The following is a 144,179-nucleotide window of genomic DNA, read 5'->3' on the forward strand; positions in this document are numbered from 1 at the left end:
CAACACTCTACTCAAGAAATTGGATGCAGTCTATCACAGTGCCACCCGTTTTGTCACCAAAGCCCCATATACTACCCACCACTGAGACCTGTCTGCTTTTGTTGGCTGGCCCTCGCTTCATACTCGTCGCCAAACCCACTGGCTCCAGGTCATCTACAAGGCTCTGCTAGGTAAAGGCCCGCCTTTTCTCAGCTCACTGGTCACCATAGCAGCACCCACCCGTAGCACACGCTCCAGAAGTTATATCTTACTGGTCACCCCCAAAGCCAATTCTTCCTTTGGCCGCCTATCCTTCCAGTTCTCTGCTGCCAATGACTGGAACAAACTGCAAAAATCTCTGAAGCTGGAGACTCTTACCTCCCTCACTAGCTTTAAACACCAGCTCTCAGAGCAGCTCACAGATCACTGCACCTGTACATAGCTCATCTGTAAATAGGCCATCCAATCTACCTCATCCCCCGACTGTATTTATTTATCATGCTCCTTTGCACCCCAGTATCTCAACTTGCACATTCACCTTCTGCACATCCTACCATTCCAGTGTTTAATTGCTATATTGTAATTAATTTGCCACCGTGGTCTATTTATTGCCTTACTTCTCTTATCCTACCTCATTTGCACATGCTGTATATAGATTTTTGTACTGTATTATTGATTGTGTGTTTGTTTATTCCATGTGTAACTCTGTGTTGTTGTTTGTGTCGAACTGCTTTGCTTTATCTTGGCCAGGTCGCAGTTGCAAATGGGGAACTTGTTCTCAACTAGCCTACCTGGTTAAATAAAGGTGAAATATATATATATTTTCTTTTATCAACTAGGTACCTGATTTGTCTTCTTATTGTGTGCTAAATTGCATTTTATTTACCTTGAATCATGATATTTGCATTTTTACATTGTGTCTCAGAAGGCCACTAGGCTATAAATATAAGTGCAATTGTCAGGTTGCCTCGAGGAAGATGTCAGCTTGATGTCAAAATGTCAGTCACCTGTACTCATCCTGAACAATGGACTAAAGAACAAGAAATGAATCTGACTTTTTTGTTGAGATCGGCAATTATTTTCTGCCTCGAATTAGGCTTTTTAAAGTTTTTCTTGGTAAGCCCTTTTGTTGAGTTATACAACGTATTTCATGTTCATAACATGTTCATTACATGTGTTATACATCTAAGTGATTATCATGATTGCTAGCATATAATTTAAAACTTTTTGTCACTACATGTCAAAGTAAAACAGATATTCTAAGCAGAGCTGACAATGAAGTAGGAGCCAGAGTTTATACATGTTCAGATTTCAGCCTTCTTCTAGTGAAGTGGTTACTTGAATCTACTCTCATCGATGGCCTTCATGATCCTGTCAATCAAAGGCTCATCTGGGTTGGCACAAATTGTTTTTGTGTGTGATCAACCTGGAAAAGATACAATATCAAAATAAATATCACTACTGTAGGTGTAGTGTGTGTGTGTGTGTGTAAAATATGTATGACAAGGAAACTTATTTTAGACTACAGACATGACCCCCTTATGACTGCAGTCAGATCTGGTCATTTCATATGCCACAATTCATTGTTTGGGGATTCTTCTTTGGTAATACTGGAAACAGCATTCATCAGGAACATTTCCATCTGTATAAGAAAGACAATCTGTCAGTTTCCTATACTTTTTCTGACATACTATAAGTCAACATGGAATCTTTCACTTCAGCTCATAATGCAACAATTTCCCAAAACTATTTTGGGCTAACCAATGTAGACATGTTCGAATATATGCAACTTAAAAGTTTAATATCACAAAATTTCAGCCTGAAAACTTTTGGACATCAGAGCAATATTGAGGGAATCCTATTTGACTCACATGATAGGTAAGATATACAAAGCCTTGCAGATTGTCAATTAGATAGGCTCTCTCTTAGAAAAAAATTACTGATCTAGGAACAAGATCGAGGGAAATTACTCTTAATCCAGTATAAACTCTTGTATAGAATTTATTATAAGAGACAAAATTCACAAATTCTACAGCACAACAGCAGAGTCAGATCTTAAGTGTAAAACAAATCAATAATTCATGGCTTCTGGGAGCGCTATAAAGTCATAAAAGTAATGGGTGGAGTTAGAAAGTTGGCTGTCAGAAGTTTGATTAAAGGTAAACTTACATTGTCAATCAAATCAAATTGTATTAATCACATGCTGTCACGTCCTGACCTTAGTTTTCTTTATTATTTTGGTTAGGTCAGGGTGTGACGAGGGTGGTATGTGTGTTTTTGTATTGTCTAGGGTTTTTTGTATGTCTAGGGGTTTTTCTAGTCTAGGTGTTTATATGTCTATGGTTGCCTGGATTGGTTCTCAATCAGAGGCAGCTGTTTATTCGTTGTCTCTGATTGGGAACCATATTTAGGCAACCATATTCCTAGGCTTATCTGTGGGTTATTGTCTTTGTATTAGTTAGTTGCCTGTGTCAGCACTAGTGTTTATAGCTTCACGTTCGTTTTATTGTTTTGTTAGTATGTTTAAGTATTCTTCGTTTAATAAAGAGGAATGTATTCTCATCCCGCTGCGCCTTGGTCTCCTCATTATGACGAACATGCGCCAGGTGTAGACCAACAGGTCTTACAGTGAAATGCTTTCTTACGAACCCCTAACCAACAGTGCAGTTTAAAAAAATAAGGATAAGAACAATAGATAAATGTACAGAGTCAATGTGCAGGACCCATGACAAATCTTATCAGTTTCCTGAGGGGGAATAAGTTTTGTTGTGCCCGCTTCACGACTGTCTTGGTGTGCTTGGACTATGTTAGTTTGTTGGTGACACCAAGAAACTTGATGCTGTCAACTTGTTCCACTGCAGCCCCATCGATGAGAATGGGGGCGTGCTCGGTCCTCCTTTTCCTGTAGTCCACAATCATCTCCTTTGTCTTGATCACATTGAGGGAGAGGTTGCTGTCCTGGCAGCACATGGCCAGGTCTCTGACCTCCTCCCTATAGGCTGTCTCGTTGTTGTTGATTAGGCCTACCGCCAGTGTGTCATCAGCAAATTTAATGATGGTGTTGGAGTCGTGCCTGGCCATGCAGTCACGGGATTACAGGAGAGGGCTGAGCACGCACCCCTGAGGGGCCCCTGTGTTGAGGATCAGCTTGGCGGATGTGTTGTTACCTACGCTTACCACCTGGGGGCGGCCCGTCAGGAAGTCCAGGATCCAGTTGCAGAGGGAGGTGTTTAGTCCCAGGGTCCTTAGCTTAGCGATGAGCTTTGAGGGCACTATGGTGTTGAACGCTGAGCTGTAGTCAATGAATAGCATTCTCACATAGGTGTTCCTTTTGTCCAGGTGGGAAAGGGCAGTGTGGAGTGCAATAAAGATTGCATCATCTGTGGATCTGTTGGAGCAGTATGCACATTGGAGTGGGTCTAAGGTTTCTGGGATAATGGTGTTGATGTGAGCCATGACCAGCCTTTCAAAGCACTTCATGGCTACAGACGTGAGTGCTACGGGTCAGCAGTCATTTAGGCAGGTTACCTTAGTGTTCTTGGGCACAGGCACTATGGTGGTCTGCTTAAAACATGTTGGTATTACAGACTTGGACAGGGAGAGGTTAAAAATGTCAGTGAAGACACTTGCTAGTTTGTCAGCGCATGCTCGCAGTAGACTGGTAATCCATCTGGCCCTGCGGCCTTGTGAATGTTGACCTGTCTAAAGGTCTTACTCACATCGGCTGCGGAGAGCGTGATCACACATTCTTCCAGTATAGCTGGTGCTCTCATGCATGTTTCAGTGTTATTTGCCTCAAAGCGAGCCTAAAAGTAGTTTCTCTCATCTGATAGGCTCATGTCACTGGGCAGCTCTAGGCTGTGCTTCCCTTTGTAGTCCGTAATGGTTTTGAAAGCCCTGCCACATCCGACGAGCATCAGAGCCGGTGTAGTACGACTCGATCTTAATCCTGTATTGGCGCTTTGCCTGTTTAATGGTTCGTCGGAGGGCATAGTGGGACTTCTTAGACGCTTCCGGGTTAGAGTCCCGCTCCTTGAAAGCGGCAGCTCTAGCCTTTAACTCAGTGTCGATGCTGCCTGTAATCCATGGCTTCTGGTTGGGGTATGTATGTACGGTCATTGTGGGGACGACGTCATCGATGCACTTATTGATGAAGCCAATGACTGATGTGGTGTACTCCTCAATGCCATCGGAGGAATCCCGGAACATTTTCCAGTCTGTGCTAGCAAAACAGTCCTGTAGCTTAGCATCTGCTTCATCTGACCACTTTTTTATTGATCTAGTCAGTGGTGCTTCCTGCTTACATTTTTTGCTTGTAATATTTGCCAAATGGAAGGCAAGGGAGAGCTTTGTATGTGTCTCTGTGTGTGGAGGATAGGTGGTCCAGAATTATTTTCCCTCTGGTTGCACATTTAACATGCTGATAGAAATTTGGTGAAACTGATTTAAGTTTCCCTGCATAAAAGTCCCCGGCTAATAAGAGTGCCACCTCTGGGTAACGGGTTCTTGTTTGCTTATGGCGGAATACAGCTCATTCAACACATCTTAGTGCCAACTGCTGACTGAGGTGGTATGTAACAGCTACGAAGGATACAGATGAGAACTCTCTCGGTAGGTAGTCTACAGCTTATCATGACATACTCAACCTCAGGCAAGCAATAGCTCGAGACTTCCTTAAATATCGTGCACCAGCTCTTATTTACAAATAGACAGTCCGCCACCCCTTGTCTTACCAGACGCCGCTGTTCTATCTTGCCGGTACATCGTATAACCAGCCAGCTGTATGTTGATATTGTCGTCGTTCAGCCACGACTCCCTGAAGCATAAGATGTTACAGTTTTTAATGTCCTGTTGGTAGTTTAAATCTTCCCCGTAACTCATCGATTTTATTGTCCAAAGATTGCATGTTTGCTAGTAGAATTGAGGGAAGTGGGGGTTTATTCGATAGCCTCCAAATTCTCAGAAGGCAGCCCGCCCTCCGGCCTCTCTTTCTCCACCTCGTCTTTATGCAGATCACGGGGGTTGGGGCCTGTTCCCGAGGGAGCTGTATATCCTCCGCCTTGGGCTCGTCAGTCTTGAAAGAAGAAAAAGGATTCTGCTAGTCTGTGGTGAGTAATCGCAGTCCTGATGTCTAGAAGTTATTTTCGGTCATAAGAGACAGTAGCGGCAACATTATGTACAAAATGAGTAAAAAAATAAGTTAAACAACGCAGATAAATGATAAAAATATATATATATATATCGGTTGGGGGCACGTAAAACGTCTGCCTTCTGCTCCGGCGCCATTAATCCGTCTATGTGCATATTTCAAGACATGGCATATGAGGGTGCTGTGGGATACCCAATGGGGTGGACTAATATTTATTTTTCAAAATCATTGAGGAAGAAAAGTATCTACTTAAAAACTGGAAATCAAATGATTCTCCATCACGACGAGAGAAGATGAATCAAATGTACTATTATTTAAATATTGAAAAGGTGTGTGCTACGGAGAAAAATAGAATTTAGAATAGAATTTAAATTTAATTTAATTTAATTTTAAATTTAATTTAAATTCTATTTAAAATAGAATAGCAATTTGAGGCCATATGGCAGAGCGCTACACGCACTGGAAGGTTCCAAGGGATGCAGGATGATTGTGGTCGAGACATATGTGATATGTAATGGTTGTGGTGGGAACGTGTGTCTGAGCAGGTATGATGTCATTGATGTTTGTTGAAATGTGTGTGTGTCTGTCTTTTGTTCATGTATGGCTGTTTGATAAAAAAATAATAAACCAGTTCCACTGCATTTAAAAAAAAAAATGTTCCCCTCTAATCAGGGGGACCAATTTTAGACCTGGAACACCAGGTGGGTGCAATTAATTATCAGATAAAACAGAAAACCAGCATGCTCCGGATCTTGTTGGGTTAGAGTTGAATACCCCTGCTCTACACCACCTTTGGCTATGAAGCGGTTTCCTGGCGATCACTTGCTCTGCAACTATGGAAAAACAATGACAACACACACACAAGTAGTAGAGATAAAAGTTAACATGGGTCAGTCAAGTTAACCGGTATGAATAGATCATTTATTGAATAAAACAGTAGTTATATACAGCTCCAGTTGACCTTGCTACCCTGCCACCCAAGTCCAACTCGAGTTCAATACAACAGAAAAGGGTCCATTGGAAATGTCACACATTAAAACAAGAGGACAGTGTCAAACTGACAAATCAAAACAAAGCATAAAAAGCAGATTTACTACAAAAAAAAATAAAAATAAAATGTACTCAATCATTTAAAACGGGGGCCATTTATACTTACCAGGTTGCACTTCTGTGATATAAGGCGTGTTCACATGCTATCGGAGTTGCCGGAAGCTCTTCAAAAGCACATACACACAACAAAACACACACACAAGGATCCTCGATGGTCACGCGTGAGGGACACTGATAACAGTAAGTACTCAAGACAAAATACAAATCGTAAAAACAGGGGATAAATTGCCCAAATGACAGTGTGAAACTACAGGGGTGAAAACTGCACGAGGTGACAAGAATGATTGTTATTTTTTATTGCAGTACTGCAGTGTTCACCGCAAAAAGGGAGCAGGGGGAATGGAGTGCATCCGTCCTCGTAACAGTGATCTGAATGTCTACGTGCACAGGGGGGTGAGGAGTGATCCCCAACAGCCAAAGGGGATCACTAAATGCTTGGGGGCTCTAGAGTACAGAGCGTTCTGTACAGTACCTGCATTTGGACCTAGCCTCCAATACATTCAGAATCATCTACAGAGGAGTTATCTTTTTGGCAGGTGGTGGTGGTGGCGGCAGACATGAAAGCAGTAGTAGGATCTGTGAACTGAACACCACACCAAAGCATCTTGTTGAACAACTCTCTCCCATTGAGCTCACACCTTCAAACCAAGGCTGGTGTGTTCCGTTAGTTTGAAACGGGGTAAATCAGAGCTCCTGACATGACTCAGGTCTTTCAGCTACATGACGAAAGGCATTACGGGAACAGGGAACATACAGCGTGCAATAGATCTGAGCCACCAAGGAGTAAGACCTCCAATAGAGGAAGGGCATACTGAGGCCAAATAGGGATACCAGCATTTTCAATAGTAGGGACACAGAAGATCCTCAGCAATCTATTTTCGTTTCCGGAGTCTTCTATTGCACACATTGCAAAACACATTCGGTGAAGCAGCTTCAAAATCAAACCGTTACATATATTAAGATATGACACTTCAAATAGAAACAAAGAAAACAGAATAACTCATTGATGACAAATGAAATGTGCAAAAAGGAAAATAACAGAAAAAAAAAAATGCAACCAATATGGTATGTGTGTCACACACAACGACACAGAAGATTCTCATAATCCACCTTAGCTCTTCCAGTTTAAAACCACTTTAGTGTATGTGTAGGACATCATTAAATATCACTTCATTTATTTTTCCACGTAGCTTATTTCCTCTTTGAAGAGGTTTGGTCAAATGTTTCTTTAAAAAGTGAACCGTAACATTGTGGTGCCTCAAACAATACTACATACAAAAAAAAAGGCTATTTGTTGTATTTCTGATGAATCTTCAGAAGAATAAAAATCAATTCACTACCCCCTCTTTTCAAGCCGATGAACAGTTGTCCCCAAATCAAACACCCACGGCTTCTCCTTGGGAGTCTTTACGTCATAGAATGGTACGGAAACAAATAAAAACAAATTAAAAACAGCAAACAAATTAAAAACACATTGAAACCAAACAAAAAACAAAAAAAACAAAGGCTAACAGTAAAAATCGCAGTTGATTTGTAGGAATGACCAACGGCAACGGAGGCTGGGAGTAGAGGTAGAAAGGGAGGAGAAAGTGAGAAAGAAGAGACACACAGGGAGTTAAAAAGTGAGAGAAAGAGGGATGAGAGATCAAGTGGAAAAAGAGGAACTAGCATCCGTGCTATAGACATTTGGGAGTGTACAGTACAGTCGAGAGCATCCTTCGTCTGCCCGGTTCGATTTGGGGAAGAGGGACACAACATGTGTTGAGGGGGTATCATAATAAATCCTCGTACCCCCTTACCCCAGTCCTTTCCAGACCTCCAGTGTCTCTGCTCCATGACCCAGGTCCAGGGGGAACACAGTGGCTGGTTTTCCCCATCCGTGAGCACGCCGAGCCTGTGTAGGTCCATGCCAGGGAGGGCATGTCTATCTGGGGCCCAGAGGGCAGCTCTCACACACAGCCTGGCCTGGGCTCGTCTAGTGTTTCATACGGTCAGGTGGAGTACTGGATCGGAGAACGAGCTAGTGTCTGTGTCGTTTTGCTCCTGGTTAACTGGACTCAGCGCTTTAGGACTGGACTGTTCCGCTCCTGCAAGGCCTGAAGAACCTGAGGACGCCAAAAGGAGGAAACAAGGAAATATCAGTCATGTTAAGCAAGGGGCATGGAGTTCATACCATACTCAAAAGAAAGAAGCATGGCGTGACCTCATCTATTCAAATCACATAGGAAATGGCTTCCAGGAAATTCCATCAAGCCTCATTCTTTAGAATACTGGACATAGGCAGTGGTGCTAACCAACAAAGCACAAACCTAGAGCTGACATAAGTGTCTCTTCCCCCACCTTCCTAACTCTGTTGCGCCGCACCTGAAAGAATGTCTATTTTCAAGTCAGCTGCCTCAGAAGGCTTCTTAGCACATCCCTCCTAAAATCAAAAAAAAAAAGAGGAAAACCAGAGATGTCCATGTCTATGTGTGTCATCTCACCTGCCCCCATTTCCTGTTCTTGCTTGTCATGTGGACGGCGTGGATGTGTGAGAATAGCTGGTCGGGGGAGATGGGGTCGGGCAGGCGGGTGAGGAACTGGGCGTTGTGGATGAAGTCCATGCGGGTCAACACGTCTTCGTATAGGCGCAGGATGCCCAGGGCCACCCGGAACAGGAACTCGTCACCGTCGCGACAGAACACGTCCCACACCCGACACGCCAGGTCCAACGGCAGCGACTTACTGTACAGGGTGAAGATCCTATAGATGGATAGAGAGATACTTTATTTGGTTACACCTTTCCATATTGAAGCATTGAGGTCCAAAAGGTATCATATAGACAGAGGCCTGACGTTATTTTCACACCCAAACACATTCACGGGCGTGAGTAGTCCATCGAGACATGGACGCAAACACACCAAGCATACGCTGACGAGCACAAAACCACACACAGTCCAATGCACAAAAATATAACAATGAGCAAGAAGAGAGAGTGAGAAAGAGAATGCAGATAAGGACAATGGCATTTGAACAGATAAGGCTCTGTAAATCAGAAAATTCTCAAACTATCTACGGATTAAATGCATTTTCCTGGGGTGCTTTTGGTTTGTATGGGATTTATTGACATGTTCCAATAGCTTATGTGCAGTGCTTCTCTCTTGACTTCCACCTCCCCCTCATCTCTTAATCTGTGTATAAGCAACTGATGTGAAAAGTGGCAGCTGTGTGGCGAGAGCACGGGGTGGGAGAGGACACCCCCGGTAAAGCCACTCACAAGTCCGGTCTCCTCAGTACACAATAACACATTCTAAAGGGCAAATATTACACAGAGAAAAAAAAAAAGTACCTACAAAACGTGCCAATCTTTTAATCAATATTTTTTTTCACATTCGTAAATGGTAGGTGATCTTTCATTTCATTTACGTGGCACAAAAATACAGATTGTACACATATTTTACATGAGCCAAAAGGACTAAGAGAGAAAAAGAGAGGGAGAAAGAGATGGGGGTCTGACTTACCAGTCAATTAAATAAATATCGGGGGTCAAGTTGTTTTCCTTGAAATGTACAAACAGTTTTGGTAGGTTTTCTTCAAAGAACACTTCAAATGCTGCAAAGTACTTCAACATCTGAGGAGGTAGAAGCAAGACGAAACAACCGAGTCAGACCACATAGCCCGGCTCTAGGAGCTATGACTCAGACAAATGTAATAACGTCGCTACCGTTGCCAACAGGGTGCTAAGTGCTATGGTTGCAGTGGTGTATTGTACAAATCAGTGCTAACAGGGTGTGCAGGCTTTTGTTCCAGCACAAACACCAAATTCAACTAACTGCGTGTGTGTGACTGCCTCTCTCTCTCTGTGTGTGTGTGTGTGTGTGTGTGTGTGTGTGTGTGTGTAACTAAACTGTACTCACAAGGCTGTGGTCCACTCTGAAGAAGGCCATCTGACAGGGCTTGTTCAGCAGGTTGGCGAAAGCTATGAAGGCGTCCGGCGTGTCCAGGTTGAGGATCAGCACCGCCGCGATGAACGACATGCCCTGCACCTGGACCCCCAGGGAGGAACAGGTGTTAGTGACTATGTTACGTGTATGTTCGTCGTGCTACATTGCTGTAGCTATGTTGATATACTGTATCTCAGGACTGTGTACTCAAATATGAACACACGAGATAGTGTGTTAGTGATGTTTACGGTTATGGTAGTGGGGTGGTGTTGGTGACATTTTATGTTAAGTGTTAGTGGTGGTGTTCATGACTGGTGTTAGGAGCCTTACTACGAGGACTACCGTAATTTCTGGACTATTAAGCGCACCTGAATATAAACCGCACCCACTGAATTATAAAAAAAGATGTATTTTGTACATAAATAAGCCGCAGGTGCCTACCGGTACATTGAAACAAATTAACTTTACACAGCCTTTAAACGAAACACGGCTTGTAACAAAAATAAATAGGCTTTAACGAAACACGGCTTGTAACAAAAATTAAACAGTAGCCTACCAAGAAAGTCATTGGTCACTATCTTCCTCCTCCTGTGCACTGAAACCACTGAAGTCATCTCCTTCGGTGTCGGAGTTGAATAGCCTCAGAATTGCTTCATCCGATGTTGGATCGTTTTCATTGTCGCTCTCGTCACTTTCATCCGGAGGCAAATTCCCCGCCGAGCTCATGCTGCCCCTTCAACACGCAGCAGTCCAGCCTTTCGAAACCCGTTGATGATAGTGGATTTTTTGACAATGCTCCACGCTGTCAGGACCCACTGGCAGACTTGACCATAAGTTGCTCTTCGCATGCGGCCCGTTTTAGTGAAGGATTTCTCCCCACTTGTCATCCAAGCCTCCCACTGAACACGGAGCGCCACCTTAAATGCACGATTTACACTGATGTCGAGTGGCTGCAAATACTTTGGGCCATCTGCTTTTCTTCCCTCGGAAAGCTTTTGTTGTCTTTTTGCACTGAGTCAGTTCCTCACGCTGCTGTTTCCAACATCTTATCATCGACTCATTAAGGCCAAGCTCCCGTGCAGCAGCTCTATTTCCTTTTCCAACAGCCAAATCGATCGCCTTCAACTCGAAAGCTGCATCATATGCATTTCTCCGTGTCTTTGCCATGATGAGGGTGACAAAATTACTACCGCAATCAGAATGATGGGAAGTTTGAGCGCGCTCGATTTACGTCACATTATGTGACCGTGCTCAGTTTTTTGGCGGCATGAATCTTGTGAAAACGGGAAAAATCCACAAATTAGCCGTGTCATTGTATAAACCGCGAGGTTCAAAGCGTGGGAATAAAGTAGCGGCTTATAGTCCGGAAATTACGGTAGTCATAATGAGAAGGGGAAAAGGAGATTATCTAACACTTAACCCGAACTCTCCATTTATCCAGAGGCCTTCAATCTATCCTAAGGCCTGACATATGGGGTCAGTCCAGGGCTGTATAGTACAAAGCAGGATCAATGAGTTAGCCAGCTAACTTTCAGAAAGAACCAGAAATAACTGTTGATTTGCTGGTTCAATAAGAAAACTAAACATATATACGTTTTTGGTTGTTGAGTCAATTAGACCATCTCCATTTCAAGGTTATTTCAGAATACTTAGGCCAGAGGCTAACTCATTGATCTTGCATTATATAATACTCCTCCAGACGTCAAGATACATTTCTCTGTAAACACACTGTGTGCCGTTTCTCAGCATGGGTGTGGTGCAGCCACAGTAAACATGTCTAGAGTAGGGTATACTGACTTAGAGGCTTTGACCACATACTGTCAACTCGTTTCATTAGACTCAAAAGGCAATAACAACCGAGCTGAAAAGTGGGCTTAGCAATCTGATAGTTCTAATGTGTGGAAGGTTCCCGGGAGCATGATGACGAATTCAACCAAACGAGATCGAAACAGTTAGGTCAGTGTGGCAGTAGAATACACAGATGTAAGCACATGTAACGGATGCGAAACGGCTAGCTTAGTTAGCGTGGGCGCTAAATAGCGTTTCAATCAGTGACGTCACTTGCTCTTAGACCTTGAAGTAGTAGTTCCCCTTGCTCTGCAAGGGCCGCGGCTTTTGTGGAGCGATGGGTAACGACGCTTCGTAGGTGTCAGTTGTTTGATGTGTGCAGAAGGTCCCTGGTTCGCGCCCGGGTATGGGCGAGGGGACGGTTTAAAAAAAATTATACTGTTACATTGATGCTGTTGACCCGGATTACTGGTTGCTGCGGAAAAAGGAGGAAGGTCAAAAGGGGGGTGAGTGTAACGGATGTGAAACGGCTAGCTTAGTTAGCGTGGGCGCTAAATAGCGTTTCAATCAGTGACGTCACTTGCTCTTAGACCTTGAAGTAGTAGTTCCCCTTGCTCTGCAAGGGCCGCGGCTTTTGTGGAGCGATGGGTAACGACGCTTCGTAGGTGTCAGTTGTTTGATGTGTGCAGAAGGTCCCTGGTTCGCGCCCGGGTATGGGCGAGGGGACGGTTTAAAAAAAATTATACTGTTACATTGATGCTGTTGACCCGGATTACTGGTTGCTGCGGAAAAAGGAGGAAGGTCAAAAGGGGGTGTAACGGATGTGAAACGGCTAGCTTAGTTAGCGTGGGCGCTAAATAGCGTTTCAATCAGTGACGTCACTTGCTCTTAGACCTTGAAGTAGTAGTTCCCCTTGCTCTGCAAGGGCCGCGGCTTTTGTGGAGCGATGGGTAACGACGCTTCGTAGGCGTCAGTTGTTGATGTGTGCAGAAGGTCCCTGGTTCGCGCCCGGGTATGGGCGAGGGGACGGTTTAAAATTATACTGTTACACACATAAACATACACACAGAGAGAAAGGGCCAGGTGTGGTGGGCAAATATCTCAGAAAGGTTGGACTAATCTTGTTGGCGCGATGGAGGCCTGCTGCTGGTCTCTCAGACTCTACATATACTGGCTGTTCCGTTGAGCAGAGCGAGGCTGTCCCCCAAATAACAACCCCTTCCCTGTATAGTGCACTACCTTTAACCAGGGCGCATAGGGCTCTAGTTAAAATAATTGCACTATATAGGGAATAAGGTACCATTTGGGACAAACCCCTAGGCTAACGTATGACTCACTGACACTTTGTTCATAGCCTAAGATAGTGATTTTCTATGACCTTACACAATGGGACTGAGATAGAAGGAACGGTTTCTGATTAATCCCTTATCGTGTGGGGGCCCTTGTGCGTCTGACGAAAAGGCATTAAATACTGAGACACTTCGCATACACACAAAGGCACAATCAGGAATTCATAAAGTGCGTGTACTTACATAGCCAACGTCTGGCCTATAGCAGGTGTATGCTCCCAGGATGCTGTGCAGCATGTCGTAGTATGGCCCTCCCTGTCCAAACACAGGAGGAATTTTAACACCTTAAATTCCTTTAGACTATCTGCTAATTACCATTGAAAACAACAGAAGGAATACTAGGGTGTCTTCTCTGACATTTTCAATCTCGCCTTGTCCCCGTTTGTAATCCCAACATGTTTCAAGCGGACCACCATCGTCCCTGTTCCCAAGAGCTCCAAGGTAACCTGTCTAAATGACTATCACCTTGTATCATCCACATCTGTAATTATGAAGTGCTTTGGAAGGCTGGTCATGACACACATCAACACCATCATCCCAGACACCCTCGACTCATCCCAATTCACATAGAGCCCCAACAGATCCACATATGATGCTAGTTCAATTGCACTTCATACTGCGCTCTCCCACCTGGACATGAGGGGAAATAACTGAGAATGCTGTTCATAGACTACAGCTCAGCGTTCAACACCATAGTCCCCTCTAAACTCATCACTAAGCTGGGGACCCTGGGACTGAACACCTCCCTCTCTAACTGGATCATGGACTCGCCTGACTGGACGACCCAAGGTAGTGAGGGTAGGCAACAACACCTCTGCTACGCTGACCATCAACACAGGGGCCCCTCAAGGGTGTGTGCTTAGTCCCCTCCTGTACTCCCTGTTCACCCACGACAGAGTGGCCACGCACGACTCCAACAAGTTCTGACGACAACGGTGGTAGGACTGATCCCAGACTACGATGAGAAAACCTACAGGGAGTTGGTCAGAGATATGGCAGTGTGGTTCCATGACAACAACCTCCCTCTCAACGTCAGTAAGACCCGTAAGACAGGATAAAGAGGGCAGAGCATGCCCCGATCCACATCGACTGGGCTGTAGTGGAGCGGGTCGAAAGCTTGAAGTTCCTCGGCGTCCACATCACTAAGGAATTAACATGGTCCACACACACCCACACAGTCGTAAAGAGGGCACGACAGTGTCTCCTCCCCCTCAGGTGGCTGAAAAGATTTGTCAGCTGCACCATTTGTGAGCAGCTTGACTGGCTGCGTCATCGCTTGGTATGGCAAATGCAGCACCAATGACCGCAAAGCACTACAGAGAGTGATGCGGACGGCCCAGTACATCACTGGAGCCGAGCTCCCCGCCATCTAGGACCTCTATATCAGGTGGTGTCAGAGAAAGGGTCAAAAAATGACCAAAGACTCCAGCCACCCAACCCACACTGTTCAATCTGCTTTCGTCTGGCAAACAGTACAATGAGCATCAGCTCTCTGACCAACAGGCTTAAAGACCGCTTTCTACCCCCGAGCTAAATAGTTAATTAATGGTTACCCAGATTATCTGCACTGACCCCATCTTGCACGGACTCTATGCACACTCACAATACTATATATATATATATATATATATATATATATATATATATATATATATATATATATATATATATATATATATATATATATATATATATATATATATATATATATATATATATATATATACATACATACATACATACATACATACATACATACATATATATATACATATATATATATATATATATACATACATACATATATATATATATATATATATATACACAGACACCCACAAAACCCACACACATTCACTTACACATGCACACACGCATACCGACAACACATGCACACCAATTCATTTAATTTCATCCACTGAATAAAGTGCTCATCTATAGAGTTCATATATTATTATTACATAAACCGTTGTGGTGGTTGTTCTGCCACTGACCTGTTGGAAGATACAGAGGTGTGGGAAGGTTCTGGAGATGTCCAGTTTAATCAGCTCCAGACTGGCCTCTCTGTCCGCCAGGGACAAACTTGCATCTACACATGCGCACAGACAGACAGACACACAGACAGCCAGGAAGGATAGAAGAACGTGTTAGAAACACACTGAATGATTCAACAATCACATGTTTCTTTTAGCCAACTCTCAAGTTCGGTAACCTTCTGTAGGCTATTTTTAGAATCAATGTGAGTCCGATTGAAACCCTCCACCATTTGTAAGACAGGTCAAACTTTTCCAATAGCACTTTAGAAAAAGCGGATAAAGAAATGAAAGTAGTATATTTTTCCTCTCTCTACCTTGTACTCCCAATAAATCAAATCAATCACTACCTTCAGTCTCTGGTTCAGTGGGTGGTGCAGTAGGCATAGATTTCCACTTCTCCCTTGCCCTGGCCAGACAGATGTTAAACAGCTCTGTGGACAAATAGAATACATCACAACTTTACGCCTGTTATTACACATAAAACCTGCCCTTGAGCCAATTACCATTGGAGTAAATCACAGACAGGATTACTGTCATTGGTGTAGTCCCCATCAAAAGCCTTCTGCTGCAGCACATCAAGCCTGAATACATTCTCAAGGTCTTCTCTCCATTATCAAAGACCTGTGCAGTGTCTCAATGGCGCTGTGCTTATCTACTGACCTTCTCCTAGACCTGGCGTTGCCCTCTAGTGAGGAGTAATTGAATCTGTGTAATGAGATATTTCTACATAATAGACCATGGCCATTTTGGACACAGACCAGGCCTCATTGTGATGACGTTAGCAAAGTTGGTATACTGGTATTCGGCTCTTTATGGAAGAACAGGAGACTTCACAGACCGATATCGTCTCTGCATTAGGAACCCTAACTAGCACCAGCCATGCGTCGCCCACACGGCCATGGATAGATCGAGACTGTGGAACAGCAGCGAGAAACTCAGATGGTCAATTCCGATTGAAATCCTCATTATTTTTTTTTCTTTCTGTAGAACTCTGGCGGGAAGGCCAAAGAGTCGGTTTGTATAACAATAAATAAGCGTTCCTATCAACTTCCACTGTCCTCTGAGAGTGTCTGAATCTGTAGTACACCTCTGATTATTTGCCAGAGCAATAGATGAACGCATTCATATTCTGTTGAGGTATACATGTAGATCAATGGCCCTTGGTTTCAGCGCTGGGCTGAATTTGAGAAAACTTTTTAGTGCCCCCCCATCTTGGCGGTTTGCATTTTTAAAGTTAATTTCCTGCAATTCTATGCATTTTGCCATGCATGGCCAATGTGTTTTTTTGCTCAAACATAAACAGCAAAATCAATACGGCTAAATTCCTTTTATTTTGGTTAATTGTTAGTTAATATCTTATGATACAGCCTAGATTCGAACCAGGGTGTCTGTTGTGACGCCTCTAGCACTGAGACCTGCATCTCATCCTTAGATATTTACAGTATTATAAGTCCTCTCTTTACTTCACACCCCCCCCCCCCCGGTGTGTGTTATGTGATGTGAGGTGTATAATTCAACGCAGTCTACAGTGAGAGGTGTGTCTTACCGTGGGTGATGTTGAGCTCGTTGCCCACCGCCAGGCTCCAGACCTTGCCCCTGACACTTGGGGGAACGCCCTGCCACCAGAGCTCCCTGACCCGCCGAGACGTACACATGGCACTCCAGTTGGGCAGAATCTCCTGGTTCCAGGTCTGGGCGGCGTTGCCGATGCTCTCCTCCAGCTTGCACCTGTCCTCCAGTTGCTTCCTCCTCTTCTGGGCCTCCTTGAGCTCTACAGAGGGAGGGAAGAGAGACAGTGTTAGACAACCATATAATAGAAATATGTGGTCCTCTGTAGCTCAATTGGTACAACATGGTGCTTGCAACACCAGGATAATTGGTCTGATTCCCAGGACCATCCATATGTAAAAAATAATAATATATTGCACGCAAGACAGTAAGTCACATTGGATGAGTACATCAGCTTTATACTATACATTCGAATTAAGATATTACCATATACAGTTGAAGTCGGTAGTTTACATACACCATTTTGCCACAACTTTGGAAGTATGCTTGGGGTCATTGTCCATTTGGAAGACCCATTTGCGACCAAGCTTTAACTGACTGATGTCTTGAGATGTTGCTTCAATATATCCACATCATTTTCCTCCCTCATGATGCCATCTATTTTGTGAAGTGCACCAGTCCCTCCTGCAGCAAAGCACCCCCACAACATGATGCTGCCACCCCCGTGCTTCACGGTTGGGATGGTGTTCTTCGGCTTGCAAGCCTCCCCCTTTTTCCTCTAAACATAACGATGGTCATGCCCAAACAGTTCTATTTTTGTTTCATCAGACCAGAGGATATTTCTCCAAAAGTATGATCTTTGTCCCCATGTGCAGTTGCAAACCGTAGTCTGGCATTTTTTACGGCGTTTTTTGAGCAGTGGCTTCTTCCTTGCTGAGAGGCCTTTCAGGTTATGTCGATATAGGACTTGTTTTACTGCCGATATAGATACTTTTGTACCGGTTTCCTCCAGCATCTTCAAAAGGTCCTTTGTTGTTGTTCTGGGATTGATTTGCACTTTTCGCACCAAAGTACGTTCATCTCTAGGAGACAGAACGCGTCTCCTTCCTGAGCGGTATGACGGCTGCGTGTTCCCTTGGTGTTAATACTTGCATACTATTGTTTGTACAGATGAACGTGGTAACTTCAGGTGTTTGGAAATTGCTCCCAAGGATGAACCAGACTTGTGGAGGTCTACAATTTGTTTTCTGAGGTCTTGGCTGCTTTCTTCTGATTTTCCCATGATGTCAAGCAAAGAGGCACTGAGTTTGAAGGTAGGCCTTGAAATACATCCACAGATACACCCCCAATTGACTCAAATTATGTCAATTAGCCTATCAGAAGCTTCTAAAGCCATGACATAATTTTCGGGAATTTTCAAGCTGTTTAAAGGCACAGTGAACTTACTGTGTGTAAACTTCTGACCCACTGGAATTGTGATACAGTGAATAATAAGTTAAATAATCTCTCTATAAACATTTGTGGAGTGGTTGAAAAGCGAGTTTTAATGACCTAAGTGTATGTAAACTTCCGACTTCAACTGTAAGAATTACAGTGCATTCGGAAAGTATTCAGACCCCTTCCTTTTTTCCACATATTCAGACCCCACCCCCCCCCTCATCAATCTACACACAATACCCCTTAATAACAAAGCCAAAAAAGCTTTTTCAAAATTTTCTGGGAAAGGTACCAAAACATTTCTGCAGCATTGAAGGTCCCCAAGAACACAGTGGCCTCCATTTTTAAATGGAAGAAGTTTGGAACCACCAAGACTCTTCCTAGAGCTGGCCGCCTGGCAAAACTGAGCAATCCGATGAAACTGAGAAGCCGATGGTCACTCTGTGGAAATGGGAGAACTTTCCAGAAGGACAACCATCTCTTCAGCACTCCACCAATCAGGCCTTTATGGTAGAGTGGCCAGACGGAAGCCACTCCTCAGTAAAAAGCACATGACAGCCCGCTTGAAGTTTGCAGAAGGAACCTAAAGGACTCTGACAATGAGAAAAAATATTCTCTGGTCTGATGAAACCAAGATTGAACTCTTTGGCCTGAATGCCAAGCGTTATGTCTGGAGGAAATTTGGCACCACCCCTATGGTGAAGCATGGTGGTGGCAACATCATGCTGTGGGGATGTTTTTCAGAGGCAGGGACTGGGAGACTAGTCAGAGAGATCCTTGATGAAAACATGCTCAAGAGCGTTCAGGACCTCAGACTGGGGCGAAGGTATTACCTTCCAACAGGACAACGACCCTAGGCACACAGCTAAGACAATGCAGGAGTGGACAAGTCTCTGAATGTCCTTGAGTGGCCCAGTTTTTGCCTTGTCATTATAGGGTATTGTGTGTAGATTGATGAAGGAAAAAACGTTTTCATCCTTTTTAGATTAAGGCTGTAACGTAACAAAATGTGGAAAAAGTCAAGTGGTCTGAATACGTTATGAATGCACCGTTTGTCACCATTATATACTGTAGTATCCTTCTCAGAATGCTGATCTGTAAAGATGTCATGGTTGAAAAAGTCAGTTTTCACGATGGACAGTAGCTATTATAAAAGTATTTAAGGCTGCGTTTACACAGGCAGCCCAATTCTGATTATTTTCTACAAATCAGCTAATTTTACCAGTAATTGGGCAAAATATCAGAATTGGCTGCCTGTGTAAACTAAAAAGATGGAAAGTTAGAAACGCATTACATTTATTTTGACTATGAGTGGTCAAGACAGAAAGAAGGATTTTTAAGAGCAATGAGGGTGAGGGAATATCATTTTTTTTTTTTAAATGGCCGGATATGATCCAGATGAATACATATAAATACACACCTCTCTTCTTCGCCTGGGCCACCATCTCCTCATACTGTTGTCTGTGTTTCTGTGCCTCCTCTGCAGGCTTGGCTGGCAGGTTACTGCAACACAACACATCCCAGAGAGTGAATGTGGGTGAGTGAGTGTGAGGTTTGAACATGATCCCTCACATTATTAATGGTGGGGTATTTAGAGGAGAAGAAAGGCAATGAAAATGAGTGAGGGGTGTGGAAAGGGAGAGAGAGACCACACACTTCTACCACCATTTTGGCACAGACACCACCTTACACTTGCACCTCTAAATATTCTACAGGATTACAGCCACAAACACAGTCTTCACTGTGGCGTAAAGAAAGAGAGGGGCATTAAACTTTCAGTAGCCTCTCTCTACTATCAACTGTACCTAGACCACCTCTCATATAAGTTAGGAAACCATTTGGGCTAGGCTGGTATATGTGTGAGTGTGAGAGAGAGACAGAGCCAGAGCGCTGCTAATAGGTTCTCTCTACATGGTCCTGCTGCACTGCAGTTTGAGAGACAGAGAGAGAGGGGGGGGGGGGGTATGTAAAGGAATAGTGCTGAGCGACTAGTGCTTCTTGAGGTCGGTTTGGTTTTCGTTTGATTATTACAAAATAATCACGGTTTACAATTTAAGTTCCGATAATTTTTCTTAAAACGGACCCGAAGAGTGAAAATCATGTTTTTCATCAAATTGGATGATATTTAGACTAAACCTATTCACAATAGATTGACCCAAGTATTAGAAATGACTGTTGCTGGTAAATTGACAAAGTTGATCATAAAGTTACTGGTCCCCTCCCCCAATGTCAAACGCTTGGATTCAGGAGACAGGCATTACTTCCATCATTATGTAACGTCATGTAATTTTAACTAATTAAAATATGTAATGCCCAGTGCTTTACTCAGACAGAAATAGGTACCGGTACTCATTTTGGGTGCCGGCACAGTTCATATTTAGGTGCAGGAGCTCCACAATACTGTTGACCTAATACTCTATAAAGAGGAACAGGAGTTCAAGCAGTAGAACATTTTAAGTGCCGGTACTCAAGTCAAGCAGTGGTAACGCCTTAAAACTGTCACCACATGTACGCATCACAGGGCTTTGCTTACAAACAGTAAGATTGCTCGAGTAGAACATGGCTGGTAACTAACCCTTTTTCATTTGTCTTATGACTTAAAGCAAGCAAGCTACTTACCAGCATACCGGAAAAAGCACACTGTGCAGGGTACTGGATGTCATAGTGTTAATTTAACGTTACACTATTTTCAGAAGAATGAAGACATCCGAGAACAGTGGCTGCTTTTTATTCCGGACGGACAGGCGGCACCACATTTTGAGCATAGTTACTTTATCAATTGAGAAGAACATTCCATGGGTCTTGCCAGGAAGCTAATCCTGAAGACGGATGCTGTACTGTCATTAACAGTGGATCAGGGGATCTTGCAAGCACTGACCATAATATAAGTATCAGAGTTTGATGAGTCTGACACGGTGGCTGTAACTGTTTTGAATTGTGAACGGAATATTTTCTGTAAAACATTTGATAGTCACTATATGGTTTTTGTTCTTCCATCCCTAAACCCCCTACAGTGAGGGAAAAACGTATTTGATCTCCTGCTGATTTTATCCATTTGCCCACTGACAAAGAAATGATCAGTCTATAATTTCAATGGTAGGTTTATTTGAACAGTGAGAGACAGAATAACAACAAAAAAATCCAGAAAAACGCATGTCAAAAATGTTATAAATTGATTTGCCAAAAGGCATGTGGGAGACTCCCCAAACATATTGAAGAAGGTACACTGGTCAGATGAGACTAAAATTGAGCTTTTTGGCCATCAAGGAAAATGCTATGTCTGGTGCAAACCCAACACCTCTCATCACCCTGAGAACACCATCCCCACAGTGAAGTATGGTGGTGGCAGCATCATGCTGTGGGGATGTTTTTCCATCGGCAGGGACTTGCAAACTGGTCAGAATTGAAGGAATGATGGATGGTGCTAAATACAGGGAAAACGTGAGGGAAACCTGTTTCAGTCTATCCAGAGACTGAGACAAGGGTTCACCTTCCAGAAGGACAATGACCCTAAGCATACTGCTAAAGCAACACTCGAGTGGTTTAAGGGGAAACATTTAAATGTCTTGGAATGGCCTAGTCAAAGCCCAGACCTCAATCCAATTGATAATCTGTGGTATGACTTAAATATTGCTGTACACCAGCAGAATCCATCACACTTGAAGGAGCTGGAGCAGTTTTGCCTTGAAGAATTGGCAAGGATCCTAGTGGCTAGATTTGCCAAGCTAATAGAGACATACCCCAAGAGACTTGCAGCTGTAACTGCTGCAAAAGGCTCTACAAAGTATTGACTTTGGTGGGGGGGTAATAGTTATGCACACTCAAGTTCTATTTTTTGGTCTCATTTCCTGTTTGTTTCACAATAAAACATGTTTTGCACCTTCAAAATGGTAGGCATGTTGTGTAAATCAAATGATAAACCCCCCCCCTAAAAATCAATTTTAATTCCAGGTTGTTAGGCAACAAAATAGGAAAAATACCAAGGGGGGTGAATACTTTCACAAGCTGCTCTATATCCTCTATATCGTGCATTCTTTTGTCTCTTCTCTCCCTCTACAGACAAGTAGGCGTGCAATAGATTATAGTCGTTGTAGTTATTTACCACATTTTCTGCACTAAACTATGTAGAAAATTGGCCTGTTGGAAACTCCAACTCCCTACTACATTGCACAGTTCGGGCTTGATTTTTCTGATTTTCTCTGATTTCTCTCTAGAGAAAGTACACATTGAGAGCACAGGGAGAAAAAAAACGAAACGAATGGAATTAAAATAATAGAATGAATGTAGGTCAATTAGTTGTTTAAATCACCCCATATAGAACCAAATCAGTCGATATAATCGAGAACACTCACCAGAAATCAAGCGATATGAATCAGACAAGTTGGTCAGGTTCAAATCAACCTATCATATCATAATTTCTGAGTAGGCGGTAATGACATTTTTCATTGTGCTGTAACTGAAACTAGAAGATCTTCTGACATCCTTTCCCTTCGCCAAAGGTACGGAACGGATTTTTAAAAAAAAGTGTTTTTACCCTGGGATAGCTCGCTAATATGACCCATAGTAGGGAAAAACATTTCTTGGTTGCAATTCGATCTACAGTACATCTAACACCACGATATGAAACGTTGATTTGAACCTTCTGACCAACTAGTGGGTCAGGCGGCACCCCACTCTCTGATTCATATCGCTTGCTGTCTGATTATAGTTGTCGATTATATTGACGGATTTAAACCATCGGGTGGTTTAAAAACCTCCGAACACATAGGAAACTGTTGAACGTGAAAAACCCAGCAGCGATGCAGTTCTTGACACAAACCGGTGCACCTTGCACCTACTACCATACCCCGTTCAAAAGGCACTTAAATATTTTGTCTTGCCCTTTCACCCTCTGAATGGCATACATACACAATACATGTCTCAATTGTCTTAATGCTTAAAAATACTACTTTAACCCGTCTCCTCCTCATCTACACTGATAGAAGTGGGCTTAACAAATTACATCAATAGGGTATCATAGCCTCACCTGGTCAGTGTATATCATGGAAAGGGCAATGGTTTTGTATACTGTGTGTATGAGAAAAAGGAAAGAGAGCGACCCATCCAAGACACCCACCCTGAGGGCAGCACGGCAGAGATCAGGGAGAGAGCTGGGCTGGTCTCATATTGATCATGGCTAGACAGTCAATCCCATATGTACTCAGTACAACAAAAGGGAAAAGCCATTCGGATCCATGACTCAGAAGAAACGCCGCTAACTCCTTCCTGCCTCAGTGATAGACTGCTCTGTTCTTGGTGTGTGTGTGTGTGTGTGTTACTTACGCAGCGCAGTCCTCCAGTGTATAAGTGTGTTTCTGTGCATACACGTGGGTGTGTGTGTAGGTGTGAGGTACGGACACAGGGTGGTCCTCCAGTGTGTGTGTGTGTGTGTGTGTGTGGTACATACGCAGGGCGGTCCTCCAGTATAAGTGCTGTGGTGGAGAGGGGTTCAAAGTCCAGATTCTTCCTCACACTCTGTCTGGGAGACGGGGGACTGTGGCCAGGTCCATCTCTGCTACTGTTAGTTTCATATTCCTAGAACAGACAAAACACACACACACACACACACACACACACACACTTAACACACAGTGGAATATCATGTGTCACGAGAGAAACTGGTTTCATTTGCCAAGGTCGTATCTGCCACTTTTAGTTTCATAGTCCTTTAGACAAAAAAAACGCAAATATTCAAAGGTACAATGAAATATCAAATCAGACGCTTGGGTTTATTCACCCGATTGAACAAACAGGAAAGTCTAATTGAAATCTAATGGCTCAGTAGTTGTTCAGTTGTTTCATATTACATGTTATAAGTCATAATCAAGCTCAACCTCAATGGGATTGGTATGCAGAGCCGTGCTCTGGTAAAATGACATGTCTGAGACCTGAGGGCCTCAGAACCAACTCAAAACTAGAAGCATCTTATTAAAACCAATATAGAGGAGAGTAGAGTCTGGTGAAGGAAAAAAGCTAGGTGTCTGACATTCACTTTCCTCTAAAGACCTTTATTTTGTCTCTCGGTCCATTCACACACACACACTTATTTTTCTTCCACACCCCCCTGCTAGAAGCGTGACTACAGCCCTTTGGTCCTTAGCGGCACCTATCTAATGAGTGTGTCCCCGTCACGCCTCCTGCGCAGCTCAGAGTGGGGCGCGAGACATCCTGACCATTAGACCTCCAGCCATGGGAGCATTTAAACACGGACAGGGTTTTCCTTTGGGTAATATTCAAATATGCATTGGTTGTGTAACATGATTAGGGCGTCCACCCACGGTTCACAGAATGACAGAAATCACATTTCGCTTATGGCAACTCATCTTAACAGAAAATGCAACACGGATACATCGGCGTGCTCCATTCTTATTGAATTCCGATGAACAATGAGTTTAGCCTGCTACATTCTCTGGCACCTCCCTCCTGTCAGCATTGGTCTGGACATGACAGACTGTGGCCAATACGCATAGGGTATCACCTACACTTTGACATGTAGGCTAATTAATTATGTATTTACATACACTTATGTTTTTCTTAACACGTTAACACAACAGCTAGCGTTTTTCAGTTTTCAAATCAATTTGACTAGCAGATTGGCAAATTGGGCACCTCTTGAAGGCCAAATGGCCCTGCCCCTAAAATCCCGAAATACCAGGCCTTGTCAGACATCGTTTTTTATTGGTCTGTTTGTCAGTGTCAGCAGAGTAGGCTACCTTGTCATTTTTGTCATATTAAAAAAGATTCTGCTAATGTCTCCAGTCATATAAAGTGTAGTAGAATTGAAGGAAGTGTGTTTAAAATGCCAACATTTTCCTGTGCATAGGAGAAGAAACATAGGCCTATAGCCTACTAAGCCACTACGCGCGGCACTGAACACTTTTTTGCAAACAGTCTTATTTTTTTTGCCTAAATTATGACTTTCCAATCTAATAACCACTTTAGAAATAGAAGGCTATGTTACATAGGTCTGCAAATACAAGGATTTTTATTTTATTTATTTATTTTACCTTTATTTAACCAGGTAGGCAAGTTGAGAACAAGTTCTCATTTACAATTGCGACCTGGCCAAGATAAAGCAAAGCAGTTCGACAGATACAACAACACAGAGTTACACATGGAGTAAAACAAACATACAGTCAATAATAAAGTATAAACAAGTCTATATACAATGTGAGCAAATGAGGTGAGAAGGGAGGTAAAGGCAAAAAAGGCCTTGGTGGCAAGGTAAATACAATATAGCAAGTAAAACACTGGAATGGTAGTTTTGCAATGGAAGAATGTGCAAAGTAGAAATAAAAATAATGGGGTGCAAAGGAGCAAAATAAATAACTTAATTAAATACAGTTGGGAAAGAGGTAGTTGATAGGGCTAAATTATAGGTGGGCTATGTACAGGTGCAGTAATCTGTGAGCTGCTCTGACAGTTGGTGCTTAAAGCTAGTGAGGGAGATAAGTGTTTCCAGTTTCAGAGATTTTTGTAGTTCGTTCCAGTCATTGGCAGCAGAGAACTGGAAAGAGAGGCGGCCAAAGAAAGAATTGGTTTTGGGGGTGACTAGAGAGATATACCTGCTGGAGCGTGTGCTACAGGTGGGAGATGCTATGGTGACCAGCAAGCTGAGATAAGGGGGGACTTTACCTAGCAGGGTCTTGTAGATGACATGGAGCCAGTGGGTTTGGCGACGAGTATGAAGCGAGGGCCAGCCAACGAGAGCGTACAGGTCGCAATGGTGGGTAGTATATGGGGCTTTGGTGACAAAACGGATTGCACTGTGATAGACTGCATCCAATTTGTTGAGTAGGGTATTGGAGGCTATTTTGTAAATTACATCGCCAAAGTCGAGGATTGGTAGGATGGTCAGTTTTACAAGGGTATGTTTGGCAGCATGAGTGAAGGATGCTTTGTTGCGAAATAGGAAGCCAATTCTAGATTTAACTTTGGATTGGAGATGTTTGATATGGGTCTGGAAGGAGAGTTTACAGTCTAACCAGACACCTAAGTATTTGTAGTTGTCCACGTATTCTAAGTCAGAGCCGTCCAGAGTAGTGATGTTGGACAGGCGGGTAGGTGCAGATAGCGATCGGTTGAAGAGCATGCATTTAGTTTTACTTGTATTTAAGAGCAATTGGAGGCCACGGAAGGAGAGTTGTATGGCATTGAAGCTTGCCTGGAGGGTTGTTAACACAGTGTCCAAAGAAGGGCCGGAAGTATACAGAATGGTGTCGTCTGCGTAGAGGTGGATCAGAGACTCACCAGCAGCAAGAGCGACCTCATTGATGTATACAGAGAAGAGAGTCGGTCCAAGAATTGAACCCTGTGGCACCCCCATAGAGACTGCCAGAGGTCCGGACAACAGACCCTCCGATTTGACACACTGAAATCTATCAGAGAAGTAGTTGGTGAACCAGGCGAGGCAATCATTTGAGAAACCAAGGCTGTTGAGTCTGCCGATGAGGATGTGGTGATTGACAGAGTCGAAAGCCTTGGCCAGATCAATGAATACGGCTGCACAGTAATGTTTCTTATCGATGGCGGTTAAGATATCGTTTAGGACCTTGAGCGTGGCTGAGGTGCACCCATGACCAGCTCTGAAACCAGATTGCATAGCAGAGAAGGTATGGTGAGATTCAAAATGGTCGGTAATCTGTTTGTTGACTTGGCTTTCGAAGACCTTAGAAAGGCATGGTAGGATAGATATAGGTCTGTAGCAGTTTGGGTCAAGAGTGTCCCCCCTTTTGAAGAGGGGGATGACCGCAGCTGCTTTCCAATCTTTGGGAATCTCAGACGACACGAAAGAGAGGTTGAACAGGCTAGTAATAGGGGTGGCAACAATTTCGGCAGATAATTTTAGAAAGAAAGGGTCCAGATTGTCTAGCCCGGCTGATTTGTATGGGTCCAGATTTTGCAGCTCTTTCAGAACATCAGCTGAATGGATTTGGGAGAAGGAGAAATGGGGAAGGCTTGGGCGAGTTGCTGTTGGGGGTGCAGTGCTGTTGACAGGGGTAGGAGTAGCCAGGTGGAAAGCATGGCCAGCAGTAGAAAAATGCTTATTGAAATTTTCAATTATGGTGGATTTATCAGTGGTGACAGTGTTTCCTATCTTCAGTGCAGTGAGCAGCTGGGAGGAGGTGTTCTTATTCTCCATGGACTTTACAGTGTCCCAGAACTTTTTTGAGTTAGTGTTGCAAGAAGCAAATTTCTGCTTGAAAAAGCTAGCCTTGGCTTTTCTAACTGCCTGTGTATAATGGTTTCTAGCTTCCCTGAACAGCTGCATATCACGGGGGCTGTTCGATGCTAATGCAGAACGCCATAGGATGTTTTTGTGTTGGTTAAGGGCAGTCAGGTCTGGGGAGAACCAAGGGCTATATCTGTTCCTGGTTCTAAATTTCTTGAATGGGGCATGTTTATTTAAGATGGTTAGGAAGGCATTTTTAAAAAATATCCAGGCATCCTCTACTGACGGGATGAGGTCAATATCCTTCCAGGATACCCCGGCCAGGTCGATTAGAAAGGCCTGCTCGCTGAAGTGTTTCAGGGAGCGTTTTACAGTGATGAGAGGAGGTTGTTTGACCGCTGACTCATTACGGATGCAGGCAATGAGGCAGTGATCGCTGAGATATTGGTTGAAGACAGCAGAGGTGTATTTAGAGGGGAAGTTGGTTAGGATGATATCTATGAGGGTGCCCATGTTTAAGGCTTTGGGGAGGTACCTGGTAGGTTCATTGATAATTTGTGTGAGATTGAGGGCATCAAGTTTAGATTGTAGGATGGCTGGGGTGTTAAGCATGTTCCAGTTTAGGTCGCCTAGCAGCACGAGCTCTGAAGATAGATGGGGGGCAATCAGTTCACATATGGTGTCCAGAGCACAGCTGGGGGCAGAGGGTGGTCTATAGCAGGCGGCAACGGTGAGAGACTTGTTTTTAGAGAGGTGGATTTTTAAAAGTAGAAGTTCAAATTGTTTGGGTACAGACCTGGATAGTAGGACAGAACTCTGCAGGCTATCTTTGCAGTAGATTGCAACACCGCCCCCTTTGGCAGTTCTATCTTGTCTGAAAATGTTGTAGTTTGGAATTAAAATGTCTGAATTTTTGGTGGTCTTCCTAAGCCAGGATTCAGACACAGCTAGAACATCCGGGTTGGCAGAGTGTGCTAAAGCAGTGAATAGAACAAACTTAGGGAGGAGGCTTCTAATGTTAACATGCATGAAACCAAGGCTATTACGGTTACAGAAGTCGTCAAAAGAGAGCGCCTGGGGAATAGGAGTGGAGCTAGGCACTGCAGGGCCTGGATTCACCTCTACATCGCCAGAGGAACATAGGAGGAGTAGAATAAGGGTGCGACTAAAAGCAATAAGAATTGGTTGTCTAGAACGTCTGGAACAGAGAGTAAAAGGAGGTTTCTGGGGGCGATAAAATAGCATCAAGGTATAATGTACAGACAAAGGTAAGGTAGGATGTGAATACAGTGGAGGTAAACCTAGGTATTGAGTGATGAAGAGAGAGATATTGTCTCTAGAAACATCATTGAAACCAGGAGATGTCATTGCATGTGTGGGTGGTGGAACTAATAGGTTGGATAAGGTATAGTGAGCAGGACTAGAGGCTCTACAGTGAAATAAGCCAATAAACACTAACCAGAACAGCAATGGACAAGACATATTGACATTAAGGAGAGGCATGCTTAGTCGAGTGATCAAAAGGGTCCAGTGAGTGGAGAGGTTGGTTGAGGGTCACGGCGATTTAGACAGCTAGCCAAGCCAACCGGTAGCAAGCTAGCATAGGATGGAGTCTGTTGTTAGCCACCTCTTGCGTTCGGTCAGTAGATTAGTGGGGTTCCGTGAGGTAGAGGGGATTAATCCAAATCATACAACAACAACAAAAATAAGAACAATAGATATAGTTATAGAGGCCCGAGAAGAAAACATAATAATAATAAAAATAAATAAATTGTCCGATTGTCTATTCAGATAGCAGCCGGTAAGACAGCTAACGGTTAGCGGGCCGCAGATGGGCGTTCAGGTAACGTCGCGACAGAGGAGCCAGCCGGATCTCCTTCAGGTAGATAACGTCGGCAGTCCAGTTGTGAAGGCCCGGTGGGGCTCCGCGTAGGCAGTGAAACGGGTCCGGATAGGTGACTGCAGCCCAGGAGTGAATGATGGAACTCAGGAGTGATTGACGGAGCTGGCTAGCACCGGAACAATCGATGTTTGCTCCGGAATCGACGAAAGCCGATTGTCACACGGATAGCAGCTAGCTAGCTGTGAGATCCGGGTATGAATGTCCAGAGAGCAGTTGAAATCCAGGGACATGGAGAGAAAAATTGGTCCGGTATGTTCCGTTCCGAGCCGCGCTGCGCTGTACAAAACTGGCGATAGATTTTCGAGCTAAAGGATAGCTGATGACCACAAACCGTGGTTAGCTGAATACTAACGATTTGCCAGTAAAGAAGCTAACTAGCTTCTGATTAGCTTCTGGATTAGCTTCTGGGCTAGCTCCTGGCTAGCTTCTGGCTAGTTTCTGGCTAGCTTCTTGGAGTTTCTGGCTAGCTTCTTGGAGGATTACAGATCTGAGGTAAATAATAATTTTTTATAAATATAAATTGGTGAGGCTGGTTGCAGGAGAGTGTTTAGAAGATGAGTTGATGGAAAATAAAAATAAAATGTATGTGAAAAAAGTTGTAAATATATATATATATATATATATATATATATATATATATATATATATATATATATATATATATATATATATATATATATATATACACAGGACACGACAAGACGAGGACAAAAGACGTCTGAACTGCTATGCGATCTTGGAGAAGAGATGGAATGCTTTATTATAAAAGGTGCATTTCTATGGTGAAAATTGTGAAAATTAGCTTCTTGAAACTTGAAACCCATGTGTTGCCTATGTTAGAGTAACTGCCCACATCGACTTTTCCTCAGAACAGCAAAATGTCAATCTACTATCCCCCATAGGAGAAAAGCTGACCTATTCTATTGGTCAGCATGTCTTTCTGTGCGAGAAAGTAATAGCCTATTCCAAACAGACTCTGGGACAGTTGTGGGTCAATAGATCCCAAATTCATTCAACCAGTAAGCCTAGGCTAAATCCCTTTTTTTTTGGTAAGCAATGAGGCTCATGCAACAGATCAGAACATTTAGCATACAATATTGATACACTATTAAGTCTTCACATTATAAGCGCAGCAATGCGCACGAGGCAGTAGCCTGCGCACAAATGTTTGTTAATAATGCAATTAGCGGCAAAACACAATTTGTGACAGATTCAAATATCTGTTAGAAATTGAGAAAAACGGGAGCTCTAAATATGCAACAACTAGCATGAGTCGCTAATATGAATAGGAGATTGTGCATTTGGCTACTGTACAATGAGAAAGTTGATTTGGAAAAAAAAGGCTACAGGCTTCAATGGCATATGGAAGTCTTGGTAAAAATAATTGCCTGCACGTTTGGTTAGATTTTGGCTGGGCTACTTCGAAGAAAGGTAATAATTGCCTGCACGTTTGGTTAGATTTTGGCTGGGCTACTTCGAAGAAAGGTAAGACATAATATAATGAGGTAAAACCTTCAGGTTTCAAACAATTAAATATATGTTTTCAAAATGCATACTGCCTCCAGCTCATTGCAAAGTGGTGTGTGATGCCCTGAAGCTTGCATAGTTGCCTATGCACTTGAATGACAAGCAGTTGGAGAATTCCAAGCAGTTGGAGTTGTCCGTGGACACTTAAGGAACCGCAATGTTGAGTTTGTTTAATTTGGTGACCTCACGAAGGACAGGAGACACTGTTTCTTTGTTGGTATACACTTCTCAATTATGGGTTTGCATCTGAATGTTGTATAAAATAAATGATTGAGAATAAATTATTTTGGAAAGATAATGGGATCTTAGTCTTCTAAATGAGAATTTTTTTCATAGTAACTTAGGATCAGTCAGTGGCCACGCACCCGTGAGCACAGACATTACACGGCATCCTGGAACGCCCCCTTTTCTACTCCAGTATAAAACCCACTTCTGACAAAATGTACATTAGACCAGAAAACATGGAAGCTGTCGCTACATGTTGAAATGGTTATTAACTCTACCAAAGAACGTGGAGATCATCTCCACGCAGAAATGGTTAAGAAATCTACAAACTAAAAACCAATTATTCAGACTGCAGCTGTTTAAATACTTTAGCCTGGTAAACGCATCCGATCTAAGAACAATGGTACTCAGAAAGATCAATTCTCTCGAATGACTGAATGTTATAATGGATACGTCCAGAGTACCAAACTACAACTACGACAGACTGAGCTCTGGTGGACAAACCAGAGACTTTCTGTTGATTGACTATCCAGCAGATGGACCGTCGATCGTAGAGGGATAACAAAGGCATACACACGTAAATATGTAAATTGCAATTTCTTTTCGAATGAGTGGTTGTTCATGTTCAAAGTATGAGCATTTCCATTAGTGTAGTGTAGTCAACGTGGGTCCACTGAGATTCTCGCTCTTGAGCTGGCCCCACCCCTTTCCTTTGTCTACCAAGCCGTCATATCGGCTTAGCCCACTAGGGACTTTTGAGTGTATCAAGTCAGTGTGTTTATGTAATTCTGGGATTGATTAGTTAGTAAATAAATAATTAAGTCAATTTGTTTAATCGCTGATTCTTGATGCTAGGGTTAGTGCAAATATCCAATGGTTTCCAACATTCAGGAATGACTGAGGAGGCAATAATCCATTAATATTAGACTAATCGATAGGAAAATATCTGAAGAGTTAAATTCGGGAAATTGCAACTATAAACAAAATTTTCCCGTGGTGCCCCGACTTCCTAGTTAATTACACAGAGAATTGATTTGATAATATTACAGTCTTCACATTTAATGATAGCCTGTTGTCGTAGCATGACTAATGGAAACTCTGGTGTGTGTGTGGCCATATAGCACAAAAGACTGCAGCCTGAGTCAACAGGATCCGGTTAGCTCTGTGTTGGTGCTTATAGACATAACATTGATTAGCCCAGTCATCCTGTTTCTGTAGCGTGAGGCAGCTTGATGTACAAGTACACCCCCTGGACGCTAGTCTACCACAGGGCCTTACCCACAACAAACCCGCACGGGGCTTGCTCAGAGCAGGGCACGGGGCTTGCTCAGAGCACAGGGCTGCTCAGAGCACAGGGCTGCTCAGAAGAGGCAGTTGGTACTACACAGTGGTGACTGATTGAAAGGACACAGAAAGGGGGGGGACCACTGAGAAAAAGGGAGTCCCAAATCTCTCCCTGAGTTCTGTCGGCAACTAGGGAGGAAGCCTTACCTGCTAGCCAGGGGATGGGGGAGAAGCCGTGAGCCTGCACTACTGAGAGAATGGGAGGAGGGGAGCGGAAGAAGGGTGGTTGAAATCTGACACCTCTTCAGCGGCATTGCAGGTGCCACTAGCAAGGTGAAATGAAATTCAAGCCGTGTGAGTGAGTGAGTGAGTGAGAGAAAGAGGGGAGATCACATCCTGTTGTGATTGGGAGTCCTGAAGAGTTGCGCACTATTGGCCCAGCGTAGTCTGGGTTTGGCCGGGGTAGGCCATCATTGTAAATAAGAATTTGCTCTTAATAACTGACTTGCCTAGTTAAATAAAGGTTAAATATTTTTTTAAAAAAGCATTTCACCCCTACAGCTAGGACGTCATAACAGTAATCATGAGATCCTATAGGGAGACTGGCTTTAGCACTTTTAGAGGCTCAGGTGGCAACGGTATCCCAGGGATACCGGTCTCCAGGGAACATGCATCATTACGCCAAGGTTTCAGATCTATGGTTTCATTAACTTTTTCTCATTTCCTGATTATGTAAGTGGCTCTCTGTGTCTGTTTGCATGCCTGGCCATTCTGCCTGGTTCCATTTATTTTTTATTTTATTTCATCTTTATTTAACCAGGTAGGCTAGTTGAGAACAAGTTCTCATTTGCAACTGCGACCTGGCCAAGATAAAGCATAGCAGTGTGAACAGACAACACAGAGTTACACATGGAGTAAACAATTAACAAGTCAATAACACAGTAGAAAAAAAAGAGAGTCTATATACATTGTGTGCAAAAGGCATGAGGAGGTAGGCGAATAATACTTTTTTTGCAGATTAACACTGGAGTGATAAATGATCAGATGGTCATGTACAGGTAGAGAGGGGGGGGGGGGGCGGAGCTGTTGGCCGAGGTTGGAGTAGCCAGGAGGAAGGCATGGCCAGCCGTTGAGAAATGCTTGTTGAAGTTTTCGATAATCATGGATTTATCGGTGGTGACCGTGTTACCTAGCCTCAGTGCAGTGGGCAGCTGGGAGGAGGTGCTCTTGTTCTCCATGGACTTCCCAGTGTCCCAGAACTTTTTGGAGTTAGAGCTACAGGATGCAAATTTCTGCCTGAAGAAGCTGGCCTTTGCTTTCCTGACTGACTGCGTGTATTGGTTCCCGACTTCCCTGAACAGTTGCATATCGCGGGGACTATTCGATGCTATTGCAGTCCGCCACAGGATGTTTTTGTGCTGGTCGAGGGCAGTCAGGTCTGGAGTGAACCAAGGGCTATATCTGTTCTTAGTTCTGCATTTTTTGAACGGAGCATGCTTATCTAAAATGGTGAGGAAGTTACTTTTAAAGAATGACCAGGCATCCTCAACTGACGGATGAGGTCAATATCCTTCCAGGATACCCGGGCCAGGTCGATTAGAAAGGCCTGCTCACAGAAGTGTTTTAGGGAGCGTTTGACAGTGATGAGGGGTGGTTGTTTGACTGCGGATCCGTAGCGGATACAGGCAATGAGGCAGTGATCGCTGAGATCCTGGTTGAAGACAGCGGAGGTGTATTTGGAGGGCCAGTTGGTCAGGATGACGTCTATGAGGGTGCCCTTGTTTACAGATTTAGGGTTGTACCTGGTGGGTTCCTTGATGATTTGTGTGAGATTGAGGGCATCTAGCTTAGATTGTAGGACTGCCGGGGTGTTAAGCATATCCCAGTTTAGGTCACCTAACAGAACAAACTCTGAAGCTAGATGGGGGGCGATCAATTCACAAATGGTGTCCAGGGCACAGCTGGGAGCTGGGGGGGGTCGGTAGCAGGCGGCAACAGTGAGAGACTTATTTCTGGAGAGAGTAATTTTTAAAATTAGTAGTTCGAACTGTTTGGGTATGGACCTGGAAAGTATGACATTACTTTGCAGGCTCTCTCTGCAGTAGATTGCAACTCCTCCCCCTTTGGCAGTTCTATCTTGACGGAAAATGTTATAGTTGGGTATGGAAATCTCAGAATTTTTGGTGGCCTTCCTGAGCCAGGATTCCGACACGGCAAGGACTCAGTGTTCTGAGTGATGGCATTTTGAAAAGGAGAAACTAAGCAATAAGTAGGGATGCACGATATACCGGTGAACATATCGGAATCGGACGATATTAGCTAAAAATGCAAACATCGGCATCGATGTCTAGTTTAATGTGCAAAACCGATGTCAAAACTGACGTGCATATCTACATAAACGTAGGTACAGGCCATCATGACACCATGTAAAATGATGCGCTACATGTGAACACAGTATCCCTAACCTATCCCACAATGTCTGCTGTGTGGAGCAAGCAGTCAACAAGTCGAGCAGTCATTTGAAAGGGTAAGAACATTTCAGCGACACAACTCAAAAAGGCCAAATCCATTAAAGCAAAAATAATGGAATTCATTACCCTTGAAAGTCAACTGTTCTATGTCGTGGGTGATGTTGGCTTTCGCCGACTGGTCGAGCACTGGTACACACTACAAAGGGAGCTATTTTTCAGATGTTGCCCTACCGGTGTTACACAGTAATAGCTTCAATGCTATTAGCTTCACGACATAAATACTATGGAATGCCGTTTGGGTCTTTGTGTGTAAAAAAAAGATACAGTAGCACTGTCAAAGCTGTACAAAAAAAAGTCTGCAAACAATCAAACGTCGGCCACGAACGATGTTTACAATACCGCATTGGTAATAAAGCATCATTTGTTCAACCGCAACATCTGGGGTAGCTAGCTCTAGCTTGGTACCTAGCTAGCACCAATACAACCAGCCTGAAAATGATGACCAGTAGAAACTGCAGTCATTTTCATTATTCTTAGCAATGATTTAGGAATCCTTGTGAGTAAGTATTAGCTAGTTTGTCACTTGTTGTTCGCCAATTGAAATTGAACTTCAGTTCATGAAAATAAATAGCTAGCCAGCTACTTAACCCTGTTGCCCAAAGCTAACGTTATAAGCAGCCAGCTAGCTTCGTGTGGCTCAACCGTACATGGTTGTGTTGTGAAGCTAGCCACAAAAGTGGAATTTGCGGTTTGCCTTCAAAATAAAAGTATGCCATTGACAGTGATGAAAATTAATTCAAACAGTAGAATTCTGCCATACTTTTATTTTGAAGACTAACCGCAATTCCACTATTTTGGCTAATCCTTATTGTGGCTAGCTTCACATAGATGGGTCTGACCACCATTAATCAAGTAAAAACGATCTTATAAATGAGGGTTATTTTAGATGACACCTAGCTATATATTAGTTAGCTAGCTAACTATAGCTACTGAAACAGATGTCGTTTTGCTATGTTTTTTGGGAAGAACATTGATTGCATCCATACATCCATGAGCTAGCTAATTTTTTATTTTTATGACCAGCACTGTAGGTGCGCGAAACAACTTTACCAGCATCATAGCATACGTATCGATGAATTGTTGTGACATGAAATACAAGTGATAGTTATTACACATTGATTACACTATGTAAAAAATGTATGAACGTGTTACATGATTATGTGACGTGCAAGTCCTGATTGGTCAACAAGCTTATTTCACACGTCAAATAGTGTTATCCACTGGTCATTGTTTCTTTTATGACACGCAAAGATCCAAACGGCGTTCCATAGCAAAGGCCCAAATGACGTTCCATAGAACTCTTGGTTGAGAATGAAACGACTGAACACCGAAACAGCACAGCAAGTAAGTGAAATAAATATATTTTTATTATGTTTTACTTGTAATGGGGACATAGGTAAATGCTGACAAAATAACGTTTTGGTCAGTGTGGTGTGTGTAACCTTTATTTAACTAGGCAAGTCAGTTAAGAACAAATTCTTATTTACAATAAAGGCCAGGATGACACTGGGCCAATTGTGCGCCACCGTATGGGACTCCCAATCATGGCCGGATGTGATAAAGCCTGGATTCGAACCAGGGACTGTAGTGACGCCTCTTACACTGAGATGCCGTGCCTTAGACCACTGCGTCCATGTGTGTGTGTTAACTATTTAACTGTACTAGAATGCCTAGAATCCCCTAGGTCGAGCGCACGCAGGCCATTTACTGCAATGGGTCAGGATTGAGCACTCTACATTCTCCTTCCTACTCCCGTGAAGAGAGAGGTTAGAGAGACTCAGAGGGTGTGTGTGTGTGTGTGTGTGTCAGAGTGGTCTCTGTCTGTGGGCTGTTTGCCATTTGTGAAAACCGAAAAGAGCACTCAGCCTCTCCCAAAGGAGCAGAACATCGCTCCAGACCGACACCCAGGAGGTAGGCAGGACCAGTCTGAGCCAAGACAGTGACAGTCAACACACTGACAGTAAACAGCCTACCAGCAAGACAATAATAATAATATCAAATCACACCTATCGGTGAGCTACAGCTACCGTATAAAAGAGGAGATTGTCATTTCAGTCTTCCCTCTTTATAAACAGAGTCAAGAGAGAAAAACAACAAAAGACCCTTTGTGTCAATGATGTAATGGACTGACAAAAGGGCGGACAATATTTTGACCAGCAATCACTCTCTACAACCCACAGAGCTGCAATCACTGCCTACAACCCACAGCGCTGCAATCACTGCCTACAACCCACAGAGCTGCAATCACTGCCTACAACCCAGAGCTGCAATCACTGCCTACAACCCACAGAGCTGCAATCACTGCCTACAACCCACAGAGCTGCAATCACTGCCTACAACCTAGAGCTGCAATCACTGCCTACAACCCACAGAGCTGCAATCACTGCCTACAACCCACAGAGCTGCAATCACTGCCTACAACCCACAGAGCTGCAATCACTGTCTACAACCCACAGAGCTGCAATCACTGTCTACAACCCACAGAGCTGCAATCACTGTCTACAACCCACAGAGCTGCAATCACTGTCTACAACCCACAGAGCTGCATGCAGAATTGTGTTAGAGAGCTAAAATTGAGAGCTATAAACATCATAAAGCTACTGCAGAGTCGTCAAACACCGACTAAAAAAAACACGCCCATCCTTCCTCTGAAATGAATCTGCTTTATTTCTCTTCAGTTGGGAGAGACAAATAACAAGGAAACCCCTTGACACACTTCTTAGCAGGGAACGCAGAGACCACACCGTCTCCCAGGCATGGCATCCCTGAGCTGCACTGAGCTGAATATTTCAGCACTTTCCACGTGTCATGCCTTCCCACGGACCACAGAGAGGGCGAATAGACAAAACACCAGACACTTCTACAGGGGAAACATGAGTTTGCAGAAAAAGACAACGTTGTTGCATTTCACAGGAAGATCGGTCAGCAGAAGCTTTAAAAAGAAACGACACACATACTTCTTCACCTAAGAGAGATGAAGTCTCTTGCTCACTCCATCATTCCTCATCTTTCTACTCCATAATTTCTCCTACTGTCAGAAGGGTGAAAGAGACGGTAGACTGCTGCGCTCGCCCCCTCATCCTCGAGCTGACACACACACACACGTCAGCTCACTCACCATGAGCGCTGCAGTTCCGTAAAGACACCCAGACCAACCCGGGGGGGGCTAAACTTCACAAACCGTCATGGCTGCTCCCGTTGGCCCGGCTACAGCCCACACAGAGGACGAGGATGAAGAGGTCAGGGGGACAGCGGGCCCGCCGATGGGACACATCCCGAGCTGGAGCTGATGCATCAGCGGCAGCATGATACCGCTCTTTCTCACTCCCCTCCCTCCTTGCTTCTCTCCTTCCCAGCACGCACAATGACGCTACACTGAGAGGCCACGCGTCAGTGCAGAACACAGAGGAGCCGATCTCTCTTTTCGGTGTGTGCGTGTGTATCGGCAAATCAGCACTGCCGTGCTCTATTGTTCACCGTCGCTGCGCTGAAAAGGAGCACACTAAATCTCCTGTGCCCAGCCAGGCTCTCTAATTAATCCCAGATTAATTGATACAGGATCCATTTCTCATCCAATCCTCCTCTCTGCTATAACAATCCATCTTCTCTGCGCTCTAACAGAGATGCCTTGGGTCATGAGCTGTGTGAAGCTTTTTTTTTTTCTCTCCGCTCTTCTCCCCTCTCTATTTAATTCCTCCTCGCTCTCTCCCTCTCAAATTATAGCCAGTTCTCCTGTGTCCAGCAACTCTGTCTAGCCTCAGAGGAGGGCGGCCCAGGGATAAAGGGGGAACAGGGATTGGCTGACTCCCAGGTGATTGACAGCTAGATACCGGTGGGACAAGGAGGGCTATGAAACATACAGGAAATCCAGGACAATACAGAACACTCCCACTGGGAATATTGTTTACAGTGTGAACTATATTAGTCTGAATTAACCAAGAATGTTCATGCGTGTTTTAATTGAAATCAACCACTCCTGGTTGTGAATAACTAACATTTCCTGTAGGCAACCAGTGACTGTTTCTGGGGGATGAAAATTATCACGTAGGCTTCACCGCCCCTCAGACATATTACCAAGAGAAATATCCTGACTTACAACACCGGAACGCTGAGAATTAGAAAAGTAGAGTTTGACAGTTGAATTACAGCCTATAGCGTGACAGTGCAATAAAGCAGTAGACGAATAAAACAGAAACTCATTAGTCCTCGTCCATGGGACATTCTGCCCACCCCCTGCCACTAGGCAGGGCTTGCCATGGCGAGACAATGCCTTCCAGGCAGGTGCTGAAAATATAGCCATCTGAGTCCAGGCACCAGGGAGGGATAAGGTTACCACCGCAGGAGATTAGAATGCCTAAGGTTAGATTGGGTTAACGGGGGAGAGGCTGTCTGGGGTAGATATACAGAGCTCACCTGGCTAGCAGGAGGACTCCAGTTTCTGTCCACACCCACTGAAAGGATCGAATGGTGGATAGTGGACTATAGTTGTAGTCAAGTGACTCTTTGGCCTCTTTAAATTGGTGGACCCCAGGTAATGATGTCACCTCATAGTTGACACTATCACAGGAGTACAATGATGGCAAATTATGGTAAAACTTAAAGCAGGAAAGTGGTACAATTTCAAACCTGGGTCAACTCAGACCCACCAGCTAATAGTAAAGCTTTGTTCCTGAAGGCAAACAGTCAACCCTAGAAGTTTCTGTTTCTCAAATTAGACACTCATATGTACTTGTCCTTTTGCTCAGTTGTGCACTGGGGCCTCCCACTCCTCTTTCTATTCTGGTTAGAGCCAGTTTGCACTGTTCTGTGAAGGGAGTAGTACACAGCATTGTACGAGATCTCTAGGTGGTGTGGGGGCTGTGTTTTGGCAAAGTGGGTGGGGTTATATCCTGCCTGTTTGGCCCTGTCCGGGGGTATCATCAAATGTGGCCACAATGTCTCCTGACCCCTCCTGTCTCAGCCTCCAGTATTTATGCTGTAGTAGTTTATGTGTCGGGGGGCTAGGGTCAGTCTGTTATATCTTGAGTATGTCTCCTGTCTTATCCGGTGTCCTGTGTGAATTTAAGTATGCTCTCTCTAATTCTCTCTTTCTTTCTCTCTCTCGGAGGACCTGAGCCCTAGGACCATGCCTCAGGACTACCTGGCATGATGATCCTTGCTGTCGCCAGTCCACCTGGCCGTGCTGCTGCTCCAGTTTCAACTGTTCTGCCTGCGGCTATGGAACCCTGACCTGTTCACCGGACGTGCTACCTGTCCCAGACCTGCTGTTTTCAACGCTCTAGAGACAGCAGGAGCGGTAGAGATACTCAATGATCGGCTGTGAAAAGTTAACTAACATTTACTCCTGAGGTGCTGACTTGCTGCACCCTCGACAACTACTGTGATTATTATTATTTGACCCTGCTGGTCATTTATGAACATTTGATCATCTTGGCCATGTTCTGTTATAATCTCCACCCGGCACAGCCAGAAGAGGACTGGCCACCCCTCATAGCCTGGTTCCTCCCTAGGTTTCTTCCTAGGTTTTGGCCTTTCTAGCGAGTTTTTCCTAGCCACCGTGCTTCTACACCTGCATTGCTTGCTTTTTGGGGTTTTAGGCTGGGTTTTTGTACAGAACTTTGAGATATCAGCTGATGTAAAAAGGGTTATATAAATAAATGTGACTTGATTTGATGAGTTTCAGAAGAAAGTGCTTTGTTTCTGGCCATTTTGAGCCTGTAATCGAACCCACAAATGCCGATGCTCCAGATACTCAACAAGTCTAAAGGACAGTTTTATTGCTTCTTTAATGAGCACAACAGTTTTTAGCTGTGCTAACATAATTGCAAAAGGGATTTCTAATGATCAATTAGCCTTTTAAAATTATAAACTTGGATTAGCTAACACAATGTGCCATTGGAACACAGGAGTGATGGTTGCTGATAATGTGCCTCTGTACGCCTATGTAGATATTCCATTGCAAATCAGCCGTTTCAAGCTACAATAGTCATTTACAACATTAACAATATCTACACTGTATTTCTAATCAATTTGATGTTATTTTAAATGGCCAAAATTAGTGCTTTTCTTTAAAAAACAAGGACAATTCTAAGTGACCCAACATTTTTGAACAGTAGTGAATATACAGTACCAGTCTAAAGTTTGGACACACCTACTCACTATTTTCTACATTGTAGAATAACAGTGAAGACATCAAAACTATGGAGTCCTGTAGTAACAAAAAAAGTGTTAAACAATATTTATTCTTCAAAGTAGCCATCCTTGGCTTTGATGACAGCTTTGCACACTCTTGGCATTCTCTCAACCAGCTTCATGAGGAAGTCACCTGGAATGCATTTCAATTAACAGGTGTGCCTTGTTAAAAGTTCATTTGTGGAATTTTCTTTCCTTCTTAATGTGTTTGAGCCAATCAGTTGTGTTGTGAGAAGGTAGGGGTGAAATACAGAAGATGGTCTTTTACAAATAGGGCTAAGTCAATATTATGGAAAGAACAGCTCAAATAAGCAAAGAGAAACAATAGTCCATCATTACTTTAGGACATGGCCAGTCAATCCGGAAAATTTCAAGACGTTTGAAAGTTTCTTCAAGCGCAGTCGCAAAAAGTGCTATGATGAAACTGGCTCTCACGAGGACCAGGTTACCTCTGCTGCAGAGGATAAGCTAATTTGAGTTACCTGCACCTCAGATTGTAGCCCAAATAAATGCGTCAGAGTTCAAGTAACAGACACATCTCAACATCAACTGTTCAGTGGAAACGGCGTGAATCAGGCCTTCATGGTCAAATTGCTGCAAAGAAACCACTACTAAAGGACTCCAATAAGAATTGACTTGCTTGGACCAAAAAACACGAGCAATGGACATTAGACAGGTGGAAATATGTCCTTTGGTCTGGTGAGTCCGGATTTGAGATTTTTGGTTTCAACCACCGGGTCTTTGTGAGACGCAGAGTAGGTGAACGGATAATCTCTGCATGTGTGGTTCCCACTGTGAAGCATGGAGGAGGAGGTGTGATAGTGGGGGGGGGGGGGGGGGGGTGCTATTCTGGTGACACTGTCTGATTTATTTAGAATTTAAGGCACATTTAACCAGCATGGCTACGACAGCATTCTGCAGCGGTACGCCATCCCATCTGGTTTGCGCTTAGAGGGACTATCATTTGTTTTTCAACAGGACAATGACCCAACACACCTCCAGGCTGTGTAAGGGTTATTTGACCAAGGAGAGTGATGAATGCTGCATCAGATGACCTGGCCTCCACAATCACCCAACCTCAACCCAATTGAGATGGTTTGGGATGAGTAGGACCGCAGAGTGAAGGAAAAAGCAGCCAACAAGTGCTCAGCATACGTGGGAACTCCTTCAAGACTGTTGGAATAGCATTCCTCATGAAGCTGGTTGAGAGAAGACCAAGAGTGTGCAAAGCTGCCATCAAGGCAAAGGGTGTCTACTTTGAAGAACCTCAAATATAACATTTTGATTTTGTATTACACTTTTTCTTCCCTATTTGCCATCTATTTTTAACTGACTACTTCATTATTTCATCCTATGGTGTGACAATTGAAATTTGAGAATTACATGTTTTTCACCATGAGAAAACATAAAAATCATAATGGCACATGTGGCAAGTGATCTCCGCATGCCCCACTAGTAGGTTTGCAGATTTAGAAAAGGTTTGTCAAAATTAAACGTAAATATTATTCAAAAATGAGAGATCAGACACTTTGCACCATTATCAAGGAAAATAATGCCGAATTGTACTTCATTTCCACAAGGTAACACATTATTGTGAGACAGGAATGACAAAGAATGATGACACATCATTTTGATGAAAAAATGACGACACATCATTTTGATGAAAAAATGACGTATCTTAAGAATAATAATTGTCATGTCACACTGGAGGACAAATTCAACGCTCAACTGTATGAACGGTTCATAAAATGTGGCTTTTTAAAAAATAAATAGCCGACCACATACATTTCAAATATTCAGACTTAGTATCATAACACAAAAATCTATTTTTAATGCTTAAAACATCAACCACCCCCACACAGACACACGTACAAATACAGTATTCAACCCTAGAATAAGCAAAGGAGAGATTATAGAGAGAGAGAGATATACAACCTTTGACATTAGTTCAAGAGACGGGCTACTACTGTAATATGACAAGTCATATTTCAGAGTCCTCTATCACCCTCGCATGAATAGAACCAAAAAAAGCAGCATGTGGTTAATTTTCACCATTCACCCCACAGTGCTTTGAAGCGTGAAACACACCAACAATCTCACTGCCCATAGACTGCTGAAAAAGGTACCCATCACAGTGGGGGGCCGTTCCTTCTCTTGTAGAATAGCAAAGCTCAACAGTAGCCAACAACTTCACTTTAGGCCAATCAGAATGCACGAACCGCCATGTTGGGGAGACAGCTATTTTTTTTTTTTTTAAAGGAGGGCATTTTCTCAGTAACATCCACAGATGAGCCAGTCACTCTTCATATGCAATGTCGGCTATGGAATGGTACAGATACAATGCACACAACACTAAAATACTTCAAGCTAGCTAAACACTGTTAGCTAGATAAAGAAAAAATGAACTACGCGTTCTGCAGGCCCAGGCATGGATCAAAGCTGGCGAGACATTCAATGATTACATCAATAGATATGCTGGACCCTATGTCAGAGAGGTGTTTTTGGGACCACATCATGTCTATTGTCCTGAGAATAGCCCTTGTGAAAACATGTTTTCAAAAGGCCTCCAGGGACGACAGAAGTTCCTTACTTTTCCCCCCTTCCACTTGTCTCTTCCATTTATTCCCATAGGAATTTGTTATGGTTTGCATTGCAAATGAGGGAATAAACTGGGTTGCAATTAAAATGTAGTTCAAATAAACATCTGCATGTTTGCCTGGCACGGATTGTGACTCCATCTCGTTCCTCGCCCTCTTCAACTCAGCCAATGCCGCCTGAATCTCCCCAATGACGTGACTCTCCGCCAATAATTACATTTAGAGGATTGGAGGACTCTAAATGAATATCTGAGGGGCATTTGTCGTTAGATACTCATACAGATCAGGTTTGCCCTAAGGGGCATTTATATAATTATAACGCAGGGTTAATAATAATAACTTTGTAAATAAGGATGCATTATGAAAGGATAATGACATGTGCAAAAGACAGTGGTATATATTTTTATTTATCACAATTTCCTTTAACTAATTTTGGCCTTTAATGCAGGGCCGACAGACAAGTTGTTTCCTTTTTCTTTACTGAAATTGCAACCAACGTTCTATGTCTTGTTTAAGTTTTTAAAAAAGAACGATATTCTGGAGATTATTTTGTTTCAAATAACCGAAAGTGAGCGATTGTAATCTGAAAGGGGAAAAGGCCATTCTTGAACATGGGTTGAGACATTCTTACTAATTTGTTAAGAAAGTTTGTCATTTAGAATTATTGATTTCTGTTTTTAGCGTGACAGAAATCAAAAGCCCAGAGTGCCTATTTTTCAAAAATCGTCAGTCCACATGTCAAGTGAAATTCCCGGTGACAGTTTGTTGATGCCTGATGCAGGACTATAGTGCCAGAGGAGAGACTCTCAGATTGAAAATGCCTCCATTAATTGCTACAGTTTAGACTACCAACTACCGATAGATCAACTCCCCCTTGTGATTGTGTGGTGCAATGACAGAATGCCACCATCTACCACAAACAGTAGCAGCATAAGCTCGTAACTCGTAAGGATGTACTGATGTTGGCCTCTCTGATCCAATTATGATCAAAGTAATTGTTTGAAATTGTGATGTGATACATATTTTTTTTACTTGTCCATATGGACAACTTAAATCTACAGTGGGGCAAAAAAAGTATTTAGTTAGCCTCCAATTGTGCAAGTTCTCCCACTTAAAAAGATGAGAGGCCTGTAATTTTCATCATAGGTACACTTCAACTATGACAGACAAAATGAGAAGAGAAAAAATCCAGAAAATCACATTGTAGGATTTTTAATGAATTTATTTGCAAATTATGGTGGAAAATAGGTATTTGGTCAACAAAAGTTTCTCAAGACTTTGTTATATACCCTTTGTTGGCAATGACAGAGGTCAAACTTTTTCTGTAGGTCTTCACAAGGTTTCCACACACTGTTGCTGGTATTTTGGCCCATTCCTCCATGCAGATCTCCTCTAGAGCAGTGATGTTTTGGGGCTGTTGCTGAGCAACACGGACTTTCAACTCCCTCCAAAGATTTTCTATGGGGTTGAGATCTGGAGACTGGCTAGGCCACTCCAGGACCTTGAAATGCTTCTTACGAAGTCACTCCTTTGTTGCCCGGGCGGTGTGTTTGGGATCATTGTCATGCTGAAAGACCCAGCCACGTTTCATCTTCAATGCCCTTGCTGATGGAAGGAGGTTTTCACTCAAAATCTCACGATATATGGCCCCATTCATTCTTTCCTTTACACAGATCAGTCGTCCTGGTCCCTTTGCAGAAAAACAGCCCCAAAGCATGATGTGTCCACCCCCATGCTTCACAGTAGGTATGGTGTTCTTTGGATGCAACTCAGCATTCTTTGTCCTCCAAACACGACAAGTCGAGTTTTTACCAAAAAGTTATATTTTGGTTTCATCTGACCATATGACATTCTCCCAATCTTCTTCTGGATCATCCAAATGCTCTCTAGCAAACTTCAGACGGGCCTGGACATGTACTGGCTTAAGCAGGGGGACACGTCTGGCACTGCAGGATTTGAGTCCCTGGCGGCGTAGTGTGTTACTGATGGTAGGCTTTGTTACTTTGGTCCCAGCTCTCTGCAGGTCATTCACTAGGTCCCCCCATGTGGTTCTGGGATTTTTGCTCACCGTTCTTGTGATCATTTTGACCTCACGGGGTGAGATCTTGCGTGGAGCCCCAGATTGAGGGAGATTATCAGTGGTCTTGTATGTCTTCCATTTCCTAATAATTGTTCCCACAGTTGATTTCTTCAAACCAAGCTGCTTGCCTATTGCAGATTCAGTCTTCCCAGCCTGGTGCAGGTCTACAATTTTGTTTCTGGTGTCCTTTGACAGCTCTTTGGTCTTGGCAATAGTGGAGTTTGGAGTGTGACTGTTTGAGGTTGTGGACAGGTGTCTTTTATATTGATAACAAGTTCAAACAGGTGCCATTAATCCAGGTAACAAGTGGAGGACAGAGGAGCCTCTTAAAGAAGTTACAGGTCTGTGAGATCCAGAAATCTTGCTTGTTTGTAGGTGACCAAATACTTATTTTCCACCATAATTTGCAAATAAATTCATTAAAAATCCTACAATGTGATTTTCTGGATTTTTTTCTCTCATTTTGTCTGTCATAGTTGAAGTGTACCTATATCTCTCATCTTTTTAAGTGGGAGAAATTGCACAATTGGTGGCTGACTAAATACTTCTTTGCCCCACTGTGTGTGTTATATATATATATATATATTATTTTTTTCTTGTCCGCCAATTCTTTTTACTTGTCCCGGACTAGAGGACAAGCGTTAATGTCGAGCAGTGTGGTCTGTTTTCTCCATCTGTGTGTGTGTGGGCTCCTGCGTACCTTCTGTATTTTCTGGGGGTGTTTCACTGAGCACTCTCTAGGGAGGACTTTCCCAAACAGCTTCCAGCCCGGGTCTTTCTGCTCCACTGGCCAAGTGTCCTTCACTTTCTTGACAAACAGACTCCTGAGAGAGTGAGGGAGCAAGAGAGGGAAGACGGAGGGGGAGAGAGAGAATAGTGAGGGACAGAGAAATATCGAGAGAGAGAGAGAGTGAGAACATGTAAATTAAGACATTAAAACCCAGAGCCAAAGCTGAACACACACTGGCTCCCTTCACTAAGTCACCCGAGGCGGAGAACGGCGGCAATACAAAGGCTGGCTGGCGTGTGTCCATGAGATAAGCGCACAAGCGGAATTCACAGATTTAAACACAAAGCCACACCACAAGCCAGTTAAAGACCCAACAATGTGAAAAGTGGAGCAGTCCAAGCCAGGGACAGAGCACTGGGCTACACTTCAATTTAAAATACCACCTTGACATAAAGTAGGCTAGAAAGAGCACAGCGAAGAATCTAATAATCAATGGGTTTGGCATTAAAGACAGAATCTGCATTAGGGGAAGCAGCGCCACTGTCCGTTCCAGCACCTTTGTTATTCTTTTTATTTTGTAGACTAAACGGAGGTGAGGTGCGTCAAGCAGCATGGTTACAAAGAATTCAATTATATAAAATTATATCCTCTAGTATATTCTGCTGTTCTATCGTGCGTATCGTGTTTGTTGTTTGCAGTAACTTATTTGTTGTTGTAATATCCCAATGGACGTGGCAGTTTCACCATTGAGTTCAGCTTTAAAGCAAACTGTACCGCCATTGACTCGGTTATTGTTGTCTTTATTGTGTTATTACATTTGTTTTAACTTTAGTGTATTTAGTAAATATTTTCTTAACTCCATTGTTGGTTATTAAGGGCTTGTAAAGTAAGCATTTCACAGTGTTGGACTCCGGGGGTAAACTTTGAACATTGCTATACTCAGAAGTATAGGAACATTAGTTCCGAAAGAGACATGAGGGGTGGAGACATAATGAAGCTTGGGAGGAGCTGAGTGCAGGGAACCCGATCGCATGTGGCGGTACTGATAAGGGGAGGAACCGTTTCAGGCCCATTCAGCTCCCTGCCCAGCAATAATGATGCAATGTTTAGAGATAAGGAGGAGACTCCACCCAAGGCGGGGTATAAATACTACAACGGGGGAAACTGTGTCTGTGTCTGAATTACAGCTGTATCGACCAATTGGGAAGAAGTCAACTTGGTTAATCTTCTCTAGTCTCCGTGGGTTAATTACTCGGCACATGATACAAATAAAATGTGATTTAATCTCTGTACGTGAAACAGGAATCAACATTACTGGTTAACCGTTTACTGAAAACGTGTCTTATTCAATAGAGGAAACGTTTTCACATGTTCCATTGGACAACCGTTTGTAGTACCAACTAGACAATGTAGGCTAACACAGGGACAGTCAGAACAGTATGTTTAGCTAGGGCGGATGATGTTTAGAACTGAATGCAAATGGCCATTATAATGAACATGGCCATCTCTTTCACATGGGCTGCATCCCTTTCAGATTAGGGATACTGCATTCATTTCTCCATCAAGGCAGGCTATGGTGTAGGATTCACAAAGAGACAATGTAAGGCTTCCATTCAAAACTCGAATAGAGAGTGAAAAAGCATGACATCTGATAAACGAGCCAACTTCCTCAACGTTACGAGAGGTGACGTAAACGGGCAGATACATTTAATGACGCTAGCCAGCTCATTTCCTGCTTTCCAGTGGAGTAAGCTTGTCTTTTCTACTACTAGCCTAAGTGCTACGCAATCCATAAGGTTACTATTGGTTACGGAAGCTGAACCTTTCGAATCAATGGATTTACAGAGTGCAAAGCAATTTCAGGATAAGACACCACGGCACAGGATATTGGCTTATCTCATGACTTTTTGTTGTTGACACAATTCCTTTAAAGAAAAAGGGAAAATGTGTGAATATTTGGAAAGTTACTATGAGTATAAATGGCCACCACAAAGGGTAAATGTAACAATCTCACTGGATTACAGAATCCTAAAAATCCACTACCTATACAGTATGAAGCATCTTGACTGTGGAAAAATAACGCTAGGCCATCTTACAGTACATTTTAACAAAGCATATGCCTTTTTGGAACCCCACTGACCACACAGTGAAAAACAGTCTACTGCCTGCCTACTGACCAACAGCTCCCTAATACCTGAACCCTGACACTCACGCAGAGCAACACACACACACACACAGCTGGCAACTGTTGTGTACGTATTATTGAATTAAAACCACACCAGAATCTCAACAGAGAGACTCTGGAGGATACAAGTCAGTGGTCAGAGAGGGACTGCTGTTTGACATGACCCATTATGACCCATATCCCTTGACCCACTCACCCCCCCATGGAACCCATCTCGAATGCCTTCAAAAAACACAGGATAGTAGATTGACTGAGATACAGGACCGAGGCTTGCATCTTCCCATTGAAAAACGTGTCCCTACTTTTACAGTCTATCCAAGTGTCTAAGGGTGTGTACACTTGTGCCTGCCTAATGGTTGCTTGGACCAAAAAGACAAAGACCAGAAACTAGCCAATGAGTTGTTAGTCTGGGCTTCTACGGGCTCTGCTTCAAAGCACCCTGTCGAGATACTGCACGAGACAAACAGAACTCAAAGCCTGAAAGCCCGTTCAAAGTAACCGACAATGACATTCAGATCTCCTTCATGGGAAATAAAATAAGTGGAAGAAGGGCCTGCTATTTCTCAGAAGGCAGGAGTGGGGGGGGGGAGCATTGAAGTGGATGATGTGAGGAAAAACTGAGAGGAAAAGAGGCAAAGACAGAGATTACCATTGGCACCAGTCATTTTGAGTCTCAAAACTGTAACTCAAAACTATTAGGCTAAATCTCAGAAACAATCTACAATGAGAAAGGGGAAATATCTGAAAGTGTGTCTATAAAAGCTAGCCTGGCCAACCAGATTGACCACTGCAGTTGCCAGTCGCCATTGTCCGACCTCACAGTCTAGTGAGGTAGCCAGGCTATATAGAAGCTCCAGGGCAGTGCCTGAATCTGAACATTCTTCTCCTTCGAGAAATAGGTCAAACTCCGGTAGTCCCAGTAAAGGTCCCATGATCGTTATCTGTGACCTGCCTTTTCTGATGACCCTTCTGGGTCCAGTGAGCCCACCCAGTTGCACTATTGGACGCTGTGGTGACATGGCATGTTATGACACTGTGTAACCTGCATCTAATAGACCCATCATTGCGGCCTAAAAAAGGATGTAGTAACTTGAGCCGAATATATAAGCCTAGCCTCTGGTACTTGACCTTAGATTAATCCTTTCAATGGCTCACAACATGTTGACAAATGCGTTACACAATCAAAACAAGTTCCAGAGTTTCACACTGCACCTTTGCTAACCTTTAAAGATGAATAAAACATGCATATCTAGAGAAAGACTGGCGAGGGGCAAATGTATAACCAGTACGCACAAAATGTTCCTTAAATCCGATTTTGCCTTATATGACATATCGGCGCCAATGGTCTTGGGCCTAAACGAGAAACGTTTCGTGTTGAGTCTATCAGACCACCAAAAGTGTACGCACAGCAGGGATCGAAAATATTGGACCATTGGTATGCATACTATTAAAATTGTCAACACATTAAAATGAATAGAGGACCCGTACCGGAGAAGGGTCGGCTGGGAACTGTGGGGAGGTGGGCGTTAGGGCTGAGTGTTCCCCGCAGATGGTGGTTTCAGAGCTAGGTAGCCAGGTCCCATTAATCCTTTGTGACTTTTCCAACCTTTCCACCCTTCATTAAAAGCAAGACTCGGCAAAATGACGTTGCCACGAGCAGCACCGAAGATGCTGAGATGAGACGAGCAAGGATACTGTGTGAGAGCAAAGTCTTGCATCGGTGCACGGGTCCGTTTCACGCGGCTCACAGCGTGTTAGCCACGGCACCAGAACAGCAGAGGAGTCGAGAACCGCACATCAACATTTTAAGTTGTTGCAGAAATTGACCGACTATGCTGTTTAATTTCGGCATCTATGTCATATCGCCGTCTACCTTTAAAATGTCAGGAAGGTAAACATGAAAGATGTGTCGCCTAACAGTAATGTGCACTAGGGGCTGTGTAAATGGAAAAACTTGGTTGGTGGTGGGTCTCTCACGTCAAACAAAGAGCAGTATGCCTGCTGGTTCTCAAAACAGAGGGACAATAAAAAGCCTAGTGCCCAGGCCAGAACATGAATCATGTTAGTACGTGTGTTTATGACTGCAGCTGTGTGTGTTTCTAATTAGCAATCTCAGGCTCTGAGGCCAAGTCCACGATGTTATGGTTCTGACAAGAAGCCAAACCTGAGAAGGCCCTCCTGTCAATTTGGCAAATATGGAAATATTTCAATTGAAACATTGCAATGCAGTGAACGAGCAATGACATGCGTTCTTCAAAAGTGATTTTGATGATGGGAGTAAAAAATGATAACACAACTTGAATTTTAGGAAGCAGTTTTTCATGTGACGTTGACAAAGTATGGTGCAACTCAATGCAAACGTACTCTGTGTCCCACTCCTCTCCGATCCCTCTTTAACCTCGGTCCCCGTCTCCCACCAGGCTCTCCCTTCATCCCTCTGGAGGTAGTGCAAACCGGGATGAAAGCACAGGGAAGTGGGTGTGCACTATAGCACTGTATCAGTAGCGGAGATCTGGCATGTAAATATTACATTTACTTACACAACACCAGGCCCAGCAGACATTGTTATGACGCTGTTAAGTAACGATTTGTCAGAGAAGAATATTGTTGGGTCAAAAATAAATATTACAATATACAACCGGACAGGCACATATTTTTTTTATTTTTTTTACAAGAATAATGCAAAAATAGAAACATTGCCTGCAATGCTGAATCTAGATTAGAAAGTAGCTTGAAGAGCTGCGGACAGGTCGTTATTGTAAAATAACATTTGGTTCTCAATGACTTATCTACCTACCTACCTACAGGGAAAATTAATCAATAACTGAAGAGAACTAAGCACTATAAACACAGTCTTAAACAGCAGTAACTTCCGCTGTGATAAAGGAAGTTCAGGGGTGCAGGGGGCACAGCTGGGCACTGACTGAAACCGCCACAGAGCAAAGTTTGCTAATCTTTCCTATTAGCTAAAACGCAAAGTTTTGACTATAACCTAGGCCTATTTTTCCTTTTCCTATTAGCTTACCACAAGGAAACTACGGATTCACACGTGGTTGGTTGTAATCATTTGCTTTAGTAAACATTACAATAAATAGTCTGATGTGGAGGGGCAGATTCTACAAGATGTTCTGTACTCAGTATTCAAACGTGAATAATGCAGGCCCTAAGCAGTGAATAATGTAAAAAGTTTCAGAAAAGTTTTAAAAAGCAGACAAATCCCCAAAGTGTGTACCAGAACTGCTTTAAACACAACAAAACACATGACCGTCACAACAGATAGAGCAGTAAGAGAATATTCAGAACTTCAAGTACTTGTTCCCCTTTCCAGGCGATGTGTCATAATGACACCTGGTACACACAATCACACACTTTGCCTAAACGGAAAACCCTCCAGGCCTCATAACCACTCACATGGCAGAGTGTTCTTTTTGTGTCAAGCGGGAAACTACTGACTAGTACCCAGGCTAACATTCGAGTCCTTGTATTCCTCGTCATATGCCCCCCACACGCACAACTCCCAGTGTCATGTTTAGCATATCACACAAGGAGTGGAATGCTAGCAGAAATGGATTCGTATCCAGGCTAGGAAAACAAAATGGGTAGAAAACAGAAATATAGCCCCTAGATAACTTCGAAGTGATGGTTTGGTTTTTCTAAAGCCAGAATAGCCCTCTCGTACACACAGACCTGTCAATGAAGAGGACAGTGAAGGGGCAGCCATCCTGTCTGTGTGCCAGTGCAAAACCACAACATTTTCTCCACTGTCCAGAGAGAGAAATTCTTTAGATCCTCAGCAAGAGCAGTCTGTTCGCTCTCAGAATCCCAGAGAAACTCCTTAGTATGAAGTAGAGCCTCTCATTCAGTCAAGCCTGAAGTCCATAGTTGTATTCAGTAGGATAAAAGAGAAAATTATATATTTTTTAAGGGATAGAGACACCCACAGCTGAGAGGTAACCCCGTGTTCTGTGTCATTCAAAGATCCTAACCACAGCCCACTCTACCACCAACTCCCCGTAAGAATGAAGGAGTTTGACTGAGAAAAGGGGAGGGGAAAGAGAGAATGTATGTGTGTAGACAGAGAAAGTGAGTGTGTTAAGTGCAGAAAGAGGATGTGTAACCACACACACACGAGAGAGAGAGAGCGAGAGAGCAGAGTAATTGATTGGAGGGAGCAGCAGAGAAAAGTGGCTGGCCCCAGTGCCTACAACACGTGTGTAAACTTGAATAAACCTTGACACAGAGCGCATGCTGTTGTCGCCACAGTGCTGTTGTCAAACACTGGTTTGGCAAGCTAGTTTGAAAGTAGTGATAGTCGTGATAGGAAGGCAACTCAGAGCTGAGGAAAACAAGCGGCAGTGCAAGTAGGGGAATTTGTGGTACGCAAAGGTGAAAATAACAAACCACCTGCACTAAAACAGCTCAGCTGTGATCGAGAGGGATGTAAAACCAGCCGTTAAAACTCTTTGTTGAACTTTTAAAAACAGCTTCATTAACTTCAGAGTGGGTTATGGTAATTCCGTCAATGGCCATAGTCCCATACATGTATTCACTATTTTAAAATAGGCCTAAAGCCTCAGACACGGCAAGAATATTCAACCTTTTTGATGTGCACATAGCACAGATCGTATGCCGATCAGCCTCATTAAAATACTACAGGCCACAATTGGAGGTATAGGGGGCAGCATTTTCACTTTTGGATAAATAGCGTGCCCAATTTCAACTTCGTGCTACTCATGCCAAGAATATAAGATATGCATATTAGGATAGAAAACACAGAAGTTTCTAAAACTGTTTGAATCATGTCTGTGAGTATAACAGAACTTATGTAGCAGGCAAAACCCCGAGGACTAACCGTTCAGATTTTTCTTTTTTTTTTTAGGTCTCTGTCTGTTCACTTATTCTCATTGGCAAACGATATTTCTTAGGAACTTGTTTTCAGTTCCTATCACTTCCACTGGATGTCACCAGTCTTTGGAATTTGGTTGAGGTTATTCATTTGTGCAATGAAGAAGTAGGGCCATCCTGGAGAAGGGTAACGCTGTTGAGAGTTGGCCAAGACTTGAAAAGTAGCGTTAGTTTCCTCTCGTCCTCTATTGAAAACAGATAGACCCGTCTTCAATTTGATCGATTATTAACGTTTAAAAATACCTAAAGTCGTATTACAAAAGTAGTTTGAAATATTTTGGCAAAGTTTATAGGCAACTTTTGAAATATTTTGTAGTGAAGTTGCGCATTTTAGAAGCTGTTTTATTCTGGATCAAACGCGTCAAATAAATTGACATTTTGGATATATATGGACGGAATTAATCGAGCAAAAGGACCAATTGTTATGTTTATGGGACATATTGGAGTGCCAACAAAAGAAGCTCAAGGGTAAGGCATGTTTTATATTTTATTTCTGTGTTTTGTGTAGCGCCTGCAGGGTTGAAATATGCTACTGTTGTGCTATCATCAGATAATAGCGTCTTATGCTTTCGCCGAAAAGCCTTTTAAAATCTGACATGTTGGCTGGATTTACAACGAGTGTAGCTTTAATTGAGTATCTTACATGTGTGATTTAATTTATTTGAATCTGCATTTTCCCTGGTTTTTGGCCAAGTGGGACGCACGCGTCCCCTATACCATAAGAAGTTAAGCGATGTTTGGCTTGTGCCTGCTGTAGACAGCCAATGTTAGCTAACTATCAAGCTGTGCTACTGTTGCTAGCTAGAATTTGTAGTAAGCCCTTGTTGATACCAAAAGATGGTGAATAAAACAAAGATGTCCCGGTTTACCATAAAAAAATAAAAAATAAGTTCCGGTCTGCTTATATGGGGTGGCTCTCCCATAGGCACCAATGTATTAGTAGCTGGGTCTAGTCTGCTTCGTTCATTGACTGTAATGCTTCGTTCATTGACCCAAAAAATTAGGGAGAGCGATGTCTCGCTTCCTCTTCCGTCTGACACTAGCCAGATGGCCACAACTAGATAACTAGCGTAGCTAGCAACATTATAATTAGATCACAATAGATTTGTTTTTGAATGAAACAGCTGCCTCTTTAGCTCCAAAGAGTCAGTGGAGTAGTTAGCCTGATAATTTCTTTATTTCACCTTTATTTAACCAGGTAAGCCAGTTGAGAACAAGTTCTCATATACAACTGCGACCTGGCAAAGATAAAGCAAAGGAGTGCAACACAAACGACACATGGAATAAACATACATACAGTCGATAACACAATAGAAAAAAGTATATGTACAGTGTGTGCAAATAAGGTAAGATAAGGGGGGTAAGGCAATAAATAGTCCATAGTGGCGAAATAATTACAATATAGCAATTTAAACACTGGAGTGATAGATGTGCGGAAGATGAATGTGCAAGTAGAGATACTGGGGTGCAAAGGAGCAAAATAAATAACGGTATGGGGACAAGGTAGTTGGATGGGCTGTTTACAGATGGGCTATGTACAGGTTCAATGATCTGTAAGCTGCTCTGACAGCTGATGCTTAAAGTTAGTGAAGGAGACATAAGTCTCCAACTTCAGTGATTTCCACAATTCGTTCCAGTCATTGGCAGCAGAGAACTGGAAGGAAAGGCGGCCAAAGGAAGAATTGGCTTGGGGCGCCCAGTGAGATATACCTGCTGGAGCGCGTGCCAAGAGTGGGTGCTGCTATGGTGACCAGTGAGCTGAGATAAGGCGGGACTTTACTTAGCAGAGACTTGTAGATAACCTGTAGCCAGTGGGTTTGGCGACGAGTGTGAAGCGAAGGCCAACCAACGAGAGCGTACAGGTCGCAGTGGTGGGTAGTGTATGGGGCTTTGGCGACACATCCAATTTGTTGAGTAGAGCGTTGGAGGTCAAGGATTGGCAGGATAGTCAGTTTTACGAGGGTATGTTTGGCAGCATGAGTGACGGCTATGTTGCAAAATAGGAAGCCGATTCCAGATTTAATTTTGAATTGGAGATGCTTAACGTGAGTCTGGAAGGAGAGTTCAGTCTAACCAGACACCTAGGTATTTGTAGTTCTCCACATATTCTAAGTCAGAACCGTCCAGAGTAGTGAAGCTGGATGTGCGGGCAGCGATCGGTTGAAGAGCATGCATTTAGTTTTACTTGCATTTAAGAGCAGTTGGAGGCCACGGAAGGAGAGTTGTATGGCATTGAAGCTCATCTGGAGAGTTGTTAACACAGTATCCAAAGAAGGGCCAGAAGTATACAGAATGGTGTCGTCTGCGTAGAGGTGGATCAGAGAGTCACCAGCAGCAAGAGCGACATCATTGATGTATACAGAGAAGAGAGTCGGCCAGAGAATTGAACCTTGTGGCACCCGCATAGAGACTACCAGAGGTTCGGACAACAGGCCCTCCGATTTGACACACTGAAGTCGGTCTGAGAAGTAGCTGGTGAACTAGGCGAGGCAATCATTTGAGAAACAAAGGCTGTTGAGTCTGCCGATAAGAATGTGGCGATTGACATCATAGTCAGTCTTTTGATAAAGTGAGGTAGGATAGCTAACGTTAGCGCAGCTACCTCATTAAAATGTACTTAGGTCGTAGATCATGCGTGTGTATTGTGTATTGTCTAGATACTGCTGGTTATGTAACATTGTCATTTGATAATGCTAGCGAGGCAAGCTAACCAGCTACAGGCTAGCCATGTTGTGCTAACTGGCAAATGGTGATGCTAACCGATTAGCTAACATTATAGTGCCTTCAGAAAGTATTCACACCCCTTTACTGTAACACACGTTTTAAAATTCATTAACATTGTGATTTTGTGTCACTTAACTACACAATACACCATAATTTCAGTGGAATTTTATGTGTAGATTAAAAATTTATAAAAAGCTGAGATGTCTTGACTCAATAAGTATTAAACCCCTTTGTTATGGCAAGCCTAAATGCGTTCAGGATATATTTTTTAAAAAGTGTGATAATCAAATCAAATTCTGTGTTCAATAATAGTGGTTAACATAATTTTTTTCATAACTACCCAATCTCTGTACCCCACACATTGTAATCGTAAGGTCCCTAAATTGAGTAGTGAATTTCAAGCACAGATTCAACCACAAAGACCAGGGAAGTTTTTCCAATGCCTCACAAAGAAGGGCACTGATGCTGAATATCCCTTTGAGCATGGTGAAGTTATTAATTAGGATTTGGATGGTGTATCAATACACCCAGTCACTACAAAGATACAGGCATCCTTTCTAACTCAGTTGCCGGAACGGAAGGAAACTTGCTCAGGGATTTCACCATGGGGCTATTGGTGATTTTAAAACAGTTAAGAGTTTAATGGTTGTGATATGAGAAAACGGAGGATGGATCAACAACATTGTAGATAGTCCACAATCCTAAATGACAGAGTGAAAAGGAGGAAGTCCGTACAGAATAAAAAATATTCCAAAACATGCATCGTGTTTGCAACAAGGCACTAAAGTAACACTGCAAAAGATGTGTCAAAAGAAAGTAACTTTATGTCCTAAATAAAAAGCGTTTGGGGCAAATCCAACACAACACATCCCGGAGTACCATTCTTCACATGTTCAAGCATTGTGGTGGCTGCATGTTATGGGTATGCTTGTCATCGGCAAGGACTAGGGAATTTTTGGTGATAAAAATTGACTGAATACAGCTACATGCACAGGCAAAAATCCTAGAGGAAATCCTGGTTCAGTCTGCTTTCCAAATGACAAATTCACCTTTCAGCAGGACAACGACCTAAAACACAAGACCAAATCTATACTGGAGTTGCTTCCCAAGATGACGTTGAATGTACCCGAGTGGCCTAGTTACACTTTTGACTGAAATCGGCTTGAAAATCTATGGCAAGACTTGAAAATGGTTATCTAGCAATGATCAACAACCAACTTGACAGAGCTTGAAGAATTACAAAAAAACAATAAAATGGGCAGACATTGTACAATTCAGGTCTACCTTTGCAGACCTTTATCTCTTAGAGATAAAATATTGACTCAGTGTGTATACTTAATGTAAATGAGATTTCTGTATTTAATACATTCGCAAACATTTCACTTTTTTTTTTCACTTCATCATTATGGGATATTGTGTGTGCTATTTAAAAAATATATATATATTGTCCATTATGGGATATAGCGTTTTTTGATTAATGTTGCGTTGTTAGCGGTAGGTGCAATTTATTTAGAAGCCCTGCGCACCGGATAGGGAAAGTGTTTCCATTTTGAACCATTTAATTTGTCTGAAAATACAAACTCCGTCTACCCGGACGGACCTGGAGATCTGTGGCTCAATTGAGTGCGCCTGCTGCGCTGGTCAATCGGATTTTCGCCAATCACCGTGCCTATAGCTTCCACAACCCCGGCCACAGAAAAAGTTTGATACTAGCCTACGTGATATTTAATAACTTCTATAAAACCATGACCAGAGAGAAACTGTCAAAGAATACAGCAAAGAGCTGTTTTTATGAGTGAGTTCAAGTCTTATTCAGCACTGTTTAACACTGTTTTTATTCAACTATTTAAAAAAACATGGAAGGGCTTCTCTCTACTTCCACTCGCGCTGCAGCTGCAATGAACGAGTACCAAAGTGTATCGATAGCCCTGCGTTTTTATTATTATTAGCAGCTCATCAGGTCTATTTTAATATTTCTAATACCTCTGGTCATAGGAACAACATGAATTTGTGCACGAGGCGGATGAGGTGCGACTCAAGTTTCGCAATCAGGTGGAAGACTGTCCCCTCTCTCTGGTCAGTCTCACCGGATGAAAAGGTGAGACTAAGTCCCTACGCTGAGACTAATGCCATGTTCAAAACAACTGGGAACTCGGATATCTCAAACTTCAGTGCATTCAAGACAACTAGGAACTCTGGGGGGGGAAATGTGGTCCGACGGGGAATTTTTTTGTTGTTGACCGGTCATCCAACTCGGAATTCAAAGTTGGAAACTGTCTCATCTTTCTAGAGCTCCGAGCTGAAGATCACTGATGTCATGATTTGACCACACTTGTCTTGAAACCACCATGACCATCAGATGCAGGTACCATTCATCCAGTAAAAACCGTGCCTCGCAAGTGCTACACCAGCTGATCTATTTTGTTATCAAATTTTGAGTTTGGAAAAATGATATGGTCTAAGATTGGCAGGCCAGGTCTATAGCCAATATGCTTACTGCACAAACCTAATTCCAACCAAACTGTTTTTATTAGGTCAATGTTACATTTTTTTTTAGAGCTCATGTTTAAAAAAGAATCTGAACGGTAGGTCTCAGCTTGATTCTTGACTGCAGAAGTGATTTTGATTTGGAAAAAGGTTGGTGACCACTGGTCTAGATACTGTTGGTTATGTAACTATCATTTGATAATGCTAGCAAGCCAATCTAATCCAATCTGGAGCAAAAGTTATTCTATGCTCTACAGATGTAGACTTAGGGTTTCCACAAAGTCTGGCTATATCATAAACATTCACGAAAACAAAAATGTGCTTTTTGGTCTTAATTTAAGGTTAGGGTTAGGTAAAGTTAACAGTTAGGTTTAAAATCACATTTTAGGAAAATACATTGCAGAAATAGGCAGGTTGATGCCTTGGTAACTAGTGACAACCTAAAATTAGATTCAGAGTTACTGCCCTGATGACACAAATGGCTTCATCAACAGTAATGTGTGTGATGAGAAGTTGCATTAAAAAACACCCAGTTTGATAAACTAGTAGGTTAATTACCAAACCAAGCACATACAAGTAGTAGAGTCAATATGGTTGTGCAGAGTATTATCAAAAAAAGCTTTGCCCTTTCTTTATAACAAAATGCAATTTACCACTTGGCTGTCTATTATATCACCCTTTCACAGGCCATTCCAGTCAACACCACCTCATAAGATGAGGAAGTATATTGTTTGAGGGTTGCCTGCTGCAGTTGTTCGAGAGATGTCCACTTTGCAGCCAAACATGCACCATAGAGAAGCCCAGCAAGGCAGCATTCATCACGCAGACATACCCTCGCTGTGAGCATTCCTATAAATGGAACAGGAAGGACACTTTAATCAGGTTGGTGACATTGGACCTGGTCAAAAAGGTCAAAACTTTTGAGTTCAAATCATGTTGTGAGCAACAACAAAAAAAAAAAGTGTTAAATTGAAATGGTTTGGGATGAGTCAGGCCACAGAGTGAAGGTAAAGCAGCCAACAAGTGCTCAGCAAATGTGGGAACTCGTTCAAGACTGTTGGAAAAGCATTCAAGGTGAAGCTGGTTGAGAGAATACCAAGAGTGTGAAAAGTTGTCATCAAGGCAAAGGGTGGCTATTTGAAGAATCTTAAATATAAAATATATTTTGATTTGTTTAACACTTTTTTTGGTTACTACATGATTCCATGTCTAATTTCATAGTTTTGATGTCTTCACTATTATTCTACAATGTAGAAAATAGTCAGAATAAAGAAAAACCCTTGAATGAGTCGGTGTTCTAAAACTTTTGACCGGTAGTGTGTTTGAAAAGATTGAATCCCATCGAGTCCGTGGAACCTGGGACTCACCAGGCACAGCGAGGAACGGAGGGTGGTGGCAGGGAGAATTCAGCCATCTTAGTCACCAAATGTTACATTTGAAGGACAGAAGTGACCACAGGTGTCAGAGATAACTGGGAAAGTCTGTGTGACAGCGTGGAGAGACAGCTGACCAGAGGGAATAGACCCCCACGGGGGCTGTCATGGGCTAGCTACCCATGTTGGCAGTCTCCGACGCTGCTTCAGTATTTTGGAGACACCCGCTAAGTGCTACTGAAAGTCAACAAAGGAACATACCCCTAGAGCCTGCGAGAGCTGGGGCGCAAGATGGCTCAATGACTGATCACACGGCTACGGACCCAGGAACGGAAACGACTACGAGTAGGAACACAGCACATGAGACAACCATAACAGCAGCAGGACACACACTTCAGGTGTGCAGCTGTGGTTGGGAGAGAGTAACATCTGCAAAGGGGTTAAGGATCCATCAAGGGAGGAAAAAGGTGCTTGGGAGAGCAGAGACGGGGACCTCGCATTGACCAGTACTTCCTACGAAGCAGCCAGTCAAATCAGTCGAATGAAGCACAGCGACGGGACGCAAACCAAAGTTCGCAGAGCATCAGCACCCCTGTAACGGAGGAGGATAACACAAGCACAGAAATGCCGGGGGATGAACTCACCCAACCACAGAGACCTCTAAAAAGAGGAAAAGATCAAAGGGCACAGACCGAGTGTGAAGTGGCCCAAAGCTGTTGAAAAGAGAGAGCGGGAAACAAATCAACAACGACCTGACAAAAAAATGATTTAATCCATTTTAGAATAAGGCTGTGATGCAACAAAATGTGGAAAAAGTGAAGGTTTCTGAATACTCATTTTTAGAATTCATGAGATAGATGTCCTACCCTACCCCTTTCAGATAATAAATTCAATGCAGTATTAGACTTATACTTAGCCATTTAATGATTGGTTATGCATAATAAGCGTCTAACTTACAGCCTCTGCATCTTGCGCAATACGCACACACCTGTGCTCCGCTGGCCTCCTTAAAAACGCTCCTTAGCTCTTGGAGTCCCATGTAAGACAAGCTATACTACAAAAGCTTGCTGGATGTTATTTTTTTTAGCATTTATTATACCAATACACTATTCAACGAGGGACGCAAGGTCTTGTTTGCTGATAACTCACGGGTAGTTTGAAAGAGGAGCAAACATGTGATTGCGGTAGGCTAATGAAGTTATTTATGCAGACCCAAAAGCATTCAATCTTCCTGAAGAGAAGTGAAAGCCTTCAGCATCTAATTCTAGTCCTATATCATTCAAAGAGGTCATTAGAATGATGAAGCTAAGGACAACAAAACTTAATTCATTTATCTGTTGAAAGCGAGGAAGGATTGAAGCAACAACAGAGAGAAAGGAGGCAGGCTAAAAACATTAGGGGATGCGTCAGCCTCCTAATGATACAATAGGCCTTGTTATATTTCAAAATGAATATCAAACTCGCTCGGCTATACTCGTAACTTTGTAGGCCGCATGTTAGGGCTGGGCAATATGGCCCAAAAAATCATATCACAGTATACAAAATGTTTTGAGATGGTATGATGTTATTTGACAGTATTTTATGTTTTTGAATCATAAAAGTACTAAATTAGCTTCAAATCAACATTTTATTGGTCACATACACATAGTTAGCAGATGTTAATGTGAGTGTAGTGAAATGCTTGTAAGAAATAATACATTAAAAAAAATACACGGCATACTTTCCTAAGGACTCGAAGCGAGGCAATCATTTATTTTATTTTTGTATACTATATCTCGACACATTGATGAAAATAGCAATGGCCTCTAAACCTCCGAGCTGCATACTGGACCCTATTCCAACTAAACTACTGAAAGAGCTGCTTCCTGTGCTTGGCCCTCCTATGTTGAACATAATAAATGCCTCCCTATCCTCCGGATGTGTACCAAACTCACTAAAAGTGGCAGCAATAAAGCCTCTTGATAAAGCCAAACCTTGACAGAGAAAGTTTTTTTTTTTTAAATACATATATATCAAATCTCCCATTCCTCTCAAAGAAATTGAAAAAGCAACTCACTGCCTTCCTGAAGTCAAACAACGTATACAAAATGCTTCGGTCTGGTTTTAGACCTCACTTGTGAAGGTGGTAAATTACCTTTTAAATTGTGTCAGATCAAGGCACTGCATCTGGCCTTCGTGCTCCTAGACCTTAGTGCTGCTTGATACCATCGATCACCGCATTCTTTTGGAGAGATTGGAAACCCAAATTGGTCTACACGGACAAGTTCTGGCCTGGTTTAGATCTTATCTGTCAGAAAAATATCAGTTTGTCTCGGTGGATGGTTTGTCCTCTGACAAATCAACTGTAAGTTTCGGTGTTCCTTAAAGTTCTGTTTTCAGACCTCTATTGTTTTCACTATATATTAATCAAAATATAATGTTAACTTTCACTGCTACGCGGACGATACACAGCTGTACATTTCGATGAAACATGGTGAAGCCACAAAATTGCCCTCCCTGGAAAACATAAGGAAGTGGATGGCGGCAAATGTTTTACTTTTAAACTCGGACAAAACAGAGATGATTGTTTCTTGGGACCTAGAACTAGCTTCTCCAGTTCTGCCTGCGGCTATGGAACCCTGACCTGTTCACCGGACGTGCTACCTTGTCCCGTACCTGCTGTTCTCGACTCTCTACCGCACCTGCTGTTTCGAACTCTGAATGATCCGCAATGAAAAGCCAACTGGCATTTACTCCTGAGGTGCTGACCTTTTGCACCCTCTACAACCACTGTGATTATTACTATTTGACACTGCTGGTCATCTGTGAACGTTTGAACATCTTGGCCATGTACTGTTATAATCGCCACCCGGCACAACCAGAAGAGGCCGCCACCCCTCATAGCCTGGTTCCTCCTCTCTGGGTTTCTGACTTTCTAGGGAGTTTTTCCTAGTCACCGTGCTTCTACATCTGCATCGCTTGCTGTTTGGGGTTTTAGGCTGGGTTTCTGTATAGCACGTTGACATAGGCTGATGTAAAAAGGGCTTTATAAATACATTTGATGGATCTCTGTCGGCACCAGGTGTGTATGAGTAGTGCGTGACCCTAGGCTGGCAACACAAACATTAAGTAATTTTAATGGGTCTTTCTCCATTCTGATTGTTAAATACTGTTAAATAATTTTTGGTTGAATTGGTAAATTTCTCATTTGCAATCCTTTCCAGACTGCCACGTAGAGCGGCACGTTATGGGCAAACAATCTAGGCCTTATTTTTCACCAAATGTTACAACTGTGATTTGACTTGCGATTTAGAGTAAAACATTTGGGTGAACTGTTGGAATCATGGAAATATAATAATTATTCAAATTCTTTAGTTAGAATATAATAGCGGCCATTTTGAATACAGTGTTGTTTGACATGACAACAAATGAAAATGCCAGGGAGGAGTTATTGTGACAGGGTAGGAACCAAAGTGTTGGTCAGTGTTTCCTAGGGGGCCCTATAATCTTTGGCTACATGTAATGTTCTCTTAGCTACTTCACATAGCTAACATTTTTGCTTAGCGCATTCCTCTTTGATTTAGAAGATACTGTTGCACAAACATGCCGATTTAGGTCTACACCACCACTGGTATTATCACGCTATATAGCTAATAACGTTTGCTCTGACTCAGTACATTCATTAGCTAGTTAGCTAACTAGTGATTAGCATTAAAAGGCGAGCAAGATTTAGGCCAAACTTGCTGAGAAAAGACAAACTAGCTGTTTGCAGATGTAAGAAACACAAACTAATAGTGTAATTATAGACCACTAGTGGATTTATACTAAGAAGCCAAGTGAAAACAACGTTGTTGCATGTGCTGCATTGACCATGCAGACTGATCGCAAGTGTCTTTTGGTCAAGGAACAACAAATGCGCTCCTTGACTGATTGACATGGGATGGGGCTAGGCATGTGTGGAAAGGGGCATTGAGAGAGAGAGAGAGAGAGAGAGAGAAAGCAGACTGAAGTAGCGAAGTAAACTATAAAAATGGAGGTATTACATTTAACAAAACGAACATTTAAATACCGGTTTAGAAGGTAAAGTAAAAACCCAAACCAGTCAGCGTATAAATACCGGTATATCGTAAAATACGGTATATCGCCCGGTTTTATGGGTTGAATGATGTATTATTATATGGACTGGAATTATGCACAATACAGTAATACGGTCCACACTCAAAAAGATTAGCCTACTGAAGCTAGTTGAATTAATTTACCCAAGAGAGCATATAGCGAGCTTCATCAACAGGCTTTTCTGTTTTACCAACTGTAATGTGCTGTAGCCGATATCATACACTACATGGCCAATAGTATGTGGACACCCATTCAAGGTAGTGAATTTGGCTTTTTCAGCCACACCAGTTGCTGAAAGGTCTATAAAATCAAGCACACAGCCATGCAATACTGAAGAACTCAGTGATTTTCAACATGGTACTGTCATAGGATGCAACCTTTACAACAAGTCAGTTCGTCAAATATCTGCCCTGCTAGAGATGCCTCGGTCAACTGTAAGTGCTGTTATTGTGTCCATACAGAAATGGTTTGTCGAGATCGGTGTGGAAGAACTTGACTGGACAGAGCCCTGACCTCAACCCCATCGAACACTTTTGGGATGAATTGGAACACCGACTGCGAGCCAGGCCTAAACGCCCAACATCAGTGCCGGACCGCACTAATGCTCGAGGCTGAATGGAAGTCCCCGCAGCAATGTTCTAACATCTAGTGGAAAGCCTTCCCAGAAGAGTGCAGGCTGTTATAACAGCAAAGGGGAGGTGGCCTACTCCATATTAATGACCATGATTTTGGAATGAGATGTTTGATGAGCAGTTGTCCACATACTTTTGTAGCGTATATGTACTGGATAAAGGCACAATCATTTGGGCTTGGAATCATTCAAATGTCTTTCAGGCTCATCAGGCTCATTTAGTATCCAGACATAGGCCTATTTATATGCTTTATAATGCTTTGAATGACACTTCCAGTTTTGCCGAGAAATACTGTGTTACCTGGCAGAAAAGTGATTAAATCTCAGGATGGAACATTTGTAAAACACCAGCAAAATATTCAACCCTAATCGAAACAGGAATAGTGTATTTCACTATAGGCTGTTAAAGACCTGTAAATGTGGCTCATTTGGCCGATAACCCTTGTTAATTGATGGCGCTGGCTGCGTGGGCGGACGCCCTAATGGGTTACGCACCCAAATGCATATGGATGACCAGTACATTCCTCAAATATCCAATTAAAATCTCAGAAACCCTGGTGTGTATATGCACTTGTGTGTCTCTGTGTCAAAAGATGGTATCACAGGATGAGGTGTGAGAAGGTTTGCGTTTTACTACAGAGGAAACTACACTGCTCAAAAAAATAAAGGGAACACTTAAAACAACACAATGTAACTCCAAGTCAATCACACTTCTGTGAAATCAAATTGTCCACTTAGGAAGCAACACTGATTGACAATAAATGTCACATGCTGTTGTGCAAATGGAATAGACAACAGGTGGAAATTATAGGCAATTAGGAAGACACCCCCAATAAAGGAGTGGTTCTGCAGGTGGTGACCACAGACCACTTCTCAGTTCCTATGCTTCCTGGCTGATGTTTTGGTCACTTTTGAATGCTGGCGGTGCTTTCACTCTAGTGGTAGCATGAGACGGAGTCTACAACCCACACAAGTGGCTCAGGTAGTGCAGGTCATCCAGGATGGAACATCAATGCGAGCTGTGGCAAGAAGGTTTGCTGTGTCTGTCAGCGTAGTGTCCAGAGCATGGAGGCGCTACCAGGAGACAGGCCAGTACATCAGGAGACGTGGAGTAGGCCGTAGGAGGGCAACAACCCAGCAGCAGGACCGCTACCTCCGCCTTTGTGCAAGGAGGAGCAGGAGGAGCACTGCCAGAGCCCTGCAAAATGACCTCCAGCAGGCCACAAATGTGCATGTGTCTGCTCAAACAGTCAGAAACAGACTCCATGAGGGTGGTATGAGGGCCCGACGTCCACAGGTGGGGGTTGTGTTTACAGCCCAACACCGTGCAGAACGTTTGGCATTTGCCAGAGAACACCAAGATTGGCAAATTTGCCACTGGCGCCCTGTGCTCTTCACAGATGAAAGCAGGTTCACATTGAGCACATGTGACAGACGTGACAGAGTCTGGAGACTCTGTGGAGAACGTTCTGCTGCCTGCAACATCCTCCAGCATGACCGGTTTGGCGGTGGGTCAGTCATGGTGTGGGGTGGCATTTCTTTGGGGAGCCGCACAGCCCTCCATGTGCTCGCCAGAGGTAGCCTGACTGCCATTAGGTACCGAGATGAGATCCTCAGACCCCTTGTGAGGGTGCGGTTGGCCCTGGGTTCCTCCTAATGCAAGACCATGCTAGACCTTATGTGGCTGGAGTGTGTCAGCAGTTCCTGCAAGAGGAAGGCATTGATGCTATGGACGGGCCGCCCGTTCCCCAGACCTGAATCCAATTGAGCACATCTGGGACATCATGTCTCGCTCCATCCACCAACGCCACGTTGCACCACAGACTGTCCAGGAGTTGGCGGATGCTTTAGTCCAGGTCTGGGAGGAGATCCCTCAGGAGACCATCCGCCACCTCATCAGGAGCATGCCCAGGCGTTGTAGGGAGGTCATACAGGCACGTGGAGGCCACAAACACTACTGAAACTCATTTAGACTTGTTTTAAGGACATTACATCAAAGTTGGATCAGCCTGTAGTGTGGTTTTCCACTTTAATTTTGAGTGTGACTCCAAATCCAGACTTCCATGGGTTGATAAATTTGATTTTCATTGATAATTTGTGTCATTTTGTTGTCAGCACATTCAACTACGGTATGTAAAGAAAAAAAGTATTTAATAAGAATATTTCATTCATTCAGATCTAGGATGTGTTATTTTAGTGTTCCCTTTATTTTTTTGAGCAGTGTATAATTTCCCATCTAAGCTCCCGAAATACACAAAGCCAAAACACACACACTCAGACCTGCCAACCCTGTCCAACTTTTTAGAGTACCAGACGCACGAGGCAAATTGGAGCTTCAACTTGTTTGCATAGCACGTGCCGAAGTGGGGTTCCCCCGCACTGTTTGAGTCTGATCACAATTATAGAATTGTACCAAATCAAGTCTATAAAAGGTTGGAATACTTTATTGACAGCGTTCCATTCAGGAATGGAACTTTGAGGCATGTGTACTCTGCATTTTTTGGGGTTCGGGTACTGCTGCTCTGTCTGTTTCCCGCAGTCTCCTCACTCATCATCTGACATAGCTTTACTGACTAGCTGCAATAACAATGAGTTGCAAAATTACCTGCTAATATTCTTATTGCATGGGACCTATTGTATGCTTACTTTTTTTCATGACCACATGTGCTTAGACAACCATTATGAATCACACCTGGTTCAGTTCAATCCTCTAAAAAGGTATTTACAAAACAAATAAAATAGTCATACTGATAAGTACAGAACATATCAAATAAATGTTTTGTGGAATTAGCACAGAGATAATTATCTATAACGTTTTTCTTAGCAAATGCCCCCAAGTCTCTATAGTAAAGGAACGCTTGTCACCTCTCAAACAGGGCCAATCACTTGGGCCAGCTCACAAGTATTGGTTTATTGACACGGTTCCTAATCAACACAAAAACAAATAAAGCTTAAGCAGGCTACCACAAAGGGAATCTGAACGCTGTTCGCTAGAAGAGTCCGGTGTTTGAGTCTATGTGAAAGGTGCCTATTGTATTTCTTTGAAATCTAGTGCAAAAACATTTTAGAAGCAGTGCCTCTATAGCCAACACTGGACACTTATTCATTCTTCATCACGCAGTCTTCTAAAACCCCGACTCCGTTTGATGCCAAGATGTTTATATTTATTTTTGATATATATAGATATATATATATATATATATACACAGTGCCTTGCGAAAGTATTCGGCCCCCTTGAACTTTGCGACCTTTTGCCACATTTCAGGCTTCAATCATAAAGATATAAAACTGTATTTTTTTGTGAAGAATCAACAACAAGTGGGACACAATCATGAAGTGGAACGACATTTATTGGATATTTCAAACTTTTTTAACAAATCAAAAACTGAAAAATTGGGCGTGCAAAATTATTCAGCCCCCTTAAGTTAATACTTTGTAGCGCCACCTTTTGCTGCGATTACAGCTGTAAGTCGCTTGGGGTATGTCTCTATCAGTTTTGCACATCGAGAGACTGAAATTTTTTCCCATTCCTCCTTGCAAAACAGCTCGAGCTCAGTGAGGTTGGATGGAGAGCATTTGTGAACAGCAGTTTTCAGTTCTTTCCACAGATTCTTGATTGGATTCAGGTCTGGACTTTGACTTGGCCATTCTAACACCTGGATATGTTTATTTTTGAACCATTCCATTGTAGATTTTGCTTTATGTTTTGGATCATTGTCTTGTTGGAAGACAAATCTCCGTCCCAGTCTCAGGTCTTTTGCAGACTCCATCAGGTTTTCTTCCAGAATGGTCCTGTATTTGGCTCCATCCATCTTCCCATCAATTTTAACCATCTTCCCTGTCCCTGCTGAAGAAAAGCAGGCCCAAACCATGATGCTGCCACCACCATGTTTGACAGTGGGGATGGTGTGTTCAGCTGTGTTGCTTTTACGCCAAACATGACGTTTTGCATTATTGCCAAAAAGTTCAATTTTAGTTTCATCTGACCAGAGCACCTCCTTCCACAGGTTTGGTGTGTCTCCCAGGTGGCTTGTGGCAAACTTTAAACAACACTTTTTATGGATATCTTTAAGAAATGGCTTTCTTCTTGCCACTCTTCCATAAAGGCCAGATTTGTGCAATATACGACTGATTGTTGTCCTATGGACAGAGTCTCCCACCTCAGCTGTAGATCTCTGCAGTTCATCCAGAGTGATCATGGGCCTCTTGGCTGCATCTCTGATCAGTCTTCTCCTTGTATGAGCTGAAATTTTAGAGGGACGGCCAGGTCTTGGTAGATTTGCAGTGGTCTGATACTCCTTCCATTTCAATATTATCGCTTGCACAGTGCTCCTTGGGATGTTTAAAGCTTGGGAAATCTTTTTGTATCCAAATCCGGCTTTAAACTTCTTCACAACAGTATCTCGGACCTGCCTGGTGTGTTCCTTGTTCTTCATGATGCTCTCTGCGCTTTTAACGGACCTCTGAGACTATCACAGTGCAGGTGCATTTATACGGAGACTTGATTACACACAGGTGGATTGTATTTGTCATCATTAGTCATTTAGGTCAACATTGGATCATTCAGAGATCCTCACTGAACTTCTGGAGAGAGTTTGCTGCACTGAAAGTAAAGGGGCTGAATAATTTTGCACGCCCAATTTTTCAGTTTTTGATTTGTTAAAAAAAGTTTGAAATATCCAATAAATATCGTTCCACTTCATGATTGTGTCCCACTTGTTGTTGATTCTTCACAAAAAAATACAGTTTTATATCTTTATGTTTGAAGCCTGAAATGTGGCAAAAGGTCGCAAAGTTCAAGGGGGCCGAATACTTTCGCAAGGCACTGTATATATAAATAAATAATGCTTTGTGTAACGTGGATCATAATTACTGTTGCAGTCTATCAAGATGCATGATCCTCGTAAAATGTTGTAAAAACATACACATTAAAAATAAAAATCAGGCCCTATTTATTTCTGCGTACTTTTAAGTCAAATCTAGTACATGGACAGAGAATTGCGTAGTTGGTACGCAAAATGCGTGCATGTTGGCAAGTCTGCACACTTTGTTCATCCAAGCCCTGATGAGTGTTTGTGGACAGATGGACTGCACACACAAGCAACTACACCCACTCAAACATAACTGGTGACTGTTTGATTACCGAGATTGTGCAAGGGTACCAATAAGGATACTGGGGATATAGGCTAGCCAGGGAGCTACATGTGAAACACCCCCGGCCTAGACTATACTGTACACAGGGCAGGCAAGTTGACGGAACCCGACTCTGCGTGTGTCGAGAGGTGTGAGTGAGCTTTTTGAAGTTAGCACAGCAAGTTTGAGCAATGTTTTTCAATAATGTGGTATAGCTGTACAGAAAATATGGGGCATGTGTTTACTGTAAGCACTGAATCTTACGCATATCTGCTATGTGTAACTCACATTTCTTATAAAAACAATGCACTATGTCAATGGGGGATTTGCATAGAAAATTGGTTTACACACACTGTCAAGATCACATAGTGATAACCTTCACTGTGTAGGCAGATTTAATCTTACCGGTTGAAGAAGCTAGCCAGTGGCCCCAGCATCTTGGGCTTGCCCTCATCCTCTGCCCCCAGACCCATGTGTCTCCGCCGCGGACTCCGCAGACCCCCGCCGATATCACCGCCTGGCGACAACGACAGCGCCACGTCTGAGAAGTGGGCGCTGCCGCCATCGTCAGTCTCCATGGTGACGATGGCGCTGGAGTCGGAGGTGACCATGAAGTCCAGGATGTCCTCGTTGGACGCCGACAGCGTGGCAGAGAGCTCCGTGCTCAGACTCGACACGCTGCACACCGAGATGTCGTCGCTGCGGTTCAGGGCTCTGCCTCCCACACCACTCATCCCCATTGCGATGACTCCCACACTAGCGCTGGACCTGGGGGCGGGGCTGAAGAGGCGCACCAAGTCGTAGCTGCTGCGGGGGAAGGTGGAGGACTTGCGGAGGCAAGCGCTGTCTCCAGACTGGTCCAGAGAGAGAGTAGCGGGGCCCTGGTCGTGGTGGTTCGACCCCAGGGTAAAGCCACTCTCTCCTGGGTGTGGGTGGGCGTGGATGTGCTCAGGGTGATTGATCTCCAGGGTGGGGATGCCAGAGTCCTGGGAGGCCAGGCTGTTGCAGTCCTGGTCATCATGGCCCCGCTGGGGGCTGCCGTAGTGCTCGGCAGAGGCCTTATAACTGGGCAGGGAGTGCTGGGTGAGGGGGGGCTTGTTGTGCTCATGGTGGTTGTGGAGGTCTGGGCTTGGTTGTGCTGTGGAAATGGGGTCTATGCTGACCATGCCATTCTTCATTATGGTTCCTCCAGCAGCATCTGGAACGAACAAGGAATTAATTGAAACATAGCTGTTATAGGGACGAGAGTCTCCTACTAGTGATAATGTCATATAGTAGAGTGATGGTTGTCTGGATGGCCTCTAAATGGCCAGGTACAAATGTTTTTGCAAAAAGACATTTAAAAATGTTCATATTGTCCTTCGGCGTGACGTTTTTCAAACAACATTAGCATACAGTTTAATTCATTGGACCAACTTTGGTTTGACAGGTCAGCAGAGCAAGAAAGTCATGCTCCGTAACCTAACTACTGAGGAAAAGTAGGGCTAGGACAGAGATTAGGTTCTCTGCTGACAAATCACTGACTCAGAACCCACCTCCCCATTAGCCAGGCCATCAAATAGCAGTAACAATGGAGCAGAAACATACAGGGAAGTGAAAGAGGATCCGGACAGCAACCAGGCTGAAACTGAAACCCAAAACAGACCTCCTGTACTGTGTTCCTGCCTGGACTGCAATAAATAAGCGAAGACTGTACATCGGAGTCCAGGCTACAAGGGGTCTTACTGTTGAGGTCCAGGAGAGAAGACCCCTCGGAGAGAGGTGTCAGACACTCCCCCCCATTTCATAATTCAGGGGAATCGGAATTAGAAGATGAGGGAAATTACATTAATTGGGAGAAATAGCTTTGAAAGTGCTTTACATTTTTTTTATTGGATTGACAGGCTTCTAAAAACCTATTTTCTACCACAGTAAAACTTAAAGTACAGTGTAAAGCGACAGGATACCATCAGTGTCATTGTGTGGATCTGAAGGAAACTGTGACAAAAGATCTCAGTTCCCACAAGTTTAACGTCTCCTGAGCAGAACTGGAAGAGACACTATGCTGCCGCCGGGTGTGTGTGTGCGTGTGTGTGTGTGTGTGTGTGTGTGGGGGGGGGGGGAATAGATATACTACCCCTGGCACAATACTTGTCACCAAGTGCTACAAGAAAAAGGGTAAAACATAGTATGAGAAAATAAAGATTATCTGGCAAAAACAATAGGCTACCTGCTGTACATATGATAGAGAACTAAATAAAATTCCTTAATAATAGCAGTTTCCCACTGACTAAACTGACCTAAAGCCCCGGTCAGCTTTAACCTGATCAAGAGTTTGTCATGTGAGTCTCAGTTGGACTTGGCCCCAAGACAGGCTGGAAACAAGGAGCGGGGAGAGACAGAAGAAAGCAGAGCGAGATAGTGACAACCTGTCTGTCTGAGCTAATGAAGCACATGCTTCTTTTAATATCTAAACCTCACACCTGGCAGAAAGAAAATTAATCAATGTTGTCATGGCAAGGGATGTTATCACTTAAAATGATAATGGTTCGTCTCCCAGCCTGGAATTCAGAGTCGGATGAGTGGTAAATCATTTTTATAGGAATTAAAATAACATGTTAAGCGTAATCTGTATTTGGTAAGAAGCTGAAATGACACTGCATTTTGTCTTCATCTCCTCACAGTAGTATTTTTGTTAAGATGTCATGCATATGGCAATTTCTACTCCTGGCCGGTATGTGAATGATTGCCATAGTTCCTGAAAGTAGTACAAGCCTAGTCTGTTTCCTGTGTTTGGTTTAGTGTCGCGGGAAGGCATGGACACATTCCACATTGCATAGAGAAGAACACTATCAGCGACTAGGCTACACAAACAACAATGCTTAAGATAATAAAGACTAGATGCTACACTTCCTCTCTGTGATATATTAAGCACCTCTACTAGAGAGAAAGAGAGAGAACAAAATGGTGTAATAAAACGTACCAACGTAAAAGGGATTCCGTGTACGCATAAATACAGACATCGCGACTGAACTGAAGGTGACAATGCTGGACACAGACTGAAGACTGAGTGGAGCTGAATGAGTCTAGGCCTGCTCACTTTGACAAGTGTGAATCCTGCATCACACCACTCAACACACCCTGAACACACATAGCTAGTGCAAAATTGCATTGTTCTCATTATTGCTGGAGATGTAATGAATAGAGACTAGAAACTCGTGTTGCGTTACAGTGGTGTGTATTCATGGATGCCAGTGGATATATTTGACCAATAAAACAATATATACAGTACCAGTCAAAAGATTGTAAACACCTACTCATTCAAGGGGGGTTTTCTTTATTTTTACCATTTTCTACATTGTAGAATAGTGAAGACATCAAAACTATGAAATAACACACATGGAATCATGTAGTAACCAAAAGTGGTAATCAAATCAAAATATGTTTTACATTTGAGATGCTTCAAAGTAGCCACCCTTTGCCTTGATGACAGCTTTACACACTTGGCATTCTCTCAACCAGCTTCACCAGGAATGCTTTTCCAACAGTCTTGAAGGAGTTCCCACATTTGCTGAGCACTTGTTGGCTGTTTTTCCTTCACTCTGCAGACCAACTCATCCCAAACCATCTCAATTGGGTTGCGTTCGGGTGATTGTGGAAGCCAGGTCATCTGACGCAGCACTCCATCACTCTCCCTCTTGGTCAAATAGCCCTTACACAGCTTGGAGATGTGTTTGGTTATTGTCCTGTTGAAAAACAAATGATAGTCCCACTAAGCGCAAACCAGAAGGGATGGCGTATCACTGAAGAATGCTGTAGTATTATTTAATTCTGAATAAATAATTGACAGTGTCACTAGCAAAGTACCCCCACACCTTCTACTCCATGCTTCACGGTGGGAACCACACATGCGTAGATCATCTGTTCACCTACTCTGCGTCTCACAAAGATACAGTGGTTGGAACCAAAAATCTCAAATTCAGACCAAAGGACAGATTTACACCGGTCTAATGTCCATTACTCGTGTTTCTTGGCCCAAGCAAGTCTCTTGTTATTGGTGAGCTTTAGTAGTGGTTTCTTTGCAGCAATTTGACCATGAAGGCCTGATTCACACAGTCTCCTCTGAGATGAGATGTGTCTGTTACTTGAACTCTGGGAAGCATTTATTTGGGCTGCAATTTCTGAGGCTGGTAACTAATGAACTTATCCTCTGCAGCAGAGGTAACTCTGGGTCTTCTTTCCTCATGAGAGCCAGTTTCATCATAGCGCTTGATGGTTTTTGAGACTGCACTTGAAGAAACTCTCAAAGTTCTTGAAATGTTCCATAGCGACTGCCCTTCATGTCTTAAAGTAAAGATGGACTGTTGTGTCTTTTTGCTTATTTGAGCTGTTCTTGTCATAATTTGGACTTGGTCCTTTGCCAAATAGGGCCATTTTCTGTATACCACCCCTAACTTCTCACAACAGAACTGATTGGCTCAAACGCATTTAGATGTAAATAAATTCCACAAATTAACTTTTAACAAGGCACAACTGCATTCCAGGTGACTTCCTCAAAGCTGGTTAAGAGAATACCAAAAGTGTGCAAAGCTGTCTTCAAGGCAAAGTGTGGCTACTTTCTTGGGTTTCTACATGATTCCATGTGTTATTTCATAGTTCTGATGTCTTCACTATTATTCTACAATGTATAAAATAGTACAAATAAAATAAAAATCCTGGAATGAGTAGGTGTGTCCAAACTTTTGACTGGTAATGTATATATAAAATAATGTATCTTCTGTCTCTGTGTTTTTATATTTTTCAGTAAATTCGCCAGTGGCTGAATCTCAGTGGATAAATAATCAGAGTGAGGGAAACAGCGCCCCTCCGTCGCAATATGTGTAGCCTATGTATCATATGCTGTCTGGACTGAAATAGTATGACATGCTGCTGCCATAGCATTTGATTGATTGATGTCAGCAAGCATTTGGCCTCCCTTGATAAAACAATTATAAAGAAATTGCCAATCAGCATTGAACTGAGCTCAACTTTGGGTTGCATGCTAAATCAGGCCTTTCCTAAGCCATGGATGGAGATGGGGATTTAGCTCATGGTTTTGACTTAATTCTCTGTACAGGCCAATGATTATGACACCAGTTCTGATCTAACCATTAATGAATGTTGTGCCATTGGCCTGAGACGATTGAAGTTCAATACATAGCCTAGCCCTTTTAGGCTCACATTAACTAGCTAGCTAACTTAGCTGGTTCATTGTTGCCCATGCGATGAAGTTAGGCTACTGAGCTAAAATGCTTGCTAGCTTACGACAACAAAAACTAAAAACGTACAGTATGACAGAGCCATAGACAGTTGGCCAACACAAAAGAGGATGGCATTAGCATTCAACTAGTCTACAAGTCGGGAAAGTAAAAAAACAACACAAAAATCACCTCTGCACGCATGCGCGCACACACACAGAAATCAGTACCATGTACAGCGACACGATATTTAGCAACATTGATTGGGCTAAATTGTTTTCAGTATCTTTAAGTTTGTTTTCAGTGTATTAAACTAAGTGTAGACTTGATTTGATTATGTTTAAAATGTTTAAGTTGAAATGGTGCTGAAAGTGCAGTACTCCTGTTGTCTTTGTGCTGACTTGTGATAACTCTGTGGTTCTTGTTAATAAACTGTTGAAAACATGAACTTGCTTGACCATGTTGCAGGTCATATAAACTCTTCCTTACATGAAATATGTTTTTTGTGGAGTTCACCGGACAGATGTTGGTCTCCAGTTGTGATGAAACAAACATGTGTAGTTGAATTTATTCCGCCATAGTGTGACTTATTTTTGTTGTCACGGCCTTATTGGATATCACACTGGCATATGAACGAATGGGTTATAGAGCCAACAACGCAATTATCATAACATCGGTTGAAGTATGGATTCTTTACTGGCTTGGCTTCCTCAGTGATTTTACCCACGCACCACTACTGTTGAGTTAGACTGTCACTAGAGGAAAACACAATTAGGTTCTTCCAACCACAATGTATTAAGTTCAATACATCACCATTGAGTGGCAATCACTATGAATTTCTAATCATTTGCAACTGCACTTTCATTGCCAGTGCATTGTGCCATAGGCAATTATGTCATTATTAATAAATAGGCTACTGATTTGCATATCACCCCACCTGTTGCTCCAGCTCCACTACTAGCCTAAATCAAAATGCCAAAAACGACAGTTTACCTACCACTTCCTCTCCGGTTGTTGGTCCCCTCCGTGGAATGTGCCATGTTGATGCTACAGGTGGGCTGTCGACTGGGCAGGTTGCTGTCGGCTCCTCGATCGGACCATGATGATACGTTGCTGCAACTTACTTAACCTCACCTCCGCTCTAAGCATAGCTTGATGTTTGTTTACAGAGGAAAGTGTCTGTTAAGTACGCTTTTAGGACTCATTGACAGACACACACACACACACACACACACACACACACACGTGTCATTCAGCCGTGATAGGTAAAAGTACGAGCCGTACGAATGTGTCATTTTGGTGGCTTAAAAAGTGCCACAAATGCCAATCATGTCAACTTGGCAAACGACTCGTTCACGCGATTACCAACGTCTCAAATGATACGCTGCGTCAGTTCTATACGCTTCCGTTTTCCATTATTAAAGCCGATAGTGTTGCTCAAACGTTACAACAGAGCATTAAATAACTACACAATCTGGATTGGTTTAAATTCTATGAAAAGACAATAGGTAAGTTTATCCGGTCTTTGTAATAACATACCTGTCTCGGTGCTTCCGCAGCCATTTTAAAATAAACTTACCGAATTGAGCGCAATGTAATCGAGCCAAGAAAACGACTGCGTCGATGACTTCACCTGTCAGCCGCCAAGGCGTGAATAATCGTCTCATTGTCTCCATCACTAACAGGACAAGTTTCTCAAAAGTGGTCAACTTCTGGTAAGTTGAACATTATGGTAAATTGAGTCATTGTTAGAATGTTATATTAGGACGCCAGATGACAATGAAAACAGATGGTGTTCTATGCATTTATATTGTGACACTTAGCTGCTATTCTGTATTGGACGTAATGCAATGTGGGGTTTTCGATTATTTTCACTCAGTCTCCACATATGCAGAATTTAAAGTCAATCACTTTCCTATGACCACATAATGTATAAAGTGTATATTTCAGTCCAGCAATTCAAGAGCAAATAAAAGTAGTTGCAATATATTTGACCATAGACAGATGACAAGGCTGTACCATTTATTAGGACTATTGTATCTGTATGTAGCAGATCGTATCTGCCCTCTGGTTTCAATGTGGAGCCAGGAAGGAGACTAATTTCTGCAGAATACTGCCTTAAGTGTAAAGATACACTTTCTCAAGATATCAAATTCTTTATATTGATATTCTCTACAACTATTGTGCCCATTAATTATAACACTGAACTAATGGCAAAGCATCCTTAAGTACAGTGAACATTGTGCAAATAAGACATGAACAGAACCTGAGGTGATTTGGTTTATACCTTTATTAGATTTAAAAAAAAACTCCAATGAAAAAAATAATTTACTCGGGGTGTACATGAAATTAAAACAATACAACCACTTGACACAGTTGGGAGAAGGATGAGGGAGTAAGGTATGGGATGAGCTGGGATGGGAGGGTGTCATCTAGTGGAAATGAAGAGACAAGGAAAACTGGTTTTCAGTGCTGGATATGCTGTTCTTCAGACCACAGTACAATCAAAACTCTATTTGTTAAACCTTTTCAATGTAGTTTCAAATGCATACTCTCACTTGATGCATTTTCTCGCCAAACTTTTTTCTTCTCAATATATAAACAAAACCTTACCATGGAAGAACATAAAAAGGAAAATACATGGGAGTTTGAAGGAAATGCATCTATTTAAGTGCTTTGTGACTCAGTCTCATATCCACACTCACCATTTTTTTATTTTTATTATCACTTCTTTAACCTCACCTGTACTTATTTTATATAATTAGAACCTGTTTTATTTATTCAACTTAAAGAGATGGTGTGATGTTGGCATGCTGCTTTTATTTGAAAGACACTCCATAACAGTTGGGTCTTTATTTTTTCAGCTCTCCCTCACTCAAAAATAACTTTTCATGCTAAATTAAGTGAATTTCCCCGACATACGCTTAAATGTTTAAGTTTACATGCGCCAAGATATTGCATATGACCGAGGGCCATGAAAAGGTCATCCTCACATTACTTATGCAATCTCAAATTGCTCGGCCAGCTTCAAAAGTTAGCTCTAAAACTAAGTGCTGTACAATTAACTGTACAAATCTTGGGATTAATAAACACATGTCAATTTTTTGCTCAAATAAAGTTTCAGTACTAAATGAATGCTTGAATGAAAGTACTGATGCACTGCCACATACTTGTTTTCCACCTACTTTAAAAACAAATGTTTAGTATTTAAGTATTCCTGAGTGACTGACAACTGTCTAAATAAAATAAAGAATTGAAAGCAGCCAGAAATTTTCTGAGCAGTCTTTCATTCACGTTTCGATCGGTTTAACACAAGTGAAGAACATACAATAAAGTATGGGGCAGACACTGAGGCCCTGGCAAATTGAAACAGTTTGCTATTGACTTTGCCAAACCAACTCAAGATACCACTATCCATTAAGAGGTCTATGAATAGTAAAAACCTAGGATCAATGACAGTGCTCACACTGTGCCTTGTGACAGTGCATTTAAACCCGTTTGTGCACATGTTGTTGGCAGACATATTTTGGACTGCGCAACGAATGCATCACAAGAGTACATGGGGGCATGGTAACAAACATTTGTTGCCTGTGCTTCAATTCCTAAGTCTTCTGAGGGCGAAAATATTTAACCAGTTCTTGCCCCCCCCAAAAATGGTATATGGACTAATATTTTGAAAGGGAAGGAGGGAAACAACAACCTGAAATATCCCCCTGCAGGGATATAAAGATATGCACAACGCATTTAGTCTAAAGATGTGATTTAATAGTCAATGCACAGGCCACAAAAACAATCAATCCAACATCTTAGGGCCTCAAATTAAACGTAGTTTGTGCACTTGCACTTAGAGGGTTTGGGGCACAAATATATTTAGCATTTCTCTTGGTAAAGATCTAGCACACAATGTCATTTTGAACCAATGTCTGTACGTGTTCAATGCAGACACACACGTAAAAAAGTGAGACATTTTTGTATACTGGCTACTGTATACCAAAAATGAAAGTAAAACACCCCTCTAAATAAAAATGTAATATTTTTGTACTTCGGTGGAATTATGTAATTTTTGGTTGATCACCTTTTCCTCTGTTTTATATTACACTTTTCAGTTAAGTAGTGTCAGCATACATTTTTTATTTATTGCCTTTAATATCCTGCTTCTGCTGTAGACCTTACAGTCCAATGAGCATAGTGATACTAGATTCTTGTAATACAGTCTGAATTTGTTGCCACCTGATAACAATATTTAAATCAAATACCTGTAACTATTTACTTGAATTGTTATTACAGGCCAGTTAACTTACTAATTCTTAAAATAAAAACCAAGCCCACATAAAGTGAGAACCATCGGCAGTCAATTATTTTGCTTTTCTTTTTTTCTCTCCAAAATATCCTTCCACTCTGCCTCAACAAACAAAACTACAGGATCTACAGATCACGGCCACAATATCGATATTGCAACAGTAATTCATAGCACCAATTGTTTGTACTATGGAGTTGATTTTGATTGCACCAAATCGGTGCCTCTGTAGAGGATGACTGTAATTAAATATTTTTGCAAAGAGCCATTACTCCCCAAATTGAACTCAAACGTGCTTTTTTTTCTTGTTGCATTGAACATCAGTTTTGAAATATTTTTCTTTTTTTGGAAGTTTTGTACTTTTTTTTGCCACAAACCATACTACCTACGTCTACTACTAAGGTTCTGAAAAATTGACGACCACCCTTCTAAATCATACTAATTTAGAGCAACGTTGCACACTTCTGGGGGGGGGGGGGGGGGGAGAATCTTTGATACAGATTTTTCAGAGGAAAGATGCACACATTCTTTCTCTTTCCACATTCAGAAAGGCACCCATGCTACCAAAATAAACTATTATTGCACAACTCAAAAATCGCCACATTCTTCCTTCACTTTCTGAATGATAGGGGTGGAGAAAGAAAAAGAGGATGCTATCGCGGTGCTTTCATACAACGTTATGAAGAGCGACATCACAGTCAATTCATGGAAATTGTAGCAGTTACACTAGTAAAGAAGGAATGAGACTAGTAGGACAGGCACAACCATTTGGACACCACAACTACCAGTATCCTAGTTTAAAAGCAAAAAGAAAGCTGGAAAAACCAATGGAAGGAAAAACAAGAGTCCCTTATATCTAACTGTGACTAATGAAGATTATTAATGTCTGGAAAAATCAACTAAAGCAAATCTATGTATGCATGTATTCAGATATTGCATCACAAAGACATGTAGAACTTTTTTTTTTTTTTCATATTTTCACTCTTTTGTTGTGGTTGTTGATTACATACGATTCAAGTTAGTAAATGAAAATCAGCAGGGTTGGGATGTGGTGAGGGGTTCCTCTGTCCAGAAGCCTTTGGTTTCCCGGTCCTGAGGTCTCCCCTATATCTGCTAGTAGAGGTGCAGTCAAACGAGAAGAGGTTATATCCTCTCGACAATAGGCTTACACTCCACAGAGCTAGTTATCAGATGTTGCTGCTCCCTGCAGGAATAAAGACATTGGGTGAGAAAGATGGCCTCCAGTACAGTGAGCTTGTGCACAGGGTATTTGTTAATTTAGCCTCAGCTTAAAGCAAAACAGAACATTTTGTATTTGATCACTGGATTAAAATGTGTTAACTGGAACATGTTTGAAGATTGTGTCACTGGGGGGGGGGGGGGGGGGGTAGAGAGCGCTGGTGTTGGCCTGGCTGACAGGTATGTCTATTCTAAAGCACTCTGAATAGCTGACACCTATAGGAATGAATATGCTGGCTGTGAATGCTGATGACTTGCAACTAAAATACAAATTTTAATATTTGTAATTCAGTTTAAACTAAGTAGTTGCATATAAAATGACCAATTCATGACCCATCTGCATCTGTCAGGACAAACAAAAAAAAATCTAAAGCTTCCAAATTTAAAGCAATAAAAATGAAGTAATCCCAGCCATAGGCCCAAGATATATTTACCCTAACTCTGATTGATCATACCTGTACACTGAGATCCGGGGAAAAGGGGGGAACAGAGTTTGTTCTGCCACCAGCACTCATCTTGCTGGCTGCCAGTTCCTCCCTGTCCACTAATATTTAATAGAGGGAACTAAAAAGAAGAAAGGCAACGTATTAGTCTAACGCAGGGGAAACTGTTTCATTGTAAAAATTTAAAGTCTCTTCTGATCCAACCCACGTAGACATTCTTATAAGATTCTTACCTCATGCAAATCTTCAATGAAGTCATAGGTTTTCCCATATGTGGGACACTGACCAGCCGCTGCACATTTGCAGGCTTCCTTCTCTCTGCAAGATTCTTCCTTCTGAATCTGATTGACTGGGACGTCCATCCGTCCACTTGCCATCAATGTTGCTGCTCCTGCTGCGGCTGCCATTTCGCAGTCTAAGCAAATCTCTTGCTCAGCGATTGGCAGAAGGGTGCTAGAGCCCTCCTGAGAATCCAGTGAGGTCTGGGCACTCTTCTCCATGCCAGACTTCTTCAATCTGGGCAGGAACTTACCAGATTCCAGTTCTGACTTCCCGTAGCAGGGGCCCTCGTTTTCTGCGTCCTCCTCTAGCGGTTTGAGGTCTGCCTGAGGGTCATCGAAGACATCTGGCAGGGCCAGGAATGGAACACTCTTCTCCTCTTCTTTCTCAGAATCAGCCTCCGACTCACTCCCTCCACCGGGCGACAGCTCTGAGGCGGATATGGGTCGGAAGTGAGTCCTGGGGGAGATGCGGATAGCTCTGTATTGGGTGGTCTGGTTGATGCCGTATAGCCGTGGGTGGAAAGCGTCGTTCTCAGAGTCCGAGCACAATATAGACTTGGGCTTGAACCCCGGGCTGAACGAAGCCATGTCCTCAGGCTCGAAGGAGCATTCTACATGGAGGACTTGAGAGAACTGATTGTTCAGATCGAAGGACGCAAACGGGTTGTCGAGTCCTGGCTCCTCTCCTTGGAAGCCTGCACAGGATCCGAGTAAATCTTCATGGAAGATTAAAGAAAATCCCTTATTCAAACCTTCCCCACTTCCTTTAGTAGCCTGGTCGCTCTGCCCGAAGGAGACCAGGGGCCTCCAGAAGGGCTTATGGCCAGGGGCAAAGCAGCTGCCCGTATTCATGAACACGTCTGTACCAGCAATGGTGACCACATCTGAGGCAGAGGCAGCAGCGGCACACTGTAGCAGGCTGCCTCTCGCGTCGCCAGGCGGCACCACAGCCCAGTCCTGATCACCACTGAATGTCTTCAGCTCTCCGTACACTCCTCCCAGGATGAACGATGTGTTGTCTTTCTCAGGGTTCACGTCCCAGGGCTTGGACGGCGTCATGTAATCCCCGGAAGCATTAATCTTCGAGAGTTTGTTTTTGGCCAGGAGGGCCTGCTCTTCATTCTTGCCTTCCCACAGGTGGTACTCAGAGTGCTGCACTGCCTTCTTCAGAGGCCCCTGGATGGGACCAACTTCCTTTACCTGCACGTCAAGACAACCGCAGTGGTAGCTGCTCGACTCTTTGGAGAACAAGCCCTCGCCTGGCTTCTCTCCTCCTAGTGATAGTTCAGGATCTTCATCTCCGATAGCTGTCCAAATATCCTTTATTATCCCTGAGCTGTAGTTGTCACACTGTTGGTTTGTGTCATGCGAAAACATGCCAGCATCATACTGTTCTAACGCTATCCCACAAATGGACTCCAATTTAGATTTCTTTGCAAAGGTCGGATTGGACACTGTGCCAACATTGGCCTCATCGCACTGACGACCGGTGTCTTCTTGTAAAAAGTCCAGGATTTCTTCCTCTAGGTATGTACCAGAGATGGGGAGGATTATACAATTCATCTCTTCATTGCCAATTAGAGCGGACTCCTCTGTATGAACATTTATTTGCTCATTGTCTGAACGCGTCTCTTCCGAATGTGACCATGGACTGCAGGTTCGGGTTGAAAGGTTTGAACAATGTTCAGTTTCATCGAAGGCACTATTTTTGGTCCAAATTAGCAAACGAGACTGCTTGTTACAATGTGGTTCTAGACAGCTACTTGAATCTGTGTTGTTTTCTTGACCAACGGTGAGTGAGTCGCAGGGAAAAGAAAGAGTGGGGCTATCGTACTGGAGCTCAAAAAGAGAGAAGCAGGAGTTGTTCAGACCAGACGCTTCGCTCGTGGCTTCTGGGAGATGAGGCTCCTCCAGGTTTCCAGTGCTGATGGTGAATGTAACACCATCCAAAGCGGGGGAGAGCTGAACAGGTGAGTCCCCTACAAAGCTTTCTCCATCCTTATCTTCAGAGCTAGAGGATGAATAACATCCCCAGATCTGAGCCATGTTTTCCAAATCCTGCATGAAGAACCCATCAGCTGCCAAAGTTTCCTGACAGTCCACCCTTATTGCACTTTCCCCTTGCAGCTCAAGGCCATCTAACACTAAACAACATTCTGTCTCAAAGTCTCTTTGTTCTTCGCTATTCTGTCGAATCATGCTCAAGATCCGACTCTCTTTTACTGAGTCTGAGGCACTAGGATCCAATATGGATTGATAAATATCGACTTCATAGAAGTGAGTGAATTCAGACAGATGGTCATCATCTAAATCTCTACTATCCTCAGGCGGAGGGAAGCTTGAGGTCCCATTGAGGTCGTTAGCCTCCTCATTTGAGTCGCCTGGCACCTCAACAAAGTGCCCATCCACAAAGGTTCCCGCTGCCAGATACGCCCTCTGGAAGCTTGCGTTGGCAATGTAGATGCCTTGCATTCTCTCAGACAGCCTTTCAAAGTTAGCGGACATAGTCGAGTCGTCTGGAGAGTCCACCTTACTCCGGTACTTTGTTTCCAGTTTGCTCTTTCTGCTACTGAAAGGTACAAAATACTCTGTGATGGGCTCTGTGTACCACAGGGGCTCTTCCATGTACTCCTTTTTGTTGCTGGCCTCAGCTCCGGACTCCTTTGCGTCCCCCCAACCTGGATATTTTCGAATCTCCTTCAGCGGCCTGTTCCCCTTTTTGTAGAGCTGAGTTTGCCTTGCAGAGCCTCCAGTGGTGCTGCTGCTGCTGCCGCCTCCAGCGTTCCTGCGCCCCTCTTTGTCAATGGCCTGCAGAGCCAGTTTCACTTGTCCTCTGTTGCGCCCCCGCTTACTCCTGCTGCCCGCCTCCTTGGACTTGTGCCTGATTCTGACTGCTTTCCTGCTGGAGATTTTGGAATCGCCTGGGTTCCCGCTGGAGCTCGAGCCAGCCTCGCTAGAGCCAGAGGACCAGGAGCGAGGCCGATACTTGCACTCTGACCTGTGCCTCGCCTGCCTCTTGCTGTGAACGGCAGCTCGGTCCTCCGCAGTTGCGCCACCATGGTATCGGTTCTCTTTCTCCTTCTTGCTGCGTCGCTGTTGGGCTCTCTCGCTGGTTGGGTTAGTGGTAGTGCTGCATGCCTCAGGGGTTCTCTCATTAGCAGCTTCACCATCGCTGTTGCAATCTTTTGGGGAGGAGGTGTCAGTGCTGGTCTGCGGGGCTGCAGAGGATGATGAGCCAGAGTAAGCGCTGGCTTTAGCTTTGTTCCACACCGTCATGATCTCTTGGAGACAAACAGATCCCTCTGACAAAGGAGGAAAGGCTTCATAATACCTGCAACAACGAGAGAAAATGTTGTCAATGAAGAAATAATAAAATGAATGAGCACATGTTTAATGGGCAGAAAACTAAATCAACTAGTTCTGCCAGCTACTCAGGACAGTATTGTGGTTATGGGTAAAAAAAAAAAAATAAAAAAAAAAACATACATTTCCACCTGGTCCTTTGAGGAAGAGGACTCAACTTGTTCAGGAGACTGAGATCCATAAGATTTGTTGAGCGGTTTTTCTTCTGTGAAGAATTATAAGCAATATGATAAGTGTCATCATTGAAGTGTTTTTATATTTACTAGGGCATACAAATGTATAAACCCAAGATACAAACCTTTCTGTTTGTTTTGGATGTCCTTGAGTTTGGAGCAAAGCTCCTCGACCAGGCTCTCAATTCCAGAGTTCTGTGGGGAAATAATTAGGGAGAATGTAACATCTAGCAAATAATCAATCCATTGAAGAGAATGGATCAGACCATTCATAAAGTGATGGGATGTATCCATCAATAACACTTAGGGGTTTGAACATATGCTTTTTTCAAAGGCAAACTTTGACCCCCATTGTAACACTGACTAGAGGGTATTAACATAGGGCTGACAGAAGTCTAACCAGCTGACTGTCGGCACGGGCATGCTCTACCATGACCGTGTTAAATCAGTGTTTCCATTAGCGGCTGACGGCTAATCACGGTTACACACACAGATTTTCAACCGGCTACATTTTTTCAGATTAACTAGACTACTTTTTTTGTATTTACAGTGCCTTGCGAAAGTATTCGGCCCCCTTGAACTTTGCGACCTTTTGCCACATTTCAGGCTTCAAACATAAAGATATAAAACTGTATTTTTTTGTGAAGAATAAACAACAAGTGGGACACAATCATGAAGTGGAAAGACATTTATTGGATATTTCAAACTTTTTTAACAAATCAAAAACTGAAAAATTGGGCGTGCAAAATTATTCAGCCCCTTTACTTTCAGTGCAGCAAACTCTCTCCAGAAGTTCAGTGAGGATCTCTGAATGATCAAATGTTGACCTAAATGACTAATGATGATAAATACAATCCACCTGTGTGTAATCAAGTCTCCGTATAAATGCACCTGCACTGTGATAGTCTCAGAGTTCCGTTAAAAGCACAGAGAGCATCATGAAGAACAAGGAACACACCAGGCAGGTCCGAGATACTGTTGTGAAGAAGTTTAAAGCCGGATTTGGATACAAAAAGATTTCCCAAGCTTTAAACATCCCAAGGAGCACTGTGCAAGCGATAATATTGAAATGGAAGGAGTATCAGACCACTGCAAATCTACCAAGACCTGGCCGTCCCTCTAAACTTTCAGCTCATACAAGGAGAAGACTGATCAGAGATGCAGCCAAGAGGCCCATGATCACTCTGGATGAACTGCAGAGATCTACAGCTGAGGTGGGAGACTCTGTCCATAGGACAACACTCAGTCGTATATTGCACAAATCTGGCCTTTATGGAAGAGTGGCAAGAAGAAAGCCATTTCTTAAAGATATCCATAAAAAGTGTCGTTTAAAGTTTGCCACAAGCCACCTGGGAGACACACCAAACATGTGGAAGAAGGTGCTCTGGTCAGATGAAACCAAAATTGAACTTTTTGGCAACAATGCAAAACGTTATGTTTGGCGTAAAAGCAACACAGCTGAACACACCATCCCCACTGTCAAACATGGTGGTGGCAGCATCATGGTTTGGGCCTGCTTTTGTTCAACAGGGACAGGGAAGATGGTTAAAATTGATGGGAAGATGGATGGAGCCAAATACAGGACCATTCTGGAAGAAAACCTGATGGAGTCTGCAAAAGACCTGAGACTGGGACGGAGATTTGTCTTCCAACAAGACAATGATCCAAAACATAAAGCAAAATCTACAATGGAATGGTTCAAAAATAAACATATCCAGGTGTTAGAATGGCCAAGTCAAAGTCCAGACCCGAATCTGTGGAAAGAACTGAAAACTGCTGTTCACAAATGCTCTCCATCCAACCTCACTGAGCTCGAGCTGTTTTGCAAGGAGGAATGGGAAAACATTTCAGTCTCTCGATGTGCAAAACCTATAGAGACAAGCGACTTACAGCTGTAATCGCAGCAAAATGTGGCGCTACAAAGTATTAACTTAAGGGGGCTGAATAATTTTGCACACCCAATTTTTCAGTTTTTGATTTGTTAAAAAAGTTTGAAATATCCAATAAATGTCGTTCCACTTCATGATTGTGTCCCACTTGTTGTTGATTCTTCACAAAAAAATACAGTTTTATGTCTTTATGTTTGAAGCCTGAAATGTGGCAAAAGGTCGCAAAGTTCAAGGGGGCCGAATACTTTCGCAAGGCACTGTATTTTTTTACCTTTATTTAACTAGGCAAGTCAGTTAAGAACAAATTCTTATTTTCAATGATGGCCTAGGAACAGTGGGTTAACTGCATAGGGGCAGAACGACAGATGTTGTACCTTGTCAGCTCGGGGGTTTGAACTTGCAACCGTTCGGTTACTAGTCCAATGCTCTAACCACTAGGCTACCCTGCGCCCCATTTAAAAGTTTCAATTCGATAGGTTTGTTGAGCCCTCTCCAACTAGAATGAACGATTTTCATATTCTAGAAATCTATTGATAGGATAGGTGCCTGTCAGTCACAAAGCGATCGATGACTGGGAAACGCAGCAGAGACAAAGCGAGAGGTTTCACTCTCGCCAAAATAAGCCCAATGTGTTTCTATGGGCTTATTTTGGATCTAAGCATGTCGCCTCCCGCTTTGGGACAACAACTCCCATTTTTAAAGCGGAGACATGAGCATCTCGTCATTTTGTACAGATATCTGGTTGCAGTCGAATTTCTTTACGCGGAGGAGGGAGAGAAAGCATGATGCTCGTGAATTGGCATGTCCCATGTAATGTAAGTGGTAACGAGGAGTCAAAATCCAAAAGCCTAATTATTGTTCTAACATTTTATTCATTTTCTTTCAAATAGCCAGCCACGCGGAGTCGTGGTGCCAAGTAGGCAATTTATTGTTTGTTGATTGACAACTGAACAGCAAGTGTTGACTAGTTTATAAAAAGGTGTCAAACTGACTGAATAAGGTCATTCTCCTATATCCCTATATTTTATAATCAGGGCCCTCACAGAAACCAGGCATTAAAACAGAATTCAACAATATTCAAAAGTGCATTAACTTTAATAGGGAATCAACTAAATGTATTAATTTGCACAAGTTTATCATACGACATGAACAAAATGCGTTAGTGATTCGTATTTCTTGCAACCTCTGTGTGCAGTACTCAAGTCTGCCACTTTGTGAAGCAGTTAGCAATGATGCTAATGAAAAGTCTTCTGGTAGATGGGAAGGCTTTCCCAAAAACCTTTTCAATTAAAGCTGCAATATGTAACTTTTTGGGTGATCTGACCAAATTCAGATGGAAATGTGAGTTACAGATCTGTCACTCATTGAAAGCAAGTCTATAAGAAGCGGTAGATCCGTTTTATTTCTATGCTTACCATTCTTAAATTTAGTTTTTGCATCTTATTTTCGGTTTTGTATACCAGCTTCAAAAAGCTTAAAATACAATATTTTTGGTTAAACAGCCTATTGCTAGGTGTGCGCTTGAATTAAAGGGTAACTACATTTTTTTTTTTTTTTTTAAGTCACAATTTTCCAGATTTTCCCCAGACCTCAAACATGGTCTACAGGGTGGGAAATTAAACACCTGAATATCATCTCTGACAGACACTGCGATGCAGTGCCCTCGACCACTGCGCCACCCGGGACGCACTGTTGATTCCTTGATGTTTAGTTGTACAACAGTTTCTGTTTACTATGGTTTCAAATTATTTAATTTAACACAGTTAAAAGACAGGTCACAAATTAAATTGAGCAATATGCACCATTACTTCTTACGAGTAACACGTGTGTTTTAGTTTAAAGTGTAATGTTCTCTTACTTAGAAAATAGTCCTGATCATATCGGCCTAGACAATATCCAAAACTAACAGAGTGAATTCATACATTTTCAGTCATTTAAAGTTGTATACAGTGGGGCAAAAAAGTATTTAGTCAGCCACCAACTGTGCAAGTACTCCCGCTTAAAAAGATGAGAGGCCTGTAATTTTCATCATAGGTAAACTTCAACTATGACAGACAAAATGAGGAAAATATATCCAGAAAATCACATTGTAGGATTTCTTATGAATTTATTTGCAAATTATGGTGGAAAATAAGTATTTGGTCAATAACAAAAGTTTCTCAATACTTTGTTCTATACCCTTTGTTGGCAATGACAGAGGTCAAACATTTTCTGTAAGTCTTCACAAGGTTTCCACACACTGTTGCTGGTATTTTGGCCCATTCCTCCATGCAGATCTCCTCTAGAGCAGTGATGTTTTGGGGCTGTTGCTGGGCAACACAGACTTTCAACTCCCTCCAAAGATTTTCTATGGGGTTGAGATCTGGAGACTGGCTAGGCCACTCCAGGACCTTCAAATGCTTCTTACGAAGCCACTCCTTCGTTGCCCGGGCGGTGTGTTTGGGATCATTGTCATGCTGAAAGACCCAGACATGTTTCATCTTCAATACCCTTGCTGATGGAAGGAGGTTTTCACACAAATTTCACGATACATGGCCCCATTCATTCTTTCCTTTACACGGATCAGTCATCCTGGTCCCTTTGCAGAAAAACAGCCCCAAAGCATGATGTTTCCACCCCCATGCTTCACAGTAGGTATGGTGTTCTTTGGATGCAACTCAGCTTTCTTTGTCCTCCAAACACGACGAGTTGAGTTTACCAAAAAGTTATATTTTGGTTTCATCTGACCATATGACATTCTCCCAATCTTCTTCTGGATCATCCAAATGCTCTCTAGCAAACTTCAGATGGGCCTGGACATGTACTGGCTTAAGCAGGGGGACACGTCTGGCACTGCAGGATTCGAGTCCCTGGCGGCGTAGTGTGTTACTGATGGTAGGCTTTGTTACTTTGGTCCCAGCTCTATGCAGGTCGTTCACTAGGTCCCCCCCCCCGTGTGGTTCTGGGAATTTTGCTCACCGTTCTTGTGATCATTTTGACTCCACGGGGTGAGATCTTGCGTGGAGCCCCAGATAGAGGGAGATTATCAGTGGTCTTGTGTCTTCCATTTCCTAATAATTGCTCCCACAGTTGATCTCTTCAAACCAAGCTGCTTACCTATTGCAGATTCAGTCTTCCCAGCCTGGTGCAGGTCTACAATTTTGTTTCTGGTGTCCTTTGACAGCTCTTTGGTCTTGGCCATAGTGGAGTTTGGAGTGTGACTGTTTGAGGTTGTGGACAGGTGTCTTTTATACTGATAACAAGTTCAAACAGGTGCCATTAATACAGGTAACGAGTGGAGGACAGAGGAGCCTCTTAAAGAAGAAGTTACAGGTCTGTGAGAGCCAGAAATCTTGCTTGTTTGTAGGTGACCAAATACTTATTTTCCACCATAATTTGCAAATAAATTCATAAAAAATCCTACAATGTGATTTTCTGGATTTTGTTTTCTAATTTTGTCTGTCATAGTTGAAGTGTACCTATGATGAAAATTACAGGCCTCTCATCTTTAAGTGGGAGAACTTGCACAATTGGTGGCTGACTAAATACTTTTTTGCCCCACTATACACACACACACACCCCTGTTCTGAAAGGCCCCAAGTCTGCAACACCACTAAGCAAGCAGCACCATGAAGACCAAGGAGCTCGCCAAACAAGTCACAAATTTGTGGAGAATTACAAAAAAATATCCAAACCTTTGAACATCCCATAGAGCACCATTTAAATCCATTATTTAAAAAATGGAAAGAATTTGGCACCACAACAAACCTGCCAAAAGAGGGCCACCTTCCAAAATTCACAGACCAGGCAAGGAGGGCATTAATCAGAGGCAACAAAGAGACCAAAGATAACCCTGAAGTAGCTGCAAAGCTCCACAGCGGAATTTGGAGTATCTGTCCATAGGACCACTTTAAGCTGTACATTCCACAGAGCTGGGCTTTATGGAAGAGTGGCCAATAAAAGCCATTGCTTAACGGGAAAAAATAAGCAAATACTTTGTGTTCGCCAAAAGGTGTGTGGGAGACTCCCCAAACATATGGAAGAAGGTACTCAGATGAGACTAAAATTGAGCTTTTTGGCCATCAAGGAAAACGCTAAGTCTGACGCAAACCCAACACCTCGCATCACCCCAAGAACATCATCCCCCACAGTGAAGCATGGTGGTGCAAGCATCATGCTGTGACAATGTTTTCATCAGCAGGGAGTGGGAAACTGGTCAGAATTGAAGGAATGATGGATGGCGCTAAATACAGGGAAATTCTTGAGGGAAACCTGTTTCAGTCTTCCAGAGATTTGAGACTGGGACGGAGGTTCACCTTACAGCAGGACAATGACCTTAAGCATACTGCTAAAGCAACACTCGAGTGGTTTAAGGAGAAACATTTAAATATCTTGGAATGGCCTAGTCAAAGCCCAGACCTCAATCCAATTGAGAATCTGTGGTATGACTTAAAGATTGCTGTACACCAGCAGAACCCATAGAACTTGAAGGAGCTGGAGCAGTTTTGCCTTGAAGAATTGGCAAAAATCCCAGTGGATAGTTGTGCCAAAGAGAGACATTCCCCAAGAAACTTGCAGCTGTAATTGCTGAAAAAGGGGTCAAAGTATTAGTTATGCACACAAGTTCAGTTGTCGTCTTATTTCTTGTTTGTTTCACAATTAAAACTATCTTGATCTTCAAAGTGGTAGGCATGTTGTGTAAATCAAATGATACAAACACCAACAATCCTTTTTAATTCCAGGATGTAAGAAAACAATAGGAAAAATATCAAGGGGGGTGAATACTTTCACAAGGCACTGTAGTTATATCTTTCTACACAATATAACACATTTTTCCAGTCAGAGGTAAACTCAACAAAGGATTCAATTATTTTGCTGCGTATTTCAGATGGAATCAAGGCATTTATAATGTATCAGAGGCCACCAAAATAGAGCTCCTGCAACAACAAAAAAATCCAACCCGGGGGTGCCGGTACCTGGCCGGCTACTTTTTCTACTTGGATGGCTACTCTATGTACTTGTGTAAAACACTGGTTAAATTTAGCTAAGAGGGAAAAATATTGTGAGAGAATGACTAAGCATAGCCCAAACAACCACCTGTCTTTCCATCAAAACACTTACAAAATATCAGGCATTAGACAAAGTTCTGACACCTACTTCTTCCTTGTACCTATTGATTTGCTGAACAAGTGATCTGTTTTGCTGTAAAAAAAATTTTTAAAAAAAAATAAATAAATATTGCAACGATCAGGTCTATAAAAAGAAAGCCATGTCAAAATGCCTCAACAGAACAGTAGACAATAGACACCATCATAAAAGCAACTGCATTCGGTGAGGAGTGCTATATATTGAGGGCCGGATTAGTCAAAAATGTTTTACATTTACACACTCCTCCTTCTCGCACTCTTTCTGACAGAAAGTGACATTCCTTACCATGACGCCCAGTAAAAAAAAAAGCTACGTTTCTCCCCTGGTCCTGTGTTTCCTCTTGCATCATTGTGTTAATGCCGGTCAGCTGACGGGCAACACGCACACACTCTGCTCTCTGTGCTGCAATCCTGTGCAGCATGTGCTGGTAAAATGTTTTTTAAAAGACTGCAGAGTCCAGTCCCAAGAGAGCAGCACACTCCTCCTCTACCTTGCAGACCCTTCCCCCTATACGCCCTCCAGCTCTATCTACTACGGGCTGCTTTTGATACTATACTACTGCCAACCAACCACTAAGGAAAATGTCAGACATTTTTGGGGGGATTTTGCTTGGGAAAAGGGCACAGACAGAATATATTGCAGGTTTATTAAACTGTGCACTCGCTTACATGCATTGACACCTCTGCAACGTCACACATAACATTATCTCAATACTGAGTGTAACAGTGTAAGTGCACATGGGAGTCTTTCACTGGTTCACAGTTCTTCACTTTGCTGACCTCAATCCAACATTGCCAGTAAACACTCATTACATCACACTGGCTGTGAAAATCCTGGAGAGCAATCACAAAATAAGGCTGGTCAGTCTTATTCTAAAATGGATTTTAAAAAATATCTTCAATCTACACATAATACCACAATGTTGTTTCCATTGATCATCCTTGAGATGTTTCTGGACTCCAATCAAGTTGTACTTGTGTTAAATTCAATTGATTTGACATGATTTGGAATGGCACACACCTGTCTATATAAGGTCCCACAGTTGACAGTGCATGTCAGAGCAAAAACCAAGCCATGAGGTGGAAGGAATTGTCTGTAGAGCTCCGAGACAGGATTGTCGAGGCACAGATCTGGGGAAGGGTACCAAAACATTTCTGCAGTATTGAAGGTCCCCAAGAACACAGTGGCCTACATCATTCTTAAATGGAAGAAGTTTGGAACCGATAGTCACTCTGAAGGAGCTCCAGAGTTCCTCTATGGAGATGGGGAACCTTCCAGAAGGACAACCATCGCTGCAGCACTCCACCAATCAGGCCTTTATCGTAGAGTGGCCAGAAGGAAGCTACTCCTCAGTAAAAAAAGACAACAGTCTGCTGTGAGTTTGCCAAAAGGCACCTAAAAAGACTCAGACCATGAAACAAGATTCTCTGGTCTGATGAAACCAAGATTAAACTCTTTGGCCTGAATGCCAAGCATAACGTCTAGAAGAAACCTGGCACCATCCCTACAGTGAAGCATGGTGGCAGCATCACGCTGTGGGGATGTTTTTCAGCGGCAGGGACTGGGAGACTAGTCAGGAGAGGGAAAGATGAACAGAGCAACGTACAGAGATCCTTGATGAAAAGCTGGTCCAGAGCACTCAGGACCTCAGACTGGGGTGTAGGTTCACCTTCCAAAAGAACAACCATAAGCACACAGCCAAGACAAAGCAGGTGTCGCTTCGGGACAAGTCTCTGAATGTCCTTGAGTGGCCCAGCCAGAGCCCGGACTTATAAAACAATTTCTAGAGTGTTGGAAGGTTCCAAGGGTACAGTGGTCTCAAGCATTTGGAAATTGAAACTACCCAGAGCTGGCCATCCAACCAAACTGAGCGAACAGCCGAGAAGGATCTTGGTCAGGGAAGTGACCAAGAACCCAATGATCACTCTGACAGAACTACAGAGTTTGTTGGCTGAGATGGTAGAACCTGCCAGAAGGACAGTTTATAGCACTTCACCAATCTGGGCTTTATGGGAGAGTGGCCAGATGGAAGCCACTCCTGAGAAAAAGGCACGACATAACAAAAAGTGGAATAAGTCAAGGGGTATGAATACTTTCTGAAGGCACTGTACATGCTTCTGCTATTCTTCAATGGTTCAACATATTCAGCTTTGTAGCTTACAAGCTGGTGTGTGCCAAAATAACCACAGAACTGCTGTACTAATTATCATTATATGCAACTGCTCCTGAATATTCAAGCTTCAAAGAGTCAAAGTGAAATATATCATTTCAATTTCTCAGGAGTGCATGAGCAATGCTGTGAGTAGACTACGCATACAAAAACATGGGGTGAAGAGATGTGGCGACACTGGAGTGAACGGCACTTACTTCATCAGATGCTGAACGCAGACATTGCACAGCGGCTTGCTTCTTTATCTCCTCCAGACTTAGGTCCGTCCCTCCTCCTTTCTTCTTACTCTTGCCCCATTTCTTCCCAGTTCCCTTCTCCCAGCCCAAGATGTCATTTTCCTGCACACACAATTCCTCCACATCAGTCATTTAATGGGACAGCTCGTCTAAATAGGAAAAGGAAATGCAAGTTTTAGAACATTGTAAATGTAAGAAATACAAGACGGCTTTAAATCAATAGGTTCACTTACAATCACCTGACTCATAATGAATACGAAACAGAACCCTCTCCTTCATTGGCTATGTGTATGTTTAGTTTAGTAGAATCCCCATTAGCTACTGCACATGCAGCAGCCACTCTTCCTGGGCTCCACATAAAATTTAAAATACATGACAAAGTACAGAACATACTGCATTAAATAAAAAAATAGTTATATATTGGAAAGACACCCAGAGACAACAAAAATACTATTTACACACTTCATATATACATATTCATATATACAGTATATATGAATATGGCCCATCTACTGTTGCTAGCCCCAATTCGGACTTGCTCTGATATCTGCTTCACTGATTGCTGCTCTCGTAAAAGCCTGGGTTTTCTGCACGTTAACACTAGAAGCTTATTACCTATGAAATGGATCAATTGAAAGTGTGGGTTTACAGCTCCAATCCAGATGTGTTTGTCATTACTGAGACGTGGTTAAGGAAGAGTGTTTTGAATACTAATGTTAACCTTTCTGGTTATACCTTTGTTTTTGGCAAGACAGCTCTTCCAAAGGTGGGGGAGTGGCAATCTTTACCAAGGATCACCTTCAGTGCTCAGTTGTTTCCACCTAGTCTGTCCCCAAACAATTTGATTTGCTGGTTTTAAGCATAAAAATACAAAAACTTTCCAATAGCTCTTTGTTGTCTGTTGCTGGGTGCTATAGTCTTCCATCAGCACCGGCCTGTACCCTACCTGCCCTAAGCTCTCTCCTGGCCCCATACACTAAGTCTGAATTTGTCCTGCTAGGTGACCTAAACTGGGACATGCTTAAACCACCTGACCAAGTCCTAAAGCAATGGGACTCCCTAAATCTTTCTCAGATTGTTACCATTTCCAAAAGATATAACTCCAAACACCCAGAAAAGGCTACTCACCTCAGTGTTATCCTCACAAATAATCCTGATCGGTTTTAGTCTGGTGTTTTCTGTAATGATCTTAGTAATCACTGTTTTACAGCCTGTAACGGCTGCTCAGTGAAACGACTTGTCCTGATTTGTCATAGATGCTTGCTAAAAAAACGTTAATAAACAAGCCTTGTAAATTGGTATAGAATCAGCTTGATGCCCTCTGTCGAAGACGCTTGGACCTTCTTTTTTTGATATTTTCAGTGGTAACAAACACGCACCCATAAAGAAAATGAGAATTAAAAACAGGTGATCTTGCAGAGTTACTCCACCTCAAGATCTGCATTTGGCGAAAGGCTTGGCACACACATACTCAGGCTGACTGGCTCTCATTCAGGCAAATGAAAAATAAGTGCACTCAGGTTATCCAGAAGGCCAAAGTTGGTTACTTTAAGGAGCAGTTCTCTCTCTGTGGGTCGAACCCCAAGATATTCTGGAAAACGGTTAAAGACCTGGAGAATAAACCCTCTTCCTCACAGCTGCCCATGTTCCTTAATGTTGATGATGTGGTTGTTACTGACAAGAAGAACATGGCTGAGCTCTTTAATCACCACTTCATTATGTCAGGATTCCTATTTGACTCAGCCATGCCTCCTTGCCCGTCCAACATTTCCTCATCTCCAACCCATTCCATTGTGACTATCCCCTCTTTTTCCCCTGCCGTGCTACAAAGTTTCTCCCTGCAGGCGGTCACTGAGTCCGAGGTACTAAAAGAGCTCCTGAAAATTGACCCCCAAAAAACATCTGGGTCAGATGGTTTAGACCCTTCCTTCTTTAAGGTTGCTGCCCCTATCATTGCCAAGCCTTTCAGACCTTTTTAACTGGTCTCTCCTTTCTGGGAAGGCAGCCACAGTGCATTCTTTATTTAAAAAGGGGGAGATCAAGCTGATCCGAACTGTTATAGGCATATTTCTATTTTGCCCTGTTTATCAAAAGTGTTGGAAAAACTTGTCAATAAATCAGCTTACTGGCTTTCTTGATGTCTATAGTATTCTCTCTGGTATGCAATTTGGTTTTCCACTCAGGTTATGGATGTGTCACTGCAATCTTAAAAGGTCCTCAATGATGTCACCATTGTCCTTGATTCTAAGCAATGTTGTGATGCTATTTTTATTGACTTGGCCAAAGCTTTTGATACGGTAGGCCATTCCATTCTTGTGAGCTGGCTAAGGAGGGGTCTTTGGTCTGGTGTGCTAACTACCTCTCTCAAAGAGTGCAGTGTATAAAGTCAGAACATCTGCTGTCTCTGCCACTGCCTGTCACAAAGGGAGTACACCAAGGCTCGATCCTAGGCCCCACACTGTTCTCAATCTACATCAACAACATAGCTCAGGCAGTAGGAAGCTCTCATCCATTTATATGCAGATGATCGTCTTATACTTTGTTAAATATCTCTACAACAAGCCCTCTCTACTCTTAACCTTGTTCTGAACACCTCCAAAACAAAGGTAATTTGGTTTGGTAAGAAGAATGCCCCTCTCCCCACCGGTGTCATTACTACCGCCAAAGGTTTAGAGCAGGCCTGGGCAATTATTTTCCATGGAGAGCCACATTAGAATATATTATTGCCATCGCGGTAAGAATCATATTACAGGATTATATATCATGTGTATGACTTGACAGATATCTACTGTAAATCACATCCAGATATGCAATTTATTTTACTTTATTAACATCCACAGAAATAAACCATATCCATGTTCTCCTTTTGGTAGGTATTTTCATTATTAAACATGCAATGAACTACACGGACGGAAAAGTACACTGCATTCAGCACCACGGACAAAACTCTTGTTAACGGGTATGCACAAAAACATAGGAAAGAGTGAGCTCAACATTACATTTCAACTACTCAATCAGTGTGAGGAGTGAAGTCTCTGATGGGCATTGACTAGAGCAGTGAAGTCAGGTATAGTTTCTGACATTGCTATGCGCAGGATTGCTGAGAGTCAGTAAGAGAATCTTTGTCTTGACTTGTTATATTTCATCACTGAAAATGTCTTCACATACATGGGTTGACCCAAACAGTACAAACATCTTCTGAGCATGACTCCTAATCTTTGGAAAGTTTTGTTCATCGAGAGATGCATAGAACCTCATCAGTTACATTGTTTTGATTGTTTTCCAATCACTGCATCAGACTGAAGATCAATAAGCTTAAATTGCAGGTCAGTGGGAGCGTTATCCACATTGAAGGTGAAAGGAGAGAAGCAACAGCATGTCATTTTCCAACACTTTGAAATCCTCAAAACGATGAGAAAACTCCTTGTTCAAAGCATACAGCAGCGATGTATACTTCTCCCACTGGTCATCTGATAGGGAACAGCCTAGTTGTGGAAGGTGGGTGAGATTGTTGGCTTCTACTTGGCGGGTCAGGGGGAGTAATTTTCCCTTAAAGGCTTTGACAAGGCTGTACATCTGATGTGCAAAAGGCCCTTCCCTTGTAGTTTGGAATTCAGTTCATTCATGGAGGGCCATGATGTCCACGGTGAAGGCAAAATCATCCAACCATTCTTTCTTGCAGTTGAGAGAAATCCACATTTTACTTTCATTTGCAAAAACTCATCAATCTCCGACTTCAGGTCCCACACCCTTTTAAGCACCTTCCCCAAACTCAGCCATCTCACGTTTGTGTGGTAGGGGAGATCTGCATGACTGTCTCTTCCAACAGTGAGACAAACTGTCTGTGGTTTAAAGATTTCGCTCTTATGAGGTTTACCATTTTATTGGCTGTATCCACAACATGGCTCATTTTCAGGACACATTTACAGAGCACCTGATGAATAATGCAATGCAGGAAAATAATTTTCTGATCTGGGTTCAGCTCAGCTACTTGATCTTGTGTCCTTTTCAAAAGGCCAACGTTTTTTCCTGTCAAGTTTGGGCACTCATCAGTGGTCACACAGGATAACTTTTCAAAACTCAGTCCCAGCTTTGCCACACACTTATTAACCTCCTATATAAATAAATATGGCTAGACAGTACACTGTCCTTCTCTCAGCGCATATCAAAGCTGCAGGCTAAAAGTTAAATATAGACTTGGTCTCCTCTGTAGTAAATCACTCTTTCACCCCAGCTGCCAAACTAACCCTGATTCAGATGACCAATCTACCCATGCTAGACTACAGAGACGTAATTTATATATCGGCAGGTAAGGGTGCTCTCAAGGGGCTAGATGTTCTTTAACATTCGGCCATCAGATTTGCCACCAATGCTCCTTATAGGACACATCACTGCACTCTATACTACTCTGTAAACTGGTTGTCACAAGACCCACTGGTTGATGCTCATTTATAAAAACCCTCTTATGCCTCACTCCCCCCTATCTGAGATATCTATTGCAACCCCCATCCAACACCCGTTCTGCCAGTCACATTGTGTTAAAGGTCCCCAAAGCACACCCATCACGGAGTCACTCCTCTTTTCAGTTCACTGCAGCTAGCAGGTAGAACGAGCTGCAAAAAGAAAAAAAAAAACGTCCATGTTTGAGTCTTTGAATGAAGATAACTCAAACTGGACCGTTATCTTCATTCAAAGACTCAAACATGGACACTGACAGTTGTGGCTGTTTCGCGTGATGCATTGTTGTCTATATTTTTTTGCCGTTTGTGCCATTGTCTGTGCCTAACAATATTTGTGCCATGTTTGTGCAGCTACCATGTGTCGCTACCGTGTTGTTGTCATGTGATGCTACTGTGCTGTGTGTCTTTGGTCTCTCTTTATGTAGTGTTGTGGTGTCTCTTGTCATGATGTGTGTTTTGTCCTGCATTCTTAATCCCAGCCCCCCTCCCCTCAGGCATCCTATTGCCTCTTGGTAGGGAGTCATTGTAAATAAATGTGTTCTTAACAGTTTAATTATTACCAGACGTCAATATGGTACAGTTGATCTGTGTCAAAACCGCATACAAAAAAATAAGACAGGCTACCTCTCCCAATCTTCACAACAAATTTGTCAATATGACTTGACCATGATAACTGACTATCCAATGCTAGGAGTTCAACTTCTTCAACGGTTTAGGGTTAAGAGAATGCTTTGAACCAAATACAATTGTTTTTGTATTTCAGAACAGTTTACACTAACTCCTTGCCAAGAGTCTGTGCGCTCACTGGCTGTAGGTGCTGATGTATGCTGATGATTGCACACTACACATAGTCATTTTAGCTTCTTCTAAGACAAGTGACAAATCATTTGTAAAAACAGAGAAGATTAACTTGACTTTTTCCACATTTTGTTAAGTTAGCCTTATTCTAAAATGGATTAAATAGTATTTTCCACCCTCAATCTACACACAATACCACATAATGACAAAGCAAAACCAGGTTGACATTGACAATTTATTACAAATTTATAAAATTGAATTATCCAATTGAAATAAGTATTCAGACCCTTTACTCAGGACTTTGTTGAAGTACCTTCGGCAGCAATTACAGCCTCGAGTCTCCTAGGGTCTGACACCACAAGCTTGGCACACCTGTATTTGTGAGTTTCTCCCATTCTTCTCTGCAGATCCTCTCAAGCTGTGTCAGGTTGGATGGGGAGCGTTGCTGCACAGCTATTTTCAAGTCTCTCCAAAGTTGTTAGATCGGGTTCAAGTCCAGGCTCTGGCTGGACCACTCAAGGACATTCAGAGACTTGTCCCGAAGTCACTCCTGTGTGTTCTTGGCTGTGTGCTTAGGGTTGTTATCCAGTCCCTGCCGCTGAAAAACATCCCCACAGCATGATGCTGTAACCACGCTTCACCATATGGATGGTACCAGGTTTCCTCCAGACGTGATGCTTGGCATTTAGGCCAAAGAGTTCAATCTTGGTTTCATCAGACCAGAGAATCTTGTCTCATGGTCTGAGAGTCCTTTAGGTGCCTTTTGGCAAACTCCAAGCGGGCTGTCATGTGTCTTTTACTGAGGAGTGGCTTCCGCCTGGCCACTCTACTATAAAAAGGCCTGATTGGTGGAGTGCTGCAGAGATGGTTGTCTTTTTGGAAGGTTCTGCCATCTCACAGACGAACTCTGTCAGAATGACCATAGGGTTCTTGGTCACCTCCCTGACCAAGGCTCTTCTCCCCCGATTGCTCAGTTTGGCCGGGCAGCCAGCTCTAGAAAGAGTCTTAGTGGTTACAAATGTCTTCCATTTAAGAATGATGGAGGCCACTGTTCTTGGGGACCTTCAATGCTGCAGACATTTTTTGGTACCCTTCCCTAGATCAATATGGGGTATTGTGTGTAGATTGATCAAATAGTTTTTCCCCCTCATCAATCTTAGAATAAGGCTGTAACATAACGTAGAAAAAGGGAAGGGGTCTGAATACTTTCCAAATGCACTGTATCCGATGTTAGAGAAGCTCCCATTGAAGAATACTCAGTTCTACTGGATAATTAAATCTCCAACCATGTGATGGCAGGTGATGTAAAGCCATATCAAGTGAGTTTTTTTCAAAAAAAAATTATGATCAATAATATCAAAGGCTGCACTGAAATCTAAAAATACAGCTTTTGGCCAATCAGTCATCGGAGTCACTGCAGTACAAGTTGAAAGTCAGTAGTTAACTTATTAGAAAAATAGCATTGTATTTGTTCAAAAAAAATTCTCCATCAGTTTACTGAGAACAGGCAGCAAACAGATTGGGCGGCTGTTAGAGCCAGCAACGAGTGTTTTACTATTTTTAGGTAGTGGAATTACTATAGCTTCCTTCCATGCCTGTGGATACACACAGTCCTTTAGGCTTTTGTTAAAGACACGGCAAATAGGGGTGGCAATACAGTCTGCTACCATTCTCAATAGGTTGCCAACCTACCTATCTAGGTTGTCTATACCTGGTGGCTTATTATTGTTGATGGATAACAATAGTTTTTACACACAAACATGACCAAATTCAAACGCCAATCCTTCCATCATATTTGAATATTGAAGATCTAATAATGAGAGTTCACTTCTCAGTTTGTCCTCTTTACCAGTGAAAGTAATTGAAATTGTCTAGTTTCCGGAGAGGAAGGAAACCGATCTGGGATTTCACTATGAGGCCAATAGTGATTTTAAAACAGTTAAGAGTTTAATGGCTGTGATATGAGAACTGAGGATGGATAAACATTGTAGTTACTTCACAATAAGCCTAAATGACAAAGTAAAACTAAGGAAGCCTGTACAGAATATGCACCGTTTGCAATAAGGCACCAAAGTAAAATTGCAAAAAATGTGGCAAAGAAATTTACTTTATGTCCTAAATCAAAAGTTTATTGTTTGGGGCAAATCAAACAACACTGAGTACCACTTCATATTTTCAAGCATGATGGTGGCTGCATCATTTTATGGGTATGCTTGTCATCGGCAAGGACTAGGGAGTTTTGCACAAATCCTAGAGGAAAAACATGGTTCAGTCTGCTTTCTAAACAGACACTGGGAGCAAATTAACCTTTCAGCAGGACAATAACCTAAAACATGGCCAAATCTACACTGGAGTTTCTTACCAAAATAGTTAATGTTCCGGAGTGGTCTAGTTACAGTTTTTTCTGAAATCGGCTTGAAAATCTACGTCAAGGTTTGAATGGGCTGTCTAGCAATGATCAACAAACAACTTGACAGAGCTTGAAGAATAAAATAAAGTGCTTATGTTGTACAATCCAAATGTGCAAAGCGCTTATAGGAATTATCCAGAAAGACTCATAGCTGTAATCGCTGTCAAAAGGTGCTTCTACAGAGTATTGACCCAGGGGTATAAATTAGATACACAACATTACCAACTGTTTGAGATTAGGCCTGGCTCGCAGTTGGCATTCCAATTCATCCCAAAGGTGTTCGATGGGGTTGAAGTCACAGCTCTGTGCAGGTCATTCGTTCTTCCACACAGATCTTGACAAACCATTTCTGTATGGACCTTGCTTTGTGCACGGGGGAATTTTCATGCTGAAACAGGAAAAGGCCTTCCCCAAACTGTTGCAAGCACAGAACCGTCTAGAATGTCATTGATGCTGTAGTGTTAAGATTTCCCATCACTGGAACTAAAGGGCCATGAGAAACAGCCCCAGACCATTATTCCTCCTCCACCAATCTTTACAGTTGGCACCATGCATTCGGGTAGGTAGCGCTCTCCTGGCATCTACCAAACCCAGATTCGTCCATCAGACTGCCAGATGATGATGCGTGATTAATCACTCCAGAGAATGCGTTTCCACTGCTCCAGAGTCCAATGGCAGCGAGCTTTACACCACTCCAGCCGACGCTTGGCATTGGGTAAGGTGATCTTAGGCTTGTGTGCAGCTATTCAGCCATGGAAAGCCATTTCATTGAGCTCCCGACAAACAGTTGTTGTGCTGACGTTGCTTCCAGAGGCAGTGTTGCATCCGAGGACAAACACTTCAGCACTCGGCGGTCCCATTCGCAGCTTGTGTGGCATACCACTTTGCGGCTGAGCCATTGTTGCTCCTAGACGTTTCCACTTCACAATAACAGCACTTACAGTTGACAGGGGTAGCTCTAGCAGGGCAGAAGTTTGACCTTACTTGTTGGAAATTGGCATCCTATTATAGTGCCACGTTGAAAGTCACTGAGCTCTTCAGTAAAGGCCATTCTACTGCCAATGTTTGTCTATGGAGATTGCAATGGCTGTGTGCTTAATTTATACACCTGTCAGAAACGGGTATGGCGGAAATAGCCAAATCCACTCATTTGAAAGGGTCTCCAAACGTTTGTATATATATTTTATATATATATACAGTGCCTTGCGAAAGTATTCGGCCCCCTTGAACTTTGCAACCTTTTTCCACATTTCAGGCTTCAAACATAAAGATATAAAACTGTATTTTTTTGTGAAGAATCAACAACTAGTGGGACACAATCATGAAGTGGAACGACATTTATTGAAATATCCAAACTTTTTTAACAAATCAAAAACTGAAAAATTGGGCGTGCAAAATTATTCAGCCCCTTTACTTTCAGTGCAGCAAACTCTCTCCAGAAGTTCAGTGAGGATCTCTGAATGATCCAATGTTGACCTAAATGACTAATGATGATAAATACAATCCACCTGTGTGTAATCAAGTCTCCGTATAAATGCACCTGCACTGTGATAGTCTCAGAGGTCCGTTAAAAGCGCAAAGAGCATCACGAAGAACAAGGAACACACCAGGCAGGTCCGAGATACTGTTGTGAAGAAGTTTAAAGCCGGATTTGGATACAAAAAGATTTCCCAAGCTTTAAACATCCCAAGGAGCACTGTGCAAGCGATAATATTGAAATGGAAGGAGTATCAGACCACTGCAAATCTACCAAGACCTGGCCGTCCCTCTAAAATTTCAGCTCATACAAGGAGAAGACTGATCAGAGATGCAGCCAAGAGGCCCATGATCACTCTGGATGAACTGCAGAGATCTACAGCTGAGGTGGGAGACTCTGTCCATAGGACAACAATCAGTCGTATATTGCACAAATCTGGCCTTTATGGAAGAGTGGCAAGAAGAAAGCCATTTCTTAAAGATATCCATAAAAAGTGTTGTTTACCACAAGCCACCTGGGAGACACACCAAACATGTGGAAGAAGGTGCTCTGGTCAGATGAAACCAAAATTGAACTTTTTGGCAACAATGCAAAACGTCATGTTTGGCGTAAAAGCAACACAGCTGAACACACCATCCCCACTGTCAAACATGGTGGTGGCAGCATCATGGTTTGGGCCTGCTTTTGTTCAACAGGGACAGGGAAGATGGTTAAAATTGATGGGAAGATGGATGGAGCCAAATACAGGACCATTCTGGAAGAAAACCTGATGGAGTCTGCAAAAGACCTGAGACTGGGACAGAGATTTGTCTTCCAACAAGACAATGATCCAAAACATAAAGCAAAATCTACAATGGAATGGTTCAAAAATAAACATATCCAGGTGTTAGAATGGCCAAGTCAAAGTCCAGACCTGAATCCAATCGAGAATCTGTGAAAAGAACTGAAAACTGCTGTTCAAATGCTCTCCATCCAACCTCACTGAGCTCGAGCTGTTTTGCAAGGAGGAATGGGAAAAAATTTCAGTCTCTCGATGTGCAAAACTGATAGATACATACCCCAAGCGACTTACAGCTGTAATCGCAGCAAAAGGTGGCGCTACAAAGTATTAACTTAAGGGGGCTGAATAATTTTGCACGCCCAATTTTTCAGTTTTTGATTTGTTAAAAAAGTTTGAAATATCCAATAAATGTCGTTCCACTTCATGATTGTGTCCCACTTGTTGTTGATTCTTCACAAAAAAATACAGTTTTATATCTTCATGTTTGAAGCCTAAAATGTGGCAAAAGGTTGCAAAGTTCAAGGGGGCCGAATACTTTCGCAAGGCACTGTAGGTGTATCTATTTAATTTAATACATTTCTAAAAACATGATTTCACTTTGTCATTATGGTGTACCGTGTGTAGTTGGGCAAATTAAATAATTATATTTAATCCATTTTGAATTCAGGCTGTAACAAAAATGTTGTTATCATCTCTGATTCAGAGGGGTTGGGTTAAATGTGGAAGACATTTTGGTTGAATGGATTCAGTTGTGCAACTGACTAGGTATCCCTTTTCCCTTATTTTCCAAATGTTATGATCACGAGAACTTATATTGCTTTAACCAAGTGGGGGAACTAGAGACCATCATGTTTAACAAGACATTGTTACTGCTGGAAACCCACCTGATCCTGCAGGTCGTAACTGTCGTGCAGGAGCAGGCTGAGGACGTAGCGGGTGTAGATCATGGCATCAATCCCGCACTTCTCCAGCTCCTGGCCCAGCCAGCTCTGCACTGGGCCCAGCGAGTGGAGCAGGGACATCTCAGAGGTGGGCAGGGGGCCAACTGGGGGGTGGGGGCGTGAGAAGCTTACAGGAGCAGGACCGTCGCTCACTGGACGCATGGGAATCTTTAGGTGTTGACCATTCTGAGGTGGAGCGGCATTGTGACAGGTGGATGTGGAGAGGCAGTAGTGGGGCGGTGCGGAGAGAGGGCAGTGGAGCCTATCTGGAAGGGGGGATTTACTCCAGCAGGACGAACAAGAGGGAGTCTACTTGCAGAGACATGTAGGGGGCTGTTTTTTTATTTTTTATTGCCTTGAGCAAGTAGGGATATTTACTCGTCAGGCATGGCTTTAACTGATGAAAGCGATCAGCTGCTTGGCAAAACACTTGACGTGTTTGCGCATCAATCGGAGGGGATCATGTTGGGCTGCGGCTTACTCCACCGGCACAACCTGAAAGAGGAAACAGACTTGCGTCACTTCTCTGGGTTGCATTTAAATGTTTCACAAGGTGTGTTCTGTTAAACTATGATATAGGCCCTAGACTTAGAAGACTTACAAAAAACACAAAGCAGTTGCTCACAACATACTTCAAAATAAAATGGCTTGTTGACCAATTATTGGTTACTACAGGCCTCATCTCCCACCCTGCCCAAGTGCATATTTACAAGCAGTCTGTCCCCACAGATGGTTTTTAAAAGAGCAACTGCTCCTAAAAACAAACTTGTCATTTAGAAAATAGTCTGTGGCATCAATACGAGTCTGCAACATTTGTTATACTGTCAAAATTGACTACAGTGTAAAACGGATCATTTTGGTCATAAAGTCAGTCTTGTCCTTAACTGAGTTGTGAGACTTATGGTCGTGACGTCATCACAACGTAAATGAAGGGTGGGTTTGGTTTCAATCCTGCCCACATGACAACAGCACACAAGAAATCATTCATTTGTGCAACTGCACTCAACCTGATCATAATGCCCTATGGGGCTAGATAGAGACCATCAGTAAATTACACAATGTACATGGGACAATATGTTAACTCCAATAGCTCCAAATTTCAGTGGCTTAACTTCAAACCAACTATAACATTTTAGAAATGCATATTAAAAAAAATTGTGAAAGCACGTAATGAGTGGCCTAAAAAATAAAAAAAATAAAAGTCTGCAACATTTTGACAGCCCCCATCTTGCCCCACTAATTGGTTAAAGTCTTCCCAGCTGCGAACACACACAAACACACAAATAAATCAACTTGCGTTTGAATTCAGTCATGGCAGCTAGCATTTATTAAATGAACCAAATATAAAACAAGTCCCAATCAAGAAGTTCAGACACCCTTTACAATGTGTTACACTAGCGCCAGCTTCCGGCTGAACAACCGGTTACACAAAATTTGAGGTTACGGTAATTGGCCAGGCCAATGTACACGGGGGTCATAAAAAGGGAGATCACAATTCTGTTTGTACACTTGTTTACATGGATATGATTCTTAATAAAAACCTATTTGAAACAAGCCATTACACTTCGTTATTATCAAGGCACTTCATTATTATTCAAGGTATTAAGTAAATATTTAACAAACGCCATGTTGGAGAAGATTTGTCATATTTTTGTAATGACAACATTAACAGAGTCAAAATTAAGATAGGTGTCTTTTATACAGGTAACGAGTTCAAACAGGTGCAGTTAATACAGGTAATGAGTGGAGAACAGGGGGCTTATTAAAGAAAAACTAACAGGTCTGTGAGAGCCGGAATTCTTACTGGTTGGTAGGTGATCAAATACTTATGTCATGCAATAAAATGCTAATTTAAATACTTAATCATACAATGTGATTTTCTGGATTTTGTTTTAGATTCCGTCTCTCACAGTTGAAGTGTACCTATGATAAAAAAAATTACAGACCTCTACATGCTTTGTAAGTATGAAAACCTGCAAAATCGGCAGTGTATCAAATACTTGTTCTTCCCACTGTATATACTGTACTCTATACCATCTACTGCATCTTGCCTATGCCGTTCGGGCATCACTCATTCATATATTTTTATGTACATATTCATTCCTTTACACTTGTGTGTATAAGGTAGTTGTGAAATTGTTAGGTTATATTACTGCATGGTCGGAACTAGAAGCACAAGCATTTCGCTACACTTGCATTAACATCTGCTAATTATGTGTATGTGACAAATAAATGTGATTGTTTGTGTCGCACTGCTTTGCTTTATCCTGGCCAGGTCGCAGTTGTTCTCAACTAGCTTACCTGGTTAAATAAAAGTGATGTCTTGATTCAACAGGTCTGGCAGTAATCAGGCCTGGGCGTGGCTAGTGAAATTCAACTCAGCTTTCCAAAAAATGTGATTAACCACAGTAAATTCACAATTTATTGCCCCCCTTAACAAGGGGGGCAATTACTTTGTCACATAGGGCCATGGAAGGTTCGGATAATTTTATTTATTAAGGGGAAAAAGCTATCACTTAACCCAAGTAAACACAAAATGCAGTTTATCTTGGTGTAATATTAAAACGTGTTTGATCTGAAACATTGTGTGAAAAATTTGCAAAAAAAATGAAATCACAAAGGGGGCAAATACTTTTTCACAGCACTGTATATGTAATAATATTTGACTAGTATTGGACTTAATAGATGACAATGAGCACATTATGGAAGATAGCTTTATTTTATTTGTAGACTTACAAGGCTTTTGATACAGTTTAACATTTTCTTTTTGAAACCTCAATTTTTTTTTGTTTTTAGTCAATATTTTCAAATTGTAATTAAGACACTTTACAAGAATTGTAACAGCGCTGTTAAATTATCCCATGGAACTTCAGAGATTTGACATTAGACGCGGAATTAAACAAGGACGCCCAATTTCTCCTTTCTTATTGCTCACACAAGTTATGACACTTCATATCAATAAGGATAGTTTTAGGGGTATTCAGATACAAGATAAAATGTTCACAATTGGCTGACGACACCATTTTTTTTAAAAGATCATAAAGTTATTGAGTGTATTAATGCCTTCTCACATGTACCTGATTTATCTCTGAATATTAGGACGTGAATTATTTGCGTTGAAAAGATGTAACTTAAACTCAGTATGTAATATCCCTGTAAAAGATTAACACATTTTTTGGTATTAAAGTTAACAAATATCAGATAGAAAAGGGCCAACTGAAATTTCTCTCCTATTGTAGAGACAATTGGAAAGAAATTGAACTCCTCGTTATTAAGAGATATTTCTTAATCTGGACATGTACTTCCGTCAAAATCTGAAGGTCAGTCCAGAATAGTTTATACCTCCCTTGCCTTGGATGTTCCTCTGTCAGTAACTAAAATGGTTGAAACTAAATTATTTAACTTCATATGGAGGAAAAAAAACAAATTATTTAAGAAAAGCGGTAATATGTAGTACCCAAAATGAGAGAGGGTTGAATGCTCTGGATTTTAAAACGTCTTAATATAATCTTTCAGATCAAATGGATACAAAACTATTTAAGAAATAAGTTTTACATTTGGAATATAATCCCTAATTTAATATTCCAACAAATTGGTGGTCTAGAATTCTCACTCAAATGCAACTTTGTTGTGGGTAAGATCCCTATTAAGCTTGCTAACTTTCATAAACAAGTACTTCTAACTTGAAACCTCATGTAGAAACCATAATTTTCCGCCACATTGATATACTATCTGGAAAAATAAAAACATAAAATACAAAAACAAGTCTTTGTTTTCCCAGAACTGGTTTGACAACAGCATTATCTGGGTTAAAGGGGTGGCAGGGTAGCCTAGCGGTTAGAGAGTTGGACTAGTAACCAGAAGGTTGCAAGTTCAAAACCCCAAACTGATAAGGTACAAATATGTTGTTCTGCCCCTGAACAGACTGTTCCTAGGCAGTCATTGAAAATAAGAATTTGTTCTTGCCTAGTTAAATAAAGGTAAAAAAAATATTACAAATATTTTAAAAAATTGAATAATGATGGACAAGTATATGATTATCCAGAATTCATGAGAACACACAATGTTACATTCACTCCTGATGAGTTTCAAATCGTAGAGCTGCCCCTAAAGGTGATATTCTTCTTTTAGGATAATATAACAATACTCCAAGTGAAAATGTTGAGGATTTTCCATAAAACGAAGTGGGAGGAGAACAAACCCTTCTTCACATTAATTAAGATACATTTTAAAATTCTACTTTGAAATTATCAGTAAATGTAAAAACAAAAAAAGCAATACGCACCATAAAACTGACATTTAAAATGCATCTTGATATGTAATACCCCAGATATGTAATGTCTGTTAGGTTTATGTACTCTTGTTTGTATATTTCTGTTTTTGTATTTGTTTTGTTCATAATAATAAAATGAAAAAAATAAAACATCTTGCTCTGAACAGCACAGCCGATCTAACGTTGGGCATGCATTATAGATTCTACGTCACTGTTATCCTATGGTTTGTTGATTGTTCGCTAGCGAACAAATGACAGGAGACACATTAGTGTCTGGCTGGCTGGCTTCAGCAAACTTCCTTGACATTAAAGGTGCCTGGCTAGCTAACTAACGGTAGCCATGGATTATTCTGCATGATAGCTAGCTAGCTTAGTTAGCCAATGTTCACATTAACCAATGGGGGATAGTAAGTCAGCTGATAAGCATAAAACTAGCTAGCGATATAGGACTTTTCTTACGAGGTAGCCATTTCATTAGACACTATCAAAGCTAGCCAACCCTAGCTAGACGCACCATACACATTCGACTAACCAGGGCTATAGCAAACGTTCAAAATTCCCCTAGCATTAGATAGCCACAAAGTTTGTAGCTAGCAGAAAATTACGGTAACACGTTTCCTTGAAAGGAGCAAATGTTAACTTATCCAATGTTTGACAGCCAGTGGCCGTCCATTCGCTCAAATGGCGACCGCTAGCTAGCTAGTTAACGGAACTAACCTAGGATACTTAGCTACAGTAACGTTAGCGAAGGTAGCTAGTTAGCTTTCCACATCCAGTAATAAACGCCTATAGATGATTGATCTACTGCTTAGGGAATTCATTGGGGTAACGGTAGTATTTAGAATTGTATTTGAATGTCACTGTAAACTTGACGCAGTTCTCGCTAACAGTAGGCGTGTGGGCAGATGACCGTTGACTGCTGCTATGATGGTGGAATTACAGAACGCGGTTTCCCATTTAACGCCATTGTACACACTGGCTCAAGTCACTTCCCTAAAGTTAAACGATATGACAACATTAGTAATCCATACCATTTCGGGAATTTAGTGTGGGGAAGGGGCCAACATTGGAACTGAGTAGTCCCATCAAAACACTGCAAAGTAACAGTACAACATTCCGACAAAAAAAAAAAAAAAACTGTTGTGAAACGACAGAGGAGGAGCGGCTGACTGACCTAACCCGGACCTGAGACGTTTAAAAAAAAAAAATACATGCGCCACGAATTCTCACTATGTAACGTAACTTGAAATATATTGCGCTTTTTAGTAAACATTATTATTAAGATATTGTTTCCTTACCTGCCGTTACTTGAAGTAAAGAGGAGAAGAGGGGGAGTGGTTACTTCTCTCCCGCTGCGTTCCGAGCTCGCGCTCCGGAATCCTCTGCAGTAGCATCACTTATCATGGACGCCAAACGGCAACCGCGACAGCGCTGTTTTCAATGCCGATATTTCGACATTACATGAATCTGACGACATTACGGCTCTGACGCGAAGGCCCTCCCCCTCTGAGCAATGGCTCCTTTTGATCCAACATGTCGTGCATATAGGGACAGTTTCATACCGAAAGCTTCCGCCCCATCAGTCTCCAGGCAACAAGGCGAACCTCTACTACAACCAGTAGGATTTATTCATCCACTCACGATTGCATCAGAATGGCAAATAGTACGTCTCTCAAAATGTGAGTTTTATAAGCAGTGGTGTAAAGTGCTTAAGTAAAAACATTTTGATGTACTATTTAAGTAGTTTTGGGGGATATCTGTACTTTACTATTTATATTTTTTACAACTTTACTTTTACTTCACTACATTCCTAAAGCAAATAATGTTCTATTTACTCCATACATTCTCCCTGACACCCAAAAGTACTCGTTACATTTTGACAGGAAAATGGTCCAATTCACGCATGTATCAAGAGAACATCCCCGGTCATGATGTGGCGGACTCACTAGACACAAATGCTTTGTTGTGTGTTGGAGTGTGCTCCCTGGCTATCCAACTTTTTTTTTTAAATAGTGCAGTCTGTTTTGCTTACTATGAGAATGTTTAAATGGTTTATACTTTTACCTTTGAAACATCTTATATTTAAAATCAATACTTTTAGATTTTTACCCAAGTAGTATTTTACTGGGTGACTTTCACATTTACTTGAGTCATTTTCTATTAAGGTATCTTTACTTTTACTCAAGTACGACAATTGGGTAATTTTTCCACCACTGGGAAGATACATTTTTTCAAAGACTTCAGCCACCCAAGCCATAGTATACTGTTCACTCTACCCTGCCAGCACATAACGTTCTGAGAACCCAATGTTTCTTAGAACTTTGTGAGAGAGGGGTTGTCCTATGGTTATTTATTTTGCGTATAACTTCCCCACAATTTTCAGGGAATGGTGCAGGATAGTTGCTAGGCTTTGGAACCTTCTCAGCACATTTAAGGAACTTTACAAAAAAAACGTTATTACTTTAACAGAACATTTCCTAAAAGTTAGAACAGGGTTACATTTCAATTACATTTTGGCAATGTTCTAGGAATGTTCTCCAACAATCTCAAATAGTTCAGAGAATGTTAAGAAACAACATTCATCTGTGGGAATTTCAGTACTTCAGCATAATGTTTCCTACAGGTTTCCTCATGGTTCCATTTACATTTATGTTCTCAAATTTGTCTTCAGAAACAATCCAATTTTATTGTCACATGTGCCGAATACAAACAGGTGTAGTAGACCTTACCGTGAAATGGATTATCTACACATACTGAGCAGCTCATGTTATAGACAGAAGCGTTCTACAGTACATGGCAGACCAATCCAAACTCATCTCTAGGCATGTCCAGCCCATCCATTATCTCAGCCAATCATGGCTTCACTGTACAAATATAAAGACTCAAAACACCATGACTGTGTAGTGAAACCATGAAAAGTAGTGCACCAAAAGCTGAGATCTGGTGTTTGGATGATGTTTGAATGGAAACCCCAATGTAAGTGTTATGATACACAGAAAGTGTTTTAAAACAGATTAGAAGTACTCTGAAACAAATCAAATCTATTTGTCACATACTCCTGTAACAGTATAGCTTCCCCTGCCTGGGCTCGAACCAGGGACTCTCTGCACACATCGACAACAGCAACCCTCAAAGCATCGTTACCCATCGCTCCACAAAAGCCACGGCCCTTGCAGAGCAAGGGGAACAACTACTTCAAGGTCTCAGTGTGAGTGAAGTCACCAATTGAAATGCTATTAGCGAGCACACCGCTAACTAGCTAGCCATTTCACATCGGTTACACTCCGAATACAACCTTACCATGAAATGCTGACAACCAACAGTTAAGAAAATATTTAACTAAATAAACAAAAAAAAGTAACACAATAAAATAACAGTAATATACAATATACAGGGGGTACCGGTACTGAGTCAATGTGAGGGGGTACAGGTTAGATGAGGTAATATTTGTATATGTCGGTAGGGGTAAAGTGACTATGCATAGATAATAAACAGTGAGTATCAGCAGTGTAAAAACAAAGTGTGTGTGTGTGTGTGTGTGTGGGGGGCGGGGGGGGGGGGTCAATGTAAATAGTCCGGGTGGCCATTTGATTAATTGTTCAGCAGTCTTATGACTTGGGGGTAGAGGCTGTTAAGGAACGGTAGCAGAGAGAACCGTCTATGACTTGGGTGATTAGAGTCTTTGACAATTCTTTGGGACTTCTTCTGATACGCCTAGTATATAGGTCCTGGATGGCAGGAAGAATGGCCCCAGTGATGTACTGGGCCATATGCACTACCCTCTTTAGCGCCTTATGGTCGGATGCCGAGCAGTTGCCATACCAGGTGGTGATGCAACCGATCAGGATGCTCTTGATTGTGCAGCTATATAACTTTTTGATGATCTGGGGACCAATGCCAAATCTTTACAGTCTACTGAGGGTGAAACAGTGTTGTTGTGCCCTCTTCACGACTGTCTTGGTGTGTTTGGACCATGATCGTTTGTTAGTGATGTGGACACCAAGGAACTTGAAACTCTCAACCCGCTCCACTTCAGCCCCTTCGATATTAATGGGGGCCTGTTTGGCCTTCCTTTTCCTATAGTCCACGATCAGCTCCTTGGTCTTGCTCACATTGAGGGAGAGGTTGTTGTCCTGAAACCACGCTGCCAGGTCTCTGACCGCCTCCCTATAGGCTGTCTCATCGTTGTTGGTGACACTGTTGTGTCATCAGCTAACTTAATGATGGTGTTGGAGTCGTGCTTGGCCATGCAGTCATGGGTTAACAGGGAGTACAGGAGGAGACTAAGCACGCACCCAAGGGGCCTCAGTGTTGAGGATCAGCGTGGCAGATGTGTTGTTGCATACTCTTACCACCTGGGGGTGGCCTGTCAGGAAGTCCAGGATCCCGTTGCAGAGGGAGGTGTTTAGTCCCAGGGTCCTTAGCTTAGTGGTGATATTTGAAGGCACTATGGTGTTGAACGCTGAGCTGTAGTCAATGAACAGCATTCTCACATAGGTGTTATTTTTGTCCAAATGGGAAAGGGCAGTGTGGAGTGTGATTGAGATTGCGGATCTGTGGATCTGTTGGGCGGTATGCGAATTGGAGTGGGTCTAGGGTTTCTGGGATGATGGTGTTGATGTGAGCCATGACCAGCCTTTCAAAGGACTTCATGGCTATCGACATGAGTGCTACGGGGCGGTAGTCATTTAGGTAGATTACCTTCGCTTTCTTGGGCACAGGGACTATGGTGGTCTGCTTGAAACATGTAGGTATTACATACTCGGTCAGGGAGAGGTTGAAAATGTCAGTGAAGACACTTGCTAGTTGGGCCGGCCATGCTCTGAGCACAAGTCCTGTTAATCCGTCTTGGGAATGTTGACTTGTTTAATTAAAGGTCTTGCTCACATCGGCTATGGAGAGCGTGATCACACAGTCGTCTGGAACAGCTGGTGCTCTCATGCATGCTTCAGTGTTGCTTGCCTCGAAGCGAGCATAACAGGCATTTAGCTCATCTGGTAGGCTCATGTCCCTGGGCAGCTTGCAGCTGGGTTTCCCTTTGTAGTCTGTAATAGTTTTCAAGCCCTGCCACATTCGACGAGCATCAGAGCCGGTGTAGTAGGATTCATTCTTAGTCCTGTATTGACGCTTTGCCTGTTGGATGGGTCGTCTGAGGGCATAGCGGGATTTCTCAACATTACTCTTTTGGAATTTCGTTACTTCAGCATAATATTTCCTACAGGTTTCCTCGTGATTCTATTTAAAGTCATAAGCTCAAATTGTTTCAAGAAGGTTAAGAAAACTTCCCATAAAAACCACAAGATAACTTTAGTAACATTTAGAGAACGTTCTAATAATGTTATTTAAAAGCATATACTGTACATTCCGTTCTCAACATCAAAAAACTCCATCTATCCTCAATCTTGTTGAATGTGTGATCTTAATGACTGCTTGTTTCCTGTGAAATGATGTCTGAATAAACAAAAATGAACAACTTTGTATTCATAAAAACACATGGCATCCTCGCGGTGCAGTGGACTGACTAATTCCATGGATAGATAACAGAATATTCTTGGTTTGAATTTCACTGATGCTGTGTCACGATAAAAAATCCATGTGTTTGCATGATTAATGCCTAAGGAAATGGAGGATTAGGCAGCTGGCAGGTGTAAGATATGTAACCCCTTCCCCGAACACACACCTCCCCTCTCTTTGCTGATCATTGTTTCATGCTTGGGATGTTGCATCCATTCTGTGGCACACTTCATCTGCTTCATTATCTTAGAGATACCAAGGGTCTTAAGTGTGAGGGTGTTGTTGTCATTGTCAGACTCAGGGTCTGAAACACATCAAGAGGAAACCCATTCAAAACCAATGAAATACTGAATTACTACCAGCCTTACAAGGATGGTGTAGCTCCAGCAACACAACCCAGTAGATATTGACTCTACCAGGGGTCACTGAGGGTAATCGACAAGGAAGTTGTGGCTTTTCTGCATGGATGAGCAAATTATTCTCTCTCGCTCTGCTGGCCCTGCAGTTAAGCAATAGTGTTGTATTTATTGTCTCTTTCCTAGACATAAACAAAGCAAAAAAAGAAACCTCCCTTTTTCAGGGCCCTGTCTTTCAAAGATAATTCATAAAAATCCAAATAACTTCACAGATCATAATTGTAAAGGGTTTAACACTGTTTCCCATGCTTGTTCAATGAATTATAAACAATTAATGAACATGCACCTGTGGAATGGTCCTTAAGACACTAACAGCTTACAGACGGTAGACAATCTTACAGACGGCAGGTCACAGTTATGAAAACGTAGGACACTAAAGAGGCCTTTCTACTGACTCTGAAAAACACCAAAAGAAAGATGCCCAGGGTCCCTACTCATCTGCGTGAAAGTGACTTAGGCATGCTGCAAGGAGGCATGAGGACTGCAGATGTGGCAATAAATTGCAATGTCCGTATCTGTGAGACGCCTAAGACAGCGCTACAGGGAGACAGGACGGACAGCTGATCGTCCTCGCAGTTGCAGACCACGTGTAACAACACCTGGAAGGTCATTCCTTAGCATTATTTGTTAGTTAGTCAATTCAATTAGGATAGAAAAACATCTTAACTTCCTCGCTTCGCGTTCCTAGGAAACTATGCAGTATTTAGTTTTTTATGTGTTATTTCTTACATTGTTACCCCAGGAAATATTAGGTTTTATTACATACAGTCGGGAGGAACTATTGGATATAAGAGCAACGTCAACTCACCAACATTACGACCAGGAAAACAACTTTCCCGAAGCGGATCCCCTGTTTGGTCCACCATCCAGGACAATGGCTCGGATGCCAGCCGGCGACCCAAAACAACGGCGCCGCAGAAGGGGCAGACGTAGCGGTCTTCTGGTCAGGCTCTGTAGATGGGCACATCGCCCACCGCTACCGAGCATACTACTCGGCAATGTCCAGTCTCTTGACAACAAGATAGACGAAATCTGAGCAAGGGTTGCCTTCCAGAGAGACATCAGAGATTGTAACGTTCTTTGTTTCACGGAAACATGGCTCACTCGGGATACGTCAGACTTGGTACAGCCACCTGGTTTCTTCACGCATCGCGCTGACAGAAACAAACATCTCTCTGGTAAGAAGAAGGGCGGGGGTGTATGCCTTATGATTAACAAATCGTGGTGTGATCATAACAACATACAGGAACTCAAGTCCTTTTGTTCACCTGACCTAGAATTCCTTAAAATTAAAATCAAATGCTGACCGCATCATCTACCAAGATAATTCTCTTAGATTATAATCACAGCTGTGTATATCCCCCACCCCCAAGCAGACACATCGACGGCCCTGAAATAACTTAATTTGACTCTATGTAAATTGGAAACTACATATCCTGAGGCTGCATTTATTGTAGCTGGGGATTTTAACAAGGATAATCTAAAAACAAGGCTCCCTAAATTTTATCAGCATATCGAATGCGCGTCCCGGGCTGGTAAAACCCTGGATCATTGTTATTCTAACTTCCACTACGCATATTAAGCCCTCCCCCGCCTTTTGGAAAATCTGACCAAGACTCAATTTTGTTGCTCCCAGCCTATAGACAGAAACTACAACAGGAAGCGCCCGTGCTCAGGTCCGTTCAACGCTGGTCTGACCAATCGGATACCCCGCTTCAAGATTGCTTCGATCATGTGGATTGGGAATTGTTCCTCATAGCGTCAGACAATAACATTGATGAATACGCTGATTCAGTGAGCAAGTTTATTAGCAAGTGCATCGGTGATGTTGTACCCACAGCGTCTATTAAAACATTCCCCAACCAGAAACCGTGGATTGATGGCAGCATTCGCACAAAACTGAAAGCGCGAACCACTGCTTTTAATCAGGGCAAGGTGACCGGAAACATGACCGAATATTCCCTCCGCAAGGCAATCAAACAAGCTAAGCGTCAGTATAGAAACAAAGTAGAGTCGCAATTCAATGGCTCAGACACGAGAGGTATGTGGCAGGGTCTACAGTCAATCACGGACTACAAAAGGAAAACCAAACCCATCGCGGACCACGATGTCTTGCTCCCAGACAAACTAAACAACTTCTTTGCTCGCTTTGAGGAAAACACAGTGCCACTGACACGGCCCACTACCAAAATCTGAGTGCTCTCCTTCACTGCAGCCAACGTGAGTAAAACATTTAAACATGTTAACCCTCGCAAGGCTGCCGGCCCAGATGGCATCCCCAGCCGTGTCCAGCATGCTGGTGGTGTGTTTACGGACATATTCAATCAATCCTTATCCCAGTCTGCGGGTTCCCACATGCTTCAAGAGGGCCACCATTGTTCCTGTTCCCAAGAAAGCTAAGGTATCTGTGCTAAATGACTATTGCCCCGTAGCACTCACTTCCGTCATCATGAAGTGCTTTGAGAGACTAGTAAAGGAACCTATCACCTTCACCCTACCTGACACCCTAGACCCACTCCAATTTGCTTACGGCCCCAATAGGTCCACAGATGACAAAATCGCAAGCACACTGCACACTGCCCTAACCCATCTGGACAAGAGGAATACCTATGTAAGAATGCTGTTCATCGACTACAGCTCAGCATTTAACACCATAGTGCCCTCCAAACTCGTCATTAAGCTCGAGACCCTGGGTCTCGACAGGGCGGGGTCGAGACTGGATTACCAACAACGATGAGACGGCCTACAGGGAGTAGGTGAGGGCCCTCGGAGTGTGGTGTCAGGAAAATAACCTCACACTCAATGTCAACAAAACAAAGGAGATGATAGTGGACTTCAGGAAACAGCAGAGGGAGCAGCCCCCTATCCACATAGACGGGACAGTAGTGGAGAAGGTGGAAAGTTTTAAGATCCTTGGCTTATACATCACGGACAAACTGAAATGGTCCACCCACACAGACAGCATCGTGAAGAAGGCGCAGCAGCGCCTCTTCAACCTCAGGAGGCTGAAGAAATTTTGCTTTTCACCAAAAACACTCACAAACTTTTACAGATGCACAATCGAGAGCATCCTGTCGGGCTGTATCACCGCCTGCTATTGCAACTGCTCCGCCCACAAGAGTAAGGCTCTCCAGAGGGTGGTGAGATCTGCACAACGCATCACCGGGGGCAAACTACCTGCCCTCCAGGACACCTACACCACCCGATGTCACAGGAAGGACAAAAAGATCATCAAGGACAACAATCACCCGAGCCACTTCCTGTTCATCCCGCTATCATCCAGAAGGCGATGTCAGTACAGGTGCATCAAAGTGGGGACCGAGAGACTGAATAACAGCTTCTATCTCAAGGCCATCAGACTGTTAAACAGCCATCACTAACAGTGAGTGGCTGCTGCCAACATACTGACTCATCTCTAGCCACTTTAAACAATGTCACTTTATATAATGTTTACATACCCTACATTACTCATCTCATATGTTTCTACTGTGCTCTATACCATCTACTGCATCTTGCCTATGCCATTCAGCCATCGCTCATTCATATATTTTTATTATTAATTATTAATTCCTTTACACTTGTGTGTGTGTATAAGGTAGTTGTTGTGAAATTGTTAGGTTCGATTACTTGTTAGATATTACTGCATAGTCGGAACTAGAAGCACAAGCATTTCGCTACGCTTGCATTAACATCTGCTAACCATGTGTATGTGACAAATCAAATTTGATTGGATTTATTACCACACTCTGAACGGTCATGGTATTGTTCCTAATATATTGTAATGTCTGTGGCAATGACTCTGATTTCTACAACACTCACTTTATTATGTAGGGGATTTTAATTAATGTTCTGTGAAGGCCATTAATCAAACGTGTCACCCTCAATATAGCGCCATCGTTGCCATTATGTCACCATAGCTGTGTTTATATCTGACATCATATGTCTTAGCCTACTTACAGTAAGCGTTGGCACCGGCAGGCAAGCTGCAGGTAGCTTGTATCCATGCACTTGTTTGTGTGACACACTTAAGTGACACTAATTCTTCCACAGTACTCAAAATGACTGCCGCTCTTAAGTGACCAATGGTAGACCCGAGCTTCTCGTCCTGATGTCTACAGTCGACCAATTCCAGCGTCCCCTTGAAGGGTCTCTGGAGAAAAGATCCTGCCTCCCAACACATCCATATGTTGTGCTGCTGTCCTGACTGCTGTGGGTGTAGTGGTTCTGTTTGTTTACCAGTTTTTGTGTGTATGTGTGTGTGTGTGTGTCTCTGTCTCTGTGTGTGACCATTTTCACCTCCTGTATTACTTATCCCCCCCTGTTCCTTGCTCTCTGTCATCTTTTGCTGTTAACATGTTGACATTTCTCGCTGTTGTATTGTCTCCTGTCTCTCCTTTAGTACCCCAGCCTTTATTAACAATAAATAAAATTCTATGTAGGCTGTCATGTTCTGACCTTAGTTCCTTTGTTTTGTCTTTTGTTTTAGTATGGTCAGGGTGTGAGTTGGGTGGGTTGTCTATGTTAGTTTGTCTATGATTTTCTATTTCTGTGTTTGGCCTTGGTATGGTTCTCAATCAGAGGCAGCTGTCAATCGTTGTCCCTGATTATGAACCATATTTAGGTAGCCTGTTTTCCATTGTGTTTTGTGGGTGGTTATTTTCAGTCTTAGTGTGTCTGCACCAGACAGAACTGTTTCGGTTGTTTCTTTGTTGTTTGTTATTCAGTGTTCAGTTTTTTCATTAAATAAGATGAACACTTACCACGCTGCGCTTTGGTCCTCACCTTCTTCCCACGGCAGCCGTTACAGAACCACCAACCAAGAAAGGACCAAGCAGCGTGGTAACGGGCAGCAGCAAGCGGCCGGAATCGCAAGACTCCTGGACATGGGAGGAGATTTTGGAAGGCAAGGGACCCTGGGCACAGGCTGGGGAATATCGCCGCCCCAAGGCTGAGCTGGAGGCAGCGAAAGCCGAGAGGTGGTGGAATGAGGAGGCAGCATGGCGGCACGGTTGGAAGCCCGAGAGGCAGCCCCAAAAATGTATTCGGGGAGGCACACAGGGAGTGTGGCGAAGTCAGGTAGGAGACCTGTGCCAACTTCCTGTGCTTACCGGAGAGCGAGAGGGACCGGGCAGGCACAGTGTTATGCGGTGGAGTGCACGGTGTCCCCGGTGCGCGTGCATAGCCCGGTGCGGTACATTGGTGGGCATCAAGCCAGGTGCCATGAAGCCGGCTCAGCGCATCTGGTCCCCAGTGCGCCCTCCTGTCCGGAGCTGCCAGAGCCGCCCTCCTGTCCGGAGCTGCCGGAGCCGCCCTCCTGTCCGGAGCTGCCGGAGCCGCCCTCCTGTCCGGAGCTGCCGGAGTCTCCCTCCTGTCCGGAGCTGCCGGAGTCTCCCTCCTGTCCGGAGCTGCCGGAGTCTCCCTCCTGTCCGGAGCTGCCGGAGTCTCCCTCCTGTCCGGAGCTGCCGGAGTCTCCCTCCTGTCCGGAGCTGCAGCCCCTCAGTCCAGAGGCGCCCCTCAGTCCAGTGGCGCGCTCTACGAGGGTCTTCAGTCCGGGGCCCGCTGCGAGGGTCCCCACTCCAGAGGTGCCACCTAAGTGGGCCAAGACTGAAGTGGAGCAGGGTCCACGTCCCGCACCCGAGCCGCCGCCGTAAGAAGGCCCACCCGGACCCTCCCTTTAGAGTCAGGTTTTGCGGCCAGAGTCCGCACCTTTGGGGGAGGGGGGGGGGGTACTGTCACGCCCTGGCCATAGAGAGGCTTTTTATTCTCTATTTTGGATAGGCCAGGGTGTGACTAGGGTGGGCATTCTATGTCCTTTTTTCTATGTTTTGTATTTCTATGTCTTGGCCTGGTATGGGCCTCAATCAGGGACAGCTGACTATTGAGAACCATACTTAGGTACCCTTTTCCCCCACCTGGGAAGTTAACTTTGACTTTGTTCAGGGCACATAGCCCAAAGCTTCACTGTTTGGTTTTGTTCTTTGTGTTGTCGGCGTCATTTTTAATAAAAAGAAAATGTAGGCTTACCATGCTGCACCTTGGTTCAGTCCTTCAGCCAGCCGTGACATAGGCATTATTATGTAATTAACTATTATTTAAGTGTAGAGTTAGATTATGTGATAACTCCCTATTTAGTACCTCACCCAATGGCATGATTTTGTTCAAACCAGTACATTTCAACATATACTACAAAAGTATGTGGACACGCCTTCAAATTAGTGAATTTGTTTCTGACAGGTGTATAAAATCGAGCACACAGCCATACAATCTCCATAGACAAACATTGGCAGTAGAATGGCCTGTACTGAAGAGCTCAGTGACATTCAACGTGGCACCATCATAGGATGCCACCTTTTCAATAAGTCATCTCGTCAAATTTCTGCGCTGCTAGAGCTGCCACGGCCAACTGTAAGTGATGTTATTGTAAAGTGAATACGTCTAGGAGCAACAACTGCTCAGCCAAAAACTCACAGAACGGGACTGCTGAGTGCTGAAGTGCGTAGCGTAAAAAAATAATCTGTCCTCGGTTGCAACACTCAAGACCGAGTTTCAAACTGCCCCTGGAAGCAACGTCAGCACAATAACTGTTCGTCGGGAGCTTCATGAAATGGGTTTCCATGGCCGAGCAGCAGCAAACAAGCCTGAGATCACCATGTACAATGCGAAGTGTTGGCTGGAGTGGTGTAAAACTCTCCGCTTTTTGAACTGTGGAGCAGTGGAAATGTTCTCTGGAGTGATGAATCACGCTTCACCATCTGGCAGTCCGACGGACTAATCTGAGTTTGGTGGATGCCAGGAGAACGCTACCTGCCCAAATCCTTACTGTAAAGTTTGGTGGAGGATGAAAAATGGCCTGGGGCTGTTTTTCATGGTTCGGGCTAGGCCCCTTATTTCCAGTAAAGGGAAATCTTAACTCTACAGCATACAATGACATTCTTGATGATTCTGTGATTCCAACTTTGTGGCAACAGTTTTGGGAAGGCCCTTTCCTGATTTAGCATAACAATGCCCCTTGCGCAAAGCGAGGTCCATACAGCAATGGTTTGTCGAGATCGGTGTGGAAGAACTTGACTGGCCTGTACAGAGCCCTGACCTCAACCCCATCAAACACCTTTGGGATGAGTTGGAACTTCGACTGCGAACCAGGCCTAATCGCCCAACATCTTTGCCCAACCTCACTAATGCTCTTGAGGCTGAATAGAAGCAAGTCCCTGCAGCAATGTTCCAACATCTAGTTGAAAGCCTTCTCAGAAGAGTGGAGGCTGTAATAGCAGCAAAGGCAGGACCAACTCCATATTAATGTCCATGATTTTGTAATGAGATGTTCGAGTAGGTGTCCACAAACCATGCAGTATAACACTGATATAGCCTAACCAGTGATGTATATAACTAGTCCTATACACTTCATATGTTATTGTTGCACATGGACTTGCGTAACACATCACTTACCTGGCACACAGCCTGTATTTTAAAACTTTTCCTCAGGGCATTATGAAAAATGCAAACACAGAAAAGATTGTTTTGAATGTAGTAATTGCATGTATTTTACCTTCTGCAAAAACAAAATGTATGCAAGTTACATCTTGCTGAGGTATTTTCAATTACTTGACGATATCATTACGTTTTCCGACGACACAGGTGGTACGCCTGATCCCTGACAGTGATGAGACAACAACCTGACAACCTCTCCCTCAATGTGATCAAGACAAAGGAGATGATCGTGGACTACGGGAAAAGGAGGGCCGTGCACGCCCCCATTCTCATCGACGGGGCTGTAGTGGGGCAGGTTGAGAGCTTCAAATTTCTTGGTGTCCACTTCACCAACAAACTATCTTGGTCCAAACACAACAAGACACTCGTGAAAAGGACACAACAATGCCTATTCCCCCTCAGGAGACTGAAAAGATTTGGCGATGGGTCCTCTTCTCCTCAAAAAATGATACAGCTGCACCAGAGAGTATCCTGACTTGTTGCATCACCGCCTGGTATGGCAACTGCTTAGCCTCCGACCTCACGGCACTACAGAGGTTAGTGCGGTACGGCCCAATACATCACTGGGCCAAGCTTCCTGACATCCAGGACCTCTATACCAGGCGGTGTCAGAGGAAGGCCATAAAAATTGCCACCCTAGTCATGGATTGTTCTCTCTGCTACCACACGGCAAGCGGTACCGGAGGATTCTTTACAGCTTCTACCCCCAAGCCATAAGACTGCTGAACAACTAATCAAATGGCTACACAGACTATTTGCAATGACATCCACCCATTTTGTTTTACGCTACTGCTACTGCTACTCGCGGTTTATTATGTATTCATAGTCACTTTAAATCAAATCATCAAATCAAGTCAAATGTATTTATATAGCTCTTCTTACATCAGCTGATATCTCAAAGTGCTGTACAGAAACCCAGCCTAAAATCCCAAACAGCAAGAAATGCAGGTGTAGAAGCACAGTGGCTAGGAAAAACTCCCTAGAAAGGCCAAAACCTAGGAAGAAACCTAGAGAGGAACCAGGCTATGAGGAGTGGCCAGTCCTCTCCTGGCTGTGCCGGGTGGAGATTATAACAGAACATGGCCAAGATTTTCAAATGTTCATAAATGACCAGCATGTTCAAATAATAAATATCACAGTAGTTGTCGAGGGTGCAGCAAGTCAACACCCCAGGAGTAAATGTCAGTTGGCTTTTCATAGCCGATCATTAAGAGTATCTCTACCGCTCCTGCTGTCTCTAGAGAGTTGAAAACAGCAGGTCTGGGACAGGTAGCACGTCCGGTGAACAAGTCGGGGTTCCATACTGGAACAGCAGCACGGCCAGGTGGACTGGGGACAACAAGGAGTTATCATGCCAGGTAGTCCTGAGGCATGGTCGTAGGGCTCAGGTCCTCCGAGAGAGAGAAAGAAAGAGAGAATTAGAGAGAGCATACTTAAATTCACACAGGACACCGGATAAGACAGAAGACATACTCAAGATATAACAGACTGACCCTAGCCCCCCGACACATAAACTACTACAGCATAAATACTGGAGGCTGAGACAGGAGGGGGGCTACCCCTACCTAAATGTACTGTACATATTACCTCAATTACCTCGATTTAACCTGTACCCCCGCACATTCACTCTGTACTGGTACCTCCTGTATATAGCCTCCTTGGTGTTATTTTATTGTTTCTTATTATTATTTTAGTTTATTTAATAAATACTTGCTTAACTGCATTGTTGGTTTAGCATTTCACGGTAAGGTCTGTTGTATTTGGCACGTGACAAATCAAATTTGATTTGATTTGAAAGGATACATAACACACAGGAGGGTAGAAAACCCAAGTGTGTGACAGATGTAGATTGCCTCTGTGTTGTGTTTTGATTGGTGAACAGATGACCAGAGGATCAAGGTTGGTCTGATGATGTTTTATTTTCTGATAAAGAAATGAACAACATCCATTAATTAAATGTTGCGCTGCCCTTATACACCAACCCATCTATAAAGTACAAATTAACAACAAAAGGGGACATTAATAACAATTCTAGCCCAATGACAACATGTACAGTAACTAGCTAGCTAGCATGTACAGTATAAAAAAATCCACAGATTTTCATAAATGCAGTGGTGTAAAGTACTTAAGTAAAAATTCTGTAAAGTACTACTTAAGTAGTGTTTTGAGGTATCTTGACTACTTTAACTTCACTACATTCCTGAAGAAAATAACTGACTTTTTGCTCCCTACATTTTCCCTGACACTCAAAAGCACATGTTACATTTTGAATGCTTAGCAGGAAAGGAAAATGGTCCAATTCACACACTTTTCCCTGGTCATCCTGACTGCCTCGGATCTGGCGGACTCTTTAAACACACATGCTTTGTTTCTAAATGATGTCTGAGAGTTGGAGTGTGCCCATGGCTATCCGTAAATAAAAAATAAAAAACTGTGCCGTCTGGTTTTCTTAATATAAGGAATTTTACATTATTTACACTTTTACTTTCGACTATATTTTAGCTATTACATTTATTTTTGATACTTAAGTCTATTTAAACCCAAAGAGTTTTAGACTTTTTCTCAAGTAGTATTTTACTGGGTGACTTTCACTTGAGTCATTTTCTATTGAGGTATCTTTACTGTTACTCAAGTATGACAATTGTGTACTTCCTCCACCACTGCATGAATTACTGAAATGCATAAATATCACAATATATTAGTGGGAGACCATTCTGACATAATGTACTAAGTTACTATATAAACTAAATATCTGTGATTTTACACATAGGAATGATTATGATTTTCATGGGACAATTTTACAGTAACATCCCTCTTCCACAGACAGTAGACAGGGAAGAAGTAAGAGGGGCAGGGGATGTTTATGAAGGGGAATACAGGAGGAGAAGGAAGTGTGCAGCATTAAAAAGGGTACTGTTGACAACTAAAGGAATGTACAGAAATATCAGGCATGGAACTATTCAGATTTTGTGTAATTACGCAACATGAAATGTAACAGTTGTTACAACTGCACTGCATTTATAAATCCAGTGGGCACCTGATGAGCGCAAATCAGTTGAGTGCAAACTCTGTTTCAGTACAATGCAGTTCACCAGGCCCAATTCAAATACATTTGCTTGATATCTCCATGCATGCACCCGTTTAGTGTATGCATTCACAACAGTCCCAAGCCCCTCGCTAGAGTAGTTGTACTTCATCTGACCTCTTTGATAAAGGGCCAGACTACCGCCATTTGGGGTAGTATTTTAGTATATATTTGTTTAGGAATTATTGTATCTTTTGGGAAATCAGCTAACTTCCTGCATTTCAACACATTTTGCCATGTGGCTGAGAGAATATGTTGCAGTTCTAAAGCTAATTTCATGCAATTCTACACTTTTTGCCATGGGCAGGGAATTATTTTTGCTGTTTTATAGCTCATCTTGTGCTTTTGTTCACATTTTACTAAGAGGCTGAATGTCACGACTTCCGCCGAAGTCGGTCCCTCTCCTTGTTCGGACGTCACCGGCCTTCTAGCCATCGCCGATCCACTTTTCATTTTCCATTTGTTTTGTCTTTGTCTTACACACCTGGTTTCAATTCCCCAATTACTTGTTCATTATTTAACATTCTGTTCCCCCATGTTTGTTTGTGAGTAATTGTTTATTTGTATTGCGGTCCGTATTTGTGGCCTTGTATTTATACGACGTGTATTGTTATATTATTGAGAAAAATTGCTTTCATTCATCATATCTGCTGTCCTGCGCCTGACTCATCTCACCAGCTACACACAGACGAATTACACTGAAAGAACAATTTGCAGTTTTAAATCTAATTTCCTGTAATTTTACAAATGTTGCTATCATACAGCTGAAGTCAGAATGTTACATACGCTTAGGTTGGAGTCATTAAAACTCGTTTCAACCATTCCACACATTTCTTGTTAACAAACTATAGTTTTGGCACGTCGGCTACCCGAAAAGTTTGCCCCAAGTTAAACAATTTAAAGGCAATGCTACCAAATACTAATCGAGTGTTTGTAAACTTCTGACCCACTAAGAATGTGATGAAAGAAATAAAAGCTGAAATAAATCATTTTTCTGATATTTCACATTCTTAAAATAAAGTGGTAATCCTAACTGTCCTAAAACATGGAATGTTTACTAGGATTAAGTGTCAGGAATTGTGAATAACTGAGGTTAACTGTATTTGGCTAAGGTGTATGTAAACGTCCGACTTCAACTGTATGCTGTCTGGGGGGCCCAAAAATCAGGCCGTGGCCCCTGGGCACGTGTCTTGCGTTCCCGTTCGGTAATTCGGCCCTGCCTTGAAAGGAATTCATTGCTCTATTTGTCTTTACATGTCCTCAATGAAAAAGTAGAAAAGTAGGCAATCCCACTGTGTGCTGGAAGGGGTACCACTGCGCTCCATCCATCGTCCCTCATCATGTGCCCCTCTTATAAGAATGATCCACAGCGATCCGTCCATCCCCACGAGTCGCCATTTGGATGTCTAGAACAGATAGTTCTATCTAGAACAGATAGATAATCAATGCTGCTCGCACATTCTAATGTTTCAGCTGATTGTTCATGGTATACCCTCTCCTCTTCACACAGTACTGTTATCTCCCTTGCCTCGGGCAATGTGGCACTTTCTAAACACATGCGATTTCAAACATACTAACCCTAACGCTAACCTTTAACCTTAAATTTAAACCTAAACTAAGCACAAATTATATGCATTTGCACAACATTTATGTCCTTTCGAGGATGGCCATCTGATGGAAAGACAGCCATGTCCTCGGATAACTGTGTGAACCTGCACCCCTCACCCCTGAGACTCTAGCATACCGCAGCCATGTCCCAAATAACGAAACCTCTTACTCAGTCATTATATACAACCTCTTTGGCCTGTCACAGCCATCAACTATCGACGTCATTATGAAGCAAGACTGTTTCGACAAGCTGTTCGCCGCCACACGCTAAAAGTATTTTACATTCCCCAATGATTATGGTATTCCTTGGTTTGGAATGGAGGGCTTTTCGCATCTAGGTTACACCTCCCGCTTTTTAAAAATAGAACCCAGATGTATTAATGATGTCATGATGGTTGTGTTATCTTGGACATGTAAATGTAGTCTGGCCGTAAATGGCCGTCTGAGGACTGGCTAGTGGTGATAAAGGAGGCCAAAGCTGTTCAGTTGTGTCCCGTGTTATTTCTCTTCATGCGGTTGCAGACAGTGGCACTGTTGATTACGTCACATCACAGAACAGTAAGATCAAGGAAGGGAGTTGGATTACATCACTCTGCTCACAGTCCCTTCACTGTGTCACCAGACAGACTGTCGTCAACAAGTCACGGGAATGAATGCACGAACAATAAAAATAGCTACTCTTCTGGTCTGTGTGACAACTACTGTGTTGTTTTCTCTCTGCTAGAAGATCAAAGCGATAGATTATTTGATTAATTGGTTGACAACGTGCACACCCCTACTCAGTCAGAAAGCGATCTATAGGCTCTGTTGGTGTTGAACTGTGCTGTTCTTCTGTTTGGTTCAGAAAGACACAGAATGTTTCGATCCTCTTTGTCTCACCCCACCTCACGCATGCAAACCAGTGTTGTTGACGAGCATGTTTACATTGTGCAGGTCAAAGTTCAAGATAGATAATGGTGAGCAGCTGGAAGGCTGGGATGAATGAAAGGGCTTCTCTTTTGTTTGTTTTCCTCTGTGGTTATCTGACCAGAGATGTGTGTGTGTGTTTGTGTGTGTACTTTCAGAACGGTCTGCCACTATCAGTCCAAACACAGAATATAGCTGATATCTTGATGCAAAGCCTCACCCGAAACAGTCAGTGACGCAAAATAGAGGACAGTGTGAGACAGTATGTAATGGAATGTATGGCAGGGGTGTGGTGGCTATTGCCTGTTACAAGTTGTGTAGTCTGAAGTGAAGAGGGAGAGGGCTACAGACACTGTAACAGGCAATAGCCACCACACCGCTGCCATACATTCCACTCCAGTAGTAAGACTCAATTCAATCAAAGCCACATTGCAGTACAGATATTTACAGGGTACTGTACCTTTTTTTGTCCTATTATCATAAAACAAAAATCTAAGCATGGTTCTGAGTGCTGTAAAAATGTACTACTGCTGCTACTGTAGTACTACTACAACTCCACTACGGAGATGCACAAACTGGTCAGTCCTGGGAGGCAAGGTAAAGAGATAAAGCCTTTGAGCATCCACTAATAAATGGCTAGCCTATTTGATTATATCTTTTGTTTAGTTAATGCACCTGTATGTACCTGTATGCTACTTTTTATTGTCTTCCCCTTGTGGCCTGCAATAGTCATACTAGTCGGCAATAGTGCAATAGTCGGCAAGTCAGTTAATTCAGGGATAGCCCCCTTTTTTTAAATGTTCACCTAAATGACATACCCAAATCTAACTGCCTGTAGCTCAGACCCTGAAGGAAGAATATGTATATTCTTGGTACCATTTGAAAGGAAACACTTTGAAGTTTGTGGAAATGTGAATTGAATGCAGGAGAAAATAACACAATAGATCTGGTGGAAGAAAATACAAAGAAAAAAAACAAATGTTTTTCTTCTCCCACAATCTTTGAAATGCAAGAGAAAAGTCATAGTTCTAGCCATCACTCTGGTTGTAATTCCAATGGTGTCCACATGACAGCAACAGTGTATGTTCAAAGTCTCAGATGAATAACTTGAAGTATGAGTGAACTTTGAGACTTTTAGTGTGAAGTCCCCAAGTACATTTTGGCAAATCGTGAAGGAGACGTTTGCATTCATATTACATTTTTCTGCAAGAATATCGTCAAATCAGTATACTTGGACTTTAATTTAGCTTTCCAAGTATTAGTAGCCATATTATAAGTTCAACATTTGCAAAACAACCAGTTTTCATAACTTCATAACTCTGAATATCCTTATAATTTTTGTCCAAAATGAAAAGGCATGCTGTCGTACAAGGTTAGTAGCTACATTTTACAACATATACATGGTTTCCGGATACTCCCGTAAAGCCCAGCTCATTGGCTATCTAGCTAGCTTTGTTTGACCCAGATGGGTGCTTATTTGATAAAGATACAGTCGTTCAAGTGATGACCGCCTGAGTCAATGGCGTGCCATGAAGGCGTCGCTCTCTGAACAAATATGGTGTCCTATGGGATATACTACACCCCTAATGTTATAGTGAAGTTTTGTTACCTTCTAGGATCTCTGAGGAATACATACGAATGTGATTTGACTCGTTGAAACAACGGTTAGGGTGAGATTTTCACAGATTCCTTTCTTTGCAAATTGAATGAGTGGAAGTACAAAATCGATCGTGCATGTTATATGGACCTTTTTAGGATATGAAGAAGGATTTTATCTAACAAAATGACATTTCATGTTATCTCTGGGACCCTTTGGATGATAAATCAGAGCAGGATTTCAGAATGTAAGTACACATCTCACCTTCAGAGGTGAATTTATCAAACCTATCGCGATGAAAAAAAGTATTTTGTTGTTAGGAGCTCTCCTCAAACAATAGCATGGCAATAGCAATAGGATTTTTTCGCAGTAATAGCTCCTGTAAATTGGACAGTGCAGTTATATTAACAAGAATTTAAGCCAATATCAAAAACTTACATGTACTTACATGTACCAACATTTGTTGTTTCTCTAAAATCTGCGATCTTGACATAAGGCGCTGCATGACTCGGAACGCCGATCCTCATTAAGAACAAATTCTTATTTGCAATTACAGCCTAGGAACAATGGGTTAACTGCTGTTCAAGGACAGAATGACAGATTTTTACCCTGTCAGCACCGGGATTAGCTCTTGCAACCTTTCGGTGACCAGTCCAACACTCAAACCACTTGGCTACCTGCCTCCTCAATAACACCCATTGGAATGTTTAAACCGTCATTGGCCTGGCTAGTACGCAGAGGTTTCGCTATGCCGACGCATTGTGACGTCTTCTGAAGCATACTCAGAGGCAGACAGAGGAGGGCCGTGTGTGTGTGTGTGTGTGTGCCCATTTGTGCCTGCGTGCATGAGTGCCCGCATGGTTGCGTGTGTATGTGTATACACGTTAATGTTCACTTTGTATTTCATTTTATGAGCAAGGCCAAGGGATGTTCCAGACAACGCAGTAGGAGAGCTCCCATGATAGGAGGTAATTGTGGTGTGGCTCCACACGAGAGGTTTTCATGAATGGACTTCTCCCTCTGCCGAATGTAGACCGAGGATGAAGATGAGGCTTGGGAACCTTGACCCACTATGCATTTGATCAAATGAACCTCGTACCATGAATTTAATACAGTGAACCTTATCATTTCGTGATGATAATGAGGAAAATCTAAATGTATACTCATACAGTGGGGACAGAACAGTATAATGTGGTGGAAAGGCTCCCTTCTCCCTCTCCCCGTAATTCCCCCCTCCATTCTTTCCTCCTCTCTTCTCTCCCTCTACCCCTCACCCCTCTTCCTCCCTCTATCCCCCATTCCCTTCCTCCCTTCTCTGCTCTCTCTCCCCCTCTCCCTCTGCTCTCAACTCTCCCTCTACCCATCTCTCCCTCCCCCCACCACCTGTGTCTCCTGACTCCCAAACTATCTCCTCCTCCCCTCTGGACCCTAATCCAGAGATAAGCTCCTAATGCCCGCTGGAGAGAGAGAGAGAGTGAGAGAGTGAGAGAGAGAGAGAGAGAGAGAGAGAGAGAGAGATGAAGAGAGAGATGGGGAGAGAGAGAGAGCACGCTTAAGAACCTTACAATCCGATTACAGTCTCAGCATGTTTCAAAACAGTCATTCAAGGTCCAGGCCAGTCCCAGAGAAGTTAGAGAGTGAACGTTCTTTATAATAAGAGTTACATGGAGAAAATCAGACTTTATGAAAAAAAATAAGTGACCCTCCCCTTTACCCAAAATAATAATTAAAACAAAGTGGATAGAGGAGAACATGTCAACCGTTTGCCCTAACTAAGCATCACATGGGAACGCTGTATTTTTGATAGCTCCAAGTGCTGCAGGTCTGAGAAATAATAGCCTTTTATAAACATTCCATGCAATTCTACATCATTTTACATATTAGCAGAATCTATTTTAATACCCCACACATTACCAAAATGACAGGCTAAGAATGGACAGAGAGATAGTTCTATGTGTTCAGTCTATCATATTTCTCCAGTGCCAAATCAGTGTGTCTTGTTTGCAACGAAACAGAAAGTGAATAGCTTAATCAATTGGTAGTGACAGAATTAGATTACTTCTCAAGAAAAATCAACATTTCTCTCCTCGGCTATAGAAGGTTGTAGCTCAGCCTTTGAATGTCAAAGGTATTAAACAATGATATTCCCATATGCATCGGAATCACATATTTCCCGGGTATTTTACAGTTTGTTTGTAGCATAAAGCATTGCGAATCAAGCTAACAAGGGGTAAGCCTGTGCGATTGTCACTTTTTTTCAATAGATCCCCCCTCAATTTGAGACTTGGTTTTAACGTAACAACCCTTCACTGACACAGAGGTAGGCTATTTAAAGAGTGCATGGTGGGTGGAGGAATTAACGGACAAATCTATGGACATAGCAGCTTATAGACTCATTTCCTCTGTCAAACAGGTACCTCTTATTTCTTCAAAAATAAGAAATAGGCTCCAACACAAAGCCCTCTTGCTGTTAGTAAAGTCTAATCAAAACGAATATGGTTTAAATGAATTATGCCTACTTGAATTTGCCTGCTTTTAGCACCATGAGCTGTCCATTTCCGATTGATTGTGCTGCAGCTGCTGCTTCAAGTTTCAGCACCACAATATCCAGGGTTGGGTAGGTTACTTTCTAAATGTAATCCGTTACACTTACTAATTTTACACTTACTAATTACCTGCCCAAATTTGGATTACCCAAACTCAGTAACGTAATCTGATTACGTTCAGTTACTTTTAAATTACTTTCCCTTTAAGAGGCATTAGAAGAAGACAAAAATGTATCTTACCAATTGAACGACATCTATTGCAGGATAAATCAATGTTAAAGTTTACATAGCTGACCATACATGGATGTTCAATTTTACTTTATGGGTTGGTTTTGTAGGCTTCTTCTAACCCATCGCCTTCTACTACATATACTAATACAATTAAGTTATAAGTTATATATTTACATTAAAAACCACAGTCTATCAGAATTTCAGTCATGCCAATAAATGTTATACCCCTTGATCTTCAAGAATAGGACTTGGAAATATGGAAGTATAGATTAGCCAAATTGTTTGACCTGAGCATAACCCAAAAACGAAGGATTGATGAGCCAGCCCTACTCTGTTGTTTATGATTTTGATTCGAGTTGAAAAATAAATTCTGCGCTATTGGAATGGCATGCTTTGAGTACTACTGAAAAGTGCTATTTACATGTGAAAAATTAATGCCATATGCTGCATTTGCTATTGGCCTATTGTCACTGTTGGTGACACTTTGGTATCTTGATAATATGCAGCTGTCTAAAGGGCAAATCCACAGATGAAACAATAACCAAACGGCCGCCCCGCCTCTGTTTTGGTAAAAAGCTGAGGGATGGACCCGGGGAAATGTAACCACTCTCAGATTAATAGACAGTAGTGTTGATGCAATATGATTGTTGTAACCATGCTATGAGGCTATACAGTGTTTGTTTACATTTACAATGTTTACAAACATTGGAGTAAAACAAGCTTATCTTTGGGTTCTGATGGAGTGTGACAGTTGAACTAAACTCATGAGGCATTGATAAATGATATTCTTCAAGAGTCAATGGATATATATATATATATATATATATATATATATATATATATATATATGGATATGCATATATCCATTGACTCTTGAAGAATATAACTTATCAATGCCTCATGAGTTTAGTTCAACTGTTAATTTATAAGTCCAAAAATGGATATAGCAACTACAGATTGGCCATTTTAAGTCTATCAAAAGTATGTGAGTTTGAGCATGTGTCCATTAGGCCTATGGATTTTTTTTTTATATATCAGCATGAATTAGATTGAGCAATAAAAGCCCCACTTTTATTCCCTAGGCTGGGATCCCCACTATGCAGCTGTTGCAAGACCGCATTTTTCATTGGCTGTCCACTGGTTTCAAAAACATTGATCGATAGGCAGCTTAAACTTATTGAATACAACCATTGTTAGGTACAATTACACATTTAGATTTGTGAACAGCCATCCACAACAACCACAATTCACAAGGCGCAAATAGCTAAATGAGAGAGCAGCAGTGTGATTCACATCAATGCGCTATGTAGATCTTAATGTGATATCCGTATCGCTGTAGACTACACCACTGCTGTCGTCCTTACCTCCAAGAGTTTATTCAAGACGGATAATCTTTGGATGCCAACAGTGTTCGCACCAATGGAAGACAGCTTGGACTGTAGCCAACAAAAGCCTATTCCTGCTCTTTTCCCGCGATCCATCAAATACATTTGATGTGTCATCATAGTGGTCTCTGACTTAAATTAGGCTTGCCTTATCAAAGGGGGTGAATACTTAAAAAAAAAAATGTTGCACCTTTTTTTCAATGTTGATTTGAATGTCATTGTGAAAACAAAGAAGGGTCATATTTTTTTATCGCAAACATCCTTTCTTAAGTTAGAAGTAATCATCGAAGTAATCATCTCGTTTTTCAAAAGTAGCTGTAGTCTTTTGCTGGTAACGTAACGGATTACAGTTACCGTTTTTTGTAATCCGTTACATGTAATCCATTACTCCCCAACCCTGTCAATAACTTTGATAAATACATCATGGGCAAGAAACATATTGTTTTTCATAAAATCAATCATAGTAGTAGCACACTATCAAAGTTGACCTCTGGTCCTCTTTCTCGTCTTTGTGCTCTTCTTCTCAAACTGAACATAGGCTACAGGCTAGTCATTCCACAAGATAGTGCATTTTTTTGGACTAGGCCTTACCTGAACTGCCATCATAGGCCTACACAGCACAGCCGTTGGTTAGGCAGCACACACAAAGGTTTTTGATCAGCAAGAGCAGAGCAGGCTGGGGCTCAGGGTTGGAATACCCATTGCAATGTCTAATGCAGCCTAGTTATATTTAGACCATGCCAGCAGCCATCTTAGAAATATGACTTTGCTCCTCCCCTGGACTAGATTTTAAAAATACTAAAGCTTCCCCTGGACTGAAATTGGAAAAGCATGACCCTCCCCCATTGTCCACCAGGTAACCCCTTAAATGAATGGGAGGAGTTTGCTTATCTTGCCCTCTCAATCATGAATCTAGTGAGGCATTATTTGCGAAGAGAATTTGATTCTCAATTACAATTACTTTGCATTAGTATGTGCCAATTAAATTTTAGTTGAAAGACGTTCTACATTGTGCATGCCTAGCACAGTGTGAACACAAGAGGGCAGTGTGACCATTACAGGGAAGCACTTGCATGGTCTGTGTGTGAATTCTTTGCACAACTGTCTAGTGTTCCAGAAACCTCTCCTTGAGTAACCAGCCATCCCACTTATTTGATGTATTCAGAAGTAGCACTGCGGATTCAACTAAGGTTGATGATTAGGTGACCTTTTGTATTAGATGTGCTAGTTCTGGACTACATCGAAGAAGTGGACTTGCTGGGGGTTCTCGAGATAGGTTTGGGAAACACTAGTCTAGAAGTATGTCACCTGTTTGCCAATAAGTATAATGATCAATGGGTACGATATGGAATATTGAAATAGATCCATCTTCCCAGTGATAGATTGTTCACTATACAATTGCTACACATACAATACGATGTGAAATGGGCTTGAAGATTATATCATCAAATTTGGGGGAAAAGCAGACATTAAGATATACAGTACCAGTACTGTGTATAAAATAATATTTACTTCTGCCAATGGCCTTTTATGAGGTTGTTGAGCTGAAGATGATTGTGCTATGTTTTTGCCCATTGAAGACCATTCAAAAAGTTCCATAAACGACAAGGCTTTTTTCCTGGAAAATGCTGCATCACTTTCAAAGAGTATACTCCCAGATCTCCACAAATGCATAAAGAGCTAGGGGTCGATTTGGTATTGAGCCTTTAATAGTCGCTGGCTGTGTTCGAGAGCCTGAAAATGACTGCAGACGACTGACGACTGACTGATGTACAAATCACCCTCATGATAAATAATTACTTATTATTATTTGTAGATCAGTCAGTCAGTCACAATTTACCCATGATACATTGCAGTTTTTTTTTATCCTCTCGAACACGGCCATTGTTTATGATAATGGCATGTAAGACAGGACAAACAAGTCTTCTTTAGATTCTCAATTTTTATATTTAGAGTAACAATCAAATACAACTAAATACTGTTCAACTATGTAGACTAAGCATCTGGTATATTAGCATAGAGTGGATATCTTCAAATTCCTTGGTGTCCACATCAACAACAAACTAGAATGGTCCAAACACACCAAGACAGTCGTGAAGAGGGCACGACAAAGCCTATTCCCCCTCAGGAAACTAAAAAGATTTGGCATGGGCCCTCTTCTCCTCAAAAGGTTCTACATCTGCAACATCGAGAGCATCCTGACCGGTTGCATCACTGCCTGGTATGGCAATTGCTCTGCCTCCGACCGCAAGACACTTCAGAGGGTAGTGCTTACGGCCCAGTATATCACTGGGGCAAAGCTGCCTGCCATCCAGGAACTCTACACCAGGCGGTGTCAAAGGCCCTGAAAATTGTCAAAGACCCCAGCCCACCCCAGTCATAGTCTGTTCTCTCTACTATCGCATGGCAAGTGGTACCGGAGTGCCAAGTCTAGGACAAAAAGGCTTCAACAGTTTTTACCCCCAAGCCATAAGACTCCTGAACAGGTAACCAAATGGTTACCCGGACTATCTGCATTGTGTGCCCCCCCAACCCCTCTTTTACGCTACTGCTACCTCTCTGTTCATCATATACGCATAGTCACTTTAACCATACCCACATGTACATACTACCTCAATAAGCCTGACTAACAGGTGTCTGTATATAGCCTTGCTACTCTTATTTTCAAATGTCTTTTTACTGTTGTTTTATTTCTTTACTTACCTACACACACACATTTTTCTCCGCACTATTGGTTAGAGCCTGTAAGTAAGCATTTCACTGTAAGGACCTGTTGTACCTCACCCAAATACATTTAAACTCAGTTTTTCACAATTCCTGACATTTAAAATCTCAAATCAATCGACTGGTCCAGACAGACATGAAGGTGATGGGGGTGAGGTAGCACCCGTCACTGCAGAATGTCTTTGAACAAACAATCATGAGACAGGCCAAGAAAATGTCAGACCCCTCCCATGTACTTCACCCAGAGTTTCAGCTTCTCCCCACAGGCAGTGTAAGCTGAATAGATATAAGAACCCCCCACCCCCACCCCCACCCCACCCTTACAGTCAAACTCCTAAACAGCAGTATGCATGGGGATACTATTTGCAATGTGATATACACTGAGTGTAAAACAACATTAAGAACACTTTCCTAATATTGAGTTGCACCCCCTTTTGCCTTCAGAACAGCCTAAATTCATTGGGGCATGGACTGTACAAGGTGTTGAAAGCATTCCACAGGCATGCTGACCCATATTGACTCCAATGCTTCCCACAGTTTGTATTTGTATTTATTAGGGATCCCGATTAGCTGCCGCCAATGTACGTGTGTGTGCTAGCGCGTATGTGTGTCTGTACCTTTTGTGTGTCTGTTCCATAAGGTGTATATTTTTATCTGTTTTTTTTTAAGTCACTTTCTACTGCTTGCATCAATTACCTGATGTGGAATAGAGTTCCATGTAGTCATGCCTCTATGTAGTACTGTGCGCCTCCCATAGTCTGTTCTGGACTTGGGGATTGTGAAGAGACCTGTGATGGCATGTCTTGCATGGGTGTCTGAGCTGTGTGCTAGTAGTTTAAACGGCAGCTCGGTGCATTCAGCTTGTCAACACTTCTTACAAAAACAACGTGACGAAGTCAATCTCTCCTTCACTTTCAGCCATGAGAGATTGACATGCATATCATTACTGTTAGCTCCCTGTGTACTTTTAAGGTCCTGCCGTGCTGCCCTGTTCGGAGCCAATTGTCATTTTCCTAACTCAGTCTTTGTGGCACCTGACCACACGACTGAACAGTAGTCCAGGTGCAGCAAAAATAGGGCCTGTAGGACATTCCTTGTTGTTAAGAAGGTAGAGCAGGAAGACTCATGTGAAGACCAAATTACAGAGGAGGAGCTTCTTGATGCAATTAAAGCCTTTAAGTCTGGGAAAACTCCAGGACTGGATGGTATACCAAACTTTTGTTGATATACTCAGAGGACCGTTATTAGTATGTTTTAACCACTCCTATATAAATGGTAGATTATCAGACACTCACCAAGAATGCCTGACTTCGTTATTACTGAAATGGGATCCAAGTTGTAAATACACATGTATTTTATTTAACCTTTTATATAACTAGGTGTCACGCTCGTCATATGAAGCGGACCAAAATGCAGCGTGGTATGTGTTCATGATGATTTTTAAAATGAAAGAAAGCACTGAACACTGAATACAAACTATACAAAAACAATAAGCGAATAACGACCGTGAAGCTATAACGAGAACTGTGCTGACACAAGCAACTAACAGAGACAATCACCCACAAACAAACAGTGAAACCCAGGCTACCTAAGTATGATTCTCGATCAGAGACAACTAATGACACCTGCCTCTGATTGAGAACCATACTAGGCCGTCTGCTAATTTCAGCATTACCGCAAAAATGGAAGAGGCAAGTGGAAGGGGGAAAAAGTAAGGAACTTCTCTGTTGGCCCTGTATTAAAGACTAAAATTGTGATTTAAAAAAGTATACCAGTTTCATTTAAGGGCCATAAAATGTACATCTGTGCCATATAGATTGCAGAATTGCTGGGAAGAGATTTTCGATGTATCAATTCCATGGCAAATGGTTTATGAACTGATACGCAAAACACCGGATTCAAAACTTAAAATTTTTCAATTTATATTATTATACAAAATTCTTGCAACCAATAGAATGTTATATATGGGGGACACAAACTTCCCAGCTCTGCAGATTTTGCCGCGACGAGAACAAGTCATTAGATCATTTTTTTGGTACTGTCCATATGTAGCTTGTTTTTGGTCACAGGTCCAGGAACGGCTGAAGAATTGCAACATTTACCTGGAGCTAACACTGCAGATAGCATTACTGGGGGATTTGAAAAGTCATTGTCAATCGATCAATAATATAACGTTTAAGATTTTTATTTAATTTAATTTACAATATGTAGAAACTATGAAAATAGAAAGGTTCAAAACTTTTGTGAGACATCACAGCACAGTTGAAAAATATATGTCAAATAGAAATCCAATATGGATGGTGTTAAGAGATAGATGGGAGGGGTTGAATGGAGCTGAAGGGTGGGACTAATAACAACAAAATAATGTAAAATATACTGTGTCTGTAAATAGATTCAGAACTTTTGTGAAACAGCACAGTTAAAAATAGATGGCAAATAGAAATCAAACTGGATGGACATCAGATATCGTTACGTTTGTTGTTGGAATGAGTAGACCAAGGCGCAGCGTGGAAAGTGTTCATGATTATTCATACTGAACTCCGACAAAACAACAAAATACAAAACCGAACGTAAAGTTCTGCAGGGCTAGACAGCAACTATGCAAAAACAAGATCCCACAATCTAAGGTGGGAAAAAGGGCTGCCTAAGTATGATCCCCAATCAGAGACAACGGCCTCTGATTGGGAACCATACTAGGTCAACAAAGAAATAGAAACATAGATCTGCCCACCCAAGTCACACCCTGACCTAACCAAATAGAGCATAAAAAAGGCTGTCTAAGGTCAGGGCGTGACAGATATAGTTGGGAGAGGTTGAGGGTAACTATTGAAAACTAGATTGTGTCCGTAAAATGTATATATTATGTATCAGCTGGAAGTAGAAGCCTACGTGTTGTTCATAAGTTTACACCAATTAGGGGAGGGGTGGTCGATCGGGTTAGTGGAAAATGATAATGGATTTTGTGTGTACACGTTCTCAACTGGCAGCTTCATTAAATAGTACCCGCAAAACACCAGTCTCAACGCCAACAGTGAAGAGGCGACTCCGGGATGCTGGCCAGTTGAAGTAATAGAATAGCAAAGTCCGTTCGGATATTCAAATGACCATGCCCATCCCCTTTTCATTATTCCCTAAAGGGGGCCTGAAAGCCTGTCGCAGTTGTAGTGCTGACTGCGATTTGGGTATAGGATACAGAGACATTCCACTTGTCTGCAAATCATACTGTTGAGCCTTTTCATTTGATAGTTCAGTAATATGTGCATTTCTATTTCTCTCCACAGGTATAAGTGGCACGTCAGTGGTGACCCAGTCTCCTCCTAGTGTGACAGTCACTGAGGGGGACACGGTTCACATCCAATGCTGCTGGAATCTAAACATGACGAAAGGGAAAGTTAATTGGCTGAAAGAGAGCACACAAATAGAAGAAGATTCCAGCTATAATGGTATAATAGTCCATAACAGCCCATGCTTGATTGGGATATCGAAACAGACTGCAGCTTGCAATTGCTCAAATACGATCATCTCAAACATCACTAGAAAGGATTCAGGCACATACATTTTTAAAGTAACGATAGAGATACCACAGCTTTTTCAGTCAGTTGGGAATGGGACCCATCTGACAGTGACATCCAAAAATGACACAAGCAATGGTGAGTACCAATTTGAGACACTTACAATTCCTACACTGTAAACAACTTTAAAATGTACTTATTTTGGGGGGGGGAAGCCTTCCTCTGACATCACCTGGTATAGAGGTCCTGGATGGCAGGGATGTCGATCTAAGTGATGTATTGGGCCGTACTCACCCCTCTCTGCAGCGCATTGTGATCGGGTGCCTTGCAGTTAGCGTACTAAGGGGTGATGCAGCCAGTCAATATGCTCTCAATGGTGCAGCTGTAGAACTTTTGAGGATTTGAGGGCCCATGACACATCTTTTCAACCTTCTGAGGGGGAAGAGGCACTGTGCCCTCTTCACAACTGTGTGGGTGTGTGTGGACCATGTTAATTCCTTAGTGTTGTGGACACTGAGGAACAAAGCTTTCGACCCGCTCCACTATAGCCCCATCGATGTGGATGGAGCCGTGCTTGCCCTTTTGTTTCCTGTCGTCCACGATCAGCTCCTTTATCTTGCTGACATTGAGGGAGAGGTTGTTGTCCTGGCACCACACCGTCAAGTCCCTGACCTCCTCCCTATAGTTTACTTCATCATTGTCGCAAACTTGATGATAGTGTTGAAGTCGTGCACGACCACAGAGTTGTGGGTGAACAGGGAGTACAGGAAGGGACTAAGCACACACCCCTGAGAGGCCCCTGTGTTGGTGGTCAGAGTGGCGGATGTGTTGTTTCCTACCCTCACCGCCTGGGGGTGGCCCATCAGGAAGTCCAGGATCCAATTGCAGAGGGAGTTGTTCAGTCCGAGGATCTTGAGCTTGGTGATGAACTGGAGGGGTCTATGGTGTTGAATTTTGGTGTTGAATCCAGAGTCCAATGGCGGGGAGCTTTACACCACTCCAGTTGACGCTTGGCATTGCACATGGTGATCTTAGGTTTGTGTGCAGCTGCTCAGCCATGGAAAGCCATTTCGTGAAGCTCCCGACGAATAGTTATTGTGCTGACGTTGGCTTCCAGAGGCAGTTTGGAACTGGTAGTGAGTGTTGCAACTGAGGACAGGCAATTTTTACGCTCCACCCACGTTCAGCACTCGGCAGTCCCGTTCTGTGAGCTTGTGTGGCCTACCATTTTGCAGCTGAGACATTGTTGCTCCTAGACACTTCCACTTCACAATAACAACACTTACAGTTGACCGGGGCAGCTCAAGCAAGGCAGAAATTTGATGAAATTACTTGTTGGAAAGGTGGCGTGCTATGACGGTGCCATGTTGAAAGTCACTGAGCTCTTCAGTAAGTCCATTCTACTGCAAACGTTTGTCTATGGAGACTGCATGGCTGCGTGCTCGATTGTATGCACCTGTTAGTAACGGGTGTGGTAGAAATAGGTGACTCCACTAATTTGAAGGGGTGTCCACATACTCCGTCATTGGAAGGAAGAGCAAATCGATTCATTTTCTGGATAGGCTATGGAAATTTGGGGTTTGAAACCTGACACAGAGTGGAAACGGAGAGCAGACAGATGGTGCTTTCTGGCTATTAGGCACGGGACTCTGCAACGTTCACAGAGCGCTTTATACACCAACATGTAAGTGGAACCGGCCCAGAACCGCCCATATAGGGGACTTAACATACTGCAATTGTTTTTTTTAACAATGTCTCTCTGTACCGATACAAAAGTCTCATCGTCAGAGCTGCCTCCGCCGCTGTCTACCATTGTTCCTCTTCTTCCTCTACTGTTCCACATCCCCCTCATCGGCCTGAACAGGGTGCGGAAAAGACACCAAGGTCAGACACCCATTCCGATATTATACTTATTTTACATCTTTACATATATATAAGACATAGTACACTCATGTGGTTGTGAAAGAATTTGTATTTTGTCAAATAGCCTTTAAAAATGTGTACATTCATAAGAATAGAACTTCCATCTGAGGACATAGAGTACATTTTAATTTCCAGAGAGCACCCATTAGGCAACCTCTTCTCTTAGAAGCGATTTAAAAGTTAACTTGCAACAGTCAGTAGTTTTGTTAACCACATTCGTTTTGAGCCCATTTCGCAACAGATCAGAGATACAGTATATTCTGGGGTGTTTTACCCTGTTATCATGGAAGACGGTGAGTTCACATCCTGTTATTTGGTTGTTTTTCTGTGTATACTGGTGGTGCCTCAGAGGGACCAGCCAGGGTGATCTACACGGACCCCCACCATGAGGATGAGGAGCTGAAGATGGAGGAGCAGAAGATGGAGGAGCTCCGAGAGACAGCCGACCAGAGCTTCATCTCCTCCAGAGGTTTCACCCAATGGGCGAGTCTCATACTCAGTATACACCACACCACCTACTGCTACGATACACCCAAACACTCTTAGAAAATAGTTGCTATGTAGGATCTAAAAGGTTCCTTTGGCTGTCCCCATAGGGGAACCCTTTTTGTTTGGATACAGCCAAAGAACCCTTTTGAAACCCTTTTTTCTAAGAGTCCACCGTACTCACAGGTGAATATTCCTGTCTTGATTTGGTGAAGTTCTTCAGGCCATAGGTATGGTGATCTCACATTAGAGATGAGAGTTTCTGAAGTCTATGGTATTCTATGTGTATTGCTGATTCTCCCTCTCTTTCTCTCTCCCACCCTCAATCTCTCAGTGTCAAGTCCAGGTGTATGAATCACTTGACTACTTGGCTATGCCAAACCAAGGCAGGGGATACGGACCTGTTCTGTTCATTTTTTGTTGTTTGAGTAAATTTTTCTATCAAATGTTCTGTGTCAATATATTTTCTGTATGTATATTTAGAATTAATTTGTATTTGATTCCAGTATGTAATGACTGATGCTATGGCATTTCTTCTAGAAATCCTTGTTACTGTAAAACCGTGGTCACCAACCAGTCGACTGCGATCGACTGGTCGATCTTCAAGGCATTCCTAGTCTTTCGCCAAACATTTGTGTAGCAAAGCCAACAATAAAGCCTGGAGCAAAAAATATATATATTTGCCTTGCTCTTGCGCCGTTGGCAGTAGGTGCACTTGATTCAGCTGCCGAGTGCGCTGGGTTTGGCAAAACCATTTCAACTGAAGGGGCAAACCGGAGAGCTAAATCAAGTGTGCCTACTGCTGCTGGCCAATCGGATAGCTCAAATCACCTTGCCAACAGCTTCCACTACCCCACTGCAAAGTTTGAAACTGGCCTACGTGAGATTTCATAACCTTTAAAAACATGACGAGAGAGAGACTGTCAAAGAATACAACAAAGAGCTGCTGTTTTTATGAGTATTTATTCAGCACTGTCAACATTGTTTTTATTCAACACTTTTACAAAACATAAAACACGCTTCTCCCAACTTCCACTCACGCTACAACCAGCACTGTAGCTATGAATGAGTAGTCAAGTGTATTGATAGGC

General features: G+C 42.6%; 2 protein-coding genes across 8 annotated transcripts; both read right to left on the reverse strand.

Annotated features, from left to right (window-relative positions):
• Window positions 1-6,030: 6,030 nt before the first annotated feature.
• Window positions 6,031-76,970, reverse strand: LOC110531883 (TBC1 domain family member 14). Of its 7 annotated transcripts, none has more exons than XM_036987787.2 (14): window positions 76,889-76,970; window positions 76,307-76,460; window positions 70,499-71,291; window positions 46,531-46,654; window positions 23,727-23,854; window positions 19,701-19,783; window positions 16,881-17,105; window positions 15,682-15,765; window positions 15,293-15,387; window positions 13,482-13,553; window positions 10,135-10,263; window positions 9,739-9,848; window positions 8,722-8,980; window positions 6,031-8,343 (listed from the first exon to the last, which is right to left on the reverse strand). In XM_036987787.2, exons 2-14 carry the CDS (start codon window positions 76,347-76,349, stop codon window positions 8,296-8,298), a joined length of 2,193 nt encoding a protein of 730 aa, XP_036843682.2. In that variant the 5' UTR covers window positions 76,350-76,460; window positions 76,889-76,970; the 3' UTR covers window positions 6,031-8,295. The 7 variants fall into 7 exon arrangements, with proteins under 7 accessions (XP_036843682.2, XP_090040200.1, XP_021471034.3 ...); XM_090184074.1 differs by having other exon boundaries at window positions 76,303-76,460; XM_021615359.3 differs by having other exon boundaries at window positions 76,849-76,911.
• Window positions 76,971-77,584: 614 nt separating this feature from the next.
• On the reverse strand, window positions 77,585-110,982 carry LOC110531884 (uncharacterized protein KIAA0232). The gene is given in 9 exon segments (XM_090184072.1): window positions 77,585-80,810; window positions 81,301-81,331; window positions 81,334-81,409; window positions 81,522-84,900; window positions 85,056-85,137; window positions 85,231-85,300; window positions 94,489-94,629; window positions 105,338-105,889; window positions 110,699-110,982. Coding segments are annotated over 8 exon segments (4,059 nt in total). The 5' UTR covers window positions 105,557-105,889; window positions 110,699-110,982; the 3' UTR covers window positions 77,585-80,749.
• Window positions 110,983-144,179: the final 33,197 nt, after the last annotated feature.

Source organism: Oncorhynchus mykiss, chromosome 9 (genome assembly GCF_057628025.1).
Source record: "Oncorhynchus mykiss isolate SJ-2025 chromosome 9, ASM5762802v1, whole genome shotgun sequence".
Taxonomy (NCBI): domain Eukaryota; kingdom Metazoa; phylum Chordata; class Actinopteri; order Salmoniformes; family Salmonidae; genus Oncorhynchus; species Oncorhynchus mykiss.

Bases quoted from the DNA above. Each gene is read 5' to 3' on its own strand.
- LOC110531883 (XM_036987787.2), bottom strand. From the start codon at position 76,349: ATGGCACATTCCACGGAGGGGACCAACAACCGGAGAGGAAGTG. The intron at 15,766-16,880 runs GTAAGACACACC...ATTTGTCCACAG, and splicing joins CGAGCTCAACATCACCCACG to AGCTGTTTAACATCTGTCTG. The intron at 10,264-13,481 runs GTAAGTACACGC...CTGGGGGTCCAG, and splicing joins ATAGGCCAGACGTTGGCTAT to GTGCAGGGCATGTCGTTCAT.